The sequence below is a fragment of the Typha latifolia genome, chromosome 15, assembly GCF_019914945.1.
Source record: "Typha latifolia isolate L0001 chromosome 15, TyphaL0001v2, whole genome shotgun sequence".
NCBI lineage: Eukaryota > Viridiplantae > Streptophyta > Magnoliopsida > Poales > Typhaceae > Typha > Typha latifolia.
This window is the reverse complement of record NC_133100.1, coordinates 5,669,430-5,778,115: the sequence shown is the minus strand read 5'-3', so window position 1 is coordinate 5,778,115 and position 108,686 is coordinate 5,669,430. Positions and strand designations below refer to the sequence as shown.

The following is a 108,686-nucleotide window of genomic DNA, read 5'->3' as shown; positions in this document are numbered from 1 at the left end:
TGTGATTCGTAAAAGTCCCAATTTACATATGTATTCTTCTAAAACTTTTATTTATGTATATAGTATCAAGAAAATAGTAATACATACACTCATGCAAAAAGAAAGGGAAGGATATTGGGCGACGATCATAAAATTAAACCTCCCACATGGCTAATATAGGCAACATTACAGATAATGACAGCAAGAGGTAAGTCGGAAGAAATGCAGGGCTAAGTGGGTTAGCGTCTCGCAGCTCCGTGAAGCTCGCAAAGTCAAACTCTCAAGGACCTAACACTATAACCCGCCAAAAAACTAAAATATGCAAACTCATAGCAACAACCATAACAAATAACACCGCAACATACAACAAACAACAACAATCAACAATAAGCCCTAACCTAACAACCCACATAGCTAACAAAAAACAACAGTCAAAATAAAAATAATATTATGGGGGAAGATGATAGTGGTGGAGGGGCCAAGGGAGACAGCAAAGGGCAGGGACTGAGTCAGAAAGCCAACGGCAACTGCATCAGCAGCAACAACAATGACCAAGGTAGAAGCGATAGGGATGAGAGAAAAGGGAACAACTAGAGGGAGAGAAGCAAAAAAGGAGAGGGAGTTATCCGCATTTATGAAGGAGAAGAAAGAGAAGATAAATGAAGAATAAATAGAGGAAAAAAGCCTCTCATGGGAGACAAGGAAAACCCCTCCCCTCCACCTAGCCAAGGTAGCCAAGGGGAGGGGAGGAGGGGAAAGCCGCCGGTGACAACAGGAAAAAACTATCAGTTGAGGATAGGGAAAGGAGCAAGCCCAAACAGAGAGCTATGAGCTATATATATATATATATACCCTTTAAATGGATAATAATATACATACATCTCAAAACACAATTCTATATAATTATACACCATTAATGGGAGCTTAATAATACCGGACTTTTGTATTTATACCTTCGATTTATTTATTTATTTTGCATAGATACTATTTTAGAGTTAATTAATAATTAAATTTAAATTTAATTACACTTTGACCCATCAACTATAGATGATATTTTATTTTTACCCCTATCTTTTTTCCGCCACATTGAGCCCCTCAACTTTTCAAAAATTTCAAATAGGTCATTCTATCGATTTATCATTAAGGTTTCTAACAAAAATTAATCACATGTTTAACACATGACCTATCATTAACCAAAATATCCCCTTCAACCTCTTGGTTTTTCCTTTTTCTTCTCCTTTTTCTCATATTTTTTTCTCAAATCCTAATCCTAGATATAAATTTCGCTATTATAATCATCGTCACCAATCTCTCTAGTTTCCTTATCTTCTCCCTTTAACAACTCTTCTAATTCTTTTTTTCTGTATCTCTCAAATCACAATCTTAATATAAATCTCATTATCATCACCATCACCATCACTACTTGTAATTAAGATCATTTTCGCACGTGATATAGACCTTATATCCTAATCCTTTCTTTCTTCTTCAGCCTTCCATCTTTTTCTCAAATCCTAATGCTAAGCATAGCAAATACTGCCACCACTACTAATCAAATTGCACATAAATATTCGATGGGCATAATAATCATTTCGTAGCTTTTGTACACTGTGGAGGGTACCATGATTTTAAATAATTGAAACGGTCAAGTTGTAGAGAAAGTTTGTAAAGAAAAATAGATCAGGGGAAAGTTTTTAAGGTCAGAGTATAATTGACCCTATATTATAAACAATTTCAGATTTTTTTTTTCTAATTTCCTACCTTTCTCTTAATTAAAGGTAAATTTTTATCTTCTTTTTTTCTGACAAATTAATAAGACGTAAAATTATATTTATTAAAAAATAACCAAAAGGGTAATTATGTAAAAGAACATATTTTAAAGGGTATATATGTGAATATAAGTTTTAGAGTTAGAGGAGTATACATGCAAAAAAGAAACCCATATATTATGAAAGATATAGATAGCTACTGGGTGCCCAACTTGCCAAGGGGACAAATAGAAGATCCTTTGGCTTTTTCACAGTGTGGGACTAAAAAATAAGAGAGAGAGAGAGAGAGAGAGAGAGAGAGAGAGAGAGAGAGAGAGAGAGAGAGAGAGAGGGGTTGAGTTTTCACATACATCCACTCCACCAGCAGTTTCCTTCCCTTTGCCTTTGAGGTAGAGGTTGAGAGAGGCGCTAATTGAAATAAACAAGTGGGCCATTTGACTTTGCGGTGGAGGGGATGCACAGTGGGCGTGCTGTTCAAAGATCTCGGAATATAGATGGCATTCCCGGAACAGCAGATGGGGAGGGTCGACGCCTTCCATGGAGTCTTTGCTCTTTGGAAGAAGATGGACGCATGGAGCCTAGTGTAGGATCCAAAGGGTGTTCTTTTTTTTATATAACACCTCATATTTTATATATTCTTTTTGCCGAATGCCCAAACTTTTATTTCTAGGGCTAATAATCAAGTCGGAAGAGAAAAAATAGTTATGAAATATTCAAGTAACTATTCTACATGGAAAAAACAAACAATAAACAAAGGGAAGTGTTATTTTGAAAAATTAATTTAGTCTTACACTTAGTAACAATTTTCTTTTCTTTGAGAGGTGTAAGTGCCACTGCATCATATTTCAATGGTGTAAGTGTAATTTAGTCTTACACTTATTATTATAAAATTAAGAAATATCCAACATAAGGTATCCATTAAGAGTCAAGTGAAATTGCAATACACTATTTGAAAGCTTTTAAGAACCCAAAAACTATGTTTGATGCCGTATTAGATAATTAGTTGACCAAAAAGCCTAAATTGTTAGATAATAAATTAATAATATAACATACCTTTAAGAGCTATTTACTTACGAAAGTTTGCAAATTTCCACATTAATTGGTTACCGCTACACTTGCAATACAACTATCATATAGATGCCAGTTAGATTTTGCTATTTGAAGTCGAAGAGGGAAGAGAAAATATTGAGTGTTTCTTTTTGCTATACTAGGGTTTTGATTTCTTAAGTGCTGACTGCCAACTCTACACCTATTCGTTCCCCCCTCCCCCTAGGATAATGTTCATGGTGTGATATTGGATGTCTTGAAAGGGATGAATCTGGCTGATGAAGTGCTAGGATTTTGGGTCCAAGTGGTCCAGTAAATATCCTTGCGAACTTGAAGCGTAAACATGAAGCTGGGGACCATTCCAAGCCATATCATTGATATGATCATTGTAAAGTGTTGAAGTTGATGAGGACTTGTTGACGAATAGTCGTGATAAATAGCAATTTGGTCTATGCGGCAAGTTCCTAGGTAAGCCTTTTCCTGTTGATATGTTATGTGGTACTTTGGCCAAGATATGACTATTGTCAAGGCTGTTCTTCACATTCGACATGTAAGCAGATTTTTATTTGTTTAGGTTAGATTTAGAGGATAACATGATACGGGTTATAGCTGAAGTGCCAAACTTCCAGGCTTCCACTAAAGTGATCAAATTTGCACTTATTTGAGTTGTATCTTTTTAACTTGTCATTAGTATACTGGAAGTTGGAGTTCTTAACTAGTATAATGTTAGGGGAACCCTTACGGGTAGATGACACATAGTGTCTAGAGCTCAGAGTCGATACACTCTTATGTGCATCGATCTTGTTCTCTCCAAACCTCTGAAGTAGGATTTACTAGTAGGGATTGGGCATAACAAGGTTAATGCTAAGTTTATTTGTGAGGATTTACTGAAGTTTTGCTTTTCTTGTGGGTGGATTGGCCATAGGTTGTCAAATTGGCCCTGATCCTCCTAAGAGAAAAGCTCTAGTTGATCTTTCCTCCTGTTAAAGGAAGTTAGCATTGGCCTGAAATTGGTGATGGTGTTGTTCTTACTATCTTGCAAGGACCAACACTGGTAGAGGTCGCAAACGAGGCTGAGCACTTGTTTGGCTCGTGGCTTTGTGTGGTGTGGGACAACTAACATTATGGCAAAGGTAGAATGAGTAGCTCGGTCCGTGGTAATGACTTCAATGGCATTGGCCATGGTGGTTGGCCTATTACTTGCAAGTCTAACTTTGTTCCTGGTTTAAGACCTAAGACAAACTATGTCCCAAGGTTCCAAGTACCAAGAAAGAGGCCCAATTTGATCAAGCTCAAGCTCAAGCCAGGCTCGAGCCTAGAGATGGCTAGCTAATTTCAATTGCCGAATCAATTGATAAGGGTGGTTAAGCAAACCTAGTAAGACACATTGTGCTAACCATGTAGAGGCATGTGATAAAGAAGTGGAGATGATTGCTTTAACAGGTGACCTAGATGGGTCAGTCCCATCATCCTCTAAGGGCCTTTTCAGTGAGGAGGGCTCTTCGAGTTCGGTGCGATCACATGATCCTAGCTATGTGGCTAAGCCCAAGACTATTGCTTGTCCCTCGAGCCTTTCAAACATGATGGAGATATAGGTAAAGCACTTATTGTCTTTTGACTCTGTCTCAAAGTATGGGTGCATTAATGACACTAATCAAGCCTTTATGGCATGTCATAATGCCCATGTTCTCCATGGAATTGTCATGCTCCATTCCAATGTGTCTAGGCGGGTATTCCCTATTTCAGTAACTTAGGCTAGTAAAAGGGAAACGCTTCTCCTTTACTAAGATTATTATGGTAGAGTTTACTCTCTCGATGGCCTCGAGGTATAAATACACTCTTACACTCCTTTTAGAAAGACTATTTTCTCTTGATCATTAGCTCCTAGAGTTGAGCATAATGGATCCTTGGACCCTATAGATCCCCTAGTTGAGGAGGTGGCAATAATAGAAGAAGATCTCCCCCTCCTCACCCTATACCTACTGATGATGGGATTGTTGCCATAGAGGTTGTGGTCTCTAACACTATTATTGTGTATTCTCATGCATTGCTTAATGAAAATGTACTTATGGCATTGAGTTTGGCTAGTATGCTTGACTCTGCCTTTCCTCTCAATAGCCTAGTCGACCTCTCTAAGGACAAGTATGGCCGAGCTTGCGGGTGCTAACTTGGGGGCTTCTTTAGCTAGGGTTCCTTCTTGGCAACGTCTGTTATTTAATGAGTTATGTATTAAAAATCTAAGAAAAAGGGCCCTAAGCCTTACAAAAGGGCTAGAGCTAGGGGAAAGAAAAAGGTTGGCAGGGACTGCCCTCTATACTTGTTGATCTATGTTAGTTATTATCTAGAGCTATAAGGGTTTGACCAAAGAAGATACTTTTTGTAGCACTACGCTTTTCAATCTAATACTTTAACTACGAGAAGACACAACTATATTATTTGCCTTATTGATGAGTCCAGTAAGGCTGTGGATAATTGGAAAGATATGATTACTTGATTTTTGAATATTTATGCTAATGTTTGGTCTTTGGAGGGGGCTCTAGCCTTCATCTAACCAATTGGAATCTTTATCAGTTGCCTACTAAGTTATGAGGTCTTAGTATCCACAACCTACGGGATTCTAAGATGGGGCTTATGGGGTCTCACACCATGGACTTACTCAATAGATGTGATAAGTGTTGAGTCAAACTTATGCTAGATAAATATATGCAATGCGACCTCCGGCAAGACTTAAGAAATCTATTATCTTTAGGCATTTGTTTGACTCCCTTTACTGTTAGAGCTGGGTTTATTAAGACTATTGAGAATAGGGCATCTACTAAAGTTTTGATAGATTCCTAGATTTTAACAATGTATGCCCACCTTTGCCAAAACTAGTCTTACTGTAGCCTATAATTAGGTCTTGCCGTTTATTTCTGAGCAATCTTGGAATTGTAGTGGGGTCCAGGACTAATTTGGCAATGCTTTAGGTAGCTTAATATGCAACTAACTTTATCCAATTTTCCTAATATGGAATCCTAGACTTGAATGTCGAGTTCTGTTGATGTCTCTTTTGCTATGTCTTTAACCTATTTCCTTAGGCCTTATTTGGTTTGAACTCCAAACTCAACTGTTAGTCTCATTTCTTAGTTTTAATTTTTTTGAAGAATAAACTTAATTAGATATGAAAAAGATAAAAATATTTTTAGTTACTGAACCAATTTAAAGGTCTCTGAACCAGTTCAGGGGGGAGGGTTTCTAAACACAAAACAAACAAGACCTTAGTGAATCTCAATTAGGTAGTAGTAATACTTGGGTTGGGTGGTTGTCACTTTGAAGCTCCCTCTCTTACTCAATGCAACCTTGGAAAGATAGAAATGACTCTTTTTTTGCAAAGAAAAAAATAGCAATTTAACTAAATCCTCTACAGATCCTTGCCTTTTGGTCTTGAGTTTTTTCAGTATCATTGAAAGTGTTAGGTTTTATTTGTACTAATGTAATTGACAAATTGTGTTTCAAAATATAATTTTTATTTATATAATGTGTCTAGATTTTATGTATGAGCATATACACAAATTATGACAAGTTATGAGATGTCTGAAGTGGAAGATTAAATTTAAAGTCAAAGTACTTGAAACGGTTTTGGAATCGTCATTGAAGTGCTCAAATGGTATCATGATGGTCAAACTAGTATAAAAAATACCTAAAGACACAGGAACAACAACTCTGCATTCAACAGTCTGCTCAGTTGCTTGATCAGACTATCGGGCATTCAAACGCATTTTTCTAATAAGGAAGAAAATAATAGGCATTTGAGCTCGCTTGAACGGGCCTTACGGGTGTTCGAACGGCCTTAACTACTTTGACTTATATTTGGATATATCTCTATTTATCTTATCTCTAAGAGAATCTGTGGAGAATCTTAGAAGAGATATTTATCTTATCTCTAAGAATATATAAAAGGGTTTAATCTAACCCTAGAAGGTAGGATGGTCAAATATTAAATTGGAGATAATCTTTTAGAGAAATCTGTCGTTTATGATATTGAGATTACCTTTTGGAGACCATGGAAGATCAATTCTCAACTTTAGATAAAAGTACTGAATCGTTCTCAACTTTACCCATTTACATCAAATCTAGAAGAACTACGTCTTGAGGGTCACTGAGACGGAAGGATCAACCTCGAGAGTCACTGAGGTTTCAAAACCTATCACGGAAAGTAATATGTCACGGGGTCTAACGAACAAGTTTGGTATAGATTGAGTCGTGGGGTTCAATGGGTGATCTGTAAGTTCCTTGTTAACTGCTACAGACTTTAGTAATTAGTTGCGAATCGAGTTTAGATCTGTAGTTTTTTTACTCGATTTAAAATTTTTTTACATAAAAACTTTTGTGTTTGTGATATTTTTTTTCACGATTTATTTTCTACATATTATTATTGATAGCGTGTGATAGATCTACATTTTCTAGGGCGTTTGTTACATTTTTCAATTGGTACAAGAGCATACCTAAGTATTTACATAAGTTTTACTTTTTTTTTCAGGAAGAATACCAAAAAACCCAAGCCTACTCGTGCATTGACCGGACCAATAGGTGACTCCCGCTGATTATTTCACCAAAGATCAATTCGGATGGTTCCTTTTCTACTTCACAATTCTAAAGCCAGGGCTTATTCTTTACCGGAGCTAGAGATGGGCCCATCTCTCTCTTCCTTGGGGTCATTCCTATCTCAGCTAATGGACCTCTACAAGCCGAAGCAAAAGCTTTCAAACTAGAGAGTTTAACATTTTGAAGATTACAATAGACGTGGACTCTGAAATCCTTACAAACATCCTCAACTACAGCCTGACTGTTTATTCCTCGGCATCTGAAACACATTTTTTTTTAGATCTTTTCCACCTTATTTTCTATTTCTCTTTTGCCCCTATTACACACTGTTTTAGAAAAGCTAACCAGACTGTAAATTCGTGTGCTAATTAATCTGAGTAGGGAGTTAACTCAATCACCTCTAGTCCTTTACTTAGCTTCCTGTGTATCATCTCTGATATCTAGCATACTTTGCGCCCCTTTTGAAATAATTTAACTAACCTTTTCTGATAAAAAAATAACAAGAACTAAAAAAATAGATGCCAAATAGAGCTGACATGCACACTGATGCTGATAGATCTCCAGTGTTGTCAGATTAGATGATTTGTTCATCAGATAACCATCACGATCACACTGGGATACGTGACGCCATATGCACATGCTAAAGCGTCGTTAAAGCTGCCCACTTAATAGTTCTCGTGCTTTCTGAAGCTTTGCGTGCTCCATTCCCCACCAAACCTAATCCTTCGCTTTGGCAACCAATGATGCCAATGGGCAACATTGCCATGACTCCTTATCGAACAATTGATTGATCGATCCCATGCACTGTTCAAGCTGCACGCTTTGTTGTGAGATCAACGAGGGAAAGCTGCAACCCAGCAGCCTTGCTACTTTCATGCATGTTCTCCGTCAAACTAGATATGTACACCAATTTTTCTTTTTTAAAAAGAAAATTGTACTCAAATAGTTGAGATTGAAAATTATTTATCTGAATGGATTAATTCTTTTTAGCTGACATAGATGTTAAGTTGAACGCCTCCACATGAATCTTTGTGACTTTGTCCAAGTTTTGATAAAAGCTACTAATTATGTCGTCTCACTAACCGTGAGTATTAAGAATCACTCGCAGAGTTAGCGACTTATATTATATTAAAATGGCTATATGATAGGATAGCGACTCTCGTTAATACATCAAGATTTGGAACTTATCTATTTGCATATGTTTCTTATTTTTTCTAAAAAAACCTTTTGCTACTTATATATACAAATTGTTTATTTAGTGGTATTTGACCATTTTAGACTTTCTCTCCAAATCTACAATAAAAATTAGATGTTAGAAATCATTTAATATTATACAAATGTTACTAAGTTCTTTAAAACTATAATAATTGTCATTTAAATAAATGAACTCTTTAGAAGATCACTGTGCGCGCATCCTTAAATCCAACTAATCACACCCAAAAGTTAGTTGAAATTATGTTACGAACTGGCTTGATCCGATGCGTAACTGTTATGGACTAGTTAAGGACGTGACTTTCGAAGAAAACTGCGGATGAACTAGCCGTTGGATCTTGCTGAATTTTGGATATGTTGTAGCCCTTGAAGAATTTTTCAACGAATCTAAGATCACAGAGTTTGGATAGATAGATCTTGAGATATCGGTCGAATAGTGACCGAAGATCATATGAACCCTAGCTTATTAGCCCTTCAATGGCTAGATAGGTGCTAGAATAATTCTTTCAGAGTGAAGAGGGGAGAAGTTACTGTATAAGAAGGGGATTAGGAGTTAAAGAAAGTTGACCAAGGACTTGGGCGGTAAAAGGAAGGAGGTGGGAAAGGGCGTCAATGGCTAGAGTAAGAAAGAAGGAGATAAAGGCACAATGCCGTTTCAATTATTAGATAAACTCTAATTAGGGTTTTCTCCACATATTTATAGAGGCTCACCCTTGGGACCCAAACAACTAAATTAAAATTCTAACAAATCAATAATTTTTGCCGTGGTGCGTTCGAACGCACCTGATCGCATTCGAATGCACAAATATAATTCTCTGGCGTTGCGAACGTGTGCAGGCTTTCAAATGGGCCTGAGACTGTTCGAGCACGCAAATCACGTTCTCTATTTTTGTAAATGCGTGCAGGCGTTCGCATGGCCCGTTCGAACGCGATCTTTTGTGTTCGAACGCCCCCATACAAAAAGCTTTATTTCTTTAAGCAAAAAATCAAACTAGATAAATAAGTTTATCTCAATGAACCCAATGTCACGAGTGGAGCCAATATGATCGAGTCATATCACTCCACCACATTTCTGTTCACCTTGCCCTCAATGTGTCAGATTTGGATAGTCGTCCATGAAGTCGGATTCGAGCATCCAAGTCGAGGCTCCACTATGCATCTGCGCCACTCCACCAAAATCTCGGTCACCTCGTCCTGGACTCAAGTGCATCGTCAAGCTAGTATCTAAACTGGAATAAGAGTACTCGGTTCGGCTTTTGACTCGTCTGGAATAGCGCTTATTGGTTCGGGTGGAATAGCTCCAATCGGCTTGGTAGGGGGGAACTCGAGCCTTAAGGCTTGAGACATGAAAAATCGGATGTACTCGCGCCTCCTCAGGCTTGAGACATGAAAAATTGTATGATCATTGTGCCTATAGCAAATAAGATAGCCACTACTGCATTCGCTTGCCGACAAAGCACCACAAGTATTGCTCTAAGCATCGGTTCAACACCTTAGATTGGCCGTCTGTTTGAGGATGATAGGTTGAACTCATACGAAAGGTAGTCCCTCGGAGAGCAAAGAATTCCTACCAAAATTGACTCACAAATATAGGATCACGATTTGAAACAATCGACTTTGGCATACCATGCATCTTAGCCATGTCGTGCACATAAACCTAGCAACCTTTTTTGCCGTGTAGGGATGCACCAAGGCTGAAAAATATGCATACTTGCTGAGGTGATCCACCACCACCATGATTATCGAATGACTTCTAGCCTTGGGTAGACCATCAATAAAGTCTATGGCGGCGTCCTTCCAAACCTTCGTTAGAATCGAAAGCGGTTGTAGCAAGCCGACAGGTTTAGTCAATTCCGTCGTCGCTCTTTGGCACACCTTGCAAGCCTTGACGTAGGCATGCACATCCTTCTTCATTCCAACTCATGTACAATACCCCCTCATGTCCAACCACACGGGTGTTATGGAAGTGGTGAACCAACTCCATGTGCAAGCGACGATCAGCTGGAACAATTATCTTGCCTTGGTCTACTTAGAGTCCGTCCTTCACCACAACTCCTTACATACAGTTGGGATTTGCAGCAAGGTCATCCAACATCCTCATGGTATCCAAATCCTTCTTGTAGGCCTCCCGCAACTGCTGGAAAATGGGAAAAATTGGTGCCGAAATCGTTGCCAACTCGGCTAGATCCAAGTGCCTTAATAAGGCATCGGCGGTGCTGTTTTCGGTCACCTTTTTGTATACCAACTCATAGTCGTATCCAAGTAGCTTGGACACACATTTTTGCTAGGCTGGTGTGTGTATGCGCTGCCCAATGAAGTATGGCAAACTCCTTTGATCGGTACAGATCAAGAAGCGTCATGAGATAAGGCCTCCACTTAGTGATCGCATCAATGATAGCGAGCATCTCCCTTTCATAAGTGGATAGCAGCTACGAACGCTCTGAAAGAGTCTTCCTCATGTAAGCCATGGGTCTGCCTTCTTGCGTCAAAACAGCCCCAATGCTGACTTCGAACGCATCGCACTCAATGGTGAATGGTTTGGTGAAATCGGCTAAATCAAGGACTGTCGCACTCAATTTGTGTTGCCGTAATAGGCCAAGTACCGTCCGAAGATGTCACAAGTGCTCCTCCTATGTGCAGTTGTATACCAATATGTCATCAATGAATATCAGCACATATTGCCTCAAATGAGGTCTAAAGATATCATTCATTAAGCTCTAAAAAGTGGCGGGAGCATTGGTAAAACCAAAAGGCATAACAAGGAACTCATAGTGCCCATCATGAGTTCTAAACGATGTCTTGTGCACATCGAATGATTCTACTCTGATTTGTTGGTACCCGCCCTCAAATTCAGCTTTGAGAACTAGCATGCACCCGCCAATTCATCCAGCAACTCTTCGATCACCGATATGGGATACCGATCTTTGACGATGATAGAATTGAGAGCTCGATAGTCCATGTAAAACCGCCATGATCCATCCTTCTTCTGCATGAGCAAGACCGGTGAAGAATAGGCCCTTCGACTTGGTCTTATCACCTCGTTGGACAATATCTCTTGGACTATCTTCGTTATAGCCTCCTTTTGAATGAAAGGATAACGGTATAGCCTAACATTTGTTAGACCCGCCCTAGGCATGATCTCGATATGATGATCTTGTGTCCTAGGTGGAGGCAATCCATGTGGCTGCTAGAATACATCTTCAAATTCCTACAAAATAGTCTTTACAGCGAGTAAGTATGTTGGATCTGTAATAACCCAAAAAAAAATTAACATGGGCACGACATGGCCGGCCACAATGTGGCCAACCTTGTGCCCATGATAGTGCATAGCGTGTAGGGGTGCCACACACCCCGCTAACGCCGCTGCAATAGCCAACCGCCCTTTCTCCCAACCCCCCACCGCCTCTCTTTCTCTTTTACTTCTCTCTCTCTCTCTCTCTCTCTCTCTCTCTCTCTCTCGAGTTCGTCGAAATTGAGCCACCAGTGAGAGGCCGAGCCCCTCCTAGCTGGCTCAGCTCCTCCTCTTTCCCTCCTTTCTCCTTTTTCTTCTCTTCTTCTTCTCCTTTCTTTCTTCTTCTTCTTCTTCTTTGCCTCTTTTCCTTCCTCGATTCCTCTTTCCTGATTGCAATGGTGGTTCCCTTTTATTTTTTTCTTTCCTTTTTTGTTCCTTTTAGTTAAGTATTTTATGTTAGTTAATATAGTTTAATTAAGTGGTTAATTATATATATATATATATAATTATTAGCTAATTATAATTAATAGAATTGTTAATTTATTATATTATAAATACCTAAATATGCCTATTACTTATGTATAATATTACTTGCATATAATAGATTAATACTTAGCTTCATTAATTATAGTGGTGAGATTTATAAATATACCCTATATATATATTCGGCCTTTTATTTTATTTTATTTTATTTTATAATGTCATACTTAGACTATTTTTTATACAAAAAGGTGCAATCCTATTATTCTTATTTTATAACTAACCCTTTTTATAATAATAGTATATACTTAACATTAAAAGTTTATTTATAATGTAAATCTAACTTGTTATAAAGATAAGTAGAAACTTTAGAAATAACTTATCATATTTTACACGAACAAACTTTAATTTGATAAATGGCTAATTTTATGTTACTTAAATATTTTCAGATCCCGAACTCCTTATTTAAGACCCTGTGGGTCTTGCTAGTGATGAGTTGACACTCGGTTGACGGATGTGAGGGTTACGTGGTTCGTGTCTTTTGATCAGAAGTGAGTAGTCTTATCCCCTAGACGTTTTTCTCAAATTAGGATATATTATATAATTATGTATATGTATATTTTGGCCTCCAGCATGATTATATGATTTTATTTAGAGATGATTTTAGGCGAGCATATTTTATCATGCATTTGATTAGACTAATCTTATATATGAGTATGTTGGTAATATATAGAGATGATTATATGATCTTATTTAGAGATGATTTCAGGCGAGTATATTTTATTATGCATTTGATTAGACTGATCTTAGATATGAGTATGTTGGTAATATATATAGATGATTGGAGATGACTATAATGTTATGAGTTTATGATTTGAGATGATCTTTAGCATGAGTATGCATGTGATAAACTAGTATGAGTATGCATGTGATACATATACTATTAGAGATTTCATCGCATTATATATTTCTTCTGACTCCTCTTTCACCTAAAATCCTAATATGCATGACTTGTTATACTATTAGATAAAATGCATATGATCTGCCATTTAGAAGAAAAGCATGAAATTTGATTAATGGGATAATTGATAGAAAGCATGAGGATACCTAAGCAGGCGCGATGGTTAGGACGCGCTTGGTAGATGTTTTCTTACGTCCGAGGTCATTAGTCTGTATGCGCAGCAGACATTCGGCCACATGCCGTTCGTTAGGGCATATTTTGCGAGTTATCCTCACGTATTTTTATCAGCTAAAAGAGTGTCCGGTCTAGATGGATGTTGATACCCTTAGCGGATGGCAAGGTACGGTTATAAGTGAGATACTCTTTGCAGATGGCAGAGTATGCTCTAAGATTTTCGGCATGATGTTAAAACCGGGTACTAGGTGTTGACTATCCACGGTGGTCTATTATGATGATATTATACAAAGATGTCGATGATGATCGTAATGTTGAGAAATGCATATGATTTTATTATCTTGATATACCTAATTATCGAGTAATCAATATGCATCATATGTGGTTGCATTTGATATCATAGTATGGTCCTGGTCGGCATGCATCATATGTGTCATATTTGAGAGAGAGTTATGATAATGGTATGATATATAGATTTGTTTATACATTGTCGACAATTATATACTTTGATAAGTTATGACATAATATCTACATTTTATTTATATATTATTAATGATACATTCATATACTCATTCATGGCATGATGCTTTTATGTGATTCATATTATTCAGTATATAATTTACTCTCTGTTTGACATCACTGATTCGAAGTAAGATCTATTCACTGAGCCTTTTGCTCATGACTCTTTTTATTTCTTTTCTAACCCTCTCAGACATGTGATACGTAATAGCAACTTGAGATATCTTTAGAAGATATTTTAGAATGATGAGGTGAGCTATAGGTGCAAAATAGTATAGATAATATTTTGTATAAAAATTGAGTTGTATCATTGTTCGTTATATTTGTACTTTATTATATGAGACGATGACTTGTATAATATATGTCAAATTATAGTGTGTTAGGTTTTTAATTATTGGTAATTGTGTACAAAATATTCTAAGTGTATTTTTACATGTATATGAGTTTTATACAAGTCTAGAATATCTCTAGTTTGAAGAATTGCAAGATTATTGGAGAAAAGTTGTTGAGTTCAAACCACGTTCACAAACGCGTTGGAATGCGGTGCAATTGCATAAAATATTCTAAGTGTATTTTTACATGTATATGAACTTTATATAAGTCTAGAATATCTCTGGTTTGAAGAATTGCAAGATTATTGGAGAAAAATTGTTGAGTTCACGCCGCGTTCACAAACGCGTTCGAACGCGGTGCATTCACAAATACGTTCGAACGCGGGTACTACGTTCACACAGATCGAGAGCTGCGCTCACAAACGCGTTCGAACGCAACTTGAAAAATTCAAGCTATCGCGTTCGAACGCACTTGTGTGTTACGCGAAAATAAGGCCATGCCCGGTAAAAAGATATAATTATTGCTGCTTACTCCAATCCGTCGTCGATTCCTCTTCCCCACCATCCTTTTTTCTCGGGCATATCGAGAGGTTGGTCTAGTACAAGAATAAGAAAGACCGTTCGAACATACTTGAGATCAAGTCAGGCCGTTCGAATGCACTCGAGCCGCGTTACCAACGAAGTTTGAAAATCTTGGACTTTCGTGAGTACGGATAAGACTTGGATTTGACTTTATCTTGGAGATGATATATAAGGATTGTGATGCCCTAAATCTAGGGTTGTTGAAGAAGCATTATTGAAGGGATTTTTCAATTGGTATCATAGTAGGTTCTCTCATCCTTTGAGAGAGATTAGATAGGCATGGATTTTCATAGAGATGGACCATCATCTATTAGACCTCCTATCCTAGATGGATCAAATTATGGATATTGGAAAGCTAGGATGAGCTTACTTAAAGTCTATAGATGAACGAGTATGGTTTGCCATTGTGAACGGTTGGAGTCCACCAATGTATATGGTGAATGAAAAACTTATTGAGAAACCGATTGAGTCATGGGATATGACAGACTATGAAAAGGTCGGCTGGAATAGCAAAGCAATAAATGTAATTTTTAGTTGTATTTTCTTGGAAGAATTTAGAAGAATTTCTACTTGTGAGATAGTAAAAGAAGCTTGGACGATCTTAGAAACTACTCACGAAGGAACTATGGCTGTAAAACTTTCAAAACTTCAGAGGTTGACTACTAGTTTTGAAACTCTACGTATGGAGGAGAATGAGACATTTGATGAGTTATATGTAAAGCTGAGTGATATAGTCAACTCCAGTTTCAACATAAGAGAGAAAATTCCTGAAAATAGAATTGTCTGTAAGATCCTTAGGTCTTTTCTAGAAAGGTTTCAGGCGAAAGTTACAGCTATTGAGGAAAGTAAGGATATCGATTCTATGAAAGTTAAACAATTGGTAGAAAATCTATAAACATTTGAGTCCAGTCTTTCAAAATCTATCCACAGTTGAACAAAATTTAGAGGAGTCTAATGATGAAGGTGATTTAGATGTTGAGATGTTGGCTATATTCGTCAAAAAGTTTAATAAATTATTTCAGAAGTCAAACAAGTTGAATGCTGAAAAACTTGAGAAAAACAAAACTTTTGTAAAAAAGAAGAATACTGTGAGTATGAATACAGGGGTAAACAACAATAATGTCAAACAGAAAAATAAGAATTTTGAGAATAAAGTTCGATGTTTTGAATGTTCTAGTTTTGGACACATGGCACAAGAATGCCCTAATCGTCTTAAGGGAAGGGTAAAGCTATGAAAGTTACTTGGGATGACTCGAATGAATCTGATGATGATTCTGAAAAAGATAAAGAAAACTTTGTAGCTTTTGCCTCTTCTCTACTTAATACTGACTCTGTTGTTGATACTGATAGTACAGATGATTAGGATATGTTACCAGCTGAGGAAGATGAATCTGAAATTCAAAAGACATATAATGACCTATACCTGGAGTCGTTTAAACTCAAGAAAATCAATCTCAGACTACTTCAACGACTCAAGGTAATCAAACCAGAAAGAATTCAATTTGAGGAGAAGTACAAATTGGAACTTGAATGTGTCAAAAAACTTTCTGAACAACTTGACAATGCAAAAAATAAAATAAAGGCTGATGAAATTGAACTAGAGCGATTGCATAAGGAAGTGACATTTCTAAAAGGGAAGAACAAACTTGACGAGATACACTAGTAATTCAAATAATAATAAAACTGCCTTCATTTCTGCAGGTATACAAAAGGAAGAATATCTGAAGTCATCAACCGCATTTATAAAGCAATCATGGATGAATGCTTCTAAACTGAAGTTGAATCTACAAACTGGTGAATCTTCAATGGCGCCAAAGGTAAACTTTAGTCACACTCCTCAACAAAAGGTGAGTAGAAATGGGTTTATTCTGACATGCTATCATTGCGGCATTCTATGGCATATTCGACCTCATTGCAAATTTTTGCAAAAACCTAGAAGTGCTTTCATTTATGGGATGAAAACAAAGGTCAATGGGTCAAGAAAAGTGATTTGAAATGTTATGTTGTGCATACAGCCTTGAAAGGTTTAAATTATGATTTTTGGTATTTAGACAGTGGCTATTCAAGACATATGTCGGGTGACAAGTCATTATTTTCTAATCTCGAAAAACATGAAGGGGGAGTTGTGACATTCGGAGATGGCAATTCATCCAAAGTAATAGGTAAATGAAAGGTAAGTTCTCCGGGGGTTCCTATTCTTGAAAATATTTTTTATGTTAAAGGTTTGAAAGCAAATCTTTTGAGCATCAGTTAATTTTGTGATGAAGATTATAAGGTAAAATTCTTCAAAAATTGATTGTACTATTCTAAATCATCATGGTAATGTTATATGTTATGGATCTAGAACATCTGATAATTGTTATGTTGTTGAAACGTCACATAAATTAAAATGTAACAGTACCTCTTTCGACATTGCAGATCTTTGGCATCAACGTCTTGGACATGTTAATCACAAGGAATTATTTAATCTGTCCAAACAAGAAGTGGTAAGAGGAATACCTAAAATGAAAGAAATATCAAAAAGAGTGTGCGGTTCTTGTCAAATTGGAAAACAAATTAGGATCTCACACAAGAAGGTAAATGCAGCTACCACTGACCGTGTGCTACAATTAGTTCACATGGACTTAATAGGTCCAACAAAAATGGAAAGTCTCGAAGGTAAACGCTATATATTCTTAATTGTAGATGATTATTTCAGATATACCTAAGTTGCCTTTTTATGTGAGAAGTCTGAAACCTTTGAAGTTTTTAAATCACTATGCTTAAAATTTCAGAATGAAAAATCTACTACCCTAGTTAGAATTCGTTCTGATCATGGTAGAGAATTTGAAAATGAATTTTTTTTTCATATTTTGCGATTCTCTTGGTATTCAACATGAATTTTCAGCTCTTATAAATCCACAACAGAACGGGATTGTGGAAAGAAAGAACCGAGTTGTGCAGGAAATGACTAGGGTTATGCTTCACGCTAAAAATGTTACTCAAAGGTTTTGGGTTGAGGCGGTCAATACAGCGGTACATGTGATAAATCGTGTTTATCTAAGACCAGATACAAAAATGACTGCTTATGAAATCTGGAAAGGTAAGAAACCTAGTGTTAAATATTTTCGAGTTTTTGGTAGTAAATGCTATATCTTGCGTGATCGAGAACATTTGACTAAATTTGACACTAGAAGTAGCGAAGGCATCTTCTTAGGGTATTCTAATAATAGCAGAGCCTACAGAGTATTTAATCTTGACACTTCTACTATTATGAAATCTGCTAATGTTATGATAGATGAATCCACGACTAATAAATATGTTCATCTCAATGAATTCAATGTCGCAAGTGAAGCCAATATGACCGAATCGTATCAAATTATGAAAAGATTATGTTACTTTCATATAAATTATTTTGGATTAATCATACTTTATCCTCACGTTGTTTGGCTAATTTTATAAAACTTAACATAATTTCAACTTACACTTATCATAAATACGGACTAAGGTGAGATCATTATTTCTTCCATCATATTAACTAAATCAGATGTCAAATTTAAAAATCCTTATTAGAGACAAAATTTTAGAGAATTTGATAAGTTTTCCAACAATCAAAAATAATACTATTGGGAATTTTAGGTAACAAAAATACAATAAACATGTATCTGTTTAATATATTTGTTATTTAAAATCTGATCGATATTATTTTAGATGCGTTAGAAAAATTATCAAATATTTGTAAATTTGTCTCTAATGAGAAGTATCAAATTCAATCTCTGATTTAGTCAAACATGATAGAAAAGATAACCATTGCATTTTAATCTAGACTCAAGGAATTTCATATAATTGAGGCAAACAAAAGTGAGTAAAGTGAAATTTTCTAATTATTTAAAATCGGTAAAAATATTGTCTAATGCTAACTGGGGTGAAATAGACAAGATACATATCGGATAGTGCTCAACACAAATCTAGATCCATATTTTTTGTTTGGATATAGATTCGGATATGGATATTAGACGGATAGCAAAATTTAAAAATATATTCTAACTAAACTAATACAGATAATTTTCAGATAGAGGATCTGCTAATCAAATTTTTAATGAATTATGATTTTTATTTAGAGATAATTAACACAAAAATATAAAGCCTTTTAAAAAATAATAATTTTCTTACATGTCGAATATATATATAATTAATAAAATTAATCTCTACAAATAATTTCTAACATATTATTAGTAATAATATTAATATTCACTATTGATATAAGCAAACTAAAAATTGTAAATCATTCAAAAAATAAGCAGGTAAATAGATATCGAATCTGTATCAGAATCTGAAAAATATATCTGAATTATTATTTGAATCAGTATCCGAATCAGATAGAAACTTTTTATCCAAATTTGATCCGAATCGAATTGGATAGTAGATCTGACTGAAGTTAATCTACAGTAAATGCTACCTAATCATGCTATACCCATATTATAGTACAAGAGGAACTAGAGTAGTATCCAGTTATATATTGTACTATTTTGACTAGCTTCCTTAGGAGTTAGGAATATGGGAAATAGAACATTGATTATAGAAAAATACTTGATTTATTTCTCGAACCATACATCTATATATATAGTTCATTCAAAAGAAAACAAAGTCATGCACTCCTCCCACAAAGGGCGAAGAAGCACTAGAGAAAACCCAACATTAACATTAACATCAACATCAACATCAACATCAACATCAACAACAACATCAAACTCATCATCGTTACCAGGCCACACTCATATTTATTTCGTTAATCCATCCGTCCATCCATGCATGCATGTGACGATCAATCATTGCAGCACCTGTAGAGGATGAACTTATCCATGGGGCGCTTGCAATCCGCGCACACCACCTTCTCCCTGATCCGGCCAGTCTCGCTGGGCAGGATGAGCCTCGTGCAGTGCTCGTGCGTGTCATACGGCTTCAGCGCCGTCTGGAGCGCCGGGATGAAGCCCTCGACGTCGACGTCGTCCTTCCAGGTGTCGAACTTGGTGAGGCAGTCGAGGAGCTTTCTGCCGTGGGATTTGATGATGTCCACGGAGCCCTTGCTGATCAACGCCCAGCCCTCGTCGCTGCCGTCGAAGCTGAGCATGGACATGACTTCCTGCATGATCACGTCCTCCTCGACGCTCTTCTCATGCTGCATCTTGGAGTGCCACATGCTCTCCAGGCGGACCCAGAAGAACCACACCATGGCCGGGTCCTGCCAGTAGCCGCTCAGCTTCTCGTTGGCGACGACGTTGATCGCCCGCTTTACCCGCTCCTTGGGGTTGCTCTTACCGACATAGATCATCTCCAGGTGGATGCGCGCCTCCTGGGCCACGCGCCGGAGGGTAGTCGTGAACTTCCGGATCCACTCCACGTCCTCGCCGCCGTACAAGCACACGTACCTTCCTTCTTTCACCTATCAACAACATTATTATATGCATATGCATACGAGTTTAATGAGCTCTTGAACGTGACCAATTTTAGATACCACGAGGACCATTTTATCCTAAGTTTAAATAAAAGAAAGATAGAGGAGTTAGAGATTATTTAGTACATACCCATGTAAGTATGGCCGGATCGATCTCGTCGACGAGGAACTCGATCCTCCACGTCTCCTCCCTCCACAGTGCCTCCTCCCTGTTGCTAGTGAAGGGGAAGGCCAAGCTCCCCCAAATCCACATCATATGCAGCGCGTTCGGGCAGACCACCTTCCCCTGGGGGTCCAAAACCACCAGCATCGGCTTCTTGTCGAAGTGCCAGATGTCCCTCACGTACTTGATCACCGACGGATCCACCAGCGACGGGTGGTGCAGCGAGTACCACGGCATGTTCGACGCCATCCGGTTGAACGTCTCGTCCTTCGTGCTGGTCCACGGGTGGTGCCGGTCGATGATCGGCAGCCACACGATCTCGTAGTGCCTCTCGACCTTCCCTTGGTGCGTGTCGTTATAGATCTGCACGAGGACGAACATCTCCTCGTGGCTGATGTCCATGTCGGAGATGAACAACATCACGATCTTGCGGCGGAGGACGTCGACGCTGATCCTCTTCTTGGTGGTGCCGTCGACGAGGGGGAGGTCGTCCTTCGAGTATATCAGCGCGCGGAGGATCTTCATGTTGTCGATGTGCACGGTCTCGAAGAGGCGCACCAATGTTTGGTAGGATTCGATGTTCTTCTTGTCAGCTGCACAACGCGATATCACAAAAAGAAAATACTTTGATAAGATTAATACAAAAAATTCAAAATACCTCGACTTTTTTTAATATTATACTATCTTATAAAATTCGACAATTAACTAATATCTCATTATCTATTATCTTACTATATAGCCTGAGAAGAACAACAACATTTTGTTTAGGGGAGCACATCTCCATACTAACCGATTTGGCGATAGCATATATCCAATTGCTTAGTGAGGTGGCCATGAATGTTGTTAAGTTTGTGGGCTAAGCTTGACAACTCCCATGCCTCAGTTGTGGAGCTTATGTACCTGAAATCAATCAAAACGTGCATTACTTATATAACCCCAAAGTAATAACATCTTCAAAGTCATAGATAGGAACTCAATTAAGCTATCAAGCTTACTCATGGCCAAGGCCTATCAACCCGATGACCTGAGAAGCACAAGCAACAACACTCCTAACAGTCCAGTAGACAGCAGTAGGGATATGATTCATGGCCATGGACATATCAGGCGATTCAGGTGAGATATACTCCGTGGGAAGCTCCTTGAACTCAATGATGCACTTGGTGACATCCAGCATGGCCTTGATGAGCATGTTGACGGCGTCGAACCTCGGCTTGAGGACGTTGGTGTGCTCGAGGATGTCGGGGAGTTGCTTGAGCAGCGCAATGGACTTCGCCAGAGGATTGACGGTGTGGAGCTGGGCAGTTAGCCAGAACTCTCCGTAGCTCACTGCAAAGGCTGCGAGGGCAAGCACCACTTTGGCATCCCAGGGGTAGTTTGTGAGTAAATTGAACACTGCCAATGTGGTTGCATGGGCGTCACCGCCGCTTGAACACTTGTACGCTATCTGTAACAATTCATTCCACATGAATCATGCTATGTATATATACGTAGTTAGGAGAAGTGGTGAAGGTGGATGGAAGTATCACCTTTACAAACCAATGTCCCTAATGCTTTTGACTCTTTTAGAATGACCATTATAATTAGTTTTTAATAGAATATTCCTTACAGATTATTGTTAAAATTAATAAATACATATAAAATATATTACTTTTTTAATGTTGAGCGTAAAATATTAATTATCGATGATTTTTGTCTTCCAAAAAAGATTTGATAGCTTTTGAACAATTTTAACTAATTTATACAAGAGAAAAATGATCTTTTTTTTTAATTTAAGTTTGGTTTTTATAGCGACTAGTTAAATCGAACAAATGGAATTATATTTTTGAAAAGATATGATAGCAATTATGATATTTTAAAATATATAATAGTAATTATGATATTTTAAAAGTTTTTAACGGCTAGTATGTAAAAAATCACATAATTTTATCTTATAGATATAACATGAATGATATCACGTGATTAAAGGATATACACGCAAAGTTGAAACTTAGAAGGGCATACACGCAAGCCCAAGAATGCCAAAAAAACAAAAGGCATTAAAGTAAAGTTATGAATATCTATAGAGAGTTCATGCAGTAATAGCAGATAGCATATTACTGTTCATCCTGGGAGTCTGAGTTGGCTAACCTCGCAAGAAATCCTGTGGACTGTGTATGCCAGAGCCTCGAGCATCCCAATGTTTTCTACATGATGCAACTTATCGTCCACTAGATCGTGTTGAGTAAGTGGTGTCTGCTCAATAACAAGAGAATCGTATATGAATGTTTTTTTTTTTTCATTTTACACTGGAATAATTAAATAAAGAACTGCATAACTTTGTCATTTTTTATGTCTACTTATTGTTATGTCTACAAATTCTCCAAGATGTTAAGCTGATAGAGATTAATTTTATGTTTATATATATATATATATATACACCTTGCTTCCATGGTAATTTGTTGCATTTGAAACATATATCACAAAAGAATAAATTGTACACCAATAGCAAAGACATACATGGTACAAATCCTTCAGCTTTATACTACTCTCTCTCTCTCTCTCTCTCTCTCTCTCTCTCTCTCTCTCTCTCTCTCTCTCTCTCTTGTGAGAGTGTTTTTTATCTTTTGCATGTGTGTGTCCCCTGTGCTAATCTTGCAACTTTTTTACAATCTACTGATTAAAAACATCAGCACATGCATTAGGCTTCTTATTGCTTTCCTTTATTATACCAAACTAAGTAAAGTATATCTCTATGTAAAATAACTATTTTCCCTTGGAACTACATATTGTTAAGGTACATTATATGTCAATCATAAATTAGCTATCTAAGATATATATGAGATCATAAATTTATGCAAAACTTAAGCTTTTAGGTCAACTATTTACCACCACGACGGTCGGAGTAGCTCGGCTAAGGACATCCTCAACGACATGCAAGAGTGGCCTCACATCGATATCACGCCCGTCAGGAGCATGCGTCGAGAGAATCTGCTTCATCACCGCGCTGTCGTCCGACGATGAGAAGAGATGCCTCTCTCCCTTTATCATCTGCATCTTAGCAGCCGATGCAAGCGACATGGTACCTAAGCAAATCTCAAATCAAAACTAAGCAAATCTCAAAGTTGTAGCTGCAGTAGTTGCTGCCTGAGAAAACTAGGGCTTCCTGCATGCTATATATACATGCAACAGAGGAGGATTAAGATAGAGAACAAATGGAATAAAGCCCACAAGAGAACAACTACCTTGCTTCATGACCAGGGCACATAGGTCTCGCTTTAAAGTCATAAAGGGATGCCTCGGAATTCGCGCACGGAGAGGTGGATATCCTCTTCTTTAGTGTGCAGAAAATCCAGTGATTTTGTTCACTGTGTCGAGGCAAAGAGAAAAATCCTGCCACTAAGAGATTTGAATAAGATTGTGTTTTGTGTCTTTAAAGATTAGTAATTAAAGCTTCCGCGCTAGTGGTAAACAAAAGAATATATGCGTGGATAAAATAGAAAAGTGATAAAGAGATAGATACCTGTTTCGTATAAGGCTATTAATAGGTTCTATCTAGTGTTTCATCGTTGCTAAATGAGTATGCATACAGTATTCCTCGTTAATTCTCAAGGTAATGAATCAATGAAAGGATTACGTATGATATCTATTTGCTTGATGTATATTGTTATGACCGTGATTGTATCCCAATTATAAATCATGGTTGTAAGAAAAACCCAACAAACCCTAGTTTTAGGTCCAAATCCTCGAATTGAAGTGTGTGTTTATTAACTTTAATAATAATCTTTTAGAAATATTTTGCAATTCTAAAAGATTCAAAAGATTTTAATGACGGTTTTGATATTTTAGAGAATATAACGATGGCAATTATGTAAAAAAGAATTTATAATATATTTAGATCATGTATCTTGGGATCGATGATTGCTCTTGTATTGTTTAACACACTTAGCCTATACGTACAAAAGGTGCTTATAAGCAAAGCTTAAGTTACCGAGCCTAGCATCAACTTATGCTTAGGGTATGCCATGGAGAGAGGAACGGAGATGAAGGTTAAAGGTTAGAGTAGGAAAATAGAGCGAGACCAACAATGAAAGAAAAGAGAATTCTAAGGAAGAAAGAAGAAAAGAAGAAGATGAGGGATGAAGAAGAGGTAGCCAATGGGGCTTGGTCTTGGATCTATGTTTGGGCTAATGGGTTTGGGTTTGGGCGTCGGGTCGTGCAATTAAGGTTAGGCTCATTTCAGCCTTCGTCTCCATAAAGATTGAAAAATTAAAGCTTCTTCTTTTTCTTGTCGTAAACAAAGAACATATGCTTGTATAAATTATGAAGGATATAAAGAGACACCTTTTCTGGACAAAGAATAATGGGGTCTCTCTTTCATCATTAGAAAGTATGCATACATTATTCCTCGTTAACTTTGAAGGTAATGAAAGAATGGAATGTTAATTTGGTCATATCTGATATCTTAAATTAATCTATTAAATTTAACCATATGCACCACGTGTGTTTTCAAGCAATGCAACCACCACACTCAAAATACGATGATAGTATATATATATGTATATATTAACGTCAAATATATTTTATGCACATGTATCCATGCACAAAATTACTTTACCATCTTATACTTTAAAAAAATTTAAATCAATCTATGCACTTATGAGTAAAGTGAATTTGTTAGTTTTTCCATCCAAATTAACTAGCTGCGTCAAAACAAAATTCAAAAATTAAATGGAGGGTTGAATTCCCTCCATTTTTTATTTTTTATGAATAAAAATGACATTCTCCTCGTATATAAGTATTTATTTCTCTTTAAAAAATATCCACATGTTTTGTTCTCTTACTTTCTATATTTTACCAAATATATAGTAAATTTTATTGAACTTGAGTTTTTATGAAGTTTAATAATTATATCACATTGAGAAATAAGACAAATATGGATAAAAAAATATTAGATAAAAAAATCATCTATTTTGCCTAATAAACATGAATGGGGCATTTTAGTTATTTGGGCGCGCTCTATTAACTTTGATAGAAAAAATTGACGATTTTACTTTAGTAATAAGTATAGAAATTTGTTTGAGACTTTTTAAAGTACAGAAAATAAAATAATTTTAAATATAAGTATTAAGAGCATCTCCAACCAATACTTTATATTTGGAGCCCAATGCACTGGCTCTATATTTATTAAAAAAAAGTGATATAATATAATATATATATATATATATTATATTTTAAATCACTTAATAGGTTTTCTTAGTGTTATTGTTTTTAATAAAAAATGTATAGTTAAAAAACTCTCATCGAGATCTTTAAAGTAAGACTAATATTCAGTAGTTTTAAAAATAATTTTAAATTATTAAAGTTTTAATTGAATGCATCAAATTACATTATACAAAATAAATAATTGAAATAAGCATTACACATCTTATAAAAATAGTAAAATTGCATTGCACAAAATAAGCAGAAATTAACATTTAATATGAGAAATAATAAATATTTAATAGTCTGATAAGTCATCTCCATAACCATTGAAGAAATGGAAGCCAATGATATTAAAAAATTTCAATAATTCCTCGCTCGGTATAGGAAGACAAGATAGAGAAGCTCATTTTGAGCTTCGAATGTACTGATTGAACACTTATGGCAAAGTCACCGGAATAAATGAATAAAATTTTTAATAAAATTTTTATTTAATGTATTTAATGTTTGATGTATTTTATGTCTGATATATTTCATGTTTGATGTATTTCATATTTGATGTATTTTGATGTATTTTATATTTGATATATCTTAATTTTTAGCATTTACATTGGAAAATAATTTTAAGTCATTATCTGAATAATTTTAGGACACATCAATTTTAAATAAGGTCTAATTACATTTTGCTCCCTTATACTTTGACCATGTATCAATTTGTCCCCTTGTACTATAAAAGCGTATAAATACCTCCCTAAACATTTAAAATGCTACAACCCCTTGGACTCCGTTAACAGAAGCCCTAGAATTACCTTTCTATCCCTTTGTAGTTGGAGAAAAATATTAGGGTTTATTAGCTAAAAATATAAATTTACCTATCTACCCGTACCTACCACTAATCCACATTGTTAGTTGAGAGAAAAGAGAACAAGAGAAACCCATTTTCTTCTATTCTTCTACCCCTTTTCTTATCTTCTTCTTTCCTTCTTCCCCTCTTCTTCCTCTTTAATCTGCCACTCTTGGGAAGAAAATGACATGGGAAAGAAAAGGGAAGCATAAGGAAGAAGATGAGGGTAAAATTGTTTGAAAATTATTTTTTTGGTCTTCATGAGGGTAATTTAGTCTATCTAAAAATAATATAGAGTTCACGTACTTGGCACGTGAGTTTTAACTCACGAAAGTCTAACGAATAGATTTAGTTGTAGTATTTTAAAAAGTCCAAAGGTATTGTACACTTTTATAGTAATAATAATAATAAAATATTTATTTTATAAACAATAAAATTTTAAATTTTAAATTAACACAAAATATTTTAATATTAAACTCATTTTAAAGGTCTCAATGAGACCTTTCCAACGGTACTATTTTTATTAAAAAATAATTAGTAAAACTAATTATATACTTAGTTTAACTAACTAAATTATTTAATAGATGATACAGATAAAATTATAATTATTGGATTAAACATTTACAGAAAAAGTTCAAAATTTTATAAAGTTTGAAGTTAAAAAGAGTCGGGCTCCAAATTTGAAGCTAGCTTTGGAGCCTCGTTAGAGTCCACCGAAAATTTGGAGCCCAATTAGAGATGCTCTAAGGGAGTAAAATATATTTAACTCAATATATTATTAGTGTATATTATTATACTAAGGTGGTATCTCAAGTTACAAAGCATGGAGTTGCTGACCAAGGTAGATCTATGTTTTAATTTATTTACCAAACTAGATCACCCCTCAAACTTAAATACTAAAATAGGTCTATTTTACTGTAGCCATAAGTAAAATGCATTTTGCTAAAAACGTGGGTACAATCTTTGCTAAAATATATGGGTAGAATATTTTATATATGGGTAGAATATATATGGGTAGAAGAAGAAGAAGAAGAAGAAGAAGAAGCAGAAGAAGAAGAATATATGGGTAGAATAGAGGCTTTATAGTACAAAAAAGGATTTTGTTAGAGCTTTCTTGGCCATTATGCAGAGACAGATTGGGAAGAAGAATAGGGGGATATGGGTTCGGGTTGTTCTGGCCCCTCATTGTGATTTTTGTTTTCTGACATTAATGTGGCTTTTTGTAATCATGGTGATTAATCAATTAAGTTGTTTCTTGAAAAAATGGACAGGTAATCAATAACTGGCAAACATCCTCAAAGTAGCTTGCATAGAAATATCTTGATTACAGGTGAGATGTGGAGAGCCCAAAGCCCTTTCTAGTTTCTACTCATCCTAGACATTGATGAATCTAGTATGCAAGAAGGAGTACACTAACTAAGAGCATCTCTAAGGGAGGGCTCTATATTTTGAGCGCCAAGAGCCCGGTGCATTAAACTCTATATTTATTTTTAATTAATATAATATAATATATATATATATATATATTTATATATTATATTTTAAATAACTTAATAAGTTCTCTTAATGTTATTATTTTTTAATAAATAATATATGGTTAGAAAACTCTCATTGATATCTTTATAATAAGATTAATATTCAATAGTTTCATAAATAACTTTAAATTATTATTTTTTAATTAAAAACATCAAAATTATATTACACAAAATAAAAATAAAATATTTAAAATAACTTAAATAATTTAATATTAGACTCATTTTAAAGGTCTCGATGAGAGCATTCTAACGGTACTATTTTTGTTAAAAATTGATTAGTAAAACGAATTATATATTTAGTTTAATTAATTAGCTTATTTAATAAAGAATACATACGGAATTTAAATTTTTGGATTAAGCTTTTGTAGGGCAAAATTGACATTTCTAAAAGTTAAATAGTATTGGAGCTGGGCTCCAAATTTTTAGATGGGGCTCCAAATTTAGAGTTCTACGTAGCTGGCTCCAAATTTGGAGCCCGGTTGGGGCTTCACCGGGCTCTAAATTTAGAGTTTTGGAGTCTAGTTGAAGATATAACAAAGGCCAGCCCTGCCTCTTGGAGTTTAAACACATGCAAACATCGAAATAAAACCTGCAGTCATAGGAAAGCTACAAACACTCCTCCGAGAGTATTTGATGAGCATCCAGACATTACTATTAGCATTCAAAGGCATTCAAACATCAGAGTATAAAGTCAGAAAAGCTATTAGTCGCAAAATCCCCTGAGGGGTGTCATTCTCTTTATATAGACAATGCATAATATATCTTCATGATCCTATGCAATCAGATCCTTTTATCTATATATAAAACAAATCCCTACAATTATGCTATGCCATATATAATCAGATCCTTTTATCTATATATAGAACCAATCCCTATAATTTTGCTACGCCATATATAATCATGCCTAATAGATTGCTATTTACTATGTTTACATCCCCCCTCAATCTTAACCGTAACAAGGTTCAGATTGCATCGTAGGCGATCAAGCATGTAGCGCGTAGCCGGTTTGGTGAAACCATCTGCTACTTGGTCATTAGACGACACAAAGAGGACATCAAGTGCACCCAATGCAACCTTCTCCCTCACGAAGTGGAAATCCACCTCTATATGCTTCGTCTGTGCATGAAAAATTGGATTGGCTGTTAGATAGGTAGCTCCAAGATTATCGCACCATAAGACTAGAGGTCATGGCTGGCATATGCCCAATTCTTTTAGCAAAGATTGTACCCACGTTGCTTTAGCTGTGCCATTCGCCAAGGCCTTGTATTCAACTTCAGTGCTAGACCGAGACACTGTGGGTTGTTTGCAAGAACTCCATGAGATCAGGTTAGGGCCTAAGAATACTGCAAAGCCTCCCGTAGACTTGCGGTCATCTACACAACCAGCCCAATTTGCGTCTGTGAACACACTCAGGAGGGTGGAGTTGGAACGCCGAATGCTGAATCCCGTAGCAGCTATGCCCTTGATGTATCTTAAGATACGTTTGACTACCTCCCAATGCACATCAGTGGGTTTGGAAAGATATTGGCAGACCTTATTTACAGCAAAAGAAATGTCTGACCTTGTTAACGTAAGATATTGCAATCCTCTAACTATGCTTCGATAATTGAAAACATCATCATCACCAAGAGCTGTACCATAGTCGCACGCAAGTTTGTCCATAACAGACATGGGGGTTAAGATGCTCTTACAATTCTCCATGTGAGATCGGTGAAGAGGTCGGAGGCATACTTGTGCTGCATCAAGGTGATTCCCCTTGAATTATAGACGACTTCAATCCCCAGAAAATAGGGCAACCGACCAAGATCTTTGATCGAAAAAGAGGAAGACAGGGCGCACAACAAATGATCAACAACCTTTTGGGAAGAACCAGCAATAACAATGTCGTCCATGTACACAAGCATATAGATGGTGATATCCCCATGGCGAAACAGAAAGAATGAAGTATCTACCTTGGAGGACTGAAACCCAAGCTGATGCAAACGGTCGCTGAGGCGAGAAAACCAAGCGTGAGGTAATTGTTTCAGACTATAAAGCGCTTTTTGTAGTTTGCACACATAGGATGGATGTTGAAAATCTTCAAAATCTGGTGGCTGCTGCATATAAACATCTTCATCCAAAAAACCATGAAGGAAGGCATTACTCACATCAATTTGGCAAAGATGTCATCCCTTGGAGACAGCCAAACTAAGGATCAAACGAACAGTGGCTGGCTTAACAATAGGGCTGAAAGTATCCTGATAATTGACACCATACTATTGTGTAAACCCCCGAGCAACCAAACGCGCCTTATGTTTATCAATGGAACCATTCGGACGCTGTTTAAACTTGAATACCCACTTACTGCTAACAATGTTGATGCCCGGTGAACGTGGCGCAAGTCTCCAGATACAATTCTTCTGAAGAGCAACAAACTCATCCTTCATAGCGGAGCGCCAAGCCGGATCTGAAAGAGCAAGCCGATGAGATGTAGGCTCAGTAAAGAAAGCACGATGATTTGGAGTGTATCGAACAGTGCCATCTATAAATTTCTTAGGGAAGGTCTTGTTGGCGCGGAGGTGAGTAATCATCTGATGCACGGGTGGAGCATTAGCGGGAGCAGCATCTGGTGCAAGCTCGATATTGGTGTCGCCAAGCGTGGGTGCTGAGGTCGCCGCACTTAGCGGTTGCTGCAGCGGAGGATTTCCTGGGCCAGGAGTTGAGGTAGCAGGCCCAGGACTGCATGCACCTGGGACATCAATCATGCAGATGCGCTGATCGTCTATTGGAGGCATGGGACGCGGTGCAACTGCAACTGCATTAGACGTGTTAGACAACAAAAGCGATAAGTCATAATTTCGCATATGATCATTCACAATTGCCAGCTCAGACTGAGGGAAACAAACAGCGTCAAAAGAAGGGATGACCGACCGAGAAGGAGTGGAAAAAGGGAAAAAGGATTTATCAAAGACAACATCTCGCAAGATATACACCTGGCCAGTGCTTTTGTCAAGACACTTATATCCCTTATGCATAGAACTATACCCCAAGAAGACACAGTTTGGAATGAAATTGCAACTTATGAGAATTATATTTTTGAAGGCTAGGCCAACATGCACAACCAAAAGTGCGAAGAAAGGTATAATATGGCGTAATGTTGAGAAGGCGTGTGATAGGTGTAGAAGTATTGATATTATAGCTTGGCATACAATTAATTAAGTAGCATGCAGTTAAGAAGGCTTCATCCCAAAATCTAAGAGAAAGAGAGGAATGCGCTAATAAAGCAAGGCCAGTTTCAACAATGTGTCTATGCTTCCTTTCGGCTACACCGTTTTGCTGTGAGGTATAGGGGCATGACACACGGTGAGCAATACCACAACGCTGGAAATACTTATGTAGACGGTGGTACTCTCCTCCCCAATCAGATTGAACAGTGTGAATTTTAGAATTCAAGAGGCTCTCAACATGATTTTGAAAAATATAAAAGATTTGCTCAACATCTGATTTATGCTTAATGAGATAAATCCAAGTGTAGCGACTATAATCATCCAAGAAACTTACATAGTACTTGAAACCTCCAACAGAAGCTTGAGCAGGTCCCCACACATCGGAGTGAATAAGCTCAAGAGGAGAGGTGGTGACATGAACAAAATTATTATAAGGAAGTTGATGACTCTTTGCACGTTGGCATGCATCACAAACTGAGGACTCTTGTTCGAAGGAACAATCTAAATTATTGGATTTCAAGATAGACCTAGCAATGGTTGAAGTAGGATGCCCAAGACATTGATGCCACTGAGGACAACACCTTGACACCGGACGAAGCATGATGAGGAGTGGTGGATGTTGAGCGACCAAAAGTGTAATAACCCAAGAAGGGATTAAAAAAAAGTGGCCTCGTGCCCATGAGCAGCTTGCATAGTGAGGTGCCACATGCCCATCGGCTGTGGCCAGCTAACCGTGGCAGGCCCCAGCACCGCCACCCTTTTCCCCTCCATCGTTGCTCTCTCTCTCCCTCTTTCTCTCTCTCTTTCTCTCTCTCTTTCTCTCTCTCTCTCTCCCTCTTTCTCTCTCTCTTTCTCTCTCTCTCTCCCTCTCCCTCTCTCTTTCTTGCCTTGAGCTCAGGCTCGTCGTAGCTAAGCCGTCAGCGAGAGGCCTGCCACTGGCTGGCCAGCAGTGGCCGAGCCCCTCCCCGCCAGCCCGGGTCCGCTCCCTCCTCCCTTCTCCTTCTTTTCTTCTCTTCTCTTTTTCTTCTTCTTCTTTTCCTTCTTTCTTCTTCTTCTTTCTTCTTCTTCTTTCTTCTTCTTCTTTCTTCTCTCTCTCTCTCTCTCTATTCTCTCTGGCACTCCTTTCTCTCCATTGCCAACATCTTCCCTAGAGCCGCCACTACCTGTGAGACCTCTCACTTCCCCTCTCTTTTCTTTCCTTCCTCTCTCTCTCTCTCTCTCCCTCTCCTTTCTCTTTCTTGCCTTGAGCTCAAGCTCGTCGTAGCTGAGCCGTCAGCGAGAGGCCGACCGCTGACTGGCCAACAGCGACCAAGCCCCTCCCCGCCAGCCCGAGTCCGCTCCCTCCTCCCTTCTCCCTTCTCCTTCTTCTCTTCTCTTCTCTTTTTCTTCTTCGTCTTTTCCTTCTTTCTTCTTCTCCTTTCTTCTTCTTCTTTCTTCTTTTTCTTCTTCCTCATCTATTCTCCCTCTACAATAGTGCTGGGCTCAACCCAGCACTGTAGTAGACAGTGCCAAGCCCAGCACTATGACAAGGGAATTACTCCCTTTTAATTTGTTACATTAATTATATGATTTAGTTTCTAAAATTTAGGTAAATCAGTTTATTTAGATGGTAGATTATTTGGATAACTTACACTCACTAGTATAAGTATTAGCTAAGTATTTTAGTATAATAATTTATTAATTATAGTTATAAACACTTGCATATGATTATATATGGTTTAGCCATTGTTTATTAGATTAATACATGTAATCATATTGATAATAATCTTATATTATATATAGTTAGTTTTATTAAAAATAATTAAATTATGTAAGTTTCTATTAATGTTTATGTATGATTATACATGCATATATTTAATATATTTGAATATGCAATGTGTTTCTAGCACCTTATTATTATTATATATTATTTTCTATGCAATAAAATGCTGAGTTCAAATAATTATTTTTATATTTATGGATAATGATTATTATATGTATGATTAATAACTAGTTAAGTAAAAGTAGTAATTGCCAAATAATTGGATTATAGTTAGTTATTTTATGTACATATATTTTAATTATAGTATTGTATATCTGATTCTTTTATGCTTAAGGAGGTTAATTATGATGCCTAATATATATAATTAGAATAAAGACATCTGAATTATATATATATATAATGTATATCAAGTTATTTAATAAAATCAAATAATTTATTATATTTTGCACTAATAAATTCTAAATGGGATAAACGGCTAACATCATACTACTTAAATAATTTCAGATTTCGACCCTCATGGTCAAGACTCCGTGGACTTAGCTATTGAGGCTTGATCATTGTCGTAGCAACGTGAACGAGTGGTTGTTTGGTATTTGCAGTGGTGGTGAGTAGTCTTATCCCCTAAATGCCTTTATCAAATTAGGTTATATTATATATTATGTACATGCATGTTTTGGCCTCCGTTATGATTATATGACTTTATCTAGAGATGATTATAGTCGAGCATATTTTTATCATGCATATAATTAAACTGATCTTGGATATGAGTATGATGATGATAAATAGAGATTATGAAAGATGATTATAGTGTTATAATGTTATGTCCAATTAATTTGTAGCACGAGTATGCATGTAATAGATTAGCATAAATATGCATGTGTTGACCACATGATCGGAAACTACATTGCATTATTTTTCTTTTGATTCCTATTCTACCTAAATTCTTATTATGCATTGACTTGTTATTGTACTGGATATATGTATATGATATGTCATTTAGAAGGAAAGCACGGAATATGATTGATGGGATAGTTGATAGAAAGCGTGAGGATACCCGAGTGGGCGCGAGGGTTAGGACGTGTTTGGTAGATGATTGATCGTTCGACATAGTCGCGATCCTGTTGGCCTTACGTTTGAGGTCGTTAGTCTGTGTGCGCAGTAGACATTCGGACACATGCCATTCGCTAGGGCATATGTGACAAGTTATCCTCACGAGGTTTTTATCAGCTAGAAAGGTGCCCGGTCTGGATAGATGTTGATACCCTTAGCGGATGGCAGGGAATGATTATATTTAAGATACTCCTTGCAGATGGCAGAGTATGCTCTGAGCCTTCGGGCATGATATTGAGACCGAGTACCGGGTGTTGACTATGCACAGTGGTCTACTATAGTGATGACATATAGAGATGATATTGATGACGGAGATGTTGAGAACTACATATGATTTTTTTCTCATCTGATTACCTAATTGTTGAGTGATCAATATACATCATATATAGTTGCATTTAATATCATAGCATGATCATGATTGGCATGCATCATGTGTCATATTTGAGAGAGAGTTGTGATGATAGTATGACATGGAGATCTGTTTACTCATTATCGAGGATTATATACTTTTATCAATTATGACATGTTATCTATATTTTAATTATATATTATTGATGTTGCATTCATACTCTCATTCATAACATGATGCTCTTTCGAATTTATATTATTCAGGACATGATTTACTCTTTGTTTAGCTTCACTAATTCGAGGTAAGTTTTATTCACTAAGCTTTTAGCTCATAACTCTATTTGTTTTTTCTTATTTCCAAAAACCTATATGAACGAGTGAGCAGGATACTCCCTTAGAGATCTTGCTAGTAGGTGAAGAGTAGTGTGTGGTTAGTGTTATGCATTAGATGAGTTATCTTATTTGATGTATTAGTGGACATCCTCTAAAGTGTGTCTTTATCCTTATCTTATATTCTAACAGGTGACTTTGTACTTGTATAATTATGTATATACTACCATTGTGTATATATTATGGTGAAAAGGTCTTGATGATGTGTTGTGGCCTGTGTGGGGCTCAAGTAGGGTTATCCGTGTACTGTTAACAGTTAGACTTCTGTTATTCATAGTTTAGATGTTGTTGATAAATTTTTGATGTTGATACAAGTTTATTTGATTGTTAGTAACTAATCAAATAGTCAGGTGCCACGCACGTGCCATGTGGGCTCGTGCCATGCATGTATTTAGGGTTGTAGGTGTTACAAAACGACACTAGGTAGAGGCCCCCTTTGCTTCTACCGAGTAGAAGCATTTTCTTCGTGGCCTTGTCCTTAATAAAGAAAGCATCGTCATGAAATTCAATGAAAACATTATTGTCAGAAACAAGTTTGTGTGCAGAAATAAGATGTTTATTTATATTAGGGACATGAAGAATATTTTTAAGAGCAAGAGAATGATCTAAGCAAGGAATTATAGAATGACCAATATGTGAAATATGCAAAACCTGCTCTATTGGCCACTTGAACCTAATCTTTGCTGTGGTAGCGTCCCTGAATGGTCAGCCGATCAAGATCACTCGTCAGGTGATCCGTTGCATCGGTGTCAATATACCAGTTCGTGTCAACATTGTAGCCACCTCCAGTCGTGGCATTGTTGCCGTCATGGTACTCCTTCGGCTGGTACACGGTTGAATCTGTTACGACAGTTCAGGGCTATATGGTCGTAGAGCCGCACTTGGCAGCGAAGGCCATTGTTCTTGCCACAGTCGTGCCCGTGTCCGCCCCGGCCACTGCCACCGCCACTGCAATAGCCACCACGATTGTTGCCGAAGTTGTTGTGGTAGTTATTGTTGTTGTTGTTGCAGCGCGGGGTGTTGGAGGAGTTCTAACGCATGGCGTTGTTGGTGGGCGAAGAAAATTCCACCGTGCCACTCGTCATGGTAGCTTGAGCTTCATGCGCAAGCATGTAGGAGTACAGCTCCGAGAGAGTCACCGCTCACTAATTGCTCAGGACAGTAATGGCAGTGACAAGATCGCCGTGATCCGCACCAACGCCGGCGAGGATGTAGCCGATCATTTCTTCATCAAACATGGGCTGCCCGATGTTTGCCATGGTGTCGGCAAGGGTCGTCATCTTCTAGAAGTATTCAGACGCACTCATGTCGAGCTTCTTCATCATGGAAAGCTGGGTGCGGATCTGGACAGCGTTCCCTCGATGTTGTGTGGAGCGTCGTCCACACTTCGGCAGAGGTGCCGACGCGCGTGAGTTGAGGCAGCACGTCCTCAATCATGGAGGACAGGAGACCACCCAAGATCGCCTGATCCTGGATGATCTAATTGACGTGGGCAGGATTTTCCACCTGCTTGGCGGTAGTGCCAGTCCCTTCGGTCACCGTGGCTAGCGGCATGGGAGTGGTGCTGTCGAGATAGCCAAAGAGCTAGATGCCCTGGAGGATGGGGACTAGTTGGGCCTTCCATAGGAGGAAATTGGTGCGAGTTAGCCTACTAGTAATGGTATTGGCAAAAGAAGAAGAAGTGGTGGTCATGATGGAGGCGCTCGGGGGAGGAGACCGGGCGCCGGCGGTGTTGGAAGCGAGATTGGAAGAAGTCATGGCGAAGAAGATGGGATTAGGCTCTGATACCAAGTCAGAAAAGCTATTAGCTGCAAAATCCCGTGAGGGGTGTCATTCTCTTTATATAGACAATGCAGAATATATCTTCATGATCCTATGCAATCAGAATCCTATACAATCAGATCCTTTTATCTATATATAGAACAAATCCCTACAATTATGCTACGTCATATATAATCAGATCCTTTTATCTATATATAGAACCAATCCCTACAATTATGCTATGCCATATATAATTATGCCTAATAGATCGCTATCTACTATGTTTACATATAAACCCTAAGTTTTCACTTATGGGAGTTTAGATGAAACTGTAGACATTCACACACTAGCACTATGCTAAAAATGATGGGAGTAACTGATTGAAAATTTTGAGCCATCCATCTTAATTGATCTCCTCTCACTGTAAAAGGCACTCTTCGAGGTCAGTTATCACTCTCATATCAATGAAACCCTAAGAGCACCAGAGAAAAAGAGAGGAGATCTATTACCACGTCTCTAAGTCACATCCACATCAGAGCTTCAAAAAAGAAGACATTGGCCTGCTTAGAATCGTAGCTCGTCGTAACACTCTTGTGAGGCACAGATTCAAATCGAGAGAACATACTAAGCTGGAGATGATCTATTGGCATAAAGGAGAAGCTCACCGTGGGTGACTTGTGGGCAAGTGAACCTTGCAAGAGGGATCACTACCTTATTGTTGTGGGTGTATAGCAACGCCAAGTGTGTATCTTTGTTGTAAGTGTATTTTATATCATCATTTATTATGTAATAGATTTGATATGGCTGGTTAGGTTCATAGTTTTCTTTTTCTCTTGCGAGAAAGATTTTCCATGTAAGAATTGCACATTTTTCTGACGGTGGTGAGCATATCTTGGTTTCTCTTTATAGCTTATCTTTAGTAGATCATGCTTTGTATCCTAGGTCTCTAGTTTATTTGCATTAGATGGGTTTGAGGATATTCTACCTAGAGATCTATCCTTAATAAGCTGAGCATTTGAGAATTCTTGACAATCCTATTATTTGCTATGCATATGTGATATAAGAGTAAATTGATACAATAAAATGTAGCACAGCGGTCAAGCCTTGCCAATCCATAAGAAATTATGGGTTTGATTCCCGCGCGAAACATTGGGTTTGATTTTTAATAAATTTCCCACTTAAGCATTACATGAGCATAGTTTGTACTAATTTTCTGAAAATATAAACCTAATTGTGTGATCTATATATTATTTAGACTATATTTTGTAGGACTATATATTGTTTAAACTATGGTTTGCCTACTAGCTATGATCTATTAAAAAAAAAGGAAGAAAAAATATAACTTCATACCTCATCTTATGCATTGTTGAGGATAACTAGAAATTTTATATAACCTTAGATATGATTGAATATTTCTTTCTAGATTTATATGTTAAAGTGAATTGAGTTAAACTTAACCAACAGTGTTAAATAGATATATTTTATAAAAGGCTGGGATTATAGTGATTGAATCAAAATAAACCCATAAGGTGGAATTTTTTTATTATCGTTGTTGCTGTTGTAAACTTGCACACAATTTCCTATGAGAAATACTCTGCATGTCAATAAGTACCTCTATCTACCATCATTTTAGTAACAAGATGACATGAATGAAATTAGGTATGCTAAGATGGATGGTGATAAGTCCACACACACTGTTTATAATCAGATTATAGCTGGATATGTACTTAAATGCACAATTTCTAATTTCCAATTCGTTAAGTACTACTAACACAAAAGCCCAAGCCGTATTTGAAACCCCACTACCAGCAGTTAGATGGATTAGGAATATTAATTCTAGTTTTTCCGACTCTTCTGTTTGAATTCATAAAAGTGAACAAACATTAAAACTAATTCCTACATCATTCCAAACTACGAGATCAAATATTTATTTCATTTCAATTCAAACAAAACCAACTAAATTACACTCAAATAAGATTCATCTAAATTTAGTTCAAATAGTGAAAACTATTTGGAACGATGGACATAAACCTTAAAACTCAGCTGAAAAATCTTAGGTTATAACTTAAATGCCTCATATTGCAAAATAATATCTCTCTAGTTTATAAGTATATAAGAAAGCCTAGTTGGATCAAAAACTCTCCAACGATCAATATAAATTCTTCTCATTTTACTTCTTTTCCAATGTGAGACTATCCACCCACATATTTCCTCATCCTCTTCCATCCTCCTAACCTACCAATATTCCATGACTTGGAAATAGTAACCCTTACTCTGCAAGTGTCATAAATGATAGACCTACCAAGCTCATGCACCACCTTTCTCTGTGCACTTAATTCCAATTGGAATCAAGTCAAGGAAGCTGTTGGCAATCCTATCATCCTCGTCCTACCATAAACATCATTACGTACTTTACTTTTATATATATATATATATACACATAACTCCCACGCGTTCAACTGTCTCTCAAAGATCACCAATCCAATAAAAAAGAAGAGAAAAGAAAAATATGGCACCCATTCCTGTCCTTCTCTGGACCCAAATCACGCACCAAGTTAAGCTCTCAGACTTGGCCTTTGCATTGCTTTGCCTATTCTTATGCAGTGCAAGTATCCATCGTTTAACCACCAAAGGCCCAATGCTATGGCCAGTACTAGGCCTCATCCCTACCTTATTCTTCCATATCGGCGACGTTTACAACTGGATCACCGATTCTATCAGAGAAGCTGGCGGGACGTTCGCCTACCGCGGCATGTGGTTCGGCGGCAGCCACGGCGTTGTGACCGCCGACCCGGCCAACGTCGAGTACATGCTCAAGACTCGGTTCTCGAACTTCCCGAAAGGAAGGTACTACCGGGAGCGCTTCGCTGACTTCCTCGGCGACGGCATTTTTAACTCCGACGATATGGTGTGGCGCGAACAGCGGCGGGCCGCCTCGTTGGAGATGCACTCGAGCCGGTTCGTTGAGTATGCGGCGACGAGTGTGAGGGATTTGGTGCATCGGAAGCTGCTCCTCGTCCTCGACCGGCTGGCCAGCGCCGAAGCAGAAGAAGCAAGCGTCGACTTGCAGGTATAGTGTAAAAATTGGTCGTCGCCGGATATGGGTCGAGACTTTTTTATTCATCTGACATTTAAATTTGTATATCTGTTCAGATAGTTTATGCAAATATAATATGAAATAATAGTATTTGAATCAATATCCACTATATTTTCATACGTACTATTTTTAGTACATAATTACTAATTATGCTGCAGATCTTACTGACGTCATAAGTTATTATGAATTTCGAAAACAAATAGGAATATATCCGATCTATATTCATGTTATACGGATATGCTAATTATTTTCACTTTTCATTCACTATATATCTTATCCATATCAGTATCTTGAAAGAAATGAATACATTTACCACTATCCGAATCCATTTTCACCTCTACTGCAGGAGATTTTTCTTCGGTTCACCTTCGATAATATTTGCGTCGCAGCTTTCGGCATCGATCCGGGCTGCCTCGCCGTTGATTTGCCAGAGATCCCGTTCGCCAGGGCGTTCGAGCAGGCGACGCAGCTGACGCTGTTCCGCTTCATCGTGCCGCCGTTCATCTGGAAGCCGATGAAAACCTTCCAAGTCAGCACGGAGAGAAGGCTTAGAGCCGCCATACAAATCGTCCATGAGTTCGCGGAGAAGACAGTGTCCGACCGCCGGAACGAGTTCCGGAATCATCAGAACGCCTCGGTAATCGGGAGGTCGGACCTCCTCTCTCGGTTCTTGATCCAGTCTGACGTCAAATTCTCCGACAAGTTCCTCAAAGACTTCTGCATCAGCTTCATCCTGGCAGGCCGCGACACTAGCTCCGTCGCGCTCGCGTGGTTCTTCTGGCTCCTGCACCGCCACCCGCGCGTCGAGCGACGCATCCTTGACGAGATCTCCGACATAGCTAAAACAACAAGATTCCATAATAAAGTCGCGAAGCCAACCAACACCAACGAAGCCGTCGTCTTCTCCGTCGACGACCTGAAGAGGATGGACTACCTCCAAGCGGCCTTATCAGAGTCGCTACGCCTCTACCCGTCGGTCCCAGTCGACTTCAAAGAAGCGCTGGAAGACGACGTCCTCCCCGACGGCACGGCGGTGAGGAAAGGCGCGAGAGTGATCTACTCAATCTACTCGATGGCGAGGATGGAGAGGTTATGGGGAAAGGACTGCGAGCAGTTCAGGCCGGAGAGGTGGTTGAAGGAGGGGGCGTTCGTGAGTGAGAGCCAGTTCAAGTACGCGGTGTTCAACGGCGGGCCGCGGCTGTGCGTGGGGAAGAAGTTCGCGTACATGCAGATGAAGGCGGTGGCGGCGGCTATGCTGCTGAGATATCGCGTGGAGGTGGTGGAGGGGCAGGAGGTGGCGCCCAAGCTCAACACCACCTTGTACATGAAGAATGGGCTCAGGGTTGTTTTCAAGAAGAGGGGGGAGTGTGTTCATGGGGTTAGGATTTAATTCCAAGGGTGTGGCTTTCCGCTACTTACTAAATAAATTAATGAGATAATTTCACTCGGACTGCCGAACTATTGCATACACTCTGGTGACTTTTCTTTTTTTAACCCACATGCACCCCGACACCATAATTAAAAAAAATATATTCATATATATACTTATTTGAATTAAGAAACTATACATACCTTTAAATAAATAAAAAATGGACTAGGTGGTGTATATGGTAAAAAAAAATTAAAGTGTACGAAAGAAATAGTGATAATTTGCTCCCAAAAGCTCTAAATATAGAGCCAAGAGACTCGTGCATTGCAATACACCTGACTCAATGTTTATTATTTAATTAATATAATATATATTTATATGTTGTATTTTAAATCACTTAATAGGTTGACTAATATTCAACGGTTTCATAAATAATTTTAATTAAATGCATCAAAATTATATTACACAAAATAAAATTTTAAAATAATTTAATATTATACTCATTTTAAAGATCTCGATGTGACATTTCCAAAGATATTATTTTTATTAAAATTGATCAGTAAAATAATTATATATTTAATTTAACTAACTAAATTATTTAATAAAGGATACAGACGAAATTTAAATTTTTGGATTAAACTTTTATAGTGTAAAATTGGAATTTTAAAAAGTTGAATAGTATGAAAGGTGGGCTTCAAACTCTTAGATGGGGCTCCAAATTTGGAGCCCTATTTGAAGCTCAGTTAGAAATCTATTACGAATCGGCTTGATCTGATCTGCAACGGTTCTGGACTCGATGAAGTTCGTAACTTCCGAGGGGATTTGCGAACAATCTAACTGATGGATCCTCCTGAATTTTGAATATGTTGTTGCTCTTAGAGAGAGTTTTCTAATGAATCTAAGATCACAATATTCGAATGGTTAGATTTCAAGATATAGACTAAATAGTGGCTGAAGGTCAATTAGATCCTAGCTTGATAACCCACCAATGGCTAGATAGATGGTAGGTTTAGTTCTTGGTGTGAAGGGGGAGAAGTTGTAGAAGAGGGGGGTTAGAAGCTAGAAGAGACTAACCAAATACTTGGGCGATGGAAAAAAGGAGGTGGGAGAGGGCACCAATTGTTAGAGATAAGTTGAGAGAGAGATAAATGCCAAAACCAATTTAATTATCCAAGATAAACTCAAATTAAGGTTTCCTCCGTATATTTATAGAAACTCACCCTAAGAACTCATCAACTGAGTTAAACAACTCTAAATAATCCTAACAAAACTCACACTTTCGCCATGGTGTGTTCGAACACGCCCAATCGCATTCGAACGATGAATTTTTGTTCTCTATCGATGCGAATGTATGCAAGCGTTTGAACAACCGCGTTCGAACGGAACAATTCCGTTCAAACGCGCAATTTGCGTTCTCTAGTTTTGCGACCGTGTACAGGCGTTCACATTCCTGTTCGAACGCGGTCCCTATGTTCGAACACGCCTCAGCAAAAATACTTTTATTACCTCTAACAAACTCAACTAAATAAACAAACTCAACTTTTATTACTTTTATTACTTCTAACAAACTCAATGCCACGCGTGGAACCAATATGGATCGAATCGTATCAAGTTCCACCGGACTCCTAATTTGGTGTTTTAGAGCTCGGTTGGAGATTCTTTTATAGTTATAAACTATGTATTTGTATTTTAAATACCATTTTTATTCTACATCGACTAATTATATAAATATTTTCTGTGAAAATATTTGTTTTCATTTTTTCATCTCAATTTTTCTGTTTGTTACCTTATGGACATTACAAAAAATTTAAAAAGAGATGCTTAAATGGCAAATGTCAAAAGTTTACTAATTTAGTAGAAAATTGCCAGCTATTTTTAATTATTACGAAAATTTTAAAAAGAGATGCTTAAAGGGCAAATTGTTGTTAAAAGTACTTTAAATATCCATTTAGTAGAATGTAAATGATAATAAAATCTGGAATACTTTTGATGAATTTTCTTTAAAATATAAAATAAAATGTTATAAATAATTTAAAAGCAGGAGAGGTCGTTATTTTAAAAAGTATATAATCTATATATTAATATTAAAATTTTATGTGTAGGAGAGTATAATTAGGCGAATAAATATCGAAAACATAAGACCAAGATGAAGTAGAACAACTCGTGATTTGGATAATTTTTTGATGTATATAAAAAATCTCTCTCTATTAATAGGAAAAAATCATGAACTCAGTCAAACTGTATCAATCTATTTCATTAAGACAAATATAAGATTTATTTATACTCTTTCCTCAACATTTCAATATTAGAGTGTTTAAGAAGTCATCTCTTACATTCTTCCGTTGTGATGAATTACTTATGTGAAAGTAAAAATTTATGTATCCTGTTGATCTTTAGTACTCGCGTCATTGTAGATATAAATAATTTAGCTCCTTTGACATAATTTAAGATATTTGAATTTAACAATCAAGCACTCAAATTATTTGAAGTAGCTCTTTTCACAACTTGTAAGAATATTGCTCCGTGGGATATATCCTATAACTCAGATAAATTACTTAGCATTTCTTGAGTAACAATGGCAACCGAGTAGGGTAAATTGGGTTTGGGTTTGGGTTGGGTCAAATCACCCTAATACAAACACGACTATATTATTAAATTGGTCAATATATTAAATATATACACGATCTGATCATTAAATGGGTAACATGACATGATTCATATAACTCATTCAATAAGCAAAGTTATTTAGTTATTATACCATAATAATAGGGCTTATTTCAAAAGAATGTTACTCCTATTTCATAAATGAACGGGGCTAATTAATCTACGATAATTCTATTCATCACACAAAGTAAATGAGATGAAGACTTTGAAAACAAATATCCTCCAAGCTAAATCGATCTAAAGTCTTGTCTTAATGGCATGTAGAAAGTAAATGTACTCATGATCTAGTGCACTCATCTTCCTCTTTGGGCAAATAATGTAGAAGATGATTAGACTGAGCACCATGTAGAAAGTCATCAAGTCATTGTACAAAATCATTATCTACTAAGGTGTCAAAGTTGATTTTTCACACACAACTAGATAACTTTCACCTGAACCCTTCAAGGATATCTTATTACTTTTAAAAAAGTAAAAATAAAAGTACCTCAAAATATCCATATAGTAGAGTGTAAATGATAATAAAAATAAAATCTAAAATACTTTTAAAAAAAACTCTTAAAAACATAAAATAAAATGTTATAAATAATTTTAAAGTTGTCTTAGGAGAGTTCATTATTTAAAAAGTATATAATGAATCTATATATTAAAATTGAAATTTTGTGTAGGAGAGTTTTTATCATAACTAGGCCAATAGATATTAATAACACAAAACCAATATGAAGTAGGACAACTCATGACCTAGATAATTTTTTGATGTGTATAAAAAATCTCTCTCTATCAACAGAAAAAAAATCACGAACTCAGTTAAACTAAATCTATTTCACTAAGATAAATATAAGATTTATTTATACTCTCTCCATAATATTTTAATGCTAGAGTGTTTAAGTCTTCTCTTACATACTTCCCTTGCGAAGAATTACTCATGTGAAAATAGAAAACTTATGTATATTTTGATCTTTAGTACTTGCGTCATCATAGACATAGATAATTCAGCTCCTTTGACGTGCTTTAGGATATTTGAATTTAACAATCAAACACTCAAATTATTTGAAGTAGCTATTTTCACAATTTGTAAAAATATTGCTCTATGAGATATATCCTATAACTTATAGATAAATTACTTAGCATTTCCTTGAGTAGTAGTGGCAATCGGGCTAGGTAAATTGGGTTTAGGTTTGGGTTGGGTGAGATCACCCTAAAACAAATACGACTCAATTATTAAATTGGTCAATATAATAAACATAAACACGACTCGATTATTAAATATGTAACATGATATGATCTATATAACTCATTTAATAAGCTGAGTTATTTTGTTACTATACTATAATAATGAGGCTTATTTTAGAAGAAGATTATTCCTATTTCATAAGTGAATGGGGTTAATCAATCTATGATGACTTTATTCATAACACAAAGTAAAAGAGATGAAGGCTTCGAGAATAAATATCTTCTAAAGATTTGTCTTAATAGCATGTAGAAAATAAATGTGCTCATGATCTGTGCATTCATCTTCCTCTTTAGCCAAATAATATAGAAGATGAATAGACTGAGTACCATGTAGAAAGTAATCAAGTTATTGTACATAATCATCATCTCCTAAGATGTCAAAGTTGATGATTTCTCACACACAACTAGATAACTTTCTTGAAGTTTTGTAGAAGTGTTGGTGCATAAGGGTATCTTGGCTGCTCTACCATAGAAAGTGTTAGAATCCGACCATATGAGTAAAGTCGAGTCAAGTTAGTTAGTTTTATCTTATTATTTTAAAATTTAAATAAATTAAATAATCAATATATGAATATTTTCATCACAAATGTAGATATTTTCAATGTCAAGCTCCCACCTTTAACATAAGATTTCATTTTTCAAGTGCAGTATATGAAACATTAAAATACAAATTCCTTGCACAATCTCCTCATTTGTATCTCTTTGAATCTTCAAGACACCCACCCAACCTCCACTCTAAAAACTTTATGGTAGATAATACTCTTAGAGATTGTTTTATGATTACCTCTTATTCAGTCAAAACTCTTCTACGCATATACATTAATTGATATCTATTTTTAGCTTCATCATGCAAAAAGATCTTGGGAGCAATCATAGGTTTCTTCTTGGATGATAATTTTCTCGAACTAACTAGGATCTTAAACCAGAGTAGATCCAAGAAAATCAAAAGAGGTGCATAGTTGAAAGATAAAAAAATTAATTTTGGGGGTAAAAAACTATAAGATTAGATTAAATATAACCTTAGAATTTGGTTTGAATTATCGTGAGGTCAGTTCATGCCAAACTAAGGCTTCTAACCTTATTGCAAATTGACAAGGATTCGCTTCAAACTAAATAAAAAATAATAGTCAAGTCTAAAATCTAAACAATTTAGAAAATCAATCAAATTGCATGACACTAGAAGGTAAGTAGTATTATAAACAAGAATTTCAGAGAATTAGAGAAGTCAATGCATCAAATCAAATCAAACCTGATTTGATATTTTAAATTTTCAAGATGAATCTCACTCATAGTGTTTCAAGTTGATCAATGATACCTAGATGCATATTAGACTTAGATTAGAGACATTAATATTGACTTGTGCAGCTAAAAATTCAGCATTCAACGTGATGCAAAATGTTAAATATTTTTAAAAAAAATTCGACCATGCTTTATTATCACATAAGCTAACACATGATCAACTTTAGAAGTCAAACCAATTTATAACATAAACATAAAATTACTTTTAATATACAACAATGGTCATATTTATAAGGTAATTTTTGTTAATCAAGCTACACGGACAATTTGTTTTTTTAATATGATTTTTCTTTTTTCTCATTTTGAGTTTATATTTTTACTTTGTCAAACACTAATTAGTCCAAAGTTAGAACACTTATGCTAAGATGTTTTTATGCCTTTCTTCTAAGATAGCATTTTTCAATATATTTTCTAAATATATACACTCACTGCAAATGCACGTAGATTTTTTATCAATCCAGTATAAAAAAAATATATGTGCATATGTTAATGTGTAGACATAGATAATCCTTGAATGAAATATAATCTTAGCATGAATTCAATATATGGTTCATACTATTAATTAGCTTGTAAAGTCAAAATGCGATCTACTCTCATTAGAGAATAATATAAGACATACTCAAAAGAAATACAACAATAAAGCTTAAAAAAATGTGCAATGTGACTCATAAATCAATGTTTCATATCAAAATATTCCATAAGCCTAGTAATTTTTGGTACCTCTAGGTTTTAAATTTTTATTCTTTTTGTAACCAAAGACCAAAAAGACACCAATGAAAGAACGAAACTAATAAAAAAAATCTTGATATCTCAAAAACCAAAAATTCATCATAGTCAAATGATATATATATATATATATATATATATATGAAATTTTGTGTAAGTTTCCTATTTTTAGACTCCTTGGTTTGTTTTACAACATATCGTCACACTCATTATGAATGTATAGCATGTATTATAAGTAATGAAATATCTAGCTCTAGTATGACTTTTAAACTCATATCTATCACACGTAATATAAATGATTTTGTATTAAGATCATTCCTACTTATAGCATGACTATTATCATAATCATACATAAGTTTCAGATTACTTCATTTTGTCGTCGTAGATGGTATATTCATTGAGATACTTCCTATAGCTAATTCTCTTCCTTTTTTTTGTTTATCTCCTTTTGTATTCTAAATAACTAATTCAACTACTATGAATCTACATATATATTTTTTAAGCAGATAAGACATATATAATTTAGATTCTAAATTTTGAATTCTCTCAAGCAAGCCTTCTCTTGAACTTTATTGTTCATGATCATTCACTCGAAGAAGTGAATTTTATCTAAAAGAGACCTTTTCAAATTTGAGAAATTGAGAAAGAAATTTCCAAATTTTCATATATGATCCTCTTATCTTTTTTTATGCCTTCTCAAACTCAACATTTAGATCTTCAATTTAATTAGATACACCATTTTTTTTTCTATTTGCACACTTTAAGTTTTTTTTATTATTTTCATATTTGATTTATGCAACTTGCATAACTCATGAAAAAGTGCACCTAGATAGTTTGAAATTGTCACATTAGAATTATTAGTGAATAACAAGATAGTAAAAGTAACAAGCTTATTTTGATTAGAACCATATTCTTCAATGTTGGAATCATTCAAATCATCTCATGTTCTTCAAATAGCTTTACTTTTATTTTTTAGATTTGGACATTCTTGAGCAAAGTGTCCATATCTTTGACATTTGTAATAGAACTATATCACTTTGGATTGTATTCTTGGATTTCATGCCTTCGAAAGTCGGAGTTATATTAGGGGAAGAATTTGTTTCGTTTGCGAATTTTCTTTTTCAATGTTCTTTCTTTTAATTTTACTTACCGCATTATTATTAAAAAACATTTTAAGTTTCTTTACAAATAAAGTCATAATATCATGTCAAAGTTGTCATCGGACTTAAATCTTCATTTTAAGAGTTAGTAAACTTCTACATTTTGCAGAAATCAGAGTGAAGGTTCATAAGTTTATAGATTATCTATTGATTCTTCAACTTTGATATAATCAATGTATTTACTTTTCTTAATGGAAGATACTTTTGGTTGAAATCTTTAATATTTTAGGAAGGAATCAAATGTTTTTATTACAATCTTACTTTCATGGATTCTTTCACTAAGGTTGAAGCTTGAATTTGCTAAAATTAATGGAACCAAACCGGATCGAGTGGTTGAATTGATTAACTGGCAAATTGACCTCTAAGTTGATTCAATTTTATTATTAGATCTAAAATGCAATTGATTTGGTAAAAATCAATTGACCTAATGATAGAATTAACAAACTTTAATCAAGTCAGCATATGCAAGTTCTGATAACTATGGAATTTATAATATCAGTCGGTTTAGCATGGAACTCATCAAAAGTTTCTGAATCTTCTATCCCAAGAGTCTTGCAGGAAATAGTAATCTTTATAATTTAGAAAATATTACTTTGCACACATCTTCATGCATAGTTTCAAGTATGCCATATGCTTCTTTTTGTGATCTGGTAGATGTAGATTTATCTTGAGAGATACCACTAAAAATTTTATTGATAAATTTACTATTCCATCTCTTGCTTTCAATTTTGAACTTGCTCCACTTATCAACATATTTTTTAGTGTCAGTTTCCTACATCACCAATCTAGGTAAAATTTTTACAACTGATAATCAAATCCGCTCATATGTAGACTTAAGAAAGATTCTCATTCTAATTTTTTGATAGGAATACTTAGAACTAGCTGGAATTGAATATCTAACGATTGATTGGCCAACTTCAAGTAAATCTGTATCTAGACTCTGCCTTTAATAAGAAGAACTTGCTATGATACCAATTAAATTCTATGGTAGAATTATACTCTGATCAGTTCTGAATAGATTAAAAAACGCAAAGACCATATTATAATTTCTTTTTTATATGGAAACTTTTTCAATAAAAGAAAATTAGACCTCATATGAATTAATTTACTCCAATTCTAAATAATTCTTTTTTATTTTTTAGTTGAAAATAAAACTTATTGTTTAGTAAATGATTTCCAACCAAATCTGACCTCAAATTATTGGTTCTAAATAGTAAATTTAAAGAAAACTAAAATTTCAAATTAATTAAATTACTCAGATTAGGGAATTCAAAAAGGGTCTTAGGGTTGGAATTTGGAGGCCAATGAACATCTAGAAAATTGACTTGCGTTAATCAATCAACAGTAATAAATTGAATAAATTTCAACTGAAGTGATGGTCAACAAGATACTATTTTTGATTGCTAAAAGCAATTGCACCCCACTTCAATTAGTCTCCTCAGCTTGGTGCCAAAATGGTATACTCCACTAGCCAATTATCTACATTGTTGACTCTCTTTAGTGTGGCAATTAATAGTAGAACTCCAATTTGCTACAAAGAAGAATGATATATTCCTAGGCTTACCATTTGGATAATCTTTAGGTTGCCCCCTTTTCTCACACTAATTCTTACTCCAATTTGCTACAACTTGGGATTTGGATTCGAATACAAAAATACTCATATATTATGGAGTGCAAAAATCTAAATATTTTTATTTATTTCAACAAGAAGATTACAGTGAGTTCCTCAAATAAAAAAAAATCTAAATAATTGAAATACCAAATTTATTACTTACTTTGAATTTGGATTCGGATATGGATATAATTTTTATTTATTTTTTAAATCCAGTAAAATTTTAATTAGTCGGATCTGGATTCGGATGCCGGATATCCATTACTCTACAACCCGAGTACCCAACTATCTAACCCGACTCGACCCCCTAACAGCTAACACCTCTCTCTCTCTCTCTCTCTCTCTCTCTCTCTCTCTCTCGCTCGCTCGCTCCTGCCCCCATCTCCCTCTAGTCGCCGCCGCCCTCTACCATCACCTCCTCCCCTCTTCGCGGACTTCTTCGACCTCGAGCCGAATTTCTCGAGCGCGGCCGACGCGGAGTTGTCGGGGTTGGTCGGGAATTGGAAGGTGCGCCGGCGCCCTTGCGTTGGCAAATCTCCCTCCTTCCCGTACCCTTTTAGGAATTTCGAGGTCCCCGGCGCAGCTTCTTGCTCCGACGCCGGCAAATGCGCCTTGTGTCGCGGAAGAAGATGCTTCAGTCACTTAGCAGGTATGCGGGGCTTCAAATGTTTGATGAAATGCCACAGTTAGCGTGATTACATTTTTGTTTTATTTGGTCGTATCTTTGTTTTCCTCCATAGCCTATGCTGCTGCATTGTTCTTGATAATTTTTTTCCAATTGGATCCAAGATGTTACCTTAATTCTAATGCTTTGACTCGGGCAAATGTTCTGGATTGAGATGATTTTTTGCTTTATTTCTTTAGTTTGTTTGTACTAGGCAGAAATTTAGGTGGTTATATGCAAACAAAAAGTTATGTTCTTATCTCCTTTCTCTCGTTGGGTTCAGGGTTTAGATGCTAGCCTTGATTATTAAAGAAAATTGCATTTCACGTTCTACATTTTCATGATTTACGGTTCACACTCTAGCTTTTCAGTTTTTATATTTTAAGCCCCTTGTTCTGGATATCTTTTTTTTCTTTTATTTATTTTATTCTTAGAGAGCACCTCATGTTAGAAGCTTGCTAGAAAGGCATTAATGAAAGAATATTCAATTTGATTCAAATTAGTTCTGATTAATTTTTAAAAGATCCTTTCTCATATCTCTTTGAGGGAGTATCTAAAAGATTTTCCTCTGTTATTTAGGTGAAAACATTTTGTTTATTTATTTTTTCTATTGAAGGAACTTTTTTTGTTTTGGCAAAATGTTTATTTTTCAAACTTGTTACGAATGCTAGTTTCCAAATTTTTTAGAAGAATAGATTAAACCATTTTCAATGAAAATAAACCACTCTTAAGCTCAGCAGTTTCCTAGGTATAGTAACAATCTAATAACAACATCAAGAGAATACCCAAGTGAAGAACCACTAACTTTAATAGTGATATACCTTCACCAAAAGCGCTTTAATTAAAAAAAAAACTAGTTTGCAAAAGAATCCTATTCGGAGAATCCGAGCTTAGCATTAGTGCAATGTCATAATTTTACTAATTTGTATAACCTTTTTTAATAGATCATGAGCTCCTACTAATATACTAAACAAAAGAGCTTGCTCTCTTTGGCTGCTTTTGTTATGAGTTGATCTTCCCAAATCTAGAAGAAACAGTAAATTGGTGTTTATGAGGACCAATGTTAGGAGCGGCTCTTGCTACTTGCCTTAATGTATACTTCCAAAGTCATATTAAATCTAATGCTATCACTTCCATAGCCTATCCTTTCGCTTTGAAATTAAATTAGAGGAATGTTATGGTAAAAATTCATTTTTACATAGATTGAATAACTGGACCAACCATTTTAAAACATGCTGAAACTATATGCATAGTATCCATATGAAAAATCTATGATAAATCACCCCTATACTTGAGGGAAGTTTTGAACAAATAGTAAGATATGACCCAACCACTAGCCTCCAGTATGTTTAGCTTAGTCAGCGCTAATGGTTAAGGTTCGTCATATTGACTAATTGCAGCCTTTGGGTGGTTTTTTATGAAAAATTCCATGTGAACCATGAAAATATGAAAAGATGGGGTGTAAATCATTACTTTCCTTTTGGCGAGGGGCAGTTTTACAAGCTTGCTTAGGGTCTAATTGACTATTAGTCTAAAACTGGAGCCTATTGGAAAATAACTGAATTACTGATGCAGAAATAGAGTGGGCCATCACTTTGAGAGTGAATCCCTTCCATACCCATCCACCGATCACCTCCAACTCTAATAGCATCAGAATTGCAGCTCGATCTCTGACCTTATTGGATTCATCCCCAAAGACCTCCTCGCATCTATGTAAGTTTTCAAGAATCCTTCTTCTAAACAATCCATTTCTTGAAATTTATTTCTTGGCTGCTTTTCTTGTAGGGGTTTCATCAAATTGGAGCTCCCATGCCCAAAGAACTCCCCTGCAGTGCCTTCCCCTGATCCAGATCCTAATTGGACATTGGATGATCTCCTCTCTGAGCTCAACTCGTTGGAGCTCCAGCTCGGTGGTGCTCGGTCTTCTTTGATCCCTTCACCGTTGAAGCAAAAACCCGATTGGTGGTCTCTTGTGTGCCCTAATCCTCATGGGCTGCTGTTTCTTGGTGTTTTTTTCTTAATAATTTGGTGTTTGTTTAGGTCTTTTACCAAAGAAAGGATGTTGGATAAAGGCATGAAGAAACCCTTCATAATATATGTATCTGATGATGATACCGGGGACAAGGAGAGTGAGGATGAACTGGATGGTGGTATGGCATTGGTGACAGGGACGAGGTTTTCTTGCAACGACCTCTATCTGAGGTACTGCTTTGTTGTTTTCTTGTTGTACTTGTTGATTACTGCATTTGTTTGTTTGCCCCTAGCTTAGTTGCTCCCATTGGGGATTTGAGGACAATGTAATGGTTTCAGTCAGTGGTGCAAGAAAATGGGCTTTACAGTAGTGATGGATGCTATGACTTAAATTGGTAAAGTTTGGGACCTTTTTTTATTTATTTTTCTCTCTTCATTGCTTATCTAAACTAGTAAAAATGAATGTTTTGTTCTTGTCTAACTTGCAATCCTGTACAATATCTTGGATATGTATTTGTTTGAGTAAAAAAATGTTACAAACTTAACAAGTCCTCTGAGCATGTCAATTGGTAATATCTTATTATTGTCCAAAGAATTGAAATTGGTGGCGAAGTGTGGCAGTTTCTGCTGTATTTGTGTCTTGGTGGAATAAATATTCCTTGTACACTGCACTCTGCACTTTATTCATTTGCTTGTTTCTTTAATTTTAGTGAATTCGAAGAATCAGATGATGAATTACAGATTGAAGCTCCTCAGTCCAATCTGATGGCAAAAAAATGCCTGGAGGAAGGCATTCTGTTCGACCTCGAATCTGAGCATTGGCTTAACATAAAAGTATGCACAATCAGTAAGATATACTTGAGCATTTTTCTATTGGTTGTAGAATCTTGCAAAGACATTTTGAGATTCTTAATATTTCTGATAATTCTTAATTATACAACATATGTATATTAAATATGAATATCATCGCAAAGCTCACCTTTTCAGTTTTCATGTTTAAGTTTATGGTTTACTTTGATACTGCCAACAGGAACAGTATCTTGATGTGTGGTTGATACATTAATTCTTCTCTGCCATTTAATTATTCCACCTTGCTGCTTAAATACTCTAGCTATGATTACTATCTGTTTTGCTTAATACAATTGCAAAGTAACATTACTTTTCATCATTCTTATCTGATCATATGGTTACAACTGCTTGCTTATTTAGCATACATTAGATCCAAAATATGGGTTAGGTTTTGATATACTTTATCATGTTCCATGTAAAATATGGATGTGCACACCCTGGTGTGATCTTTTATTAAAAAATATCCATTATGTGAATACTTTAAAAGATACTTATTTCTACAAAAGTCTTCAGTACCAGCAACATAAGTTTATACTATAATATTTAAATATAGACTCAAGAATATGGACCAAAAATCATACTTATAGCATTAGGAAGAGAGTTAAATAAGCACATAGATCCAAATTGAAGAGAGCTCCATCCAATTAGAGGGAGTAGGACTATGCAGCTAGCTGCGTTTCAAAATATGGAACAAGTACTAGAGATATAAATTGTTAAAGATTTGCGAAACTCTGGATTTCATGGTAGATTTAAGATTTTTGTCATCCATTCCTATGAAGACAAGGAAAATATATTGTGAGTGAAATAGCTCCATATCTACTTATACATGCAGACAACCGACCTTGATTGGAATTAGACTCTTTGACATAACTTAATTTAGCCGAACATGGTCAATGTTGATGATAGATCTAGCTAACATCCCATCAAAAGAAACCAATTTCTGCTAGAGAGGGGAAATAAACCCTTAAAACAGAACCTAGTGTGCATGATTATAATTTAATATAGTGGAAGAAAAAATAGTCATGCTAGTGTGATATATAAGTAACTCAATAGGTTTCAAACTTTCAATTGAAGTACTATTAAAATTTTAAAAAAAATAGGGGTAATTTTCAGTTGTACGTGAATTATGGAACTGTTATAATGATTGGGTCAAAAGTGGACTCATAATTGTTGGACATTTTCCTAATTTGAAACAGCTTAAAAGTGCTGTTTTGTTAAACATTACTAAAAACCAAAAGCTTCTAAAACTTAAAAGTACTTGTTTTTATATTTCCAGAGTATGAAATTATTTGGCTCGCTACAATTAGTAGATAAATATGCTTCTAGATATTGAAATATTAAACTTTGGCTCCTTCTATTAGCTTTACTTGGATATTTTTTTTGTCTATTTGTGACGCATCATTTCTCTTTTCTAACTACTGTCAAAGACGCATGTTTCTCCCTGAGGCACATTTAACTTATGTTAATTTACTTTCAGCTCATTGTTGCCTATGTTGTCTTGAATCTCTTGGCACGGTAGACTTCTGAAATATATTTTGCCTCTTCTTGTTGCTATCCTTTGGAGAAATTTTGTCCTTCGCATTTTTTTTTGGCGATATCTCTAATCCTTCAAAAGTTCACATTATCCTCATGTTATAGGAAATCTACTATTTTAAGGTCACAAAGATCAATTAATATAGTTATATAGTTATATCTTTTCTTTTTATAGGATGTCAGGATGTCCTCTATAATCTTCCTTTAAGATGGGAAAGAACGTAGTCACTTTTTAGTTTTTGCTAACACTTTACTGTTGGGTACAACTATTCTTTTTCTTTTGTTTTCATATAATTCTTGTAAAGTTTCAGACTTGAAACTTAGTTTTCTTCTAATTCTCTCGTCAACTTTTCTCTTGTTTAGTGGAAAGTTTTTTTTTTTTGTGGAAGTATCTGGTCATTGAAAAGGCTGCATAAGGATCATTATCTTTGTACTTCTGATAGTTAAGTAGAGGTTTACTTCTAGAATAACAGAAATGTAGAAATTGTCATTTACTATGATTAATACCTGAAAAATATTTTGGTCATCTTACAAAAAGTCACAGTTCTCTACTTCACTGACTTTTATGTTGGATAAAAGATTTTCTCTTTCTTTTATTCAATTTAGATTCTATACAAGTACAGTAGCGAGTATTGTGTTCCAGTTCCATATTCCTTTTCCAAAAATTCTCATATCTATAGCTATTTGATGAATTCAGGAAGAAGTTAAGAGCAAGTTAGCTGCATTGGAGGTTTATCACAAGAATGAAATTGATAGAGCATCTACTGTCATTGATCGACTTATGAAACATACAGAAGTAAGGCGAGAGATGGACAGAAGACTAGACAAGCAATATCAACGAAAGATGTATGCGCTTTTCCTTCTTCAGTCACTGCAATATATAATGACATTATTATCAATTCATGCCTTCTCAAAAGGCTAAAAGTGATCATTATTGCCTTGATTAATTTATTTTTTTGTTTATAACTTGAGAAGTAAAGTCACATCTGATAGAGCATGTCTCAGTTCATGATAATGGTAGTTTGAGTATATCTATAAAGTACATGATAGAAATAACTATCGCTTATTAGTCAGGAACATCATTGTTTGAAAAATACGACCTTAAAGTCTGGGAGAGACTGTTAAAGTGCAAGTCTTAGCTAACAAATAGAACTATTCAGAAAACAACACATGATTCCAGTGCCTCCTAAGTAGGGGTGAAAATGGGTTGAACTTAGTTCGACCTGACCTACTACCCAATCCGGATTGGATCAGATATGGATTAAAAAATTCTATACGTCAAATTCGGATATGGATACGGATAGGGGTGTAGTAAAATGTCTGGATTTGGATCTGGATACGGATAGTCTATTAAGAAAAACTCGAATCCGAATACGGATACAAGTATAGCTAATGTTATCGGATATGAATTCGGATAATGGATATCCATTTAACCACTTATATAATTCCCAACCCTCTAAATCACACTAATCCCACCCTCTCCATCTCTCCCAATCAGTAGCCGCCTCCACCCCCTCTCTCTAAAATCTCTCCTTGCCATCACCAATCACGGTCTTCATTGCCAACACCTCTTTGGCCTCTTTGTCGTTATCACTACTCCATCGCGGCGTCACCAAACTTCATCTCCTCCAATCCTCCCTCTTTGAGTTGGTGCTTGTGGCGGTGCGCGGGGGGCAATGAGGAAGACGAAGGACTTGTATAAGGATGAAGAGTGTGTAGGGTCAGGAAGGTGGTTTGTGCCAGTGGGGGAACTGCGCAAGCCTCCTCCATTGGTCGAGATCGTAATAAGGTTCTGTTTTGTTGATGTTTACTTCGTTGGATTTGAACTACGCACCCGATGTTTGTGGTTATGTCTCTATGGTTTTTGTTTGTGTGATTATTTTGGGCAAAGTTTGTGTTCTCTTTCCTTTCCCTTTGAGGACTCAACAAATTAGCAGCACAAAATTCTTTTGTGTTTTTTTTCTTTCCTCTTGTGCATGATGAAGTCTTAAAATTGTTCAAGTTTGCTCTTTGTTTATTTGCCAATTATGGAGACAGAGAGGATGGAGTCATTGATAAAGGATGAAGCCATATTTGAATTGATTCGTCGACGGAACTGTGAAGGGGCTTATTTCTCGTGAAAGGCATGATGGGTTTGAAATAGAGGAGCAGATTGTTTGGAATGGGGTTGTAGGAAATTTTTTGTAGTTAGACACTCATCAATCGTCAATTGACCCCATTGGGTGTATTTGTTTAAGGGATATAAAGATGGGATTGGATGTAACACCAATCTCATGTTTGGAATGAAATTAATAGATAAAATTAGGAGTTCGGACCAGATGCCATATTCTTTTTTTAGGTAGGATGCTGTATCCCGAATGGAGGGATAAGAGCCTTATTACTATATTGCCTTTATACAAGAAATAGTAAATTTAGATATATAAATAACAAAACTAACAATTTTAATTACTCAAATTTTATTTTTGAAATAGTCATTTGTGTTAATTGTTTCTAAAATAAAGGTTATAATTCGTTTATGATTCTATCTGTATTCATTTTATGATCCGATTTATATCCGTTTAAGATCCAATCCATATTTAAAAATTATCCGATCTGTATTCGAAGATTATTCGATCCGTATCTATTTAGTTAGCGTACGGTTTTAAATTTTGCTATCCGTCAAATATCCGTATCCGAATCCATATTCGGACTAAAAATATGGATTCTTCCGAATATGGATTCGGAAATGAGTTGAGCACTATCCGATCCGTTTTCACCCCTACTCCTAAGAAATTGTATTCTTTAGTGTAATTCTTTTTCACGCTCTTATCGATATTGTATACATTGTCGGTCTGTTAGCTTGAGCTCTTTTGGTCAACTAGTTATCAAACATTGAACCAAAGCTAGTACCTTTATCCAAGACATGAGTTCAATCAAATGTGGAGGGGTTGCATATCCTATTATCTTTTATAGATCCACATACGATGTATAAAGACTAAGCAACCCGCATCTTGAAGGTAAGATATAATATATTATAGTTTTATTGCCTAATAACTTAAGCTTTTTAAGCCAATTGATTATCATGCAAGGAGAAAATGCAAGAAGAATAAATTTTGAGAAGGCATATGGTACTAGGAAGCTTGGATGGCCGCGCCGGCGGCGTACCGGCACATGGCACGAGGGGTGCCGCACGGCACCCCTCCTAATAGTTCCACTGCTCGCTGTCGAGCTACCCGTTGCCGATCGCCGTCGCCGTCATTGATCGTCGTCGCCCGAGCGCGTCGGTGCCCTAGCCCGAGGGAGAGATGAGATCGAGAGAGAGAGAGAGAGAGAGAGAGAGAGAGAGAGAGAGAGAGAGAGAGAGAGAGAGAGAGGCTAGGGCACCAACGCGCTCGGGCGACGGCGATGGTGATGGCGAGCGGCGATGGCAGGTGAGCGGCGAGCGGCGGTTGGCGACGATGAAGGTGAGTTTCTCAGTTTTTTTTTTCTTCTCCTCTTACGGCGGCCATCGTTGATAGGAAGTAGGAAAATGTGATTGATGTTTAAAGATAAGAGGTCTTGGTGGTAGATGGATTTCTTGCATTTGAAAGGTGGTATGCAGCTGCACAGATGCTAACAGCAGCAATTGGGCAACCTAGGAAATATTTTTCTCATGTAATTTTTTTCCCTTTTGTTGATACCTAGGGAAGGGCAGAACAGTATGATGAATAAAGAAAAGAGATTGGTTTTATGGATGCTGCAAAAATATTTTGTAAAATATGGTAGTCAATCTTTAATTAGTGGATGATTTATTGTTTGTTTTGACAAGCAAAAAGTAGTAATTTTAATGGTCAAAACAGATATTATTTCTTAACTATGTTTTTGGAAAAATGAGTATGTTGCCATTCCAAAATTAAAAATAAAACATATAATATTTTCATATATAGAGAATGGTAACATGTAGCTATTGCATACAGAGCCAGTAATAAATATGTAGCAATTGCATATAGAATGATAATGCATACATGGATTAATGCATTACAATATGTAGAGTATTGTGCTTTAGAAGTCTATCTGTCAAATCTATCTTATCAATCTACTTTATATCACATCAAAGGATGTTTTCATAATTTCATAAAAGACACTATTTTTCTCTTCTTCTTCAGTTTATAGTACATCAAAAATAATCATTACACTATTATTTAAGATCATAAGTGAACAGAGAAATAATTATTCCTAGTTAGAATAAATGTTAGTAAGATATAGGAATACCAATTCTAGATTGAGCATTATTTTCAAAGCAATCGGAGCCTTAGAAAATAATTTCTTCTTTATGAGTCAATCAATTAGTACAATCACATTTGGACATCTAAATCCATAGAACATTAGAACAGTAGGTGATAGATCTGGTGGATCCAATCCTTACCAAGTTACCATTAATAAATTCTAGCTTAACTAAATATGGTCTATGTGAAGAAGCTTGCACTCCTTTCTACCTAGCTATGTTACTTGGCTCTCTATTCTGCTCCTTCCTACTTTTTCATTCCCAACATTCCTTTTTCTACTGCTACCTTGCTGCATATTCCATTATCTATTCTCTCTATTCTACCCGTCCATGAAATGTTTTGTCTATGTTTTTCAAACTGTAATGCTTTAATTTTTTGAACAAGAGATGCTATTATCTTCTTTTGAATTCTCAATGGTTTTTCTTTTCTATTAAGTTTTCTTTTCTTTGTAATAATTAACTGTAGAAACTAGAAAAGTTATAAACAAGAGAACATTGGGTGAATGTTACAGTGTGAGGTGGAAAAGTGACTATCTATTTGGAACTTTGGATAGCAATTTACTATGGTTGGCTGGGATAATTATCAAATGCTATTTTAGTTCTATCATATTATTTCTCTTTAAATTCCCTATTCTATTCTATTACTTCCCTTCAAATTTCCTGTATGTGCATAGAAAAATGGGTTGGATCAGTTGCAAATTCTTATGGTTATTTTGGATGGAGAAGAAAAGTCATTCTCTTTACTTAGCTGGTTGTTTGCAGCAGAAAGGAACTTAGTAGGTAAGGGATCTTAAATATAGATGTTATTAGTATTGAACTTCGTGCATAGTGGTGGTGGAGACTGCTTAAATCAAGAATAATATGTGCTGAAAGTTGATAGCTAGTTATATCATAAGAAATTGAACTTGGAGAGTTTCGACTTAAGATCTCCAACATGGGACATCAAGTAGATCACAAAATTCTACATTAATGTGGTGTGGATGAAAAGGAGAATAATGCAGAAAAACTGTAGAGTATGGGATACAATGATGGCTACAATTATTTGGTCAGTTTGGCTGAAAAGGAATAGAAGAATTTCATTAACAAGATAAAAGGTTACAACTTATGCCATGAAACTAGAGAATTGCTTCTTGGGAGAAATAGTGATGATGTGATCCATTTGATGTTGAAAATGATGATGCTAGAGGATGCATAAACCTAAGCCCCTGTTCACTCCGGGAATTAACTTGTTTTTATTTTGGAATACAATTTCTTATTCCAGAATAATAACTAAACATAATAATGACTGTTCTAGAATACAAATATTTTTTTTATTAAAATTACATCTTATACCACACATTAACTCAATTATTAAATTACCCTTAATATCTATCCCATTAACTTTATATCAAGTTAAAAGGTATTTATAGTAATTTTATAAAAAATGAAACACTTTTTTTTCATCTTTTATTCACTTTATATCACATCAAAAGTAATTTTATATCCTTATTTTATAATATAAGTGAACATAAGAATAACTATTCCTAAAATAAAGACATCATTTTGAGAATAACAAAAATGAATATCTATTCTAGAATTGACTTTATTCCTAAAGTAAATGAAGCCTAAGAATGATTAAAAGGGGACAAAGCAAAGAAGATTAGGGAATAGTTTAAATTCTGTTTAGTTGTTGGGGTTCAAGTATAAATATGGTTATGTAAAGAATGAGATCATGAAATGTTTGCTGGTCCTTTTTGGGTAGGTGATGAACATGGTTTTGTGTTATATGACAATCCTTTTTCTGATTCTTAAATAGGAATAGAAATAGGATGACTAGGAATGACCTTTCTTTCAGGATGTAACCCTGTGGTCAAGAAGTAAAAAGAAATCAGTTTCTATCCTAGATAGCTATCTGGAATATTTAACAAAATGATCCTCTGTATTTCTGATATTTGGTGGTCATCATCACCTGGAGGCTTGATCCATCATTAGTCTGATTATTGTTTGATTCTATTTATAGCATTTTATGTAGGTAGATTGATTCTATTTTTTATTTTTTATTTTTTCTGTCTGTGGTGGACTTGGATGACTGAGTGTTGAAGATCTATTTTGCTCTTGATGTATCTTTAAGATGTATTGTACTTCCTCCTTTCCCTGAACTTAAGTGCATCAATGCACTTAATAATACTTATATTTTAAGGAAAAGTGATTTCTTTTATATGTTTCTTCTATTGCCCATGTTATCTTCAGTTAACGGCCTAGATTTTTCTCCTATTTTGTTTATTTTGACTCTGATATTCCCTATTTCCTTGTTTTCTTGATCATATAACATATTGCTCCTTAAAATTCAGTTTCAGTTGGTGTTTGTCAGATACCAACATTTTCAATGTCTTGAAGACCTTTAGTCACTCAAAGGCACCTGAATTTATACTGTATTGCTTCATTGTAGTGCAGAAGTACTTGATAAACATTTATCTTCTGTCCAAAGGGATCATGAGCAAAGATCCCAAATTGAAGAGCGCAAAATAAGAGATGAGGCAGCTCTTGAAGAAGCTATAAGAAAGGAGAAAGCTTTTAATGAAGAAAAAGCACATCAAGAAAGAGCTAGACAAGAAGCAGAGGTTAGTTTTAACTACATTTGTAAACATAGATATGTAACTTCATGAGCAAGTACAAGAACTACTAAAATGATGTTTTTAGATACATATGAAAACAAAAATAGTTCTACTTACTGCTTAATTTGATGTCTATCTTGAAGGAAATGCCATTGGTTGATATTGCATTATTACTCCAGTAAATACAAAACTTCACACATATAAGGTAAAAGAGGAAGTTGGGACAAATCTCTTGAAAGCCCCAATACTTTGGCAAAATGCCTGCCCAACAAAGAAAAACGCCAACAGAGAAAAGAAACTATCAATCTTTCCTGACCTTAACAGGTAGAGGAAAACCCAGACCGAAGATTACAACATGAGGTTGTAAGTCCCAAGAACTTATGGACCAAATCTCCAACGCAGGCAATAGTGAAGCACATGAAGTCTGACATAACTCGAGCATCTCACTCCATGCTACCACAATACCAGGCGAGCAACTACAAATGCTAGTCGGCCTATATTTTGCAAAGCTATCCAATGAATCTGACCACTGGAGAAGAATAAGTAGGCACCAACTCCTAGTTATTTCTTTTTTTCCCGGTATGCCGCTCCGCGAGCCGGGAATAATGGCTGGCATAGAAGTTTGACTAGTGCTCGACTTCCTGGACATGTGGACGGATTGAACAAAAGGGAAGGTGCTCTCCATAGGAGAACCCAAGTTGGAGGAGCCAAAATGCCTCCTTCCCCCCTTAGCACATTGTACAAGAGGGAGGAGGAAGAAAGAAACTACCTCCCCTCACCATTGATGCCAACCCATCGAGTAGTGGGGTGGCTTGGGCAGGGAAGGGGAAATTGTCAAAGAAAAGAAAGGGAAGACTGGTGGGTATATGAGCAAAGGGGTTACTTGTGTACGGGAGGAAAAGAAAGGGGTCTGCTAGCTTTTGTAATTTTACTTCATTGTTTCATTTTAATATTATATTATAGAAGATATTAATTGGAAGTAGGAAAATATTTAAAAACTGTACAGTAGATGAAATTATGCACATATAGGGTAGATGTGTTTGAAGCATGGTCCCAAGTTTTGGTTGATCCCAATCTAGGGCTGAAACTAGTACAATGACTGGTTTCGGCTGATACCCGATTGGTTTCCGGTTTGGATCAGTCGTATCGGCCGAATCTGATCGAAATTGGGAGAGAGAAAGGAAGAAAGATAGGGAGGAGAGTAAGAAAAAAAAGAGAGAAAGAGATGAGAGTGAGAGATAAAGAGAGTTCATCGAATGGAGAGAGAGATAAAGAGAAAATACCATGTTGGAGGAGTGAGAGAAAAAGAGAAAATACCTTGTCGAAGCTTCTCAGAGAAGCATCGCCGGAGAAGAATCGGAAAGGGAGAGATCGAGAGAGAAGGGAGTCAGTGAGAGAGAGGGAGTGTTAGTGGGAGAGAGAGGAGATAGAATCGGATAGGGAGAGATCAAGAGAAGGGATTCGGTGAGAGAGAGTTTTAATAAAAGAGAGAGAGAGAGAGAGTTAATGAGAGAGAGAGGGTAGTCGGTGAGGGTGAGGGAGAGGGAGTGGTAGTGGTAGAGAGAGAGGTAGTGAGAGAGAGTTAATAAAAGAGAGATAGTGAGAGAGAGGGAGAGTTAGCGGGAAAGAAAATTAATAAGAGAGTGGGAAAGAGAGTTTGATAAGAGAAAGTGAGGGAGAGAGTAAGAATTTTTTTTATTTGTATGAGAGGGATAGAGTGTGAGTAGTAGAAACAGAGATAAAATTTAAGAAAATAATAATAATTTTTAAATTTTTAGATTTATATATGAATGATTTATATTTTATCTTATTATTGTTATTTTTAAAAATTTTTAGAAATTTTTTGTATTTTAAAAATTATTTTAAAATACAAACCGATACGGATGATCGATACCGCCGGTACAGTTGATACGTATCGTTTTTTTGGACGGCCGATCCCGACTCAATTCTGATATGTGGAACTTTGTTTTGAAGCACATCAGTGATATTGTGAAAAACGTCCACTATATACAGACTGCTAAAATATGGCACAGAAGATGAGGTATGTGGTTTAATTGAATGGAGAATACAAGGGATATAGATAACTTATATATTTTTTAAATTTATCTCTGCAACTTGGGATCAACCAAACTTTGAACATAGCCTAGTTCTTGATAAGTTACACCAGGAAGTAGAACATTTCCATCTTTGTGCACTATGCAGTTCCTTGGGAAAGTTCAAACCATGGTTTCTCTGGTAACATGAGAGGAAGTAGTTAGAAAATACATGATTTTATGGTAGTGCTTGGTCTGACAAAGAGATCTATGCAGCCGGGTACTAAGTACTTTATTCTTATCAGTTATTTTCTTTTGTTGTCATTATTAGCTAATCTGGTACTCCTCTTCCTAAAAGGCTAAAACCACAGTTAATGTGTTCAGTTGCTTCATTAGAAAATGGCTTTTGGTCTGTTTTTGTTCTTAGATATTGCATTGGCATGTAACATGGAGCTAACTTTAAACTTCGGCAAATGTGAATTTATACTGTTTGACTGTAGGCTAGACACAGGGCTGCAAAATTAGTTGAAGAAGCGAAAAAGGCAGCACTTGAGGCGGCAGCAAAGGAAGCTGCAGAAAAGGAATCTGCTCGAATGAGAGAAAATGCAGCTGCTGAAGTTAAAAATAGCGGAACTACAAAATTGAATATGCTTACAACTGCAGAAACAAAAGAAACAACCGAGGGAAATTCTATCTCCAACAAAAGTCATTCTGGTACACATAAGAATGTGCAACTGACAGATACTTGATTTATTTGATGATATTATGTCTCTTTCACTTGTTACACATAGTTAAGATTTGAGACAAAGCCATAAACCACCACAGGTTACCTCATACAAATTTAAATATATGATAATAAAATCATAAAATTACTTGATGTTCTAAACATTATACTTCTAAAGGTACACTTTATACTCTGGTTCAAGCCAGACTCAGATGAGCCTTGCATCCTCATCGAATATTTTTTTTTTCGATTGCTCTTGCTTCCCTCTTTTACTTCCATCTTTTGAGGGATGGGAAAGAATAAACAATAACATCATGAACTAGCTCAAGGACGAAGTTGTCCTGCTTTTATACTATTCTGTAATAGGTCATGTTGAACTGGTAGCATGTGAGAATTGTGTTGTAGCTGACATGGCATGATTTAGACAAATGGAAGAGAGTGTTCTTGGTTGAGTTTCTTTCGGTCAAGCAAGTAGAGGATGTTATTATGATTGGTAGCTTCATGCTAGGGGGACATGACAGTCAAAATTGGTACATGAAGAATGGATTTAAGAGCTATTTGAAGGTTTCCAAGTTGTATGTAAGATTATCCTATTCGTTGCTGAAAAATAGGGAGGAATTTGCACAGTCAATATCTGTTTTTGGTATTTAGAGATGATTACAGTGAGGTTACTAGTCATCTTGTGTGACTAAACACTTTAAATTGCATTGCTTCAGAAATTCTGCTTTTACCTTTTTCTTCTCACACTTGTGTACTTGTGGGGCCATCAGTTTGATATCTAAGATGTTCAAATGACCAAATGGGTACTTTTACAAAGTTAGGGTGGGCCATTTGTGTTCAATGTGGGAAATCTTATTTGAAAGGCTTAATCAGACCTTCCTATTGCAGCAAGCATATGTGCATTAGGTTTCTTTGTGAGTCATTGCTTCAATTCTTGAAAACCCTAATCAAATTATATATCAAACACTACCTTTCAATTTTTATTTATTTATATATGAAAAAAAGAAATTGGAAGCATCCAGTTTTTTCAGGTGTTTTTTTCCTAAATTTTCTCTTTCTTATAGGTAGGTCCTTTGTTTTTTCAGATATGCTTCAATTCCTAAAAATTGCAATTTAAAGGAGAGAATGTTACATCAAAACAGTCATAAAGATGTGTCTATTAAATTTACCTTGTAGTTCTTGATTTATGAAATCACAACCTTTAATCAAATTCTCATCCAATTTATCAAACAGATGCACTGCATCAGTACTTGTTAGTAGTAAGTTTGTAACAACATAGATTGTTTGTATATTTTTATTGGAACACTGAATAAGTATGAAAGTTTGGCTGTAACACCTGCTTTTTGTACCTTGCTGTTCAATGATATTAGGTCTCATTTGGTTGAAGAATAAAATAATTCACAGATAGTGTTATACTCATTTTTATCCATAGTTTTGGGGAGAGCAATATTTTTTGTATTTAGATAGTGTTATATTTATTTATTCTCCATGGTCCAGGAGAGAGCTATGTCATTTGTGTTTGGTTGCAATATTAGAATTGAGGGTCCTCTCTCTTATTCCAACTTCAAGTTGGAATGGAAATATAAGGATAAAGAGGCTTGAATCCATGATATTAATAATATTATGAGAATGCTAGCCATGATTAGTTATACCAGATTTGGTAGTGTTTGTTTACAAATTATAAATAAGGATCCCTTATCTATGGATAAGGTCTCTTATTCTTCAATCAAATGAGGTCTCAAGGTTTACATTTTTCCATGTTGCAGGAATGAAAGTTTTTGCTGCTGATGCAGCCCTAGAGGCAGAAGCAAATAGACTCAGATTATACAATGAGGGACTGGAAAAGAACCATCTTAATAAGGTTTTTGTCTGTTCTTTATTGTCTGATGTTGAAAAGTTTATGCTGTTTTATTACTTTAGTCCATTCATTTAGCCATTTTTTTTTAATCTGCAATGGTTCATATCCTTCATTATATGTTGATTTTTTTGCTTTAGGAGCCATGCAAGGCATTTTTTACAACTCCTTTACTTGCAAATATATATATATATATAACGTATATGTTCTATACAGTGCTATGTGTTATACATTTCTAATTAGGGGACATTAATAATATATATAGTATATGAAATAGACAACTCACAAATATAATAAATTCACATATACTGGTCATAGATTGAAAATTGGTGCCATTGATATGATCTACAATATCAAGAAGGCCGTTATACAAAATCGTATGTTGTGCCATTATTATTTGTGCATTGATTATCTCCAAAACAATGATTTATATTGTAATAAGACTAATTTAGTTGTTCATTAAATGACATATATTCTCTGAACAAATGATTTTCATATGTAGAATTTCTAAACCTTGTGGATCGCATCAAACTATTTAAATTTGAAGTAGAACCTTTTTACTTGAACTTCTAGCAAGTTGTGCACTCTCTGGTTACTACCTTATGCATCACATCTATGTGATATCTTCAGGAGGGTGAGAAGGCTATTGTGTGCGTAGATCTTTATGTGAATGTCTGCAAGCATGTGTTGAGAAGTGTTACCATAGGCTTTTAATGGTGAATCATTTTTCATGAATGCTGAATTGACTTATAGGTTCATTTATACCCCTTTGAAGTTTGAACTAGTTTGTATTTGTACAGGACTTTGGTAAATATGAACGGCGGATCGCTAGGTACTTGAGACAAATAATTGGCACTGTTGACAATGTTAGGTGAGTTAAAATTTCTTTTTAAAAACAATACTATCAATTTCCTACTTATAAATTTAATTTTCTATTGTTTTCAACTTCTATGTTTGAAGTTAGACTATGTAGTTAGATTGATCTATGACACTTAGGCCTCGTTCACAAGTGGAATATGGTTGAAATAAGACTAGCAATTTTTATTTGTTATTACCAAAATGAGGGATTAATTCTAGGAATAACTATTCCTATGTTCATTTGTATTCTAGAATAATAATGTAAATATGTAATAATTACCTTTATATAATATAAAGTGAAGAAAAAGACTGGATAATTGTGTTTTATTTTTATGAAATTACGATTAATACCCTTTGACTTGATATAAAGTAGATTGATGAGATAAATATCAATGATAAAATTAGGACGATGATGGTTGTGCCACCGTCGGCACAATGTGTTAGTTGGCGAACACGCCCTTGCGTGCAGGTGGTATGAAACTGTGTGCTATTGACACATTTAACATATTTTTAATAACAAAATTAGAATATTTAAATATTATTTAGGTCTTCAGCATTCCAATCTTTGATTTTTGGTTTGAATATATTTATTAAAGATATAGCAATAGTTAAATATAAATATTATTCAACACATAATATAATTGAATACATTTATTAAAATTTATATTGATGATTGAGCACTCCATGATATAATTGAATACATAATATTAATTGATATAGTTTAATAATTAAAATTAATATCTAGTTGAATGGAGAATGACAAGGGTATCAAAGACTTTATTTGCTAGCACAAGAATAATACGAGAATATTGCTTTAAATACTATTGATAATCTTTAATTATATTGATGATGATGACTTCATTTGCCGATATAAGAATAACATTAAAGTTGTTCGATAATAATCGATAGAAATAAAAAAAGTTCAAAAAATGGGCTCTATATCAATACGGGTCAGCATGCACTTGTGCCTAGGAGTGTATTCAACCTGAGCTTGATCGAGCCTAGCTCTGAACAAGCTTAAATTGAAATTACTTTCGAGCCTATATTTGTGAACAAGTTTGAATTGAAAACATTTCAATTTAAACTAATTTTGAGCTCGAGCCTAAATGAGCTGATTAATAAGCAGTTTCAAGCCTTATTTAATTCAAGACAAAATTTTAGCTTGATCAAGCTTGAATTAAATTAATCTTGATTTAGGTTTGAACCTAATTCAAAAATAGAAACTAATAAAATATCCATGTATTTAGAAAAGATATGATAGTATCAAAATTTAGAACTAAACTCTATAAGATCAGAGTACATAACAATCCACTTAAGTAAATTTTATAATATAACAAAATTATAGTATAGTATAGAAAGTACTGCTCACATTGTAGATACATATATTATAATTATTTCGAGCCTTATCAAACCTATTTGATTGAATCGGCTCATGATTAAACTTGACTTGAAATGATTTTTGAGCCTATTTTGAAGATCAAGTTCGGCTCAACTCATTTTTAGAGCCGAACTTGATCGAGCCTTATTAAGCAAAGCTTGAGCCGGCTTGATTATTTTGGCAGCACTACCCATCTTGAACCAACACCGCTCAGCATGGCTCGGCACGAGGTGTGCCGGGTGTTGTGCCACCATCGGCATGACTATCTTTGAATTGGTTAGTGTGTGATTTAAGATGTAATTTTAGTGAATAATATTTGTATTTTAGAATATGACTATTATGATGTTTAGTTATTATTATGAAGTAAATAGTTGTATTCTAGAGTAAGGAAAAAATTTATTTCTAAAGTGAATTGGGGCTTAATTCAATTGATGAATCTAAAAGTGTGTTCTAATGCAAATGTTTCTACAGTGCAAGGTGTTAAAAGTAATGATGTTTGTAGCTTTACACCCTTTAGCAAGGTCATTTTGTAGACTTTCTTGACTCAAACTCACACAATGAAGGCAATTGAATAAAATTCTACTGTACAACTGAGGAATGTCATTGAGAATTCCATAGATCTTCGAGGTTTAGACTATCTCATTCTAGGTAAAGGGTACATGGACCATATGAAAAGAACTTGATAACATTTAAAATTAAGCACATTTAAACTGTAAGTTGTATGTTGTGGTTGAAGGAGATCCCACCATTCCTAGGTGGTTGACTTGCCTAAGTTCCTTGAGTTTATCTTATCTCAGCGAAAAAAATTATGTTCGCTTAAGTTTAGTGCTAATAAGTAATAACAGTTGTTCAAGCCAGAAGTGATTAGAATAATCTGAACATAAGAAATAGAAAAGTATCTCAGACAGATCATTTTGCCAGCATATTCCTGAGGTTGTGAATATCCGCTCTTTCCTGCTATCGAAGCTCTACATTTTCCAATCCCTTTTAGAGTAAGAGGAAGACAAATCTGCACTGTCCTATACATAAAAATCGATATCAATCTTTAAAATGCTCATAATGTCACACAGTAGGAGCTGATAAAAAATGTGTATACTGTGGCTAGCGAAAGAATGATTGCTAATGATGGACTAATTACATGCATGAATTTCACATGTTTTGTTTCTGGAATATCATTTATATTGAGGAAATGATTTGCCATGTTGACAGATGCTGATTCTGCATATTGAGCTTGCTAGCAGATACTTCAGGAAACAAGCTCTTGTTTACTCTTGCAATTTTTTCACTTGCAATTTTATTTTTGATTGTTTTGTAACAGGGTACTAGTCTAGGAATAGAAAATTTTCTTGTTTACTCTTTGAAAAGAATGTTAGGACATTTGCACCTATATCATTTCCATGGTACTCTCTCATTCTTGTAATATATTCCCTTTATCCATTATAGACTTGTTCATACTAGATTACAGATATGTGATACATGTGTCAACTTATTGTGGAATCTGGATTCATTTGCTAATCTATTATTGCTAAAATTCCCCCCTTTCCTTTCTTTTAAACTATATGCAGAACAAAAGCTCGCGAGCTAATAAATATTATGAATGATTTAGAATGCCCTCGTTCTATTGCTGTTTCATTGTTTGCGGAGAAGGTATTTACCAATCTTTGTAGTGTTTTCTGTTGTTTTTTTTTTTTAAGCATTACCAAGTTACCTTCTTGATGCATAATCGTTGATTTTCTTTATTGCTCCTATTACTACTTCTGTTGTCTATGGTGCAGGTTAACTCAGTTGCTTTCAGAATTTCATTTATCATTATCTAGGCAGCATAATCTTAGATATAGATATTGTAATCATACTAGTCTATTTGATTATGTCAAAGGATGGTTAATTCGATGAAAGTAGATTGTACTGGTCATAGTCTGGAGCATCTCAGATTATTTGTTAACTTTATTTCCTTTGGCATTATCATATTTTTTTTCTAAGATTCACTACTAGCCATAAATAATGCAAGTTTTGGATTAATTAGTGTTGGCTAATGGAGGAAGAAGGATTCTTTCAGGAGTTAGTTGCTATATATCTATTTAATTTGATCATAACAAATGAGAAACAAGGATTCTTGCAATCTTAGTTAAAATGTTGTCTTTGCACAAATCCTGTTTGATGCCAATTATGATTTCACTATGATGGGATGCACTTTGGAATACGGATTAAAATAGTGACCTGTACTTCACTGTTATTACGTCATTTCTTAGTGAAATTTTCAGTGAAGTTATAGTTATGTGATGGAGTACAACTGTTGTAACATTTCCTTATATGAGATTGATTTTTATTATGCTGCAGTGTCAGCCAACTTGGTAGGTGCAATAGCTTACAGACAATCTTAAAAATATTACTAATATACTCTATTAGTAGCAATATAAGAAGTTTCATTAATTCTCATATTTGATATTTTTATCATCATTGACATTGAATCTCTAATTATCCTTTTAGAATTACGTGCTATGAGTTTAGGTTATTCAGTGAAATAGGAAGTACGCTAATTCTTGTAAATCAGAAGTGGCAATATGCTTCTAGCAATTGAACAAAATTCAAGGTATGTAGCTATGTATAAGGGTGAGAAAGGTTCGGATAAGAATCAGGCCAAGAGAGAAGAATCAGAAAGAGGTAGAAAGAAGGCAAACATAAATAGATAATTAATGTATTAGGAATATTAGAACACAGAGAGAAGACCATATAAAGCTGGAAAAGTCTCTTATAAGAGGAAGAAGGTATAAAGGTGCTCAAAACCATGGATGGCCATGCTGACCAGCACATGGCATGAGGGGTGTTGCACGGCACCCTTCCTAATAGTTCCACCCTCACCGTCGACCTCGTTGTCGAGCTACCCGTCGCCATCGCCGATCACCGTCGCCATCGCCATCGCCCGAGCACGTCGGGTGCTCTAGCCCGAGGGAAAAGGAGAGACTGAGAGAGAGTGAGAAAGAAATTGAGAGAGAGAGAGAGATCGGTTAAACTTAAGTTGAGTGAGAGAAATTGAGAGAGAGCAATCTCTCTCTCTCTCTCTCTCTCTCTCTCTCTCCCCCTCGTGCTAGGGCACTTGACGTGCTCGGGCGACGCTGATCAGCGAGCGGTGACGGCGAAGGCGAAGGCGAAGGTGAGAGGAGAGGGCATCCCTCTGCTGATGTCATCTATATTCACCTATACTGCCATCTTCACATAGAGTTCTTCTAAACCTTTTCCTTTTCTTGTCCTTGCCACATCTGTTATTTTTTTTTGTATCTCTACCTCACAAGCCACAAGCTTCTTCCTTTTCATCTTTTCTTTTTCCTATGATGTTTGCTTGAATATCTGTAGCCATGCAGGAATTCCCTGCAGCCAAGTCTTTATTTGCAGCCTTTATTGTTGGAAGTTCCTGCAGTCACGACTATAGACCACTGTAGCAAAGTCCTGCACTCAAGGCTAAACCTAGCCTCAGGAATCCTACAATCAAGTTTCCAAAACTCAGTTCGGAATCAAGATCAGCCATCTGAAAAAATGAGATGTATAAGCGGTATCCTCCACTCGTATTAGATTGGACAATCTTTTTTCATTACATAAAATTATAAATATTATTTAAAAATATAGAAGAATTTCTAAAAATTAAAAAAAAATAATAAGAAAATAACAATTACTCCCTTTCACTCACTCTCCACTCTCCCTAGCTTTTCTATCTCACTATCTCTGTTATTGCAATTTCTTCTTGCAAATGATTTGTCTATGTTTTAAGTGATTAAGTCTGTATAGTTGAAGTTGTTTCATTTGTACGCAAAGTCCCATTTTAGAATCATCATTTTTCTCTTAGTCATGTAAAAAAAAAATTGATATACAAATTCAATTCTATGTCTATTATACATAAGATGGAGGCATAGGAAAAGTAAAATGCTAATATATTTTGAAGATCCACCTTGAGCACATGCCACCTGCCATATGCCATACTCCATGCTCCTTGAAGTACTAGGAGAGAAGAAGATAGGGAGCTTATCTTATCAGGAACCATCCGGTCGGAGCTTTATCATGCTCAATCTGCCTTAGATTGGTCAAATTTATAATGGATCACCAGGGAAGGACAAGCAAAAAAGGAGAGAAAGAAGAAAGAGGGGAAAAACACAAAAAGAGCACTGAGGACATTATTAATTGATGTCCCAACTTTGATTTGGGTTGGATATGGTTGCTGATACTTCAGATCATGTTCTTCCTTCCTAAATTTTGGCCTCTTTCTTGGATCAGCAATGGCTAGTACTAATATGCATCAGCTGATGCATGTAGGTATCAGTCAATACTTTAGATCATGTTCTCCATTTTGCGTCCCCTCTTTCCTTAGACACCTCACATACCCGTCCTTGTTGAATTGCCGAAGAAATGAGTGACACATACATAGAGTGGGTGGGGAAGAGTCGTCACCAATTTTGATATTTGAAAGAATCAGCCGAAAGTGGACCCTTTTTACTCCATTTCCCGCAAGCCACGTGCCTATGGTGGCATGGTAGTGCCCAAGCCTGGATATTATCCTAAAGAGTCATCACCAATTTTGATGTCTTTAGCTGTATATCTGTATGATCATTTGTCTTGAGGAACACTCTGATTTCTGATGAAGTTTGGATATTGTTCAAGAAAGTTTTCTATAATGCCAAAATTTTGACAAATAGTAGAAAGAGGCAACTCCTGTGTCTAACTATTCACATATTAAATAAACAGCAAATGTATTGTAGCATGTATCTTCAAGTGCTTACTCTTGCACTAGTTTACGGATATGATATAGTCTACTAGTTTTATTGCATTACACTCTTGACAGTGCATCTTTATTGTCAATATCTCTTTGTTGGTTAACCATTTGCTTGTTACATAGTAATAACCGTACTCATGTTCAGGTTGTTTCCCTCTGTGAAAATAATGAAGTCAAAGACAACAGTTTTGACAAAACTGCTTTTGCTTGTGGTCATGTCATTCTCCTCGTTACCTCACAGGTGCTTACTTTATCTTTTCCTTGTATAGAAGGCAGTATAATTGTGCCCTTTAGAGGTTGTTATACTAAAGGATACTCCATTTCTTGTATCAGATATGTTTTTCGCTTTCTATTTTGGTAATATCTATTGCCTTTTTTTCTCTACCTGGTCAGTTATTTTTTAGGGAAATTTGCAAAACCCCGACCTTATGGTTTCTTTTGGTTCAAAACTGTAACTTATTACTTCTTCTTTTTTCCAGAAAAACCCCTTGTTTTAACAAAAATTATCCATTTAACACTTTGAGTTAATTTTAATGCGCCTCACCTTAACATGTAAGAATCTAGAAGGGAATATTCAAGCTTATTCAAGGTGATATTTTGAAAATTTCCAAGTTACCCTCACATGCCTATAATAAGAACATATGCAATGATTTTACTCCCATAATCATATAATCTTTGTTTCATTTCTTCCTTCCTAAATTTTATTCTCCATTTCAAATTATTCCTACGTCAATGGGCATACAAATGGTTCTCCCAGTAATGATATTTTGATAATTTCATAACTTGGTTACTTAACTTTTGTGATGGTAAGATTAGAATGGTAATTGAATTTTTTTAGGGGCTTTTTCAAAAAAAGTGATAAGGTAGGGTTTGAACGATAAATAAGTCCTTAATGTAGGGGATCTTGTGAAAACTTCCCTATTTTTTAAGTTGCTGAATGCAGAAATGTTTGAAGATAACATAGTTTGATATTTTCATGTTGTAATAATTTGTTAGACTGCAGTGTTGTTCTTTGTATTACATTATTTTCTTTTCTTTTCTTTTTTTAATTTCTACTTTTATGCTTTTTACTTTTAATTTGTTAGACTGTCGTGTTGTCCAGACTACATCCTTTGCTTTTATGTCATGGTAGTATTTAGAAAACACTCAGACATACATAAGTTTGTTTCAGGTTATATATAGCTTAGTGTCATGTGCTTTCTACAAGTTGATATGTCTCATAATCTCATATGGCTCCCGTGATTGGTATTCAGTTCTGACTAGTACACTTGTTTGGAACAGAAACAGAATAAATTTCCTTGACTAAGTTTAATCTATGTAGAATGGTAGAATATGAATATACAGTTACGTGGAGACTAATAGAACCCAATAACATTGTTTTCTCATAAATACTTATATATTCATGTGATCAAGTCCACTACATAGATTTAATGAAAAAAATAGTCTGCTACACAGATTCTCCCCTTATAGTCCTATATTGCAAGGTAAGTGGTCTACAGTGGTCTGATTAGTGGGAGGGCCTGTGCTAGCCTAAAGAATTGAACTAATTAAGAAAATAAAATAACATCATTCATTTCTTTTAACTGCCAATATAATACCTTGCAAAACTTTCATATCATTGTTTAAGTGACCTACAATAGATGCACCTTTACTAGCCTTTTCCAATTTGCATTTTATTATTACACTGTTAAGTTGATGCTCTAGAATCTAGATGTTCTGAGTCTTCTGACACTTGTAATTCATGAGACCCAGTACATAGTGTTACTGGTGACAGGATTTATGTTAGTTCCTGTTTCTTAAGTTCTTGGTTTCTGATAAACATTGGTTAAAGAATAATGAAGTATTGACTATAAATATGCATTCTCGCATACTGCATGAAATGAAAAAGTTTCAGCCTACTACCGGTTATTCTCTTTTGAGCTAACATGTTTATATACTCAGGTGCCTACTGTGATGGACCGACTTCTAGCCGAGCTCAACAAAGCTTGCATATATACTGTCCCGAAGCATCTGCAGCCGACAGATGTAATTCCCTAGCCTTTAATATTTACTGAATGCTCCTGTAATACTATTTTATCTACTATCAAGATATTCCCTGTGTACGTCATAACTTTTATCTTTAACATATTGTCAACATCCTTTGCTTGGAACTCAATCCTAGTTTTTTTATGCATGTGATGTATAATGGACTGTAATACAATGCCTCTCTCTTGTTTAAGGAAGAGTTAAAGAATCATATGTCCTAGTTTTGTACCTTGCTATTGCAATTCCGTGTTTGTGCAATAGATCTTTGATCTTCCAAGCAGCTTTGACCTCTTGGTAAACTTATTGTCGGTCAATAGCTATATGATGGGCATATAAAGTGTCTATTACTGATTTGCATAGGAATATGAACCTTTTTTCCCTCTCTTGTGGGTGGGGGAGAGACTGGCTTTGGGGTTTGGGAAGATGGGTCAAGGCAAGGTTATAAATATGCTTGTATGTAGTGGCAAAAGGTAACTCAGACTAAAGGCCTTGGATATTCTTTTTTAATGTGGACTTTTAGTAATTTGTTATAAGAACATCAGACCCATCCATCTTTTCTTCCCATAGTTTTGCTGCTTACATGTCTGAGAGTTTCAAGGAGTTACAATCTGTCTCTAGAACATAGGTTACACTGCTAGATTTATGGTAGTTGATAATTTGATATGAATAATTAATTATTGGGCTTGTTAGCTTTTGAAATTGACAGATCTGACATATTGACTTCTAAAGAGAAAGAAACATAATGATTTTTTTTTGAATGCTACTGATTAGTGCATGTTGCATCAATAAATTGATGGTCAAAGTGGATTGACTCATTCACCTGTATGTTGAGATATAGCTTCATTATTCATATTCGTATAGGTATTCCAATTTCCAATTTTCTAGTTGTTTTGAACACATTCTTCTCCATTGATTTCAATATCAAGTAAATATAAGTTCTGACTGTCTATTCTTTTAGCTTTTCTCTGTATGTGTGTGTATATATTAGTGCTGTCTATCTCTATTCTTCTGATACTCTTTCTTGTTTGTCCAGGCAGCATCACGAAGGAAAGATTATTGTAAGATGATTGGTTATCGGGAAGAAAGTGGGAAAATCGAAAGTGATGATGCTTATCTGTTGCGTGTTATCTCATATATGAAGCTATATGCTGCACTGATTCAGGTGTGTCTTTTTGTCCCAATCTAAAGATATTAAGAAACATGTCAGTGCTCAAAGTAAGCAACTGAGGAGTTCTGATATGCCAATAAATATGCTAGACCAATGCTGACTACATATGAGTGCAACGAGAGAATCACCACAATCCATGCCCTTAAAGTGCTTGATAAATTATCTTTTCTAACTTGCTATAACTTCCAGTGTATTGAAAGGCGGCAACCTGCTTTGGCAGGCTGGACGGTCTTGACCCCATGGTCGAGTAAATTACTAAATCCCTTTACTCCCAAGCTCAACCCAAGCTTCAACTCATCTTTGCCATCCTCTTCGATCTCCTCCACCTCTTCTTCTCCTTTCCTCTTCCTCGCCTCTTCTGCCACCATCTCCGAAGTCATCAGTTTTGAGGAGGCGGCATCTCCACCGAACTTGTAACCCCCCCTCTCTCTCTATCCCTCTACTTCTTAGTCGCGTTCTCTCTATGGTGTAATTTAGAAGGAGGTGACTAGACTTCCATTTAAAAGCAGGCTTTGGGAATAGCCCCACCCACTAGCAAAGGGCTACTCAAAATAATGGCTGCACAGGTGCTAATAAAATTAAAGCACATACTCCTCTCTATACCTATAATAAACTCTTCTCTTTACTGGGGTACATATTGAGCCCCACTTTGTGATGGCAATTACTAATTAGTGGATATCTAATAAAATAGTTGTTTGGTGTAGCAGTATGTGGTTGGTTGTGTTGTTCATCCTTCGTACTTCGGGCAAAGTGTCAATGCACTAAAATAGCACTAGCTACAACTAGTAGCAGTCCTTCCACTTATGACTAATTAAAACGGACTAATTAGAACTTTTATATATGCTACATTAGTGTATATTAATACATCATGTATAATTATTTTTTAATTATTTATATATTAAAAATGCTAGACCACTTTGGTACTAGGCTGTGGGGTGAACGCCCACAACTCGTTGCCGCTTTTCAATATATTGCCAACTTCCAATTACTAATTCAAAGTGAGACACATGGCATTCCCATTTTTCAGATCAATGCTGAATTTGCTCTTTTGTGTGCATTCAATGTTACTGAAAAATCTATAACTAAAAGCAAATTTTAGAAAACTACTTGGCAGATGTAGAATTAAGTAAAGAGAATGTCATAGGAAGTCTCTTGAGATAGAATAGGAAGCAGATTAATGAGATAGATACCATATAGCTATGAAGATGAATACAAGTATAGAGTTAGGTTATGACATAATGATAGATCTAGTTTAATTTTGCTAAATTTATTATTTGTAAAGGTCTTTCTACATTGATCTAGTATTGATGCTGGATTTATAGAAAATACTCTTTAAAATGTAAGAATTAAAGGGAAAATTTAATTCCTCTATTAAAAAAAAATCCAAAATTAATATAGCAATTCATTAAAAATAGGTCAAATTTGGTATAAGAGCATGTTAAATTAATTCCATATAATTTGATTTGAACCCAAAGTTTATAATTTTAGCTAAAATTTTAGCATAATTAGATTTACCATGGTTCCAATTTCTAGGTATCGATACCCAATCCGTATCATGTTGGGATCTGTCGTATCGGTCGAACTCGCCAAATACGAGCTCTCCCTCTCTCTTCTCTCACTCTATTTTTCTTCTCTCTCTAATTTTTTTTATTTCCCCTCGCTCTGGTGCCCCATCTCTCTTATTTCTCTCTACTCTCCCTCTAGCGTCTCCTCTCTTCTTCCTCTCTTTCTTTTCTCCAATCTCTTTTTCTGTCTATTTCTCTCTTTCAATCTCTATTACTATAGCAAAAAATCTGCTACAATAACAGAGAGTGAAATAGAGAGATGAGAGAGAGAGAGTGGAGAGTGAGAGAGAGAGGGAGGAAGAGATTGAGAGGGAAAGGGAAAGGAGACGAATTGAAAAAAAATTAGAGAAAAAGATTACTTTGCAACAGTAAAAGAGAGGGAGGAAGAGAGAGATTGAGAGAAAGAAAGATAAGGGAGAGAAGAAATAAAAAAATAAAATTTGTCTTATGGCAATAAGAGAGAAGGTCGAGAGAAGAAAAGAAAGAAAATTAGAAAAAAATAAATTTGCCTTGCAATAATAGAGAAAGGGAGGAAAAGAGAGAAGGGAAACAGAAGGGATAACCAACTCGGTATTTATCAAAGTTTGGATAAGCTAATATAGTTTTTAGTTTTTAAACTTCATATGCAAATAATTATTTTTTTCTTATTATTTTTAAAATTTTTTTTTGTATGTTTAAATAATATTTCGAGTTTGTATAATTAAAAAATAGTTTGATCTAATATGGGCAACCGATACAGCCGATACGACCGATACAGTCAATATATATCATTTTTTTGGATGGCCGATCTCGATCACAATATCGAGTTTTGAAACCTTGAGATTTATTTAATTCTTTTCCCAAATTAAAAAAGATTATAAATGAATTTGTCAATTTCACTTAAATTGGTCAAAATTGATACAAGAACATTTCAACACTTAAACTAGATTTTGTTTTAATTATTGAACTATGGTTAAGTAATGAATATATTTGATCATATTATGTGTTGAATCATTTTTCTACTTGACTATCTCTATATCTATTAATAAAATAGTTTATTTACTATATTATCTAAGGATAAAAGACTTTAATGTAGACTTTAATATATATATTCAAACTAAAAATACATATAAATATCCTAAAATATAAACTAGAGGTGTGCCAGTGCGTGCCACTAGCACGCAGAGGTGTGACAAACTAGAATGCCCCATGCCAATCAAAACAACAATCCTTGCTAAGTATTGCTTAGTATTGGGGTTGCCAAAAAAAATCCGTAGGCCCGAAGTTCTGAAACTTGGCTTAGGCCCATTTTGGACTCGATTAACCCGAACCCAGTTGTCTATTGGAGTAGCTCGGGTCAAAGGGGTCTAAAGTTTGGCTCGAGCCTGTGTCCATAAGCCCCGCCCAATAGGGCCCAACTCATGTCCATACTTTATGACCCAATCCTATAGCTCGTAAAACTTGAACCCTACCCATTTCCTTCTCTCTTCTTTTTTCACTTTTCCTTCCCTATATTATTTTTTCTTTTCTTCTATCTTTCCCTCTTGTTTTCTTCCTCCACCAGCACACCTCCACATATTTCTTCCTTTCATTTAACCTTAATGGGACTATGGGTGGCCAGCTCGACTTGCTTACACGTACACTGGACTAGGTTGGGGACCTTGAACTCAGCGTGAGCATATCTGAGACTGGACTAGGCTAGACCTTAGCTCAGCTGGGCCTGCTTTTTTGGCTAGGCTAGCGCCAACCTGATCTATGGGCACCCCTACTCGGTATTGACTGGTGATGTTCAGCATGGTACAAAAGTATTGATGCCTTTTGATGTAACATTAGGAAAATTAGGTTGTGCTATGAATTGTGTTGGCATGGTACCAAGCCCAACACAATCATGTTGATAACTGATAAGCGGTGTGACATCATATGCCAATGATTGGGATAAACATTCTCTATTATCAAGAAATTCTAATTTACCATTCATTTGGAGATCATATTACAAATAAGACATCTTCAGAGTACCTCTAATTTGTCTTTTTACATGCTTTAATGCATGTTGGATAATGATAGTGTGGATCATCCATTTGAATGCCCCTTATCTGAGTTGCCAATAAGGAACAACTACATCTACCGATCTCTTTCTGTATATGCTATGCACACTTTATAGTATGTATCAGATATATCCTGGAAGTCAGGGAATCCTTTGTCATTGGAGCTTTCTTCATCAATTTAAGATAGTAGAAGGAAGATCATCTTCAATTTGACCTGTAATGAAGGGCTTATGGCTGTTGTTATCTTTGTTGTGTACAATTGATGTTTTCCTATAGTAGAATTTCATAATACTCTCTTTCCTTCCATGTCTTATATCTTCCATCTACATAATAGACAAGCTCAGGTTGGGCTCTAATGATGGGCGGAGAGCTACGAGCTCTGGCAAGGTGGGGCTTTAGACCCCCCCTGACCTGAGCCAGTCCAATATAATAACTACTAGGAGAAACTAGGAGAGACTAAAGAGGTTTTGGGCTGGGTCTTGACCTGATTTTGGTGCACTGGATATGAACGTGCTCTGGGCCCATGGGCTTTTTGATCAGTCCTAACTAGGAGAAACTATCTGCAGATCCCTGAAAGTGAGTTGCCTGTGATTTGCTAACTTAATTTTTCATATTCAACACTGTTTTATACCTACTTTTTGCTTTGGTTATTGTGTGTGCATTTCATCTTGGAAGATAATTTGATATCTAGATCTCATGAAATTTGTTACGAGGAGCTGCAATGAATGCTAAGTGCTAACATGACTCATAAGTCATGATATAAGATAACCGTCTTGTTAATTGCTTCTCTCAATTTTTTCTATTGGTTGGTATCTTGTTTCTCAATTAAGAAATTGTCTCGTGTCTTCGCATAACAACAGTACATATAATAACTACTAGAAAATATGTTCTATCTTCTCAGGTTCCTTTGGCTCTTACCAGTCCTGATAATGTCCTGAGCATCTACATTAAAGTGGTCCTCCATCTCTTATATACTAGCATATTCACATTGTGCTAGTAAAAAAAGAATGTACTGTGGAGGACACATCCAATCCTGCTCAGATATTTTTCAAAGATTGTCTCATTCTTATAGCACTTCTTTCACTTATTATGGCACTCATCATTGATCTGACAATAGTGCCTCATGAAAGATAGTCTTTCATTGCATGTTCCGCATATTGATCTTTAGAGTGAAAACAGTGTTCATCTTTGCAGACGGAGATCAATGGTTTCAGGAATCCTCTTGGTCTGAAAGAAGGATGGAAATGGCTTGCTATGTTCCTGAATACTCTTCCCGCTAACACTTACACGGCTACCGCGCTGGAGGCTTTTCTGAAGGTTTACTTTGCTCAACACATTCTCTCCATATTCTTTATGCTTTTGCTGGACTCATCATAAGTGAAGCCAACTTTTGTGTTTTTCAGATGGCAGGTTTTGCGCTATTCAGAAGATACAGATCCCAGTTCAGAAAGATACTAAATGTCATCTCGCGAACCTTTGTGCCTGCATTGAAGGCAAAAGGAGATAAAGTGAAGCCTGGTTGTCTTAGAAATCTCGAGCACTATTTAGATAATAGAATTTATCTACAGGAACCAGAAGGGTGGCGCCTTAGTACCTCTTCATTATTATCAAGAGAGTTTGTTGTATAGACAGAATCATTCATTAGTTTGAAGCATGCTACGATCTCTATATGTAGTTTCCATTATGAAACACATCATGTTTCAAAGGAATGTCCAGCTATCAAATGATACTGTATTTTAATATGTAATCTATGATTTAGATGATTTTGCAGCTGCAGTGTCGTGATGTCAGTGCCTGTAAGGGATAAGAAAACGGAGAATAAGTGTTTTTTTTTTTCCTCAAACAGGAAATCATGAAAGGAACAATGATGAATTTTCATCATAGAGTGATAGGTCTCTGGTATTTCTCAGAAGAAAAAAAGAAGAAAAGAGCCTTCACTGCAGACATTCTCAATTTCGGAAGTCAAGAAGTTTTTTTTTCTTTTTTGGAACAGAATCTAGTAGAATTCAGTTAATTTCATTATTATATATAGTTTTCATTTATTTGGAAATATCTTGGTAGTTGTTGACTGTGGCAAAAGGCAAGGGAAATTATTATTCTAATTTTCAGAGTAGGCTTAGCTCAGTCATATTTATTAAAGAGGAGCCAAGCCCTTACAAGGAAACAGAGGAAACGGGTGTTCCATTGATGCTAGATCTTGGAAGCGATCCGGATGCCAAATGGAGTCTGTGCCTTCATAAAAACTCCAGTGTTTCTCTCCTTCCAAATGAACTAATTAATCCCCTTAATTTAGAGGGTGTGATACAGTTGGTATTGACTGTCTGAACCTCCGAAGCTTTGATACAGATAAGGGATATACCACTGGATCACCTGCCACTCTCACTCAGTCATACCACAAACAAATTCAATTACCTCAACCGTGAGAAAGCAAAGGATTTAGAATGCTGTTACCTCTGCTTAACAAATTACTATTGTTGCATGAATTAGCGTAGCAGCAACTTTGGGTCATCAGTACGTCTGTCACTAAACTCAAGCATCAAATTATCTCTTGATCAGTTAAATTCAATCAAATGAACAAAAGGTTGATGACTTGTGAAGACTAGAAATCTGTCAAAAAGCCACTTGCTTTTGGTTACTCTTCTTCCCTAATTAACATCCATCTTAGGTCACAATTTTACCTGTCCTGATATGCCTCCAAGACCAAAACTTGCAGAGTAACCGCATTAACTTTGCCATAGGTGAAATCCCCTCCTGTGTGACCAAACAATAAAAGTCAAGTTACATACATGGAGCAATATTAATTGCATTTGAGATTACATCAATTTTCCTGGACATTTCCAACCACAATATTTAACTGTCTGAAGAACATAACTCAATTGGTAGCTCTTCTGCTCAAGTCAGTAGGATATTCAAATCAAATAATACTGATGGAACATCCATTACTGGATCAAACTTTGGAAAACTATAAACAGAAAAGCCAAACAGAATATCTGGAATTTTTTTACAATCATTGGAGAATACAATTTACACACTTGTCTCTTTCTTTTCCTTCTGAAAGAGGTCTAAGACACCTACCATTACATAACAGCAATAATAGGAGAATAACTTTACACAGTCATGCATCTTGTCTCTTTGATTTATTTCAAAAGAGGTCTAAGATACGTACCATTACATAAAAGCAATGTAGCTCCAGATCATAAAACTATGAAGATACAGCAGCAACAGAAAAGAACAGATGGCAGTTGACAAGAGTGTTTACAATGAGTAGCCAGTTGAGATAATAGATATGGAAGGATATGGAGAGTAACTCAGAATGAGATAATGGAAAGCAATTAATAGGCTGCTCAATAGGTAAAGGAGATGTACATATGCAGTACAGATATGTACATAGACAAAGATTTGAGAATTTGAGAAGGGTATAGATAAGCAAACCTGCACCTATTCACAGTTTGAAGTTTCATTCAGAACTGAGATGTTTTACTCAAAACATTTTGTGTTTTGGTTCTGTTCAACCAGCCCTATAATACATTATTCCTAATTTTCTCATGTTTTTAAAATTTTCTTGTATCTAGATTTTTTTCCAACCTTGTTTACTAGAAATCTGAAACTAACACATCGAAGCTAGAATCCCAACTGACAGAAGCATTTTGTTTTCTCAGTGGAATCGATACTGAAACTTTGAACCATGAGAGAATGCTCTTTCTTCTGAACGAGGACACTGATCGGCATTAATACACCAGTAAACCCATTAGACTGAGAATTATCAATCCTGTGAGTTGACATATTATTTTACCGAGAAACATCAAGGCTGCTCAGAAGAAAACAGTGGAACTCCTTGATACATGGTTGGCAGTGACCTCAATAAAGTTTTATTCTGGTGTCAATTGGCCTACGACATATCGGACAAGATTGAAGGTTTGGTCCACAGTCACAGCACGTCTGCAAAAGAAAAAAGGAAGCATGATACAAGAAAAAATAATAGAGATGATATAAAAAGGAATTCTGTGCAAGTGTCGTTATTCACCTGATGTCCACACCCAAAGGCCATGTCTCGAGGATTTGAAAGGCAAATTGGGCAAACCTGCAGATTATCCACATGATAAAAGTTGATCCACTGTGAATTGATATATGAACTATACCAATAGATAATTTAAGATTTGTTAGACATCTAACAGACTATCTAATACAAACCTGAAGGATTTTTAGAGATTCATTTCAGGAAACAGACATTCTCATGTTTTGGTTTGTTAAAGTGCTTACAACATAGTTTGACAAAATATTAATTTAAACCTACAAACCAAGAGGGTTTACAGAACTTTTTTCTTTTCTTTTTTTTTTAAAAAAACAAAGAAGAGAATCTGTTGTACCTGGGTATCCGAAGAAGCAGTTGCAACAGGAGGAGCTGTGGCTGGAGTAGTGCTATCACTGGAATGAGAAGGTGCTTTTCTCTTGTAACCAGTAGATCCAAATTGTTTTGAATCAGAGGAAGTTAAGTCATTGCTTCCAATTGGAGGGGGGAGTGCAACTCTTTCGGGAGATGATGCTGCTCGGCGACTAGTCCACATAAACAAGAAGAACAATTAGCACATGAGATACCATCTTCATATATCTAGAAGTAAGAAAGTAGAAACTGTGGAGAGATTGCATTCCCATACCCTAAAATTCCAAGTTCTATCGTTGCTTTGTACTGTGAAGGTACTTCCATTAATGCTGCAAGTGCAAACTGTGTCTCCTTTCTAGTTTGTGACACACTCTTCGACATGATTGCTGTGAAATTGACAAACTGGGAGGACAATAGAGTTCAGCCAATTAACATCCATTGAAGGGGGAAAGAAGAAACTCTCTTCCTTTTTTGCATTTCCCTACCTGGAAATTGTCAAAGGATCTAGAAGGTATATTATCATCAAATTCCTGCATCATGTCCCAGGGGCCATCACCAACTCCAACTAAAATAATCGATAACGGAAATTCACTGCAACACAAAATTCACAAGAAGTGCAGAAGGCATCACTATAATTTCAGTAGAAAAAGTTAATAACAAATGTGCTTTATCTATGTTTAAGTGGCACAATTTTGAAATTATGCTAGGTGATGTGGTTCGTCATTGATGAAAACTTGTACTACTGAAATTACACCAGGGCATCTTAATGGTTCAAGGGTATATCTTTCTCCATGATATTCTATAAAACAGATATATAAATTTTGCAATTACTGATAAATGCCATCAATAGTACCTAGCTTTTACAATAGCATCAACTGTCTTCCGTTCTTGGGGGCTTAACCGCCCAAATTCAGTATCTACACTTCTGGTGACCTGAGATGGTCACAGTTATCAATATGCAAACAAGAAACAAGTGCCTGAAGTAGTCACAAAAGAGAAACAAAAACATGTAACGACTTTGTATCTTTCATGTTCTCAACAAAGTGTTTGGTTGTTGTCTACCTTTGATATATGAAGAAAATGCAAATGAAAACCCAAAATGTAGAGTTCACAGTGAAACATATCTAGACTAAACAATTATATGTTTAAAATGTTTCTGGTATGCATAGAATGCAATGAACAAAGGAACTGATTTAGATGATGTGCTATGAGGCAAACAAACAAATACAAGTTTTTTCTCAGTGATAATAGCTCGAATATGTTGAAATACTGGTACTGCTCTACTGAGCATCAAAACTGAAAAAACACAGTAGTGCCTAAATGTATTTGGTGCCCTAGAAGTCTCAAAAAGTAATGTGTCAAGGTACCACAAGTACTGAAGTACACCTACTTAAAGGTGGTAAACTTATAGCCTTATTTTAAATTTACTTATGTGTCTTGAGTAGCCACAACCACCAGCTTTAAAAAATAGTAGTATTTTTTCTATATGGCCCCTCATTTTTTGTAAATTTGGTATATGATGGAACCTCCTTACTTTTAGAGGTGGTTCCGCCCTTCTCTGTCTTGCACTTTTTGCTTACATCATGGGAAAAAAGTGCAGACCTGCAATTAATTTAAAAGATAGATGTTGATTACTTGATTTACCAATTCTCCTTGAATTATGGATTTTACTGGTTAATAGTTTCCTTTTTTATAATCAAATAACAACTTTCAAGTGTTACTCTCCATACCAAAAAATAAACTTTCATCAATTGCTCAAGAGTCCTCTCGGTTTCTATGTTAGGACGAACCAAATCCTCTAGTTATGAATCTATCTCAACAATTTAAAAGAATAGGATGGATGATAAGGTATTTTATCCTTTTCTTAAATTTAATGATTTGATAGGGGACCATAATGGCCTCTTTTCTCAATTAGTTAATTTTTTTTGACAAAAAAAATAGAAAACAACTTACATACTAAAACTCCTTTAAATAGTTTTCGCACTCATTTTTAGCAAACTTGGATAACTTTAAGAACATTAAAGATCTCATCATATTGGAAAAGTTGACCAAAAATGTATTATAGAACCCAATAACTATATCAGGTTGATTTATTCTCCAAACCAGAAATTACCTACTTGTTATGAAAATAATTTGATTAAAAAAATAGAAAAATTGTTTTCATTCTATTGATATTCTTCAAGACAATCAGAACACATTCTGTACAAATCATACCAAAGTCTATGTCACAACATCTATCCTTCATCTTTTGGAACTGAGAAGATACATTTCTAACCAAAAAGGGACTACATTTCGTTCCTGATGAAAATGGCAAGTTATGAAGGGGCTGAGAGCATTACAAAAATCCTTGAATAAGGCCTCAGTCAGTTGGTCATTGGATTCATTTAATTAGCTAACTCTTCCTTAGGTAGTGAAATAATGCCATTGGTTTGTTCATTTCTATTAAAACATTCCCTATTCAGTAACTGTTTTTTGTCGTATGCAAGCTAATATTCATACAATCATTTTATTTAAATCCTTGTGCTGATTGTTTTGTTTAATGTACTCATTAGTTATTACTTGATGATTGCAATTGAGCTTTCTTTGACCTCAATTCCTAATTGCAAGTTAAACAGCATATCTGTTCAACTTGCACTCCCCTCTTCATCTTTTATGTTCTATCTCATTTTTGTTCTCACCATAATACGATTTCTTTTCTATATATCTATAAAAAATTTAAAAGTTCGTAAAAAGAAACTATATGCATTCTAGTAATCAAAGATATCAATGATTTTATTTTTCTTATCCCATCTTTCTTCACTTAACAAGACAAATGAGACTAACTATTAACTGATCTGATTGACATGGAATGTGAATATAGCTAATCTCTGCAAAAGCAATTATGCTTGGTGCATCTTAACAAACCTCAAAATTGCCTACTTACAAAAAAGCAGATGAAAGTATTATTAGAGATATCAACACGGACAATCTTTGAAGATCTCCATAATAGGGAAACAACTTAACAAAGATGCTCCTACTAAATCGCAATTTATCTCCTCATTGTTTCCACATGTCAGGTAAAAGTGAAACAAGTATTTTTGGAGGATCACATAAGGGGATTCCAGTAGGTTAACAACAACTGTGTGGTGCACATTTATGGCCAAAATTTAGATGAATTGGATCCTTTCTAGAAGAAATATATTGTTGTCTAAGACATCAAATTATCGCATCTTAAATGAGATTAGCATTTTTACTTCTTTTACTCTCAACATTCACAATCACTTCCAATAGCAAGAGATATGGCAAGTTCAACAACAAGTAGAAAAGATTTCAGATGAATTTTCTAATAAAGTTGGTCCAGAATTGGAGCAAGAATGACATACCTGTCCATCAGCAATTATTAATAAAACATGGTATTGTCCACCGCTCCTCTCCACAATGGTCATAGCCATTTCAATTATTGGTGCAAAGGATGTTGGACCTGAAAATGGACTCAAAGTTACATTCATGTAAAACCACGTGATCCATATCCTAACATAATATTTTAATTAAAGTATTGATCTACCAGATAATCGCAAATGTGGGACAATCTCTCTATATCGTGAAAGAGTCTCTGGAAATCCATTACATGGTATTTCATCTGAGTAAAAACTAAAGACATCTTGATCATGTGTTGATGCTGCCAAATAGAATATGTAGATCAAATCATCAGAACAGATTCTTCAGTACGATTTTATCAAAAACTCTGTTGAACAGAAAAATCATAATTTACCATCTCCAAAACCAAAGCATGGGATCATATTATCCTCATCAAATGATGACAAGGTCGTTCCAATTATAGAGATTGCTTGCTCATAAGGATTTGGGGAATCACCAATGTGATGCAAGCTGCGGCCGTTGAATGACTGCTTACCTGATTTTTGACAGAAGTCATATTTCTACAACTCATAACTATCATATATATGTAAATATGTAATATTACCTGTCCACTCATTACTCTTCGTGAAATCAATACCAACAATGAGATTTGAAGACTCAAGGCCAGCTTGTTTAAGAGCATCAGTGACCTGTAGAGAAACTTTGGTAGCATAAGGAAGAGGTTTGACAGTTGAAACCTTCTAACATACTGAATTTTACCAATGATGAGTTCTAATATCAGAACATAGGGGTAAAATTGTACATGTTGTATAAACTAAGAATGCATACAAAGGCACCAAGAGATAGAGATGGGAATGGAATCCTACTAAAAGATTGGAGCAAGAATTTTACTAATGTAAGAACCCAAAAAAATAATATTTTAATTAGGGGTTGAGAGAGGAGGGTGCACACATGCAGCCCCTCCCCTCTCCCTCTCCGGCACGCAACGAGGCGCAAAGAAGATTTCATCTAATCCGAATCGGATTAGATTTGATCTTCTTTTAATCTATAAATTAAACCCTAAATTTTTCTCTTCCCTTAATCCCCCTCAGCCCCCTCCCCCTCCTTTCTTCTTCCCTTCCTCCGTTTTCTTTTTTTTTTTCTCACCGTCAGAGTCACACCGTGGAATCGGCCTGTCGGAGCGCCGCCGGAGCCAATGGAGACCATCACGTGACTCCTTGGTAAGCCCTCTCCCACCCCTCAAGTTTAATTTCGGTTTAATAAAGTAAATTAGAAATACCTAATTTGGGCGATTTCGGCTTTGCCGGCAACTCTCGCCGGCCGGCGGCTTCGGGCTGCTGCTGCTCGTGCTCAAGAGCTCCAAGCAGTTGGCCTTGCGCCATGGTTGCCTTCCGGAAGAGCCCTCGTGGCTCCAATCGTTGTCGGCTTCAGAGTCGGCCGTCGGTGGTGGGTTCTCCCCCACCTCGTGAGGACGACGAAAAGAGAGAGAGAGAGAGAGAGAGAGAGAGAGAGAGAGAGAGAGCCGAGTGGTGGAGAGTGGTCGTGAACCACCGCCGGCGGGGGTCACCGGCGGTCACTCTCCCCCTCAATTCTTCTCTTTCTCGCGTCGGTCGTGAGAAAGAAAAAAGGGGTTAGCTGGGCTCGAGTTTAACCCGAGCCAACCCCTTTTTCTTTTAAGTTTGGGTTTGGATTTCGAATCCACAGACCCGACCCGAAGCAATTTTTTTGGATGGGCTGCGGATTGGCCCATAGCCCAATCCATTATTTTGGTTGGACCTTGGCCTAGCCCGATTGGTTTCTTTTTGGATGGGCTGCGGGTTGTCCCGTAGCCCAACCCGATTAGTTTCTTTTTTTTTTGAATGGGCTGGGCTAGCAGTAGCCCAGCCCAATCCAATGGGTAATTTAACCCATTTTAGTTCTTTTTAATTTTTTTTAAATTTTAAAATATTGATATTATTTAAATTAAAAAATTTATTATTATTTATTATTAAAGGTGGTGATTTTTAGTACGTGAGCTAGAGATTTGAGATTTTGGTTGTCTTGCCTAGACCGGGTTCACTCACATATTTATTTTATTATATTTCGTACCTTTGCCAGATCATGTAAATTTTCTGTGTGCAAAGTTATTTATTTCATCCATACGTGCAAAATTTAATTGTTACATTTTCTGTGTGCATTTAATCATTATACTCAGTGCATCACCATACTTTGTGCAAATATTGAAATTAGTGAAAAAAAAACGAGACTAGTATTGGTACGACTTAGAGAACAATCCTGGTATAAATCGTTTGCGATTTTTTCGTGTAACTCAAGTCTATCTGGAAGTCCAAGAGAAAGTCTTAAATCAGATCACTACGGTGACTTTCTTAGGTGACTCTAGCGGAGTTAGGGAACAGTCCTAGGATGAATGAGAAATTTCTAGGTGACTCTAACTTCTCTCAACGGTTAGTGAAAAAGACAGAATGTGTTGATCACATAGTGATACCATCTGATGACTCTAACTGAATCAGCTATAAAGAAAAGTCCCGAGCGTCATCTCGAGGTGACTTCTAGTTGATGTGAATCCACAGAGTTTAGATCCATTGAGACATATGGCAATATAAATATTGAAAAGATGTTAATATTTTGAAACTGTGTAAGGTTACAAGTTGTGACTCTCTATTATTATCATTGTTATTATTTAAAGAGCATGCATATTGCAAATTGCTATGGATATTGTTGCTTTTAGTTCAATTTTATTCAGCATTAATATAATTTAGAATTTATTTGATTTTCGAGTGGCTTCCACTCGCTGAGCTATAGTTGTTGGCTCATGGATTCTTTTTTTGTATTTATTTATCTATCTCAAGTAATAGTCAACAGGGCGACTGAGCGAAATGTACTCGGACTCCACCTCCACTTAGGATTCATCTATTTACTTTTCTACTATTTTGAATTTTATGCTTTAGATTAGAAGATTTATTTATTTCGTTAGACTCAAAAACAATAACATTGTTTTATGTTTATTGTAATTAGTTTTAAATTTAATAAAGCATATCTTCATTTTATTTATTTATTTGCCATCGTACTCGTAGAAAGTATTAATAAGGTTTCGTGTATCTTAAACATATTGAGATGCATGGCCGGTCATAATTCCTATTTCGGATCGTGACAACTAATGCCAAAAATCAAGAAAGGTGAAAATGAGCTGATACAAGTAATAGGAAGGCTTCATGATGTAAGACCGATAAAGAAAACCAGATAGATTCAAGGAAAATTATCCAAGATAAGAAAATATATGGATTTCAGTACTAAAACTAAAAATGGCAAATAAATTAGGAGAATTGGTTTGTACAGATTTCTACAATTCCTATCATACTACTAAGAACCGAAACCTTGTTTTGGTTTCTTTAGTGAAGAATCAAAGGAAAATAGCAAGGGAAAAGGTAGGTCTCAAAGAAAGAGAATAACTAAGGAAGAAAAGTACAAGAAAAGAATTGACTAGAGAAAAGGGACTTTTTTCAAAGCTCTGATTTTTTTGATATTGAGTTTGTGGACGTCACAAGTAACTACCAAACTCTATCAGAATCACACTGAAGACTTGGCATCACACCAATCGACACTACACAAAGAAAGAACCTATTTTCTTTATTCTTTTGATAAAAACTAGTTATCATAACAATAGACCCACGCCAAAGATTGTTGTGCCTTATAGCACCGCCCATGCTAATCAGGTGTGTGTGTGTGTGTGTGTGAGAGAGAGAGAGAGAGAGAGAGAGAGAGAGAGACTCTTTTGCAAGCTTTTTTGGTCATCCTTAATCTCACCTCGCCACTGTCGCTATTTAGGGTTATGATAGAAAGAGGTAGAGAAGAAAACACAATGGTTGTATATTAGCATGCGTTATTGCATCCTACCTTAAGTGATAATGGATTATAAATAATCACTTATGAAGCGGATCCAAATTTAAGTGATAATGACTCTTGACGAATCATAGCAGATTGTCCAACTTAAACAAGTAATTGACATGTGACATCTTTCATGCTGATGGAGTATTAGCATGTGCCCTGGGAGAGTACTAAAATTATTCTTCGTGACACAATGTATCAGCTTAGTTAACCAAACTTAAGGGAAAAGTAGGAAAAATCATATAAAGTTAGATTTTGACTGCAGTAATAATAAGTTCATATACTACATGGAGGTTGATCTTAACCCAATTGTATTATAAATTGAAAATTCACCAATAAATAAAAAATTAGGGTTTTACCAAAATGTCCTACCTTAATTTCCAAAGTGCAAAAAGTAGGAAAAATCATTAAATTGGCTTCTAATTGGTCTAGAATCCAAGTATATCTAATCCATATGGTTGTTTCAACCATAAATTCAAACCTATGGTTAAAATTGTAGCCATAACTCATAAATAAAAAATTAGAGTTTTTCCCAAAATTTTTTACCTTATTTTCAAAATTTTAAAAGAGAAATCACATAAAATAATGACATTCAATTCTAATTTTTTATTTTAAGTAGATATTCCTTCCTTTTATATATCAATTTAAATTTCAACAATTTTGGCCTCTAATTTGATTTTCTTTTTCTTTTTCTAATAGATCATGAGCTCATAAGCTATCATAGGCAAGATAAAATGCCAACTCTAACCGATATATAGGTGAACAAGTAGCCCAACCTTCCTAGGAAATAGGCTCAACTCATACACAGAGTGCTTTTGTAGAAAATTCACCAAATATCAATCCTAACGTTCATGGGGGAATCGAACACATGGCCATGATCATAGGTTGATAGAACCAACCATTGGGCTACAGTGGTACCCTTCCTCTAATTTAATTTAAACATGTATACAAATTTTTGCTACATGGCAATTTTGTCTTTAGAATGATCCATATTCCTTATTTCTACACAAAGTTGGATACATTATAGCAACTACTAAAGGCTAAAAGACTGCTATTTAGCCATTATAACTTGTTTTAAGCTCTGAAAAGCCTCAAATATCTATTTTAAGAGCATATCAAAGCTGCTGCAGTATACCAGCAGCAAGCTAGGGTGTACCTACAGCAGGGACATTCTCAGAGACGAGTAAGGTAACAATGAAGCAAAACTAGGAAAGGATAGTACTTTTCTTAGTGCTCAGGCTGAAGAATTAAAGAAAATACGTAGATAATAGAAGACCAGCAATGGCATACCTCCGGCAAGGACTTGTAGTTGTCAGCTATCTTCGAGTATGATCTTTGTATCTTAGGACGCGACACAGTGGGCCGCGATGAACTGGTCTGCCTAGGAGGAGACTTCCGATGACTCGGATAATCTGACTGCCTCGGAGGAGACCTCCGATGACTGAGATAATCTGATGGCCGCGGTCGGTGGTCTCGGCGTCGGTAGCCTTCAGGCCGGCCATAGGAATATGATGCAGGGTAGCCTCGTGGGGGAGAATCATAACTTGAGAATGGAGAAGGATATTCATGATATGGTGGCCAATCACGCGGATAGTCGCCGCTGCTGCTATACTGGTCCCTTGAATAGCTACTGCTGCCGCTATACTGCTCCCTTGGATAGCTATTGTCATGATGCTGTGGCGGTTGCCGGACTTCCTTGCTGCTAGCCTCCGAGGAGCTTTTGCCCCCCAGCTGCTTCAACCATTTCCCAAGAGACTCCAGGATTAGGCAGAGGATCCAGACGAAAAAGACCCAAATCTTGGAGAGAGCTACCTATTAATACCAAAAGATTCATGAACTAGGTATATATATATTAAGAACAAAACAAAACCCAACTATAAATAGATGGGCAGATCTGCTAATCAGCTCTCAATTGCAGGAAAGGAGGGAAATTGGGATATGGGAATCTAAGAATTTGAATCAAATTTACAGGATATATGCAAGAAACAGACTACCGGGAAGGAAATAGAGAGGGAAAAGAAACGGAAATCACGAGAAAAAGCTAACCTACCATTCAGAATTTTTAATGGATAAGTACAAAGGTATTCAGACAACGATTAAGAAGGCCACCAGGAAGACTCAGAATAGTTGGCCAACAAACACATCTCTTCGCGTCATCAATTTTTGGTACGAAAAGAAAAAGGAAGATAAGAGGGATTACCCACACCCACACAGCATTCATTGCTTGGTTTGCAAAGGTGACTTTGGGAAGACCAAGTTACTCAAAATCGTAATAAGAGTAATTATCCAAAACTTAGATGTATTCATGGTTAAGAGTACCTTGTAAGAGAGAAAGAGATCAGCAACATCCTCTTCTCCTCAGCTCAACTGCCAGCCCTCCACTTTTGAGATATATTCTTGCGTGAGGACGGGAGTGATACAATCTCCGAGTAGAATAACTATTTTTCCTTTTTTTCTTTTCTTTTTTTAAGTAATATAAGTGTTAAATAAGCTTATAAAATCTCAGCGGTACAATTGACTTGGAAGAGCAGCTCTGTAGTGTGATGACTTAGAGTAGATCTCAGCAGTGTCTAAACTAGGCAATTTGTTATATTAGTTAAAATTTAGTGGGTCTAAGTATCTCTATATTTAAAAAGAACAGACCCTTTATCTAGCCCACATTTAGGATTCAAACTTATAAATAATAAAAAGAAAAGAATAGTATAACTATCAATCGTCTCACAGACTATAAGAGCATGTTACTACAAAATACTTACAGTAGAAATATATGAATTTTTAAGCTAAATAATAACTTAGCTTCTTTTGGTACACTAATTCATTGTTATCTCTTCTCTTATTTTATACAATTTCAAAAATTAATTTAATAATAATAATATGAAATATACTAGTTTACCCCTAAATTAAACAACATCTAGTTATTACTACTGCTTTATATCTAATCAACTGATTACAAATTTACTATTCTTCTTTACTTTAATATTAATTTTATATCACATTAAATATAACTATCATTACTTATACTAACTATTCAACTAAACAATAAAATATATTGGTATTAAATCTCTTCTTCCGTATTAAATTTAGAATAATTCTAAAAATCAGACCAAAATTATAGGGTTAAATCGTAATTTTCTTTTCAAACTATTTTGACATTATTAAAGTGATTCGCTATTCTCATCAATGTTTTTTTTATCTACAGGCATATTGAAGTCTGAGATCTCATTTTGCTTCTGTGAGTTTAAAAATTAAATATGATTTACTAGGCCAAGCCCACTTTTTTTTCCCAAAAAAGTAAATAAAATAAATCTAATTTGAAAAATGAAGAAGAAGAAGAAAAGCACAGCGCCTAATATCCAAATTGTAGAAAATTCCTACAATCTTAAGTTGGAGAAGATCACATCGCGTGGCACCTTCCTGGAAATTACTTGTATTAAAAATAATTGACTAAAATAAAATAAAATAATGACAACATGCGCACTAGCCGGCAATATGCCGGATATAATTTAATTATTTGGATTCCAATATGCTGTAGATCGTAATCCAAGCTGTCATCGCTGAAAAGGACAAATTGATTCTTTTTTATTTCTCTTTTTTAAGATCCCGTAATCACTGATGGGTTCGGTGGAATGTCATCATCAATCCCCTCACCATCAACATTGACGAAGTGAAGACCCATAAATATGACTGTATAGAGTTATTGCCCTTAAAATAATAGCAATAATTCTTTTTTTTAGTTTCTGAATTATTATAATTTTTATCGGTGACTCTCTAATTTTCTTTTATACATCGTTACTTTCTAAATTCTTAGTTTTACTACATAATGACTCCCTAATTGAAGGGGTCAAGTGAAGTGTTTCTAATAGTTCAGGGGTCATTATATACAAAAAAAAAATTCAAAAAGTCATTGTGAATGATATGAACCGTGCGTCCGCTGATCAAATGCAGGATAACAGTTTGCACGGTCGGAAGAAAATAACCACAAAATATTTTACCATAGATAGAAAATTTTAAAACTAGGGATACTCGATCCATAACTTCCTGATCTACGTTTTTGGTATTTAAGTACTTTGTAGATTCTAATTGCAACTGGGATGAAAATACGCAAAAGTGTGTGTGGAGGGGGGGCGGGGAGGGGGGATGGTGACGATGGGGGAGAGGGATAATAATGGTAATGGGATGGATGAATCGTAGTGTTAAAGAGATAAGGATGAGGAGGAAGAAGTGATCGAGATCCCAAAGAGAAGAGATGACTCGAGAGACGAGGGAGATTAGAAGATTACCGGCATCGAGATGGCACACGGCTAGGGCTTAAATAAAAAGGAAAGAAGATTAGGGTACATATGAAAGGAAGGGAGATTAGGGTAGAGATGAAAAGAAGGGATAGAAATCAATATTCATTCATAATAATAATTTAGGTTGTCATCCACATCTTAAGAGGCTAACCCAACAAGCCAAAATGATAAATAATAACCCTACAAACAATGAATTCTCGTTGATCGCGATCGAATGGGGTCGACCATATTCTCTACCGATGCGAACATATGTAGACATTCGAATGGGGCCGAGTGCGTTCGAATGCACAAATTGCGTTATTTGTTGACATGAACACCTATAGGTGTTCACAAGGGGTGTTCGAACGCGACCCTCTCGCGTTCGAACTTGACATACAGAATCCTTATTTTTTGAAAGAAAAAACTAAAACAACAATAAAAGTAGACTCCCATAGGGTGTATCCATGCTCGAGACGACTCAATGGGGGCCTGAATCACATCATTCTATCATGCTTCCGCTCACTTTGTCCTTAAAGTGCAAATTCAAGAAATCGCTCCATCAAGGTTGCCTTGAGTTCCCATGTGGCTTGCTCTTGTGTCTGTCTGATCCAGTTTACCAATACCTCTATGACTATTCATCCTTCACGTCTGACCCTCCTTCGTGCTATGACCTTCTTTGGAGTGAGCTTATTTGCCTCTGATTCTGGCTCAGGTAGTTGTGCTGCAACTTGCTCAACTAGACCAACTTGGTCTCTCAAGTTGGATACATGAAAAATCGGGTGAATTTGAGAAGACTCGGGTAAGTCCAGCTTATATGCAACTGTCCCATCTTCTCTAGGATCTGGATAGATCAAAGTAGTGATGTGCTAACTTTTGGTTCTGAATAGTTCATACCGAGATTTGCTGGTACGATATTGCCAACTTTATAACTTCTTTCTTGGTGTTTGCGGTCATACACTTGCTTCATTCAGTTCTGTGCCGCTGTTAGGTGAAGCTTGAGCCACTTGAGCACTTCATCTCGTTCCACTAGCACCTCATCTATATCGGTACGATCAGGTGCGCTCAGCCAATCATAGGATAGCAATGTTGGGGGCACGCGCCCATAGATAGCCTCAAAAAGGGTCATCTCAATAGTGGTGTGATGAGCCATGTTGTATGAGTACTCCGCCTAGGGTAGGTAAGCTAGCCATCTCTTCAGTTGCTCCCTAGTGAAGCATCACAAATATTGCTCGAGGCAGTGATTAATGACTTTGGATTGCCCGTCGGTTTGTGGATGATATGTCGAACTCATTTTCAGTACCTTGCTGTTTGAAGTACTCTTGCCAAAAGTGACTCATGAAGATCAAATCACGGTCTAAAACTATTGACCTTGGCATTCCATGCAACCAGGCTATTTCCTTCACAAAAAATTTTGTTACCTTCTTTGTAGTGTATGGGTGCGCTAGAGCTGAAAAGTGCACACTCTTCGTCAACCAGTCAACCACCACCATTACCACTATATGTCCTCTAACATGGGGCAGTCCTTCAATAAAATTCATCGTTACATCTTCCCAAATTTACTTCGGAATGGGTAGGGATTGCAACAGGCATGTCAGTTTTGTCGAGTCCACCATGGCGCATTAATAGATTTCACATGCTCGGACATAAGACAACACTTCTTTTCTCACCCCTGCCCATACATAATTTTGTGTCAACCTCTTATAGGTTCTAAAGGTTCTCTCATGCCCCGCCATAAGAGTATTGTGGAAGTGGCGAATCAAAGTCACCCGTAGTTCGGGTTTGGCCGATACTCGTACTCGCCCTCAATCTAGTAGTAGACCGTCATTCACTTCTAACCTGGGATAGCTAGATAGTTCTTCCTCTACCTTCTTCATGAGTTCCCTCATCTATGGATCTTTCACACATGCATCTCTAATCTCTGAAAGGAAAGGAAAGATCGAGATAGAAATTATGGCTAGGCTGGCCGATTCGATTTGCCGTGATAGTGCATCGGCGACCCAATTTTTAGTTTTCTTCTTGTACACCAATTCGTAGTCATAGCCCAACAACTTTGTCACCCGCCACTGTTGTGCCGAAGTGTGAATATGTTGCCTAAGGAAGTAAGGAAGACTTCGTTGGTCGATATGCACAACAAATCACTGACCGATGAGGTATGGTCTCTATTTGATGATGGTGTGGATAATAGGTAGACATCATCTAGTTTTTATTGACAACGCCTTGCTCATGTATGCCACCGGCCTCCCTTCTTGCATGAGGATCGCTCCAATTTTAGTTCCTGGCGCATCGCATTCTACCACAAAGGGTTCGGTGAAATCCAATAATGCCAAAACTAGAGCTGTGGTCATTGCCTGCTCAACTCTTCAAAGGCTTTCGTTGCTGCCTCGGTCTACTAAAATCAAAACTAGAGTTGTGGTCATTGCTTGCTTCAACTCTTCAAAGGCCTTCATTACTGCCTCGGTCTACTAAAACTCTCTTCTTCAATAGTGATGTTAAGGGAGCGGCAATCTTGCCGTAGTTGGCAACAAATTGACGGTATAGCATTATAGCCCGTTAATCCAAGGAAGCCCCTCAATTCTTTCGGTGTCTTTGGGATCTTCCATTATACCATGTTTTACACCTTGGCGAGAACGGCTTCTACTCCTACCACTAAAATGATGTGGCCAAGATACTCCACTCTCGGCTGGCCCCACAAACATTTGGACTCCTTCACCTTCAGCTCATTGTCTTTCAAAATCTGCAATACTTCGCGAAGGTGTACAAGATGCTCCTTTCATGAATGGCTATACACAAGGATGTTGTCGAAGAAACAACCACAAACCACCTTAGTAGCTCCCTAAAGATGTCATTCATCAACCCTTTGAAGAAACAACCACAAACCACCTTAGTAGCTCCCTAAAGATGTCATTCATCAACCCTTGGAAGATGAAGGGGGCATTAGCGAGTCCAAGTGCATGACCTTGAACTCATAATGCCCATCATGTGTGTGAAATACGGTCTTGTGCACATCCTCAGGCCTCATGCAAATTTGGTGATAGTTGGCTTGCAAGTCTAACTTGCTGAAGTAAGAGGCCTCCAAGAGCTCATCCAAGAGTTCTTCAATGACAAGTATGGGATACCTATCCTTCACCGTGATGGCATTGAGTGCATGATAATCCATGCAAAATCGCCATGTTCGTCCTTCTTCCGCATTAGGAGCACCGATGATGAGTACGAGCTCCGACTCAGTTGGATAATTCCGTTGTCCAGCATCTCCTTTACAAGTCTTGTGATCTCCTCCTTTTGCATAAATGGGTACTGATAAGGCCATACATTAGCCAGTTCCGCTCTAGGAGTAATCTCAATGCGGCGATCTTGGGGTCGAGCCGGTCACATGCCGTGTGGCTCCTCAAACACCTCGCTGAATTCTTTCAGTAAGGTGGACAAACCAATGGGTACTTCTTCTTTGTATGGTCCACTTGACTCTGGATTAATTGCATTAAAAGTCCATGGCACCCGGCCTTTGGCAATCCTACCATCGATTAAAGTTGGGCTACAAGCTGCGGTCGAATTCCGTCTAACTGCACTTGCTTGCCACTTTGTTTAAAGTTCATCCACATTTCTGAGAAGTAAAAGGTTACCGGGCCCAAACTTTGCATCCATTAAGTCCCCAATATAATATCAGCCCCTCGTAAGACTAATGGGTGAAGATCTAAGGTGAAGGATTGCCCTGAATCTTCAAAAGAACCCCTCGGCATACACCGTTCACCTAGAGCGTCGTGCCATCTCCCAAAGCTACATATTACGGACCAGATCTGGAACGATCCGTCCGTAGGATGATTATGAAAATTTAGGAGGAGATAGCCTCATGAGTTAGGGTTCTAATGGCTTCAGTTTCAGCTAAATCGGAGGTTAGAATGAAAAGATAAAAATAAAATAGTGGAGATAGGTCAGAGAGGGCAGAACGGTAATTTTTGATGTTGTGGCGGTCGTCGGAGGGTGGCGGACAGTCAAGGGTGGTGGTGGACGGCCGTATTGTAGAATGGCTATTGGATGTAGGAGGTGGCTAGGGTTTGGATGCTTGAAAGGGATCTACGGTTATGATCTACTCCTATGAAAATAAAGACAATATAACGGCTAAGTTAAAAAGATAAGGACGAAAATAATAACTAGCTAAACTCAGATTTCTCTCCATTCAATTTAATTCCATAAAATTATCAATATATGTTCACTCCTATTTATTGGAGTAAAAATCCATAGCGGATCGGATCCACATGTGGATTATTCGATTTTTTTGAATTTCAAACAACAAGAAAAAGCTAGATAACTAACTAAATCAGCCTTCTTTATCTTTCTCGAATTAATCCTTCATTTTCCATAAATAGATTCTGAATCTGCTTATGAATACCAAAGTTGTATATCTAGAGGTTAACAATCTTATCCAGCTAGTTTTATATTATTTATACATTTGTAGAATATTCTGCGAATATTTTTCCGAAGTTGCACAGAGCTAAATTTAGCTAATTAAATAAAATCATAACCATCTAACTAAACCAAATAAGTAAATAAGATAACTAGACTCAATCCATTGAGTCTAATCTCTCCTTGATATGATTCGATCTAACCCGGTTCGCATCACTACATCGAATTTCAAAGTAGCATTGATAGCCATCCCTATCTTCTTGACCACATGCTTATCCATAAGTTGTGGGTGCTCCCAGTGTCGATAAGGATCCTCATTGTTCAATTCTGCACGGTGCCAACGACCAGCAATGTCATAGGTGCATTAGCGCCGTTATAGGCATGCATGGATATCTCAGCATGGACCTTCTCACTGCTCTCCAATGCTTCCTAGCCTTCTGTCAAATCCTCTAGTTCATCTTTCACAATTTCCTCTTTCTCCACATCTTCTGCTTCATCCAACACCATCACTGTGGTTGCCAGTCGAGCACATTTATGCCTAGGGGTGAATCGCTCATCACAATGAAAACACAACCCTTTAGTTCTTCTTTCTTCAACTTAGGTTGAGGTAAGTCTCCTCATGGTAGTTTGGGGAGGTCTCCTCACTTCTGATTGTGGCCATGGAGGCAATCTTGCACCTATTGTCCTCGGTGGAGGTGCTAACACATGATGTGTGGCTGCAATTTGTCAAGGCACTCCTCTAAACTCCATGGTGTTTCAACCCCTTTTGCCACTATTCATAGCTCTCGAAGATTCTTTTCCATCAATTGAGCTGTTGCAAAAGCCTCCAGCAATGTTGTCGGTCGAGCAACCTTCACTTCGACTTAAATGTCCTGCCTAAGGCCACTACTGAATGTGTTCTTGAGTTGGAAATCCGACTAGCCCCACACTCGATTTATAACACGCTCAAACTCCTCTTGTAGTCCTTTGAGTTAGCTTGGTAAGAGCAGCCTAGAAATACTCATAATTAGAGGGTCCAAATTGGACGCAAATAACGTCAATGAATTCTTCCCACATTCAATAGGGCTAAGATCTATTCATGGCCTGGTACCATCGGATGGCGGTGTCTTTGAGATGGAAAGATGCCAACAATACTTTTTGTGCATTAGGTGTTCTTTGGTACTTGAAGAATTGCTTCGCTTGATAAACCCAATCGAGTGGGTCTCCTCCGTTAAAGGGTGGGAAGTTGAGGCGAATAGTCCCTACATAGACGTCTCATTCTTCTTCATATCAGTTGGGCCTTCTTTCCCTTGGGTTGAATCCAGCATCCCTAGGATGGTGTTGTGGGGTCGTTGGTTCTTCGTAATCCGCCCACTTGTCATCGTCATTGTGGAGTGGTAGATTTGGTGCTCAGTCGTAGTGAAAAATCGGTGGTGGTATGTTGCGTCTTTCTGCCGGCGTGGGCAGCAAGAGCCTCTTGGCATGACCACCCTAGGGTTTTCATGATCTTCCTCTTGCCTAGTATGGAATGGTGGAGGTGGTGTCCCTTGGCGAAAATGTGGTTCTGTTAGTGGTGTAGCCTAGGCTCGAGTAGGGAACTCGGTCACTGTCGTACCATTGTCCCCACTTACGGTGGAAGCTAGGGCCAAAAACCTTAGCTCTCTGCTGGCGGAGATCTAGACCCCACTGACCCAAATCATCATAACTTACTGATCACTTTCTTGGACCACTCGCACCTGAACCATGGCCTAAACTCCATGCACTAAGATCCCAGCTTGAACTGCCCATGGCTAGGATTTTGCCCGAGCCATTTATGACCAGGGCAAACTATGGCTCGAACAAGTGGGCCCTTGAGTAGAACCCACTATGGGGCCCTCCTTCACGTGCCGATGAGACCCACATGAAGGTCTAGGACATATAGTTTGAGAACAATAAAAGGTATAGAAACCACCATGGACACCATGGGGACAAAGTTGTTAGAAGCATGGTGGATTGATATAATTTAGGTCTAATCGAATTGAATCTCAGGATATTGGGCTCGATATATCGACCCTATTTATCTTTTAATTAATTAATGCTTATGTAAGCTCTTAAATCAAGTATAGTTAAATCATGTAAGCCACTAAAATAAGTTCAATTAAGTCATGTAAACTTCCAAGGCAAGCTCTAGTTTGAATCATATAAGCCTTTAGGGCTAGTCTAAGGCAAGTCCTAGTTCAAGTTATACAAGCCTTTAGGGCTAGTCCGAATAGAACTTATTATAACCGACCTCTATATATATAGGGGTTGGGCTTCTTTGTTTAACAATCTAAACATCACCCTACTTTACGATAGTCCACTATCACCATTGGCTGTTCGCCACCCTTCGACAGCTATCATAACATTAGATAATTACCAATATATCTAATTCTGACCTTTCTCCACTGTTTTTATTATATCCTTTCAATCCTACCTTATAATCATATGAAACGAAAGCTATTAGATTTGTGACTTCTGAGACTTCCTCCCATAAAAATGTCACAATTTTTTTATGTCTAAGTTATTCTAGATCATGCTTGTAACATTTTGCAACACCATCAACAACGAACTTAGGTCCAATATTTAAGTGGAGATTAATGCCATGTAGCATAAGACCTTATTAGAGGCTTTCTCTATAGTAGCTATGATGGAGAAGAAGCTCAAGGACTTCTCACTTTGAGGTTGAGGTAAACGGAAGCGTAGTTGTGTGACGCAATTCGAGCCAAATTGAGGCAAAATCAAATGTCACGGGCCAAGCGGCCGGTTGAGGAGGGAGTGGGCTCAGTTAGGCTGAACGAGATATTTATCTTTTTTTGAGTTTATGTTTATGTCTTATTCATGTTTACTTTTTAATCATGTTTATCCCTTATGTAAGTCTTTAGGGCTAATCATAGTTTGAGTCATGCAAATCTTTATGGCTAATCCTAGTCTTAAAAGGATTCATTGTGCCTGACCTCTATAAGTATGAGGAGTTAATCTGTTTGTTTAATTCATTGAAGCATTGTGAGTATTTTCTTAGCATTAGACTACCATAGGAGTAAGGGTAACTAGAGTAGAGGTAATTTTAATAGACCTTGATCACCACCAACTGCCACCTGCTTTACCCTCTCTCCATCATGTTCCACCACCTTCCACCATCATCAACTAGTCAATCCCACATTAATTGACGCATAAATCCTTGCTACAATTCGACTAGGGCTATAATCATTAACTTTTTTAGAATTATTATTTAGGGATCAGAGAGACATAAGTATATGCCCACTGATTGGTGTCAAAAATTAATTGACAACCTGCGTAATGTAGAGTCCCAAAATATCCCGATGGGTTTTGTAAACCTTAGCTTAGAAACCATTTAGGCTCGGATATTTGCAAGAAGGTATGCTCCACGAAATAGTCTTAATTTCATCTAGATAGATCAGCATGATCAGCCACTCAACCTCATCTGCCTCTAGGGTGGGGAGAGGAGGCTAATCCGTAAGTATAACATCATCCATCGGAGATGAGCTCCATAGGTTCTTGTAAATTCTTAAGAATTTCGCAATAATCAAAACAGGAGTATAAATGCAATTACTAAAATAGATTTAATCATGATAATAGAATTATATCTTTTCCTAATCAAAGCCGCTAGATGAAAAAAAGAAAGAGAATTAACATTACCATCCATAACCATCTCAATGTAGAGTGCTGCCACCAATTAATACAAATCAATCCATTTATCATGGTATGTCTATCATATAATGCATGCAAAAGGCCACACCAAGCACCTTTGATCTTTCTAACCTTTTAATTTGTTCCATGATTTGTATTCGTTAGGCCACTAGATCCCCAATATCTATTCTACTCCAAGATCAGAGCGCACATTTAGATTTGTCCATGAGATAATTAGAACTTCTTGTGGAATGCATGATAACCTATTACCTAGATATCACAAAGGATTCTTCCACACTTAGATAATTCAAGCTAAGTGGCCTCAAATGGAAATGCCTCCAAAAAGTAGCCGACTCACCTATTAGATTAACTAGGAGAGGGGAATGATTTGCCACTATCCGATTGAGGTGCAGAACAGTACAAGTAGGAAAGAGTTGAGTCCAACTAGTACTAGCAAAAGCCCAATCAAATCAAATTATAATATGACAAACCCTTCCAATTGTTGAACCAAGCATAAGGAGATCTCTCGTACCCCCAAATCAAACAACCCATTAGTATTTACAAAATCATATAAAGCTATTACCTCAACTCGTATTATAAAGGGCTTGAAGATCCAATTCTCTAAGCCGTAGAGGTATGTACTAAAGTCTCCAATAAGTAGCCACGACAACTCCATCATTGGTAGCCTAGACAATTTTTCACATAGCTCCTTTTGCCCCATAATTTTGGTGGTAGTGTTAATAGCCCCAAACCAACCAACTCATTAGTTTTTACAAAATCTCATAAGCTCTTACCTCGACCATGTTGTGAAGGCATCTACATTGATCTTTGAGGCATCTACATTGAAACAAAATTGTGAAGTTTGTTAGGGCGAGATGAGATAGAGGCACCACCTCGAGTAGCATACTAAGTGGTCCATGCATGGGTTGATTGATCACTGGCCATCCGTTAAGTGTGCCACATGGTGAGATATCAGGCTTCTTGGTGCTTATTATATATCTAGCCATTTGAGAGCATAGACTTTCCTTCTCTACAGGAGTATTAGCCATCCGCATGACTTAATCAACTCCTAGCTAAAGTAGTATCATTCACCCACAGGGGACAACCAAAATAGGCTGCCATTGGAATGAACACTTTTAGCCCCTACAATTCTAGTAGTAATTGCGATAATTGAATCCACATAGGACCTACATTAAAAGCTTCAAGAGTTGGGATTAAATCATCGATCCACCTTATTAAATGCAGTAGTTGTCCATTAACACTCCACGACCCATCTATTAGTATATATATCCCATATCCTCCTAAGAGAAGAACTTGAACATGAAGAAGCTGTCATCCATGTCACATATATTAAAATAATCAATTCCTTTCCATAGTTTGAAAAATTGCAGCTTGAGGTATTACAAATTTATGGGTGTGTCCAGCACTCTTCTAAACACGATGATTGAAACACCCAAACCTCCAAATACACGTATAAACCGCGTGGGTAAATCCCCCCACGCGGTGTATCACATGACCTGTCAGTACAAGGATTTCACAAGACACACAACAACACAATTTCACCATAAATAAACTCAATTATAAGAGTCAGGATACAAGTCCACAGGCCACAACAAGCCTTCCAAATATACATCCAAAATACAATGCTAAAGTCCAAAATACAATATCGTCATCACGCCATCGCAGGGGCTTAACACAACCAACAAACCTACTAGAAAGGAAAAGCAGCTACTCCTCGCTACCCGTACCTGCGTCCCCTAGCTCTGAAAATAATACCACCACGAGGTGGTGAGCTTACAACCCAGCGAGTAGAATCCATACAATCAAAAAAATATACTGAAAACACATGTGTATATCCAATGTATGCCTATATTTGCTAACGATAACGACATGCTTACTGAAAAGACTTACCACAATTTATTGAATCAATGCAATCGATAAAGATTACCAGTCACTATCCTGGAACATGCTAGTTCCTAAACGTATCATGATAAGTTCACACAGATATATAGCTTGATACAATCTCTTATTCGTACACATCTCAATCATAGGTTTTACATGTTATGCATAGCAATAAAATAGCAGTTTAGTCATCTCAGGCCTACCAAAGCATTAATCATACTTATCATCACTCACCGAGCTATTCACCACACAGGATAAATACTCTCAAGAAACAATCATCCATCATATAATCATTCTTCGAGGGGGGATATATACACATCTAGTGATAATGTCACCTACACGTGTATGGCGACACTACATGTGACCGGTTGTTTGTGGCCATCAGACTCAGGACCCCGGTCGTAAGCCCATATCTCACTCTCTTTAAATCATCACCGCCCTCGGCGGGAGAATCGGGAGCCCTCGGCTCATCAATAGATGCCCTAACCCTGCGTCGTCGGGTACCGCTAGAGTTATATCCTCGCCTCGCAATCATGTTCTTCTATCATCATAATCTAGTCCTAACTATGCAGTATAACTACCTGAATGCCACACAGGCTTCCCGACCTCAGGCGTAAGCCACTAATAGTATAGTCATATAAGATACACTCTACCCTTAACCCTGNAGGCTGAGTGAGTAAGGGTACTACCTAGTCAGAATTCGACTACTAATGATAGGTGGAAGTGGTGCAGTGTTTATGAGTGTATAAAGCATGTTATAGTCATCGTGATCATTACATTCTATATTCACAGTAATCATACATCTATGCAATGGTATACCATACATGACACATGTAAAGCATTATCACACTAATATTTATGCTACATTCAACCTTTTCATAATATAATGAGGAGCAGGTTATCAATAACTACATATGCAAAAGATATAACATGGTGTACTAACTGCATGCATTAATACTGACATTTCCTACAGTGTCATGACAGGTATAATGACTATAATTATGTTATTCTAGATTTGTATAACTCTACTCGCCTGAGGGGTCTCCACAGTATGGTAAAACTCGTCAGTTAGCCGGCTCCTCCGGAAGCCCAAAATCCTCCTCACGCGATGTCAATCCTATTAATTCACGCAAGTAAACCATACGTAAGATTAGCGAACTAATAGAATTAATTATCTTATTAGCGTATTTATGATTGGTAATTACATGAGTCAAGGGTCTCCTAGGGCGAGTCTTATGTTATCCTAAATTCACATGATACTAAATTATCATTACGAGGGATCAGGCTAATTAAATCAGGTGAAAAAGATAAACAGGGTTATAGGGTCCAAATGTCCCCAAATGGGCTAGGCTAGAGGCAATGGGTAGGCTCAAACCCAACCCAAAAGCAATAGGGCCTTGGTGGGCTGGGTGCCTAGCCACAGCCCACCAAGGTTGGGATAGTGGGCTGCAGACTGCAGCCCACCCAACAATGGGCTAATGGGCTGCAGCCTGCAGCCCACCCGAGTCTAGGTGGGCTGCTGCATGCAGCCCACCCAGACCGAACTGGTGGGCTGCGGTCTGCAGCCCACCCCAATACCAGATTAGTGGGTTGCAGTGGTCTGCAGCCCACTAAGGAGGAAATGGGTGGGGTTTTTAACCCCCACCCCTCCACCCCATCTCCTCCCGATGGAAGGAGGTCGAGGCGGAGAGAGAGGTCCACGAGGTTGCGGGGCTGCGGCGGCACGGCATGAGGCCAGCGGCGCAGCGCGAGGCCGACGACACGGCCACGAGGCCGGCAGCGCAGTGCGAGGCCGACGACACGGCCACGAGGCCGGCGGCGTAATGCGAGGCCGAGGAGGGGAAGAAAAAGGGGAGAAAGGAAGGAGGGGAGGAGGGCTTACCGGAGGGGGGGGGGCAAGCTTGAAGGCTCTCGATCCGGGCTCCGTCGGCACCGGCGTTGGCAACCCGAGAGAGAGAAGAGGAAGAGGGGTAGTGAGGTGGAGAAGAGAATGAAGGGGGCTGCGGGATGGCTGCGGTGAGGGGGGAAGAGATAAGGGAGATGGGGAAGGTGGCGTGCACGGCAAGGGAAAGGGAAGAAGAAGGAGAAGGGAGGACGGGGTGCGCAGGCTTCCGTGACGCACGCGCTCGGCGCGTGCGTTGGGAATTTTTTTATTATATATATTTGGGGTGTTACAATGATATTATTAAAACTGAAGTAGCATTCATCCAGTACCCCTTAATCTAAGATTATACGGTCTTTTGTCTTCTCTTTGATTCGCTCCAAAACTTCCGCTCGTATGAGTTTGGTGGTGTTTGCTTTGTTCTTCTTTCTAGCAGCCACATAAGCCCAAGATTTCTTTGGTTTCTCCCCATAAGTAAGTTGGCTAAGATCAGGTAGTTGAAGTTTTGGATTGGCTTGGGATGGTAGGGCGGCTAGCTGGTGTGGATCCTCAACCCCCTCTTCAACCATCAACCTCTATTTCACTCTCTTCCCTCCTCTAGATTTGCTAGCCATGGAATGAGACCCCCAACAAAAATGGTCCATCATCTCATTTGATGTAAGCCATTGATATTCACCAGATATTCTATCGTTATAGAAAAGTAGCCCGCACAGCAAGGGATAATATTCACCAGATATTCTATCGTAGTCAGAATATTACAAAACTAGAGGTGATCGATCCGTAACTTCCTGATCTATATTTTTGATATTTATACCCTTTACAGATTCAGACTGCAACTTAGATGAAAATACGTAAAAGTGGGGGTGATGGTGATGGTGACGGGTGGTGGTGATAATAAGGTTAAGGATGATGATGGAGATGAGGGGGGGATGGGTTGTGGAGCTTAGGGGATGAGGATAAAGGAGG

General features: G+C 36.5%; 4 protein-coding genes across 8 annotated transcripts; 2 read left to right on the top strand and 2 right to left on the bottom strand.

The window, feature by feature from the left end:
• Positions 1-19,423: 19,423 nt before the first annotated feature.
• Positions 19,424-23,628, bottom strand: LOC140802313 (protein SIEVE ELEMENT OCCLUSION B). The gene is made up of 6 exons (XM_073157797.1): positions 23,331-23,628; positions 22,593-22,697; positions 21,461-21,909; positions 21,256-21,365; positions 20,433-21,058; positions 19,424-20,290 (listed from the first exon to the last, which is right to left on the bottom strand). The coding sequence occupies exons 1-6, from the start codon at positions 23,520-23,522 to the stop codon at positions 19,673-19,675; spliced, it is 2,100 nt and encodes a 699-aa protein (XP_073013898.1). The 5' UTR covers positions 23,523-23,628; the 3' UTR covers positions 19,424-19,672.
• A 15,480-nt stretch (positions 23,629-39,108) lies between these two features.
• Positions 39,109-41,086, top strand: LOC140802182 (cytochrome P450 86B1-like). Its single transcript, XM_073157622.1, has 2 exons — positions 39,109-39,669; positions 40,043-41,086. The coding sequence occupies exons 1-2, from the start codon at positions 39,109-39,111 to the stop codon at positions 41,084-41,086; spliced, it is 1,605 nt and encodes a 534-aa protein (XP_073013723.1).
• Positions 41,087-50,072: 8,986 nt separating this feature from the next.
• Positions 50,073-81,769, top strand: LOC140802442 (mRNA export factor GLE1). Of its 2 annotated transcripts, none has more exons than XM_073157980.1 (16): positions 50,073-50,405; positions 51,996-52,133; positions 52,206-52,382; positions 52,461-52,622; positions 53,102-53,225; positions 55,471-55,619; positions 61,445-61,616; positions 64,144-64,357; positions 66,134-66,228; positions 67,023-67,093; positions 70,024-70,105; positions 73,363-73,458; positions 75,159-75,242; positions 76,276-76,404; positions 81,194-81,316; positions 81,403-81,769. In XM_073157980.1, coding segments are annotated over exons 2-16 (1,905 nt in total). In that variant the 5' UTR covers positions 50,073-50,405; positions 51,996-52,131; the 3' UTR covers positions 81,628-81,769. The 2 variants fall into 2 exon arrangements, with proteins under 2 accessions (XP_073014081.1, XP_073014080.1); XM_073157979.1 differs by having other exon boundaries at positions 52,206-52,385.
• A 387-nt stretch (positions 81,770-82,156) lies between these two features.
• Positions 82,157-93,982, bottom strand: LOC140802443 (E3 ubiquitin-protein ligase RGLG2-like). 4 transcript variants are annotated; one of them, XR_012111654.1, is made up of 15 exons: positions 93,673-93,982; positions 92,913-93,434; positions 88,342-88,426; positions 88,132-88,272; positions 87,925-88,038; positions 87,743-87,840; positions 85,234-85,313; positions 84,866-84,971; positions 84,655-84,782; positions 84,367-84,553; positions 84,024-84,080; positions 83,793-83,938; positions 82,678-82,750; positions 82,451-82,522; positions 82,157-82,369 (listed from the first exon to the last, which is right to left on the bottom strand). XR_012111654.1 is itself a non-coding variant. In XM_073157982.1 (12 exons), the coding sequence occupies exons 1-12, from the start codon at positions 93,673-93,675 to the stop codon at positions 83,858-83,860; spliced, it is 1,602 nt and encodes a 533-aa protein (XP_073014083.1). In that variant the 5' UTR covers positions 93,676-93,982; the 3' UTR covers positions 82,971-83,857. The 4 variants fall into 4 exon arrangements, 2 of the variants coding, with proteins under 2 accessions (XP_073014083.1, XP_073014082.1); XR_012111653.1 differs by having other exon boundaries at positions 93,823-93,982; XM_073157982.1 differs by lacking the exons at positions 82,157-82,369; positions 82,451-82,522; positions 82,678-82,750 and having other exon boundaries at positions 82,971-83,938.
• Between the last annotated feature and the right edge of the window lie 14,704 nt (positions 93,983-108,686).

What these genes read in the sequence shown, in the direction of transcription:
- LOC140802442 (XM_073157979.1), top strand. An exon ending in TTTCATTGTTTGCGGAGAAG is followed by an intron (nt 70,106 to 73,362) that starts GTATTTACCAAT and finishes ACTCATGTTCAG; the next exon opens with GTTGTTTCCCTCTGTGAAAA. An exon ending in TATATGCTGCACTGATTCAG is followed by an intron (nt 76,405 to 81,193) that starts GTGTGTCTTTTT and finishes TCATCTTTGCAG; the next exon opens with ACGGAGATCAATGGTTTCAG.
- LOC140802182 (XM_073157622.1), top strand. Translation starts at nt 39,109, where the DNA reads ATGGCACCCATTCCTGTCCTTCTCTGGACCCAAATCACGCACCAAGTT. An exon ending in AAGCAAGCGTCGACTTGCAG is followed by an intron (nt 39,670 to 40,042) that starts GTATAGTGTAAA and finishes CCTCTACTGCAG; the next exon opens with GAGATTTTTCTTCGGTTCAC.
- LOC140802443 (XM_073157981.1), bottom strand. Translation starts at nt 93,843, where the DNA reads ATGAATGCTGTGTGGGTGTGG. An exon ending in ATGCTTTGGTTTTGGAGATG is followed by an intron (nt 88,039 to 88,131) that starts GTAAATTATGAT and finishes TCTATTTGGCAG; the next exon opens with CATCAACACATGATCAAGAT. An exon ending in CCTTTGGGTGTGGACATCAG is followed by an intron (nt 83,939 to 84,023) that starts GTGAATAACGAC and finishes TTTCTTTTGCAG; the next exon opens with ACGTGCTGTGACTGTGGACC.
- LOC140802313 (XM_073157797.1), bottom strand. Translation starts at nt 23,522, where the DNA reads ATGTCGCTTGCATCGGCTGCTAAGATGCAGATGATAAAGGGAGAGAGG. An exon ending in TTGATAGGCCTTGGCCATGA is followed by an intron (nt 21,366 to 21,460) that starts GTAAGCTTGATA and finishes GATTGATTTCAG; the next exon opens with GTACATAAGCTCCACAACTG. An exon ending in TATATGCTATCGCCAAATCG is followed by an intron (nt 21,059 to 21,255) that starts GTTAGTATGGAG and finishes CGCGTTGTGCAG; the next exon opens with CTGACAAGAAGAACATCGAA.